The sequence below is a fragment of the Nomia melanderi genome, chromosome 13 (assembly GCF_051020985.1).
Source record: "Nomia melanderi isolate GNS246 chromosome 13, iyNomMela1, whole genome shotgun sequence".
NCBI lineage: Eukaryota > Metazoa > Arthropoda > Insecta > Hymenoptera > Halictidae > Nomia > Nomia melanderi.
In genome coordinates, this window is record NC_135011.1 from 6270166 (window position 1) to 6414344 (window position 144179).

The 144179-nt window shown below is 42.0% G+C and overlaps 6 protein-coding genes across 9 annotated transcripts; 3 read left to right on the top strand and 3 right to left on the bottom strand.

Moving 5' to 3' along the window:
• Positions 1 to 12168: 12168 nt before the first annotated feature.
• Positions 12169 to 13186, top strand: LOC116423993 (uncharacterized). The gene is made up of 3 exons (XM_031969843.2): positions 12169 to 12600; positions 12716 to 12870; positions 12937 to 13186. The coding sequence occupies exons 1-3, from the start codon at positions 12289 to 12291 to the stop codon at positions 13028 to 13030; spliced, it is 561 nt and encodes a 186-aa protein (XP_031825703.1). The 5' UTR covers positions 12169 to 12288; the 3' UTR covers positions 13031 to 13186.
• LOC116423991 (uncharacterized) lies at positions 13050 to 14467 on the bottom strand. Its single transcript, XM_031969842.2, has 3 exons — positions 14300 to 14467; positions 13812 to 14221; positions 13050 to 13742 (listed from the first exon to the last, which is right to left on the bottom strand). Exons 1-3 carry the CDS (start codon positions 14301 to 14303, stop codon positions 13179 to 13181), a joined length of 978 nt encoding a protein of 325 aa, XP_031825702.1. The 5' UTR covers positions 14304 to 14467; the 3' UTR covers positions 13050 to 13178.
• Positions 14468 to 14828: 361 nt separating this feature from the next.
• On the top strand, positions 14829 to 24055 carry LOC116423985 (coiled-coil domain-containing protein 142). 2 transcript variants are annotated; one of them, XM_076373021.1, is made up of 14 exons: positions 14829 to 15643; positions 15719 to 15963; positions 16802 to 17019; positions 17104 to 17236; positions 17614 to 17762; positions 17863 to 18050; positions 19292 to 19483; positions 19582 to 19721; positions 20022 to 20318; positions 20390 to 20506; positions 21020 to 21173; positions 21244 to 21361; positions 22509 to 22696; positions 23650 to 24055. In XM_076373021.1, the coding sequence occupies exons 2-14, from the start codon at positions 15793 to 15795 to the stop codon at positions 23784 to 23786; spliced, it is 2202 nt and encodes a 733-aa protein (XP_076229136.1). In that variant the 5' UTR covers positions 14829 to 15643; positions 15719 to 15792; the 3' UTR covers positions 23787 to 24055. The 2 variants fall into 2 exon arrangements, with proteins under 2 accessions (XP_076229136.1, XP_031825692.1); XM_031969832.2 differs by having other exon boundaries at positions 20034 to 20318.
• A 795-nt stretch (positions 24056 to 24850) lies between these two features.
• LOC116423983 (uncharacterized) lies at positions 24851 to 38564 on the top strand. Of its 3 annotated transcripts, XM_031969827.2 has the most exons (6): positions 24851 to 25245; positions 25740 to 25950; positions 28077 to 28242; positions 32017 to 33010; positions 33379 to 34471; positions 34558 to 38564. In XM_031969827.2, the coding sequence occupies exons 3-6, from the start codon at positions 28100 to 28102 to the stop codon at positions 36615 to 36617; spliced, it is 4290 nt and encodes a 1429-aa protein (XP_031825687.2). In that variant the 5' UTR covers positions 24851 to 25245; positions 25740 to 25950; positions 28077 to 28099; the 3' UTR covers positions 36618 to 38564. The 3 variants fall into 3 exon arrangements, with proteins under 3 accessions (XP_031825687.2, XP_031825691.2, XP_076229135.1); XM_031969831.2 differs by lacking the exons at positions 24851 to 25245; positions 25740 to 25950; positions 28077 to 28242 and adding an exon at positions 30090 to 30260; XM_076373020.1 differs by lacking the exons at positions 24851 to 25245; positions 25740 to 25950; positions 28077 to 28242 and adding an exon at positions 30299 to 31222.
• On the bottom strand, positions 37097 to 98879 carry kl-2 (dynein heavy chain 2, axonemal kl-2). Its single transcript, XM_076373018.1, has 63 exons — positions 98642 to 98879; positions 97613 to 98070; positions 90643 to 90779; positions 89178 to 89520; positions 88090 to 88609; positions 87259 to 87401; positions 85959 to 86104; positions 85776 to 85869; positions 84201 to 84371; positions 83951 to 84140; positions 83725 to 83821; positions 83411 to 83662; positions 81529 to 81656; positions 81272 to 81390; positions 80664 to 80778; positions 80467 to 80600; positions 80223 to 80416; positions 79614 to 79842; positions 79269 to 79420; positions 78787 to 79037; positions 77449 to 77669; positions 76822 to 76936; positions 75164 to 75335; positions 73747 to 73922; positions 71754 to 71916; positions 67259 to 67483; positions 66532 to 66820; positions 65704 to 65841; positions 64677 to 64847; positions 62792 to 63083; positions 62615 to 62706; positions 61617 to 61820; positions 61343 to 61548; positions 60581 to 60766; positions 60269 to 60488; positions 59200 to 59366; positions 58607 to 58827; positions 58409 to 58518; positions 58227 to 58342; positions 58068 to 58168; positions 57656 to 57834; positions 57220 to 57519; positions 55885 to 56169; positions 54476 to 54663; positions 52570 to 52745; positions 51558 to 51709; positions 49718 to 49882; positions 49475 to 49641; positions 47815 to 47986; positions 46483 to 46695; positions 45363 to 45578; positions 44912 to 45062; positions 44697 to 44846; positions 44362 to 44494; positions 43627 to 43971; positions 43258 to 43530; positions 42083 to 42427; positions 41474 to 41608; positions 41113 to 41389; positions 40406 to 40816; positions 39425 to 39943; positions 37803 to 37953; positions 37097 to 37251 (listed from the first exon to the last, which is right to left on the bottom strand). Exons 1-63 carry the CDS (start codon positions 98862 to 98864, stop codon positions 37097 to 37099), a joined length of 12939 nt encoding a protein of 4312 aa, XP_076229133.1. The 5' UTR covers positions 98865 to 98879.
• Positions 98880 to 124180: 25301 nt separating this feature from the next.
• LOC116424012 (peripherin-2) lies at positions 124181 to 141773 on the bottom strand. Its single transcript, XM_076373356.1, has 6 exons — positions 141502 to 141773; positions 139365 to 139501; positions 135636 to 135792; positions 129399 to 129627; positions 125969 to 126118; positions 124181 to 124249 (listed from the first exon to the last, which is right to left on the bottom strand). Exons 1-6 carry the CDS (start codon positions 141771 to 141773, stop codon positions 124181 to 124183), a joined length of 1014 nt encoding a protein of 337 aa, XP_076229471.1.
• Between the last annotated feature and the right edge of the window lie 2406 nt (positions 141774 to 144179).

A 144179-nucleotide genomic window follows, 5' to 3' on the forward strand; every position in this document is an offset into this window, starting at 1 on the left:
CTGCTGCCCGCGGGCGTCGAAATCACTCGGCGCGGCCGTAGAAAACCGTTTTCTCGGGGCCCCCTTTTCCGCGGCCGCCTGGCCCGGAGATCGTGCGGGGGTGGAAACACGCGATAAATAAACCGTGAGCCCATTCAAGTAAGTGGTTATGTTTTTAACACGTGCTCGTGCCTAACAGTTCACCCTCTCCGTCCCCGGCGCCGCTGTAGAAGCCACGGGTGAACGGGCGAAACCCGGCCTCGCCATCTCTTCGTCAGCCGCGTTTCGCAATGGCGTAGCCACTCGTCGAGTCAGATATCCGGGGAGCAGAATTTGTGGATAAAAAATTTGCATTGAAAAATGTGTTGTCGTTTTAGAAGCGTTTTTGAGACAGCTGAAGCTGAAAGTTGTGTTTTTTAGAGAGAAATGAAGGTAAGTTGAACGTAACTGTGTAATTGGGAACAGTGTTTATTTAGATTCTTTATTTCTTTGTTTTTTTTATGGAACACGTGTGTCGCAATGGCGTAGCCAATCGTCGGGATCTACAAAACTTGTAGATCATAAATTTGCATAAAAAAATATGTTGTCGTTTTGAGGATGTTTTCGGAATAGCTGAAGCTAGAAGTTGTGATTTTATTTTGGAGAGAAATGTAGGTAAGTTGAAAGTAACTGTGTAATTGGGAACAGTTTTTATTTAGATTTCTTATTTCTTTGGTTTTTTGTGGGAATATGTGTTGTTTGTTTTATATTTTGTTGTGAGGGTATTTGGATCGTTGAAGATGAAAGTTCTTGGTTTTCTCGGTGATGTAATTCGAACTATAGTCTGAACTTTATTGGCAATAATTTTCATTTAAATTGTTCCATTTCTTTGATTTTTAGTGAAATATGTATTTTACTTGAGTTCTTTTGTAGTACAATTACCCAAATACATCGATAATCTTTTAAATCAAGATGAAACTGAGAATCTTTGCTTAGAACTGTTCATGCACAATTTTCGATTTTCTAAACTATCATACTCATTCTTATCCCTTTCTATCTAATCACGAAGATTATTTATACTAGAACTATCCAAATACATCTACAGTTTTAATCCAAAAGAAAATTCAGAATTTTCACATCAAATTTTTCATCCCCTATTTTCCCATACACAATTTTCCATTTCCTATCCCTTCATACCCATTCTCAACCCTCTCTATCTAATCACGAAGATCTTTTACACTACACAATCCAAATACATCTACAATATCAATTCAAAAGAAAAATCAGAAACTTCACACAGTATTTTTCATCCCGAATTTTCCATTTTCTAAACCTTCATACTCATTCTCAACCCTCTCTATCTAATCACGAAAATCTTTTACACTACACAATCCAGATACATCTACAATATCAATTCAAAAGAAAAATCAGAAACTTCACACAGTATTTTTCATCCCGAATTTTCCATTTTCTAAACTTTCGTACCCATTCTCAACCCTCTCTATCTAATCACGAAGATCTTTTACACTACACAATCCAGATACATCTACAATATCAATTCAAAAGAAAAATCAGAAACTTCACACAGTATTTTTCATCCCGAATTTTCCATTTTCTAAACTTTCGTACCCATTCTCAACTCTTCCTATCTAATCACGGAGGTCTTTTTACGCTACTGGTGTCCGACCACGGGCACAGAAGTGCTACACGCGCGAGGAGGAAAGGACAAGGTAAAGCCGATAGCCGAGCAAGAGGGAAATGGCGGAGGTGGAAGGAAGACGCGGAGAGGTCTCTCTCGTCGAGATGGGAGATGCGCCGACATAACCGATAAATAACAACGGCAACGAGCCTGTCAGACCCTTGTTAAACCATCGTGCACACGCTCACACGGCCTAGCACGCACGCGTTCACGCATTAGAATATGTTTTAACACATCCCTCGCTCGTCTCTCTTTCTCTTGTTCAATGTCTCCGTCCATCTCCCTCGAAAACGGCTACGTCTAGATGTTTTGGCCCCCGGGGGCCGAGTGCCATTGACGAATATTACTCCGGTCCTTCGAGCAGCTAATTAATTCCGCTCCTTCGTCGCCATTAGTATCCACTCGTGTAAATACTTTTCTTCGCGGGATGAAACGTCTACTTCAGAGTTCTAACCTAGAAATTTAAACAGCAGTTTTTTGGAGTCTGGAACTCGGTAATTTGGAATTTAGAAATTGAATTTAGATTTCCTTCTTTTTTAGTTTATTTGACTTTTCTATTAGATAATCGAATTACCTGTGTAGTTTATTTAAATGTTATATTCGAAAGTATACGGAAAGACTTTTATATTTTCCAGTCGACACGGAGGTAATTATTTTCTATAGTCTAATCTTTCACGCTTGTGCGTGAATATTACTTCAACGATAAAGTAAAAGAACAATATTCGTAACAAAGCAATCAAGTAAAAGGAGAATAAAAGAAACTTCTATAGGATATATTAGCTTCTTTGTTCAGGAGAATATTCAACATGCAATTTTCAGCAACATTCCAAATACGCAATTTCATAGACAATGTAATATAATACAATCTAAACGACATGATCTCTGTCCTTTTTCTTTCCTTTCTCCGATAAAAACCACTTTATTTCCGGTACAATCTCGATAAACACTACCAATTTACTGCTAAAACCGCAAAAAGCGCAAGCAAAGCGTCTACATAATCCCCATTCCCCTAAGCCAGCTGCTCGAGCAGAATGTTCCACAGAAATATCCATGATCCAATCAGCTGCACCTCTGGGAGAAAGAAAAAAAGGGAAATTGGTTATTCAAACCGTCGTCGAGATTCCTCCCTCCGCGAAGAAAACCTTTCACCCGTCCATTTCCGAGGCCGAAAGTTCCGACCTTCCGCGGTCTAAAAAAGAAACGCGTTGCGCGCCGATACCAGCTTCTCCTACGTGGCCGATCACCGGAAGGACGTTTTTATGGTTTGCAGGCGGACCAGCATTCGGTGGTTCCCCGGAACCGTGTCCCGCCGCGGAGATCAGCTATGAAGTGGCGAGAGTTGCACTTACGCGCAGTCTCGACGCATCCGCCTCCGTTCTCGCGAGCCCATCGCCTTATGGCGCGTTTACAACAACCGAACGAACGACCGTTCGGGAAATAGGGTAACGGCACCTAATATGGAACACCTGATTTGAAAAGTTTACCAGAACGAGAGGTGTGCATATTTTTTAAAGAAACTTGCATCGAAACACGAGGAAATTGATAAGCATTCATACGCTGATCGGTAACAATGCAAAAATTTCAATGTAACATGATAAATGTGAATAAAGTGAAAATGCGATCTGAGGAAATGGCTCCTAATGTGGAACATCTAGATAATTTATAGATAAAGCTCATTTTCATAGCGAGAAATGAGTATTCATGGAATTAAGAAGAATAAACAAACGAATTGTCTACTTTTTTGAAGTTATGTTAATTTTTGAGTTATGATTGAAAATAGAAATATAATATAATAATATGTAACGTTAACGAAGAATGTGCAACTGATATGGAACATGTTATATGTTAGAAACCCACGCATTCCGATAGAGAAATGATAACTATTGTAGGAAGAAAATAAATTTGCAGCATACTGCTTTTGAGTAGTGAAAGACAAACATGTTCAATGATAAGTCATGAAAAAATAAAATTTGTTAATCCAATTAAGAAATTTACCTATTTCACTCGCCTTTCATAAAATTTGCAACCACCAAACCTAACGATACATCTCAATCAGTGACAAATTTTCAATTGACGTTCAATCATTAACCAGTTAACCGTGTTTGACGTGTATACACGTCATCGTAAAGCTTGACACGATACTAATCCTTTCAGCGATGAATTCCTTATTTTTTCACATAATTATGTAATCCTTCTTTGTTTCGCTTTGATCTTCCATTAAAATATGCTCTACACTCTAAAGTATTTCCCACGATAACTAACACACCAAGCTATCTATTTCCCGAAATATTCTAGTGCCCAATATTAGGCGCCGTTACCCTACAAAGATCTGAAACGCGTCGAACGGGTTTCCCGGAATTTTCACCACGGTTCATCCCCTTGTCTCAGCGCGAAGGGATGCGGAACACCTGCGGGAACCTGTGGGAGGGAAACCGTTATGGTCGTCGGGCGGAGATTCCGGCTAATAAAGACATAATTCTAGACCGATAGAATCTACCGGTGAAGGAGCTCGCGCGACGCGCCGCGCCGGGCATCTTTACGAGCGGACCAGTGTAGGTACCTTCGGTGACCGGCGTCTAATTCGAAAACAGATCGAATGTCGAGCGGGCACGCCGAGGACCGTTCCACGATCTCTTTCCCGGGGCACGGGGACGGCGAGGGGGAAAAAAAAGGAACGCTTTCCGGGGGATTTATTGCCTCGTTATGGTGTCCCGTAAACATGTCGCGCTGTCGCCCACCCTCTCCACCGTGCCCGCCACCTCACCCCCGTGTGTATGCACACGCGCGTACATATCTACTCCTGAGATTATAGCGGAGTTAATCGAAATTGATTATTAAACCGCGACCCCGCGCTCGTACGTTCGCGGTGTAACTTTATATCTGCGGGGATATCGCGATAAGGTTCCCTCTTACTTGGATCTCGGGCTCCGTTGCTTTCGATAATGGTGAGCACGGGATTGCGCGGAATATAATGTGCGAAATGGACGGGGCGACATGTTTTCTTTCAGTGTTTTCTGGGCGATCAGTGTATTATGTTGTAACTTATGCGAACCAGTTACATACATGCTTTTGACGAGTGTACACGTGATCTTAACCGCTTGCCCTATGATTTACTTCTCAACTATGATATTTCATACTTCACCGTTTATAATTTATTAAAAGAAACAGAAGCATTCTTGATATTCTATGTTTCCTGCGAACTATTGAGTATTTATCTTTGTTAAATTCTTCTTAAAATCACGAGCCTGGCACGTTGCCACAAGACAAGGAGTGGAGCTTGAAATGATACTAATTCTTTCAACGATAAATTTCTTATTTTTTCAGATAAACATGTGCTTCTTCGTTGCTTTACGTTGGTTTTTCATTTAAATATACCCTAGGTGCATTCGTCCCGCGCTTGACGAGTGCACGCTTCATTTTTTCGTTTAATGCGCTCAGAACGAGAGATTTCTCAAACTAAGTTCCACGGTTAACAGGTTAAGGAGGTTCAGAAGTTTCACTGCGAAAATAGAAGTTGCTGGTTGATCGTATCGAAAAATGATCTAGCAGCGAAGGGCTAGACGAAACATCGTGGCTCGGAACGCTGAGAGATCTACTGGACCGATCCTCGCTTGGATCCTTACGAGCGCGATCGGTAGCCGGCCGTAAATCCTGTGCCCGGCGATTTTTTTTCGCGAGCACCGTTAGCTTCGCGTGACCTCCCGCCGAACGGGATCCCTAACTCGGATCGGTCGGTCTCCAGGGCGAGAGACGAGGGAAAGGAGAAATGGGTGGCGCGAGGGTAGATCGTCCTAGGGATAAACCCGGTGAAATTAGGCGAGTTTCCGTCCCCGGGAGTCCTGTTATTTCCTGGGAAGAGAGCGACGATCTTATCGTGGCCAGGGAAATTTTGTTTTCCTGTCTGGTGGCAACGGGTCCTTCGTTGAGAACTTTATAGGTATATCTTGATTCAGCCAGATAGGCCCCTTGTAGCTGAATGACTTCGATATTCGCGAATTATGTGAATTCGATAAACGAAAATGGACTAATACGGGATCTGTTTTTTTTTTAGAAAAATAAGAACTATCGACTGAAGACTGTTATGTTAGAATTTAATCAACTGTTTGAATGTATACGCGAAAAGCTTCAAAGTATTATAGAAAAGTATAGTTATAATATTAATTAATCGTAATTTGTGTTACAGTGGTTTCCCTGAATTTTCGGAATGCCAAAGTGGAACATTTTGATAGACATTCGACATGTCATTGCTGGAATACTAAATATTTCCCTGTAGTTTTCTCAATTAGAGAAGTACACTAGAAAATATGAGAATTCGACAAAACAACAAATTATATAAAAATTTTCTGGCAATATATTCCAATTCCGCGTACATACATAATGCTTCAATATGACACAAAGCACTACAGGTTATTAGAAAATACATCTTGAACATGTTGGAAACACTGGACACCCTCGGGTTATCAATTACAACCTCGAAATTTGTAAATACTTTGTGCCTTATCGGTAGAGAAAGTGTCGAGCATTGTTCGTTTTGCGCCGTGCACGGTTTAACGAAGCAACGTCTAGGGAATTTTAATAGCCAGCGCCGTCAGCGTTGTTTGGGGATGTCGCTGCGTCGGTCGAACAGGTTCGAAACCGTAGGAATTTTAATGGGACACGAGAACTATTATCTAATTTCGTCATTGCTCGGCCCGGTGTTGTGCCGTTATGGGAACACCGTGGCCACCGCTCGCACTCGAAATATTATGTAATCCCGTTCGGAGCACGGTTACGAAACCGTGAGCAATAATTATCCACTTTTGCGCTCGTTTTGTTTAACGTCTATTAAATAGTTTACGGCCCGGATACTCTAACAAGCCGTTTAGTAGTACGATGTTACATACGTTTCGCTGATCGTGATATTTTCCTGTTATTAAAATATTCGAAAGGCAGGAAATTTTAATGGGCTTCTAATATCTATAATCAGCCGATTTATTATTATTATTCCACCTTGGTACTCCCCCATTAAACCGCTTTTAACGTGGATGGACCAGGCCGGATACGTAATTGACGATAATTCCGAAGCTTCTCGCCGAGACAACACCTAGGTTGTTTAGCGGAATTTTAATCGCGTGCGAACCGCGGAATGCGTATCGGGCTGCCGGCCGATCGCATGGTTTCGCGCCGCCATTACGGTTTCCCTTACCGCCCTCGACTTTTTGCGCGATATCTTCCACTTGATTAATTCCCGACATATCTGACTCCGATGATTCAGCCAGTCGTAATGCTTGCGTCCTGCTCTCTCAATTATAACTTATCGAATACGCATCAATTATCATTAACGTTTGCACGTGAGTTTATGTACAGTAACTTAAGTATAATATAATCGCTCGTATGAGAGTACTAATTCGACAAGTGTTAATTAGATTTCGCGCAGTTCATTTGTGAAAACCGGAATCCAATAGGAATCCAGGCATTCCGCTAAATTCAGTTAGATTATATCTAGCTTCGACTTTAACTTTGTGCCAGAACAAAATAGATTTTGCAAGAAATGCCTGAGCAATCATCAATACTAAGATATTTAAAATAACAAAAGGTTCTCTTAAACATCTTAAACAAATAAAACCGATTATACTGAATTTAGTGCGCAAGAAATGCACAAAATTTATTCATTGCGCAATAAATACGCGTATAAAAGTGGAGTCGAGTGTGTGGGACGCGCGAATACTTAGCGGCAGGCGTCGGCCATCTTGTCGGGGGCTGAAAAACGCGGGAACGGTCGTAAAAATATGGCGAACGAGGGTACCGGTGATAGGGGAATCGCGTAAACGAGCCAGATTTTGGGCGCACGCCCACGGAAATCAGAGTTAACATCAGCCGGACAGATTTATCAGGGGTTGATCCCGGGGGACGCGTCGCGGCGCTGGTTGACTGAGCGGTCCCGCGGGACGGCGACCGTTCATACATGCGAATCAGGAAAATTCAACCGCCGAGTCGCGTCGCGTTGTAACAACAGCCCATCAGCCGCGGAATGAAGGCGGAACGGGCGCACTCGTTACGGTTTTAATCGTTTCATCAACTTGTTGTTATCGCGGCGAATGTCCGGCCATTTTGCGGACGATTGGACCCGCGGACGGGTGGGATTGTTTTGTCCCTGGCGAGTTTTCTGCCGGCGATTTGCACGGAATAACCGCGAAACGAGCTTCCCAGCAGCGAAACTTTGAAACGCTTCGGTGTAGCACGCGGTTTTATATTTTGTTTCACGGAGGAAGGGGTTCCCGTGGAGTTTGAATATTTAAGGGAGGTTTTAATAGGATTATTAAGTTAGAAGTTGCAGATGTTCGGGCATCCCGGTGTTTTATGGAATTAATTTGTAGAACAACAATTATTGGAAAGTTGATCGTACAAGTTTAAGAACATACTTTATTAGGATTAACTGAGAATTAAACGTTAATAATATTTGTTTACTGTTTACCATTGGCCAAATGAATCATCGACAAATAAGATTTGGGATAAAGTCCATTCAATTATAATATAGACAAAATATATGAAATTGTCGAAACCGAAAATATATTTAATACTATTCTACGGCATTTCAGTTAATAACTTTCAAATAGTAACACTAGTTTAATAACAAATTCACCGCTATTTCAACTTTCAGTAATATTCGATTCGCTATTTACTCCACTTACGATTAGCAACCGCCAGTAAGGGTGGCTTTTCTCTTCTCAATATCGTCCGGATTTCACATAAAGCGGCTGTAACCAGCGGCAGTCTCAATTATTGCCACCGAACGTACCCGTCCGTTTAATGGACCAGCCCTGGCAAAGGGGATGAGGAACGTGACACGGTTTCCCGAAGCGCCATAAACCCCGCAGCAAGCGTGAAAACTGTTCGAGCGAGGGTGGGAGAGGGCGAAGCCTCGGGGTCAGAGAACAATGGGACAGAAAATAAGTAAGTGGCTAGGGCGGCGGACCTCCTGGTGGCTGGTGCTCGACGCTGTCCTCCCGTGTACACGACAATGACTCCGAGTCAATGGTGCCCTGTTATTCGGGACATTATGGGGCATCGTTTGTCAAGTATCGCCGCGGGAAACCAGGACGTCCGTATGTTCCAGATAGTTCTGTGGAAATGTCCGATCCAGCCGAGGGTTTTCCAGCCGAGCTGGTTTAAAAGAATCGGGACGAAGGAGACGGAGCCTGATCCCCAGAAGATAAAATGGAGATACGGGATCGCTGGACCATTGTTTTGCAGTTAACGGGCCGTTTTTAAGGGATCGCTGTGGACTAAACGCACGTTTAAGGATCGTTTTTCAATTAGGGAATTGTATATAAATCGTTGGTCCACTTTGGTTGCGTAGAGGAAATCATTTTGGGGTTATAACTATAGAGAAGGGATAGGCATTGGTGTTCGTTAGTTTTTTTAAGATATAAATGTTACTGCAAATTAAAAATGTCTTCCTAATCTTTGCGTTAGCAACCTAGTTACTTAGGTAACCATTTCAGAATTCCCTTCTACACGATTTGTAATGTTTTTATAAAAGTCTGGTGAATAACTTCGAATCACCATTTGTCGAACATTTTCACATCGATGTGAGTTTTGAGAATAATCTTGGAACAAACAAATTAATATCGAACCTAAAACATAGAAAGCAGAAACATGAGAACATAGTAATAAGAAGACAACAAAGAGAACAGCAATTACCAAATAATTAATACAAATCGGCTAGAATAAAACGAGTGGAACGTTCAGTGAATAACGAGGGCTGTCATTATCAAGCCTAACGAAACTCGTAATTAAACGCACATTAAATCAACAAGTGTGCAACGCCTTTCATCTTTGTTCGCAGGTACGCTTTAGGCGCTATAACTCTTCGCGAAATTGTTACATTCACGAAAGCTCGGGAACGCTGATGAAAAGCATCGCGGGTTCGAGGCAGGTGCGATCGTTTAATAAAGAGCGACGACGCGGCTCGTTGACGGAAGCTAATTCCATCGACGTGTAATTCGATTTCGAAACGAGGCGAGCCGTGCATTAATAGCGAACGTACACTGCGGGTGATCAAGGCAGAGGCAGAGGCAGAGCCACGTGTGTGCGTGTGTGCATGGCCGTCGCGCACCGCGGAAAATTAATGAATTTCGAATACGAACCGCCGCGAGTAGTTAATTTTCGTGGAAGCCGGCGTGCAAGATGGCTACCTGGTCCGCGAACAAGCTCGTTTAATGCCACCGGCTACTAATGGCGTTTCGATTGGCATTGGTGTACAGTGGCGTAACATTCGATCACTTGCCGGAACACATGGATCTTCTCTTTGCTTCGTTGCTAGCCGAACTTCGCTAGTAGACTGAGTATCTGGTATTTACTTCTGTTATTTTACATAAATTTTCTTTATTTCTGGTGACTTTATTTTCTTAGATTTAGCACTAGGTTTACGGACACTTATTGTACAGTTTATTATTGTCCCTAGAAAATTTTATGATCGTTTATTTAGATTTTGAAAATTATAGATTACACATAACCAATCGAAATCGACTGAAACATTCATCAAATAATCTTTATCAAATTCAATATACGTGCAATTGCGTTCTGTAAACCTAGTGTTAATTTAGTGTTGCCACAATGACGAAAGATAGGATTTATACAGAGAAAAGTAGCTCGCGATAGCGATTCTAATTCGATTCACTACAAAACAATCGTTATATATATACACATAAATATGCAAAACTGTAAACTCTGCAATTCCTTTTCAGATTGTATTCTATAACCTCTCTACCCTTATTGGAATCGGATATAAAAGAAAATTTATCAGAAGATATTCTATATACGTAATAAAAGGTAACTTTTCCTCTTTCCCAGAGTGTCTTCAATTACACGAAATTCCTGTCTCCGACTCGAAATTTCCATCGCCGAAAATCCCCGAAAAAGAGAAATAGAGGCACGATCGTGTGTAAGTAGGATGACAAGGGAATGGCCCCCTGGAATTCCGCCCCCGCAATAATATTATTCATAAACCGGTCTATTCCGGGGCTAATCGAAATCACGAGCGCCATTAAATCGCCGGGGGCCGCGCCCTTTAATCGTCGCCTGACAACGTTACTGGTCCGATTTGTCATCCACGAAATTGAGTCGCATCTGCACCGGTCCGTGCACGTCCGGACCGTTCTGCTTCCGAGCACAAAGCGGAATCCGTTGCGCCCGTGTGCGTGCTTGTGCACACGCACGCACGCACGCACGCACGCGTGCGCTGTTGCATCCGTACACCGAGAAGATGATCGTCCATGGGCCACACGCTCTCCGACACAATGTCTCCCGTTGTACACGGTGTCCTCGAGGATAACATAATGGCAGCCGGCGAATGTATACGGGTACGGACCATTAATATATGGCCACGGGGGCCATTGTTGCGAATTAGGTACCATTGAACGGGCCATTGTCGACGACAACAGGGGTGCCACGATCCCGGCAACTGCGTTTTGATGAACTTTACTCGATGATTCTTGGCCCCCGCGTTCCTTGTCCACCGTTCATCGCGGACCATTAATTCCCTTCGGTTTCCTAAGCAGCTACAACTCGTTCATAGAAATTCCGTTGGTTCGAGGAAATACGGCGGGGGAGAAAAGAATTGAAGTTGATTGAACTGTTCTTCGCCACGTGCGAGATTGCATTGTTCAGCGGTGCTGGGAAGCTTTTTCGTTCTTATTAGAGAACTTGGCGATAAAATAATGAAAACAGTAAGCCGGACTATCACCATGGGAATTGAAGTGTTTAAAATATGCGGGGATCTTTCGGTATCCTTAATGATTAACTTGTTGAATGGGCCGCAAGAGTGGACTTGTTAATTGCGGTGCATTTTATACTATTTCTTTGTTCGCTTGTTCTAGTGACAATTGTTGCATTCTTTTGAATTATTACCTTTGTATTAGTACAAATTGTGAGGTGTGGAATTATATAAGAAGCAGCATGTTATAAAGTACCAAATCCGAACCCTTTCAGACATCTAAAATTTAGATGAGGTATCTTTCTGTGAAAGTCAAAAAATTTAACCGGTTGACGATACTCCGAAAAGCGAATTGAATTTTAAAAACATCATCCTTAAGATGCAAATATGTCTGTAGAAAATGTTTATTATAAGTATAACTTATTCAGTTCTGTTTGTTATTGACACTTTTGCTTCAAAAGTAATCAAATACAAGCTTTTTGAGCTACCAATACAAACAAGTAATTTTTGCCGTTCTGACCGTATCATTTAGCGCATATGACGGCAAGAATAACCAGCTACCAAAAGTCTGTATTTCTTCTTAGTACCGCCATCCGTGGCAAAATGCTCAAACTGGTAGACAAAGTTTACCGTGGGGCGAGACACGTAAAGCGACTGTGGCGTCATCAACGGTGAACACACAAATTGGTGAACAGTCACAACAGATTTGCTGATAGTTTAACAGCGTTAACTTAGATGGCACTGGTATACCATTCTTTTGGTACCTGGTGTATCTTCTGTTGGTTAACGTTATCATTTCAGACTAAGACTGTTTTGTCGTGAAGGAGTTTGAATAAACGTCCGTCAGTAGTACTGTGATCGTTAATACAACAAAAATAAAGATTGCACTTATCAAATGTTGACAACAGAAAATAGTAAACAAAGGTAAAAAAAAATGAGTGGCGAGTGCAATTTTGAAGATTGGAAGATTTCTTTAGGAATGCGTAATAATTTGATGTACGCGGACATTCCTTACATTCCTATATTGGTGGAAGATATTCCTATATATGTTTCCTTCAAGGATTACCAAGAGAATGGTGTCAAAACAATACAAACTTTGGGAGAACTTGTTCCACAGAGTGAAACACGAGCCGCACTTGTGTCCTTAACACCAGGAAACAATTCAAAGATTTCTGTTTGTTTGAAGAATTTAAGTTTCACAGATATATATATTAAGGATACAAATGATGTATATTGTGCTGTATGGGTAAACATTATTGTTATAAAGTGCAAGTTTCATATTCAACTCTGTCTAGAATGTGTAGTTACAATTATGTTTTATTGAAAGTATACATAATGTAATTATACTATTTCTGTATTAGGATAAGCATATTGCCTTTAAGGTATACGGTGTATTGAATTCTGAAGAATCAACACACGTGTTAAAAGTAAAACATCTGGTACCCATACATGACGTTGTTGGTACACAGAAAATAATGACTTTTTTCATTCGAATGGCACGTTCAGAATATAGACAGTAAGTTAAAGCTAATGAAGTCTTATATATATTGGTTTGCTAAATATTTATTTTATTGTACTTTAGGTATTATCGCACGCAAGGACAAAACACTATGTTACAATTACAATGGGATAAAATGAATGAACAAAGAGAACGCATGGTAAATGAGGATGAATGAGAAAATAAACTATATAATACAAGCTGTGAAAGTATTAGTATATGTTACATTGTGTATATAATTAAAATAACAAAATCAACTTTTTCTACCTATATTTTAATATATGATGATTATTATAAAACTATTTAATATACTGATCATTATTATTTCACTGAACTCTTTTGTTGCATTTTGCAGTAAAATGTCCTAATTGTTTGCAATTGGCGCAATAAGTATTTTTAGCTGGGCAATATTGTCTGGAATATGGATGAGATAAACCACAGAAGATGCAATTTGATATTTCTCTATGCCGACACTTCCAAAAAAAATGGTTTTGTTTTTGACATTTAGTACAAGTTTCATTGAAAGCAGGACAATATTTCTTGGAGTGACAACTTCCACAATAAGGACAGTCAAAAATAAAACGTGTTGGGCACCTTCGATTGAAATGGCCCCATTCTTTGCAGTGCATACATTGTTTATTATTTGCTGGACATGAGTGTGCATTATGGTCATTACCACATTTTTTACAATTTACTATCTCATTATAGAAATACGTTTTCCAGATAAATGCAGTTTCCTTTAACGTTAATTTTTTATAATCAACTGAAAACTGAAATGCAGGTATAAAAATTCTGGCAGCCTTGGTAAATTCAGATTCATCAATTTCTGTTAATATTTTCCGTTTAATTATTTCTTTCCCATTTTCAAGGTTCTTTTGTTTTATGAGATCCTAGATAAACAAAAAATATAAAATTATCATGTACCTTAACAATAATTCTGCTCAAATTTTTTATCTTACCTGCAATTCATTAATGTAGTCATACATATCTTCACGGGGTAGCCTTTTCCTTGTTCCGAACATACAATATTCATCAAAGTTTTGAAGTAATATATCCACATTTTGATTTTCATATAGAGATTCAAATGTGTTACAAATATCTACACCGACAGGACCCATCAAGTTTATAAGCCTACCTCCCCATAATTTCTTATCATTGCTGTCAATGCACTGAGATTTGTACTTCAGAAATATTTCTTTCCATGAGAACCATGTTTCAAAAAATTCTGTCAATGTTAAAAATGGGTAAGGTTGAACGATTTTCGGAGTACTTGGTGGAACAATTGGACGACTTCTTGGCGGAACAATTGGAGGAGTTATTTTTATATTAGATTTATTATTTGTGTTTGTACTTTTACTCTCAGAAGTACCTGCATTTATGAAGAAGTATTGATAAAAACAAAGTCAACAGTAAAAAAAATGTACGATAAACCAAAAGAAATATTTACCCATATTTTCGTTTGCAACTTTATGGTCTGTCGAACACGGTTAACTACGTGCAACTGATTAACGTAACAGATACGGTATTCGTCATACTCAATTGTAAGAAATTGTAATACGGGGATTTTGCCTTGAACATATACAGCCAATCACACTGTGTACCAACAAAACTGTGTTACTAGACAGAATCTTCAAGTAACATAACCATTACATTCGCTACGGTACAGATTAAAATGAATTTTTAAATGATTAATCTTATCTTGAACAACTACTTCACTCATATCGATTAACACGGACAATACCATGTTCAAATTAACAACAATTCAGTGGCTACTGAATTAATTAATAATAACAATTAATTAACGAACAAGAAATTACTCATCAAAAGTCTACCATCACAAAAGTGAAAAATAACTATGAAAGGTAAACGACTGACATGTACAAAAATTAGTTTCAAGGGTATGCGTTGCAGCAAGGAGGGTCGTCATGCGTCAGGCGTCTCCGTGGTAACTTGCGATTAATATCCATAATTGTTGACTTGCCTACACCGTGTTCCAACGCTAATAAGGATGCATGTGCAGTCTTACTGAATTTCTGAATTATTTCACGGTTACTTTTCACGTATCAGTGCTACGCTTCCGTTGCAGCAATTAACTATGTCACTAATCATAGTGCTTGATCTCCATCGAACCGTCTAAAATACACGATCTGCGGATAATCGAATGTATTCAGTGAGAGATATTCAAGCAGTGAAGTGCTTGGACTTCGAATAAAACAGGATGAACCTCTATCGTGAACATCATTGGGTTGTAACATAAATAATCTCGAATACATTCAACAGTTCTTTGTATTATTAGCCTCAGGACGCAGTGAAACATTAGTGCTACATTCAGATCGACTTGCGTACTTCTATCCATCACAGTTACGCGCATTATTGTTATTTAAAGTTACAGTTAAATACGGTTATACATCGCAGTTCAAGGTATTATTAAAAGTTTACAATATTCCGTTTGAAGCGTAGGCAAATGTTAACATTGCAAATTCACTTCCACGTTGACCCTTTGCACTCCGAATTTCTTTTGCATTCTTTCCTCGATAACTCTGTATTATTACAATATCTTATTTGAAATGCATTTGAAGAAATAATTAGATTCTAGCGAGCAGCGTAAACGGTTCTTCTCGCTGATAATATTGAAAATAACATGGTGATATAAGTTATTTCAAAAATATCTCGACAAAGAACCACACCTGCGAAGAAAACTGATGTCGAGTCATCGAGGAGCGCAAAGGGTTGAATGTCAGCATCGAAACATTGCAATCGTATCAGTAACCGAGGCGAATGATAGACCAACGTACGTTCAACGGTTTACGTTACAACCAAATAAATTCGGGAAGGGAGTTAACTTGGACGAAAGATTTCCTTGTAGCTCGCAGGGGCTAATGGGAGAGGGATGATCCGGTGATTCCGATCGGGACCGGATGCTGGGAGCACCGCCGCCCCATGGATAATAATTACAGAGCAAACATCGGCAAGTGGCTGCCGCTTCCGGGCAGTGTCCTGGAGCAATGGTTCACAGAGTCCTCGTCTCTCGACGAGAGAATGGGCAACCTCGCGGAATGCATAGCCTTAATCATCCAGGACATTACAGACGTTCAGGCTTGTGATCTGGAGGTGCGAAACTAACTTCTGTCGCGGCAAGTTCCACGGTGCAGTTTAGTTTCTCATTATCGTCAACCGGATCTGCGAGCTCTCAATTGTTAAAATTATCCCCGAGAGCGGGCCGCGCTCTTACACGCTCCCCCGCGAACGTCATCGTGAATTATCGTCCCTTCTTGGATTATCGCGGTTCGACGGTGAATTAAACGCTTCATTTCATTATCCTTGCCACGATCGAACGATACCGGCACCGAGTACCTACGTGTTCCTGAGCATTCTGGGAACGTTCTCGCTGATTCTTTGCTGTACAATCGACGATTGATTTGTTAGTCCGTAGACTGGAATCGGGGAGGTTTACTGAAATATTAACGGAGTTTAGTGTCCAACCATTAAACTTGAACTGTAATGGAACATTTCATATAGCGGTTTATTCGAATTTATTTTAGTGTGAGTTACTTAACGTTAAAACTACCGAGCAAATTGGATTTCCTAATTTTTCGATAGAATCTCCAAGAGTGTGACTATTGGGGTTTCAATTGGTTTGTAATTCAGTTTGCGTATTTCTAAATCAATTTCGTTAGTTATTTTCCAGGGAGGCATCAGTTTCTTTTCAATAATCGCAAAAGACGAGTTTAGGAACGGATTGTATCGATCCATTTGGTAGTTCTAGTGTTAATTATGCTGCTGTAAATTGTTCGTGGGTTGTTCGTTGCTTGGAGGGATGTTTCTAAACGAATTTAAATGACTGGTTTTGCGTAGGTATTCGAAACGAGTGATATACGATAGGGTTTCTATCAAAAAGATAGAGCTTATTTTTTAAGCTACGGTTGAAGGGAGATTGATCCTTGTACAGGCTTGCAACGGCGTCGCAACCGACGTGGAAGAAGTGACGAACGGATACAAATCGATTTATTCGGTGGCTCTCAGCACGCATCCGATATACAAGTACAAGATGTGCTATTTCCTAACGTCCATGAAGCGGAAGTTAAACGTGTTGGCTAGGTTCAGCCGCAATCTGATCAACGAGATCGTGGATTGCAACAGCGAGGAACTGCTCAGAGTAATTTTCAGGTGAGATCTTAATCGTACTAAGCGATTCTATTTCGATTACAGAAACAAACTAGTCTTTCACCTGAAGAATCTTCTTAATCGTAGATTGGTGAACGTTTACAACGACATCCTAGACATGGACATCGACGTCTCGGACCCTTCGACTAACGTCTTCCACAATGATAGTCCGCAGATGCTCGAACCGTTGAAGAAGATGTCTGTCACCCGGATACTGCAGGTAGACGTCTCTTCGAAAATGGATCTTCTACTTTTAGCATCTAGTTTGAATAAATGGATAAAGAAATGTGTCGAAGACATATAAATAAAGAAATATATTGATATGTTTAAGTATAAATAAAGGAATATACTGATATATTTAAGTATAAATGAACATATATATTGATAATTTAAGTACGAATAAAGAAATATATTGAAATATAAGATAAATCGATAAGGAGAAGATAAACGAAACGATAGAGTCGTATTTGCAGTGATTGCAACAGCATGACAAATGCAGATAGCTAATAAATCTGACGAAAATTTCGAACCTTCCAATTTATCTTCAAAAGATTTACCATTGAATTCAGATAACGATTGAAAAATTCGATGTGGCAGGTATTGGCGAAGAACAGGGCGGAGGAATCGTGTCACGAGCTGATCGACTGTCTTCTGGCGAACTACGAGCCCCGCGAGGACATGGAGCCCGCGTCGAAGGAGACCGGCGACGGCGACGTCTCGGAGAACTCGAGTATCGAGATCTACCGGTCAGTTCAGCCGATCCAAAAAAAGAAAGGAAAAGAACAAATGAACGGTATTTTTTATTGTTCCTTCTGTGCAGCGATCTGACGAAGAATTGATTCGCAGGGCACTCACGAGACACTTGACGCCGCCGATCAAGAGCGCTTCGTCGAGAACCGAGGCGGAGATGTCGAACGTCGAGAGCGTTCAGACTCTGGTCAATATTCAGAACGAACAGGTCCTCAGACTATTGAATGTCGCGCAAGATGTTTCGCCGCGTTTGTTGGGCAACGACGCGCTGAAGACTGTCAAAGGTTCCTTTCATGATTTTAACAATAACGATTCTCGACGCTCGCGTCGAAACGAGAGTGTACTGAGAGTGTTTGGATGTAGAATGATTTTTGAAAGTGATAATATTGAAAGTGACAGTGTTGATTCTTCGTCGTCGTACTTTTTAAAAGGATATTTGCGATAGGGATTAATTTCATTAATAATAGATATAATAATAGATAATTATAATAGTTAATAATAGAAACAGATTCCTTTGGATATCTCTATAAAAATGTATTTTACTACAAACTTCCGCAGTGTAGTTATTAACCCCTTGACCTATAGTATCGTGTCTGGCTCGCGACGAAAATTTTCAGTTGAATTTGGGACGTCGGAGTATTATTTATTGGTTTGAAATATGAATGAAATGTTACTTTTCATTTAATAGAATAAGTATCAAAATTTGTTCCTTTCCTATTAAATTAGCAACGATGAAGGAGTTGTGTCGATCAAAGCTAAGAAATAAATCATAGGGCAAGGGGTTAGTGGGATGCTGAATACTCCAGAGCAGAGCTTCTCAAACTTCTTAAATTTTGTATCACATAAATGAGAATCAAGAAATATATGTACCACTATAAAAGCATTTCTCGATTAAAAGTCAACACATCCTAAATAGAATGTTTATACTCGAAGAATAAAACATTTCAAATTTATATTATTTAATTATATCCGTACGTAAAACCTCTACATTATCATAAAATACAGTAAATGGTGGTTAATAATGCACAAGCAAATATTAGGGGGATTTATTATTAGTGAGAGTTAACGCGAACGATGAGCCTGACTCATTATAACCAATTTCAATATGTCAACCTTTATCTTCATTAATATCAAACGTAAGTGAGGTTCAAGTTATTTTCAAATAAATCAATAATACTTTTCAACAAAAACGTTCGAAATATCTTGTGTGAAAATTATGTAACCAAAAGTAACGTATCATTAATGCTACTGTCAGAGACAGTCGCTCTGTGAACTTCAATTGCGAGTCTGGAAACGGTTTTCCCCACTTTTTATCGCGCGAACCGATTAGTGTGCGTGAGCGTCTCAGCCAATCATATACCAGAATTGAACATTTGTGTGGGGTAGGCGTGTACCTTTGGATCTGACCACTCAGACGAGAGTGCCAGGTTCGCTGCAACGGACGTTGTATTTACCACAGTTTGAAGCACGCTGCTCTGGAGACTACGAAAGTGGTAAATAATAAATTCATTAAATAAATACCCAGGCGAGACGAGGCTGAGGGGCAGCGCGATGAGGAAGGTGAAGAATTACTACCAGGAGGTCGCCTGGGGCGCTTTGTCGGGGATTCTGGACCACGTGATCCTCTGGTGGTCCCCGGAAGCGCTCGCTACTCATCACAGTCACGGGGCGCAACACCTCAAGGACTGGCTTAGCCAGTTCGTTCGGCGGAATCGCGGTAAGGGTGCGCAACAGTGTTCCGCGCATGCATATTTCACGGGGAAAGTTTTCGCGTGGAAACAACGAGAATCACGGGGACATTTGTTAAAATTTCAGTGCCGCAGACTGTGAGGCCGGCACTGCAGAATCTCTGCGACGCCCTTGGCTACCATGCTACCATCACTGCTTGGGACCAACTGTTCCGACTCGCTTACACGTCTGCGTTCCAGTGTCAGTCCAGGGCTTCGTCGACCGAGGTTGGTTGTGGAATGAAATAAAATGGATAGTTTATGTATTTATTAAAGTTGTATTTTTGGTACTTTGATAGTTTGGTAATTTGGTAACTTGGTAATTTGGTAATTTGGTAATTCGGTAATTTGGCAACTTAGCAAATTAGCAACTTGGCAACTTGGAAATTTAGCAATTTTACCCGTTCGTCATTTGTCTCCAAAAAGCAGCGTTTAAAATAAATCGTTATACCAGTAACTTAATCACCTTAGAATCATATAGCAAACTACTTACGAAAAGTATGAACTAATAATAAATTAATCCCAAAGGAATCGTTCCAGGGAAGCGACACGGGTCAGAAATTCGCGGAGTTGTTCCAGCTGCTAGTCAGGCTAAGCAACGAATGCGAGGCTGGTGGCGAATGGGTGATCGGTGCCCCGTTGATGGAGTTGCCCCTTTCTGAGCAGATTGTCGTCCTCCATCGATTGGATCACTCGGTGCACACGGCCAGACTCTGGATCCTACTGGAAGCGAAAATTATAGCCCACACGTGGGATCTGCACGTGTTCTTTCTTCTGGTTAAGGGAGACATACCGAACTGCCTCGAAGAATTATCTTATCTAAAAGTATTCTCACCTGCAGAAAACCTATTCACGAGCCTTTAATACATTCACCATGGTCAAATATTATGTTTCAGCTCGCCGATCATACAAACGAACTGTCTACAGACTCCGTCAGCGTTCAGGTGTATGTCTGTGGGAAGATGAGGGCGAAAATCGTGTCGGAAGTTAACGTCAACGTGAATTTACTACAGGTAAAACATAACAGACAGCTCTTCCACCAGCTTTTAGAGAATGGAAGAGAAGTTAAACTAAACTGGACGCTAGAATTTAGAACTACTAGTTTTAACTGAAACATTAAGCAACACGGTCTGATGCAATATGTATAATTCAATGACACCACCGATATAAAGTGGTCTCCCTATGATGACAGCTCTTAGATTTAACCCCTTGCACTCGAGCATATTTTCCTCATTAAATATTCATTATTTTCTAGTGAAGTAATTGTATATTTGATATCCTAAATACCTACATACTCAGCTAACATAAATTTCGCATAAATTAAGGAACTGAACTATTTCATCTCAATGTTTTATGTGTTGATACATTATAAAACATTTAATATTGAATTTTAAATTTTATAATTTTACTGTTTACGTCTCAGTCAGGAAATGATGACTGAAAGGTGCCTCTCGAGTGCAAAGGGTTAACAGTTCGACGATTTTAAGGAGAATATGTTTTGAAGGATGATTTGATCGTGTCTACAGAAGTGTTCCACAGAATGCATACACGTCCTCGCGAAGATCTGTCGCGTGGTGAGTCTAGCAAATCTACACATGTGCTTCCCGCGGTCGAGTTACTGGAGGCGTGGGAGTAACGTGGCGCCAGTGGCAGCGAGTCTCTACGTGGAGACGTATTTCGGTACCAGAATCCTTTACAACTATCCTGTGAATTATTCCTTTCCTCTAAAAATCACATGTGTGTTCCATAGAAAAGGTGCTGCTTCCGGTGCTAGAGGTTATCGAGGACCACGAGACGTCGAACATGATCCTCAGAATAATGTGCGAAGCGTGGCTGGATTACATATACCTGCATCGAATTAAATTCAGGTAAATCCTGGCTATTCTGCAAGGATCACAGACAAATCTAAGAGAGCACGATAAAATAATCAACACGTTAAGAGTACATACACTTAAACTTGAGAGCCTAGGTATTTGTATAAACCCTTAAACATGAAACCTTTCTATAATTCTTAAATATAAATATCAAACTTATAATGTCAAAAAATTCAAATAGAATTTAACAATTACTTTCATTCAATTTCTTTGACTTTAAATTAAATATTACGTTTACCTTATCAACTGATCTTCACAGCAGAGTTTTCGCAAAAGTATATCAAATGAAATATTATGCTTCCTTTGTCAATTGTTCTTCGTAGAAAGTCCTTAGCAAACACAGATACACAACGAGGGAGGAGATTTTTCATTTTACAATAAACTACTAATTGTAAAATAATTCTATCAACACACAATCGTGAAAAAACCACAAAACAGTGGTAATTCATAAAATTACCTACCTCTCAGAATATTTGCTACCCCACAGATCATCAAGTTCAAAGATCCCTAGCCCAAACTAAAAGAAAGAAACTTCAGTTTATGTGAATTCTCCCTTTCTGCGATAAATTACTAACTCTAAAATAATTCCAACAAACACAAACACGAAAAAACGACAAAACAATGGCAATTCATGAAATGACCTACCTCTCAGAATCTCCGGAATCTTTGCTACCCCACAGACCGTCGAGTCCAAAGATCTCTAGCCCAAACTAAAAGAAAGAAACTTCAGTTTATGTGAATTCTCCCTTTCTGCGATAAATTACTAACTCTAAAATAATTCCAACAAACACAAACACGAAAAAACCACAAAACAATGGCAATTCATGAAATGACCTACCTCTCAGAATCTCCGGAATCTTTGCTACCCCACAGACCGTCGAGTCCAAAGATCTCTAGCCCAAACTGAAAGAAAGAACCTTCGGTTTATATGTCCTCGGTCTCTATCGGCCGACAAAGCCGAGTGAATGGTTTCAAGGCGAAGACGGCGTAACGGCGCTCGTTCGATCATAACCGGCCGATTCTTAAACCGATCTAGCTCGCTCCGCCAGGCGATGGCTCACGGTATCGTCATGGCTGGAGGGTGCACGCGCGCTTTGCCGTCTGCGATTTATCGTGGCCGTAAGTCAGAAATATGTTGCAGCGAGTACGGGGCGATGCAGTTGCTCACGGACTTCGCGTACGTGTCGAAATGGGTCACGGGCTGCTCGATAATTTCGCAGGAGGTGAGAAACCATCTCCTGAAGAACGAAGTCCTGCGACGCTGCGAGGGGGTGGGCCGGTTGCTCTTGAGACAGCCCGGCGAGGCGATCTCCATGAGGAAACGATTGGGTACGGTATAACGAGTAACGACGGGATCAAGTTCAATGTGTACTTACAAATCCGAGTCGAACCCAGTGCTCAAGGTTTCTATCACTGGATTCGAATACTGTTAACCCTTTGCACTCGAGAGACTCCCAGTCGCCGGATGATTTGATACAGGGAAATTAGAAACTTTGGTGTTTACCATTGACCTTCGTATACTGCATCGATACGTGAAATATCGAAGGAAAACAGCGTTGTTCCCTAATTTATGTGTGATTTATTGATAAATTCATTTTAAAGAATCTTGTCTACATCTAATTAGAAGGTACAGAATATTTCAAGTGGAAAAGTTTCGAGTGCAAAGGGTTAACCACGTGTTCTATAAAATCGTGTCAGACTCGTGATGAAGGTTTCGAGGTGAATACGAGAAATGTTGAAATACTTTTTTCGAGTGTGAATTAAGTATTAGCTTTCTGCTATGAAGCCTTTAAGTGTTATAGTAAACTAAACGTTGGATAAGTATTAAATTTTACCTTTCTCCTAATGAATTATTGTAAGGTAGTTGTATTAAGTACTGTGAAAGAATTTATAGGATAAGGGATTAATTATTTGATATATAATGACGAGTGAGACGAGTGACGAAGGTTTCTAGATTTAATGAGAATTGTTATCTTTCGTTGAGTATGCATCAAAGTAGAAATTAGTTATTACGTTCAAAGTAAATTTGCGTTCGCAATGGGAAATTTCTTTGCGTTTAGGTTCGAATGGTCTTAGAAGTATTTCCTCCGAAGTAGTTGTAGAGAGTTTGAATCTAATCGACTAACGTTCGAACTTATCTACGATGTACTTGAGCCCATCACTATTAACGAGGCATCCACGATGGAAAGGAAGAGACGGGACGATCGTGATTTATTTATAGCCCCTTCTCTATAGCCCGCTCTTTGCCAATCTATCCTTTTTCTTTTCATCGGATGTTTCAGTTACCAGGACAAACGAGCGCGGCTCGCCGGAATCGCCCGGATTGGAACGCATGCCGGCGGAAATGTACGTGCCGAACCAGGAACAATGGCTCGAGCTACGGGCACCGAAAAGATACACGTTCTGCTGCACAGATTGAGGAAGTGTTCCGATCGACGAATAAACGTTTGTTATTGAAAGACACTTTGTAAACGTTTTTCGATCTTTGCCGAACGGAACCGCGGAGATGACGAAAGAGTCCTTTTCATCTTGTCCGAGGTTCTGATCGTGGAAGATCGTTTGAAATATTGGGGAGATTAATTGTGGGATATCCAGTTAATTTAACGATTCACCTCTTGTTGGAATTGCCTTACAAAAGTGAGCTCTTTCTGATTTTTTAAATTTTATAGTAAATGGATCATTGTAATGTGTGTTAGAGAACTGACTAACTGAGATTGACAGTTCAATGTTTGCTGAGTTCAGTACTTGAATAGTTTAATATTCACAAAGTTCAGTATTTGTACAGTTCGATATTCGAAAAGTTCAATACTTGAAAATTTCAATACCTAGAAAGTTCAATACTTGGAAAGTTCCATACTCGCAAAGTTCAATATTCGAAAGGTTCAATACTTGGAAAGTTCAGTACTCACAAAGTTCAATATTCGAAAGGTTCAATACTTGGAAAGTTCAATACTTGTGAAGTTCAATACTCGCAAGGTTCAATACTTAAGAATTCCAGTACTAGCAAAGTTCAATACTCGAAGGATTTATCCCTCTAAAAGTTCAATACTTGCAAAATTGAATATCCACGAAGTTTAATATCCGCGAAGTTCGGTACTCGAAAACTTCACTACGTGCAAAGTTCTATACTCGCAAAGTATCAACGCACTCTCGAGTTCTGATACTGACAAATATCAATATCCGCAAATTCAATCCCCGCAACCATTAACGTTTCACACGTCCCTGCGACGATAATCTTCGCCGCGATATAACTTCCCAACTTCTGATATTTCAATCGCGTTCTTTATTAAGCGTCGGCGAACCGCAATGACACAATAGTACATCCCGACGTTGCGTAATCGGCGACGCACGCCGATTCCGTACGCATGTTGCCGGGACAAATCCGTGGATCTTAGGCGGCGATTCCGCGCGATTTATGCACCCACGAAGCCCGGCAAGGGAAGGAAGCCCCTTCCCGATCTCGCGACGCGTATTACGTTACACGCCTACGTTATGAGATAAAAAAGAGTGGCAATCCGGTACCTGAACATCGACCCCTGCCACGGACAGTGAGGTTTTAGCGTCGGGATCGGTCGTGTCTCTACGAATCGCCATGGAACGATCGCGGTCGCCGTGTACACGTCTTCGGGAACAGAGAAAATTATCGATTGTTCATTAACCCTTTGAGTGCTGAATACTCTCGTACAAACCCTCCGTGTATACAGAATATTTTCTTGTCATTCGAAGATCGATGGATTATGTTAAAACATTGCGCACCGGCCAAAATGTGAGATTTTTAGTCTATCGTTTAATCGCTGACCCTACGTTAATGTAACGTTTTAGATACATATAGCACAAAATCAAAGTGAAATTACAAAACGGAATTCCTTATTCTTTTCGTAAGTTAGAAATTTCGGTTCGATTGATGTTTAAAAATGTATCAATATAATTATCGACGCTCGCGATTTTAGTAGCTGAAATTTAGCCGGCGTGCAATGTGTTAATTAATGCAATCAACTAACTGTTTGTATCTTTAATCTGAATATGAAGCTTACTTTATAAATCAGAGATGCTTGACTGAAAGTCTTTCAAGCTTTCGATTGAAATTACTCCGCTCAATCTAGCTGAGTAATGCGTGGACAACTAAAAGTAATTGTGTGCGAAATATTCTGTTTTCGGTGATAAGCAACGGTTATCGTGTGCGGATTATTCCCCTTAATGATACAAATGGGAGTTGTAATTATATCGTAATTGTAATTCCTCTGTTTCACTAAATTAAACAATGATCGTGCAAATTAGTCACGTACATTTATAATTGTCGTCACGGTGTATGTGAGATAAATAGATCGTGACTTTTTTCGATCGCATGTATATGCGTTGATAACATTCAAAGGGTTGAACGTGTGCACGTGAGACTGAATATGTGCAACGGGTGCAGTTCGCTGTTGTAATTACTGCTCTGGGATCGGTGTACCGTTCGACACGTTCGTTTTCGCGTGACGATCGCGTCGGCCACGTGACGATCGCTAAATTTCCACGGATTTCTTCGGCATCGAGTTCCGCGCCGACGGTGTATTAAATTCCCGTGGTCCGTTGATGACAACGTGAGTACGAGGAATGAACGAAGTAGATAAGAAAGGTCCTTGTGATTGAAACTTATCGGTCGGCTCGGAATTGAACAGTTTAGAGATTTTTTATAAATTCCGGTCGAAGAATAAAGAATATTTCTATTGCTGTGTAACAGGATGGAATAATATTATATATTCATACTACGGAAAAATATATTACAGCCATTAAGGGATTCGCGATCTCGACGGTATAACGGACGTTCTAGAACACTGCTGCAAATGTACTAATGACTTCATTAAACATTACTGAAACGTTCGTTGTATCGCGTTCTGTATTACTATCCAATCGATTAAGATTAAAAATTGATGACACACCGAATCCACGATCAGCTAGCAGTTATTTCAATGAATCCCTTACACGCTGTCATTGTTTATTACTTCAACCATTCGATGGACACATCGAATAACTCAATGAAAAAAATGTTTAATCTAAGCGTTCAATGACTTAATATTTTATATTTAAAATAAGCTTCCTTATTATTCGGTCTAATATCACTTTATCCAAATTTCAATTCGAAACAAACATTCCTTTAACCATGTCGATATTGCAATAATTATAAAAATTACTCAAGGAATGTACCATTTTATACATAATCGTTAAACTACACTTGTAACAATAAAGTAAAGTACACTCTACAATATTTACTTAATTTCCCAGTTAAAGGAACATTTTCAAAATTAATACACACTACCGTCACTTCTCTTTTCCGTGTATTAACAGATTCGGTCAACGAGTGGCCATTTATCGTCCGAATAACATCCCGCCAGCTGTTACCATTGCGAAGGTTTTCCGCTAGTTTTTCCAAGAGTTTTTCCCAACTGCCGTCACGAAAGTGTCGATGATCTTTTATAATGGTCCAAAGCTCCTCGGCGTCTTGCACCGCAGGATAAAAACGCGCTGCAGCGACTCGTGTTTCATTACCCGGCCGTCGATCCTCGATTCTTCTTATATAACGCGATCCAGTCGATGGCTCGAGTGTGTAGGTGCGACCGAGGCTTTGCCAGTCGCTTGTCGAGATGCTCGAAACGACTTCACGTCCCCGTGTTCCTTCGACGAACGGTAGATTTAAGCGTAATCAAGTAATCAAGTGGCTTTGCAGTGTTATCTGGTTAGACCATTCGGAACGCTTTCCCCATTCGTCCCTGTCATTCATAGCCTCCTGCGTTTACGAACCATTAAAAGGATCATTCCTCACCTTTCTTCCTCCGGATGCTCGAATTTCGATCGTCCTTCCGTTAATCCATGAAATCTTCCGGTTTAATTCCATAGATCTGATCTTTCCTTTATCTGCCCGAGGCAATGGGAAACTAAGCTCACCGCGCCATTTTGGATTTCTTAAGTCAGCTTCGAAGATTCCGGAAGTTCTAATATTGATTCCTTTAACTCTATTGCATGAAATTTATCTATCTCGCGTCGAAACGCGAAGAACATCAAGAATATTATTTAATAACATTCGTTGTACTTTGTCTATGATACATTAAAAAACGCCACACCTTAAAAGATTACAAAACTTAAATCCTACAATGAAACAAAAGAAATGGAATAAATATAAAGCATTAAAATCTACTGTAAATTACTTCCATTCGTTTCCCAAAAAGAAATACAAGTCTACACCCGGCGACGCTGAAAATAAATCGAGCGCGAAGGTTTAATGCAACACTTTATTCTACATCAAGTCAACTAGCGACCAACAGTCACCTTTCCAGTGGCGAGTAACTTCCCCAAGACTCCTCGCAAACTCGTTTCATCCCCGAAACGCGGCGATGCCCCCGGACAACAGTTTCCTTCGGCAAATCTCCGGCGACCAACTCGTTGTCGGTGTCTACCGCGATCCGCGGGAGTTAAGGGACGTTTTTGTGTAAATCCCCTGGTGGCCAGCTGCGACAAAGGGTCGCCGGAGTCGCGGCGACCGCGCGGGACCGGAAGTTTCCTGCGATTCAGCTCGGTTTCCTCCCGGCAAACCGAGCAGTCTCGCGGAACTCGGCCAGACGGGGGACCCGGGGCGGCGTCGACGTCCTCGCCGGAGACGTCGCACGCCAGTTCACGTTCGACGATCGCCGATACGGCTCGCCGATCGGCAGTCAAGCGGTTTCTTTCGCAGCCCGGCCAGCTGGTTTCGGCACGATGTATCAAGCCAGACACGCCACGGAGAGGACCGCGCTCACCAGGCCGCTCGACTCGCCCGATTACGTGGAATTCGCGAGCCTCCTGAGGACCAGGAAGACGCGGATCAGGCAGTTCCAGTGCTGCATCTGCGGCATTTTGATGTGAGTCCCGGCATTTTCGATAGAGAGACCTGGTGAATGAGTATGGGAGGGTAGGGCAGAATGGAAAGGTCAGGTAAAACAGAACTGTGCTTCGCTTGAGACAGTTCTAATAAGTCGGTGTAGTTTGAGAGCGGAGGATGTAGACGTAGAGCAGAGGACGAGCTATTTTTCGAATGAAAGTATTGGAGAGATATTTAGTAGAAGTTTTGTTGTATAGATGTTTGGAGTATTTTGTTTTGTATTTCGATTGAGAAATTGAAGATGAGTATAGTTTTGGATTTTATGCACCTTAAACTGAATTTTTAATAGTTAAACGTTGTGAAATTTGATGTTCGTTTTAACGATCGTGTATTAATGGTTTGATAATTGTAGATTCAGTGATAAAGCTTCTACTTGGGCTGCAATAGTGTCAGTAATTAATAGTGATTATTTTTAGTAATAGTTTACTCTTGTTTCTTTATGTTATTATTGTCGTTGTTCTAAGAATGTAGAATGCTTATTCTACAGACGTCTTAGGTGACGCTTTGTTTTTGTGGTGTAGATAAGTTTCTGTCTGTCAGCTTAACCGTTTGAATGCCAGCAGCGCGATCGCGCTTCTCCGTTACACTGCGTAAAAATACCGCTCTATCGGTTCGTTTATTTGTTTGTTTTCCTTTTGATTATTTACTTTTGTTCTTGTCATGAAAAACGGAACGATCGCGTTATTCACAATGTTTTAATGTAAAAATAGAAAAGCGTAATCCAGTTTCTGAAATGAAACGATAGGAGCGCGATCGCGTCGCTTGGCACTTTTCGACCGAGTTTTTGCAAAGGCCGGTTAATGATTTTGAATTTCCTGGGAATTAGAACATTCGAACGCTCTCCATTATTGGCGACTCGAAATTGGCAACGAAGAGACGTTCAATGCAAACGCTTTAACTTTCCTAATCCGATTTGCGGCGAAGCGTTGACAGATCAAGCCGTTCTTCGGCCGTATTAAGAATATGCGTCTGGGATAAAGCGTGTTTATATAAGTGCAACTGGACGGAGAGTTGCGTCGTACGCTGCGCTATGCAACAGAAACAGACCTTTAATAAATGTGGCTGCATAAAACAACGCAACCGATCGAGTCATCGTGCGCGGAACGGGTAAACAATATCCGCTTTCATCCTCTCTATTATTATAATCTCCTTTCAACGTTGCATTTTTGCGTTCTGAAATAATCACTGAAGATTTCATCATAGTTTCTAATCACAGTTTGCCAATTTCATGAAACTTAAAATTCAATATTGAGAGTAGAAATATTAGAATCTACAATCATTTAGGTTCACCGAGTAACAGCTATCTTCGACATGTTTCTAAATCTCAAAAATTTGAAAAGCAGCATAGATCAGAATTTTCCAAGTTACAAGCTGTTAGTTCTAAATGTTTATGCGAATGATTAATAACTTTAGAAATATTAGAATTTATATCCAATTGATCGTCATCAATTCACCAAGTATTAGCTACCTTCAACGCCATCCCACTCAAAATTCTCAAGATTAACAAAATTCACAATTCCTTAAATCACAATCCGATACTACAAATAGTATTAAAATCTATCGACAAAATCTATCACTGAAATAAACGCTGGTAGCGGACGTGTTAATTCAAGTATCAAAATTTCAATGTTCAAATTCTTCAACATTCGAATTTTGATAAAATCTCTTACGAAGGAACGCGATCGCCGGCTTTATAAATACGCCGGTGAAGATTTCCATCGCGTATAGCTGGAAAAAATGATCGCGTATCCATTCCCCACCGTAAGCGGATACTTACGTAAATTCATCGCTCACCTCGAGCGCCGTGCCGGCCCCGTCGATCGCGTCAGTCCAGCCGCGGCAAGACCGCGGACAGCGAAGAATGTCGTCGACGGAGTCGACCTCGTTGACCGGCGACAAGCCGGCCAGGGTGTATTACGTTCGCGACTCGTATCCGTTCTATTCCCATCGGAGGAGACAGAAATTACAGCTGCGATGCATCGCGTACACCGTCGCGACGTGAGTTTTCCTGCTCTCCGAGCCGATTTCTCCAACGTATTTTTCGCTTAAAGCGCGAAAGTCCGATCGAAAAAATGGTCGTCGAAAATTGTGTTTCGTTCCTTTGTGATCTTTCATACCTGACAAAGTGTTAAACTTTACCAAACGGATCTTGATGTTCACTTAATCTGAGTTACATAGAATATTTTAACGTTTTTTTTCCAGTGGATTTCGAACAGTTTGCAACCGTTTCATTTTATTTCCGCCTTGAAACGATATTCTAAAGGATTCGAGAATAAAGCAAATTAAATATAAACTGGAGTAATATTTGTTGATTCTGTTTTTATCGTGTTCAATATATATTTCTAGATTGTTCGAATATAATAATGAAAATTTCTGTACCGGCAGGCAAATGGATGTCTCAATTAATTATCAATTAAATGAATTAATTGAAATTTATTCAGTCCCCTGTATACACAATGGAATTATAAGCTTTATATTCAATGAAGAGCGTTTGCACCTTCGGAATATATATAAAACGATTCCCGCGCGAAATCAAAGGAAAAACAGGGTTTCCTTTGATCTCCGAAAAAATGTTCTTCTATTTTCGGGCCGCACAATGGTGGTAGAATCATCTCCGAGTTTTTCGAAGTATACTATCCTACTTTCGAGCGGTATAACGACGCTGGTCTCTTTCAAGAACCAGAAATCCTGTGTCGAATAAAGCCGCGTAGGGGGATAACGAGATCCGCTGCGGTTTCTTGGCTGCGGTTACGTTCGGGCGTTGCTCGCGATGCAATATCAAAGAATCGGAGAGGGCCGTGGATTTCTGCGATCCCGAGGATCGTCGGCGGGATCTCTGGCTCTCGGAAAGGAATCGATGGATCAATGTGAGCCGGTCGCGACGGGAGATAGTGGGGAAAGAGTGGGACAGTTTGAAACGTTTTCGTCGTTCGAGGGTTTCCTCTGACACCGGATGATAAGTATTAAGAACAACAGTTCGTCCTTATTGTATTTGCGGGGCAGAAAGGCGTCGCGTAATTCATTTACGAGGCACAAGCGTCCGCGTAGACTATGGTGTTTCGCGCGTAGGCTGATTACGTGACGCCCGGCCTTGATTACACGCGTAATTGTATAGCGACTGTATGGTTGCCTAACGTTGCCGCTATACTCGAGAAACATTGACACTTAATTGAACATAGAATCCTTCGTTAATGAACAGTGTCTTCGGAATATTTATCAAACTCAGGACGTTCGCGTATGCGGAACCCTTTTGTGTTAAACGTAGCTTCGTTGGAAGAATGGCTCGAAGACGAGTTTTGTACAAATTTAATGTAAACTTGGAAAGTTGAAAGTTTCAAGTTTAAGAATTGCGAATATTAAATTTCAAATTTTAAGTTTGAAAATTTCAACTTTCATATTTTAAAGTTAATAATTTGCAAACCTCAAATATCAAGTTTCAAGTTTAAAAATGTTAAATATCCAATTTCAAATATTAAATTTCAAATTTTAAGTCTGCGAATTTCAGATTTCAAATCTAAACATTTCGAATTCCAAGCTTTATTCGAGCATGAACATTTCAAACTTCACGTTCCAAAATTCGACCTTCAAATTTGGAATTTACAGGCTTAGAAATGTAAAAATTTATTAAAAATTATGTGCATCATATTGAAAATCTTCCTGTAATTTCTAAATGTAAATCACCGTCCAATTCTGATTAAATCAATAAAACAGAGGATCCCAAACTGAACAGATTTCTTCACCCATTTTGTTCCAGAGCGGTTTTCACGATGGGTTTGATAGCAGCAGTGAGCTACTCGGTGAACCAGGACATCATAGACAACACTCCAAACCTAACATTCTCTACCCAACCATCCGCGAACCTGACCGGATCCTTGAGGTTAGGTTTCGCTCCGGGAGGCTCATACACGCTGTACAGCAATCCGGCGTTCCTGCCAAGTTCGAATTCGATCCTCATTGGCGATAAAAACGAAAATCCACCGCCTCTGAGCGAGGAAGAGTACAAAGAAGGTTTAGAAGCTGGCAGGCAAGCGATAAACGAGCGTCTCTTCGCAGATGCCAGTGCTCTAGCGTCGCCATTGCCATCTCCTTCACCCGAGGCCAGGCATCGCTACGCAGTTAGCACGTGTAGTAGCGTTGGTGCGCTAGCTTTGGCAGCGATCGGTGAACTGGGAGCTACCAAGGCGATCGAGAACACTAGATCGATCTTGGGAGAGACGTCAGCTATTGGTAGCTTCTTCGATGGAGGATGGCTGCCTCGAAGTGTCTGCAAGCATCTGGTTCCACCAGATTGTCCTCCAAGCAAATACAGAACTCTTGATGGCAGCTGCAACCGCCAATTGCAACAGGGTGCTACTATGAAACCATTTAGAAGAGTTTTACCTGCCAACTACGCTGATGGCCTGGAGACACCTCGCAGGTCACTGTCGGGTGCTGAACTACCCTCTGCCAGAGAAGTCAGTCTAAAGGTCCACAAGCCATCCCCTAGCACTAATCCTCATTTTACGGTGATGCTGGCTGTCTACGGGCAATTTCTGGACCATGACATCACTGCCACTGCGATTAGCCAGGGTGTCAATGGCAGCTCTATTTCCTGCTGTCCACCATCCGTTGGACATCCAGAGTGTTTCCCAGTACCAGTAGCTTCCGGTGATCCAGTCTTCGATGTGACTAGTAGGACCTGCATGGAGTTCGTCAGGTCTGCACCTGCACCGCAGTGCAAGCTTGGACCTAGACAGCAGCTGAATCAGGTGGGGATGATTGGAAAATAATGGTTGACAGATTTTGTGTCTCCGTTATCGTATGCATTTTTCATTTGTCAGCTTTTGTCGGTCGATCATTCGTGTGAAACGGGATTGAAATCATTAGAGCAGTGAATCAATTAATCTCATTGATGCTGCGACAGTTCTGATAATACTGGTACGTTCGCTGCAGTGTCAATGATAACGGAGATCGAACGAATATGTAATAAATAGATCGCGGGTATTATGCATTCGTAGTATTAATTTTCTGAGGTTCTACGTAACGGAACAGTTGTAAATTCAAACGTAAGAATATTTAACAACGGAAGATAACAGTAATGAGAATAATTAATTCAAACAATTATTCACTGTCGCAGGTTACAGCGTTCATCGACGGTTCAGCGGTCTATGGATCGGATGTCAATACGGCTCACAGTTTGCGCGAGTTTTCTGGCGGTCGTCTGAAAATGCAAATCACCCCCGACAATCGAACATTGTTGCCTGCGAGCACCAACCCTACCGACGGCTGCAACAGGGAAACTGAACGCCAAAGAGGACGCTATTGTTTCGCAGCAGGCGATGCTCGTGCAAACGAGAATCTGCATCTCACGACGATGCACCTGCTCTGGGCGAGGCAGCACAACAGGATAGCTGATCAATTGGCTAAGATCAATCCTAACTGGGACGAAGATACCGTCTACGAAGAGACTCGCCGCATAATTGCTGCTCAGATGCAGCACATCACTTATCAAGAATTTCTACCAATCGTTCTAGGCGAAACGGAAACAGCCTTAAGAGGTCTCAGACCTCTTAAGACTGGCTACAGGGACTCAAGCCCGGATGATCCTAACTTCGATCCTACTATAGCCAACAGTTTCGCCTCAGCTGCCTTCCGATTCGCTCACACTTTGCTACCTGGATTGATGAAGATGACGGACGGACAAATGGGCACTTCTTCTTATGTAGAGCTTCACAGGATGCTGTTTAACCCTTACAGTCTCTATGCAGAGGGCGGTGTGAAGAGTTCTGTGACTTCTGCCACTGGGAATGTCATCCAGATGACTTCCACGCATGTCACCTCTCAGCTGACCAATCATCTGTTTGAAGATCCTCTTGGGAATGTTACTCTACCCTGCGGGCTAGATTTGGTCTCGCTGAATATTCAAAGAGGAAGGGACCATGGGCTGCCAGGGTACACTAAGTGGAGAGAAAATTGTGGACTGGGCAAGGTAGAGAGTTTCTCTGATCTGGAGGGACACCTGGACCCGCAGGCTCTGCAAGACATTTCGAGCCTTTATAAGTCAGTTCATGATGTTGATCTATACACTGGAGCTCTAGCTGAGTTCCCTAAAGCTGACGGACTCGTTGGACCCACTTTCACTTGTTTGATCGCGGATCAGTTCGTTAGGTTGCAGAGGGGCGATAGGTTCTGGTATGAGACGCCTGATGAGCCTTATTCGTTTACTCCAGGTAAGAGGATTGTGGTTAATAAATATTTTAGAATCCCAAGAGAATTATTAGAATATTATTGAATTTGATTCTATTGCTCATATCAGACCAGCTTCAGGAACTGCGCAAGACGACGCTGGCAGGGCTGATCTGCGGTTGTTCCGACGGAGTAACTCAAACTCAAGCGGAAGTGATGAGAACAGTTGGACCCGACAACCCCATGCTTTCCTGCGAGGACATCCCGAAGATAGTTCTCGATGCTTGGAAGGAAACTAAGTCGGAGACACCTCTCTTAAGAGCTTCGTTCGCGCCACTCAACTGGACAGAGTTCAAAGACAGCATAAACAGCACCATTAGGGACGTAGTATCTTACATCAACAGCACTAGAGCATCAGCTGCGTTAGACACAGACTGGGCAGCTTTTAAGAATTACGTAAACAATACGTTCTCTGATCTGAGGAATCAGATATCCGGGCTTCATCCTCCTAAGCCTGATCCTGTGCCAAAAGAGGGATCCTCAATATATCCAGACACCTTTATTCTACGCTCAGCAGGTGCAGTGGACGTGTACCAGGACTGGGTGAGTTTCAAAAGTGACTTGGTGAAGTCTTTGAACGATTCTATAGGATCCATGAGCAGTGGTCCAGCGGCAGCAGCCAACTGGGCTGCTTTTAAACAGGACATTGTTAATCAGTTAGCTGACGTAAAGGCTCAGGTAGCTTCAATGAAGGCTGATATAAAGGCCCAGGTAGCTTCGATGAAAGCTGATCTTGCTCCCAAGTTGCTGAAGATGTCCGAAGAAGATATTGAATCTTTGATGAAGAATAATAGCCTAAAGGACTCTATGATACCTGCGATCTTCGATTGGAAGAACTTCAAAGATGGCATCACGTCCTCTTTGGACGACACGATTGCGGATATTGGAAAGAACATGCCTGGCCCTGGTGATCCAGCTTGGGCGACGTACGGTGACGACATTAAAGACAAATTCTCCGCTATCCGCGATAAAATAGATAGTCAGAAACCTGCGAAACAATTGGGTGCTGGGACATCGGACTCAGGTGACGATTGGTTGAGCTACAAGGCTGACATTGTTAAGACTATCAACGATGCCGTGAAGGAAATAAAGGACAAGATGCCTCCTCCCGGCGATCCTGCTTGGGCGACTTACAGAGACGAAATTATAAAGAGTTTCTCTGTTTTCAGAACTACCCAGTCCCCACAGGAACTTGCCACGCTACCTTCCGTTGATAACTCCGTCAACGAAGCTAAACTGACAAAAATCGAGGTGTCCGATTTAACTAAAGACTGGCAAAGCTTTCACAGCCAAATCAACGACTCCTTGACAAGAATAATCCAAGATATTCAGAGTAAAAAGCCAACTACCGTTGATCCTGTCGGTTGGACTGCCTTCAGGGATTCAATTACGAACGATTTCGCCAAGCTCAAAGACGAGATCTCGAACATGAAGGCAGAATGGACCGCGGAGGTCGATAAACCGAAGCCTGACAAGGATTCGCCGAGCCTCCAAGCTGCAGCTAAGAACGGAGACAGCTCGAAGTTCGATTACACCAAGTTTACGAAGCCTGTCATCCCCGCGGATGAATGGATTAGCTTCAAGAAGCAGATAAACGACACTCTGATGAATTTATTGCGCGACGCTAATGACACCGGTCGGATAGACCTCGAAGAGGTCCGCGGAATTTTCGACGAGTCTTTCGCTGATTTGAGGAACGAGATCTCGTCGCTGAGGGATCTGATCGGGCGAAGTGGATGGAAGAAGGCGGACGATTGGATAAGTTTCCAGAAGCAATTGAATTCGACGATCGAGGTCCTGGTGGACACCGTTCAGGACGGGAGCAAAGTGTCCGCTGGGGACATGTTGAAGATTCTGATCGACACCAAGGATAAGTTCGCTGATTTGGAACCGCCAACAGGTGTACCGGCGGAAGATTGGTCCCAATATTCGTCCAGTGTTAGCAAGACTCTGTCGGACGCGCTGAAAGTGATAAACTCGAAGAGTTCCGCGTCGATGTTGAAGTCGGAGACACCGGACGCTTCGTCGTCTGACAATCCTAAGTCTCTACCAGAATGGCTGCTTGTCCCTTGCATCGCGAGCATTGCGCACTGGCTGTCTTCGTCGACGATCGGGATATTAGTCTGTTGAGGAAGATACAGTTTGTTTCCTTTATTTTTTACCATACAACTGTTGTATATATCTTCTATTTATAGACACTTTTACATGCTGACCAGCTGTTCGCGGTGTTCCTAAATCGATCGAAGAGAATTCAGTCGCGGATATAAATATGAAACTTAAAACACGAATTCTGTTGGTATCTTAATTAACTTTAACTACTGGAGAAGAATGTCACAGTAGCGTGCAAGTTTTTCGAGGTACATTTCATTTTTCAGACGTCAGATGAATGAAAGAATTGTCATTGGTTGTTGATCATTTATCGTATTGGTTTCTGTTTATTTTCGTCCGATGTTAGTTGGAACTCTTTTAGATATCGCCTCGGAAATAGCGAGGAATTTATCCGTTTCGAAAGTTTGCACGCCGCTGTGTGCATTTGTATATTTAATTAACAAGTAGAACGATAAAACACAAACGAATCTGTTCCTCTTTCAAAGATGTTACGCCTTAAACTAAGTCGCGAGGCTCAGCAGGAGAGCGGTGCCCCGTTTTACCCAGAACTCCGATCCCTCGGGACCAGCGTCCAGGTCGACAGCCACGACGAAAGATGACCGGCCCTGATCTCCGCTCCTCTGCGGGTAATAGTAGCAGGGACTGTTGTAAAGACCTGCGCGAAGAAATGAGACAGTTACCCGATCATGGGCGTCTAAGCCGGAACAATTAAATTCCAATTTCTAATTAGTAAACAATTTCCGGAAGGAAATCCCAATATAAATAAGATTCCTCAATTATTAACCCCTTGCCTTATAATAACATCTCAGACTCGCGATGAACATTTTCAACAGAGTTTAATATACATAAATATTACTCGATTCCTTTGAATTCAAATGACTATTAAAATGAAATGATTATCGTCCTTATGGTATCAATTATTATATTACGTAGCAAATATATGCATAGAATATGCCTAGAATTTTTCACCGTTTTTCACTAAATTGTTAATGACAAACTGTACCGATTACACTTAAGAAATATATCATACGGCGAGGGGTTAATTTCTCTATGTTGAAACTGAATTAATTATTTTCGAACTCCACCTCACTTCACATAACAAAGTCTCCCACAATTTTTACGTTAATACCAGTGCAATGAAATTCGTTGCAAAGTAAATAACTTTACTCCCAAAGATCGCTTAAACGTCCACGGTCCAGTTGTTACCTTTCGTCCTCTTTTTAAGCTGTTCCGTGGGCCGGAAGTAAATCACTGGCATGTTGCAAACGAGTTGCATGGGCGTCGGCTCCACGAGAACGTTGTTCTTCTTGTCCCAGCCAGCGCCTTCCAGAAAAATCGAGCGTATGTACACGCCGACCTGTAATCCAATGTACACAGTTAGGAACACGCTTGCGAGCGGAAGGTCCGAGGTCATTTTTCGCGTGGGTCACGGGAAACAGTCGACGGAAGATCAATGCGCGGCTCGATTCAGAGTGACACGTTAAATTCGCGGGAATTCTTGTCTTTGTATCGCCTAACACGTTCCAAACGAGGTACAAGCGGAGCCGACCCGGAAAATTTATTTAGGGTCTTATGCAACTCGGTACATATTGGCCGCCGTAAAGTGTAAGTCAACTGTAATCTAAGTTTAGAACTGGTGTATTCCGGGTGTAACGTAACGCGAGTTTTCGACAGGGAAAATTAGGATAGGCGTGTGTTTGCGGACTACGGCAGATAGTGTTTTGTACATTGTACCCACTTTGAATTGATAAAAACCGAGGATATTAATGGACTAAATTTGTGTTTTGAATCTGTGCCGGAAAGCAGTAAACGAAATATTTTAATAAATTGTACTAACTCAACGCTAACAAACATTTCTAAAATGTGATGTAACGAATATAGTTTGCATAAAACAGTCTATCACCAATACTCACTGGAATAACGAACTTAATATTTTCATTGTTACTATTAAAATATTTTTTCCAAGTCCTCTATTGCAGTTATTTCTACCTCTCTTCTAGCTATGGCAATCTAAACGTTTTCGGATTTAACAGAATTAACAAGTCCTTATTAACACTAAAGCTACTGGACAAATCAAAATGATCCATTCCTGATTTCTTCATTTAGCAATTATTAAAAAGACAACAGATGGTTTTCTGAGAAACTACTAAAAAAATTGATTAAGCGATACGCGAATTATAAATCAATTAGTCTCAATAGATGCATTCTTAAAGTTTCTATAGAGGAATCTTCAAAAGAAAATTTAACTCTTCGGTAGCTGTAGTATTAAAAACTATTCAATCAATTCAGTTAACTCAATTAATTCACAATTCCATAAGCCTATCTCTAAGCTACATAGTCATTAGAGTTCAACTTAACACTAACTGTACCGGCACTTCCTGTAACCACTAAAATAACTAGCTGTAAAATAGAGATAAACAAGTCAGTTGATAAATATATGTACTGAAAACAGAAACAAAAGGAAAGGCAAGAATTGAAAAACTGAGTAATCGGACAATATAGGGATTCATATTAACATATTGAATGTCACCGGTGACCCCAATCAGATCGACTTATTACAGTTCACTTAATTAAACGACGATTATTCGAAAACGTAATATTACAAATAATGATACCTAATGCGGTGACATGCAGCCAGATGAACACGCGATAATAATACAGTTCAATCAACTGATGTAATATTATGTTTTTTCCATTTTGTGTATTTTGCTCTACGAACCGTGCGGCATTCAACGTGTTAATGTTACATATACGAAAAAGAAACCTAGAATTTTAAATTCAGTCATTCGACTGGTTTCCGGTACGGTTAATGTTAAATCCCAGCTGACCTCCGGTGGTTCGATAATAGCGGACTCCTCGATGGTAAAGACGGTGAACTCCCAGGACAGTGAGTCGATGGAGACGTTCCAAAGCCTGGCCGAGGTTTGTAACACCGCGGTGAGGAAACCGGTCGGGAACGTGTACGCAGCCAGCCAGAACAGTAATGGCGGATGAGTGGTTCGAGCCCATTCGCCGAAATGTTCCACCCGGCTGACCAGGTCCCTGGTCCAGGCGCCGAGCAGCTTCAACGAGGGGTACGCGGTCAGCCAGACTGATGGGACTCTTCCTTCGTAGACGCATGTGAAGATCTCTTCCAAGTCCGGTGACATTAGTACCAGACCCTTAATGGCTTGCTGAAGAACCTTCAGACTGCTTCGAGTCTTCCGTAGTAGGGCGTTGTAGCGTTGTATCTCTTGGAGCAACACTACGTCCAACGGAGTCTTCTTCGGACCTATCAGCTTCTGCGTTGTCTCGTAATCGATATCGCTTGGAATCTTGGATAATATGTCCGCGGTTAGTTGGTTGACCTTTTAAATAAAGAAATAAATCCTTCTTGATTTAGCTGGAGACACTTTCTCAGCAGGTTGTCGATGATGTTTGGGGAAGGAAATGGTTTTATGATGTAGTGATGGCTAAAAGTGTATAAGGCAGAAGTAGACGACGTTTAGTTGTAACGATTCGTTCAGTAGTTATAGCAACGATGATGCTTCTACTGATTATTGATATTGAATTCAGTAATGAAGAATGCAAACGAGACAGAATACGACGAAGTGGAATATTATGTAATGATAGAGAATGAACGTGGGCTATGGTTGTTAAACGTTTGAGGTTTTGAAGGTTCTGGACTTATACTTGAAGTTGACGTTGATCACTTATTTATATTTCAATTGCTGCATTCTGTTTCATTTGCGTCCATCGTCATCGACCGATAACAAGATCAGAGCATCAAGAGTGAATATAACTTAGAAGTAACTATATAGAAATTATACTTTGTCTTCTTTGCTGGCTTCCTCTTTGGCAGCCACGGCTTGAACTTGCAGACTCATCAGTGTTTCGAACATGTTCCTCGTCTCCATGATCAGACAAGTGATGTCCGCGTTCGGGTGCTGACCGAACGCTTCCGGTTTGTCAACGCTGGGCAGCACTGAGATGAAATCACGGTAGGACTCCAAAGAGGCGTCCCTCGGTATGTGATAGGTTGGCAGCGATGACAAACGGTAATTGGGCACGTTCAACGCGTCTTCGTTGAAATATTGTTGGACGTAGGTCATCAGCAACCGGCGGTCCCAGTCGTCCGTCACGTGGCCACCGTAGCAAACACCTGCTATGAGATATTTCAGGGAATCCCAGGGGGTGACCGGGTATTCGTCTAAATAAACCTGTAGCAGATTCTCCGACACCTGTTGTCGGGGTTCGAACAATTCCATTATTTCGGTAGAAAATTATAGAGCATTACAGTATAAATAATTCTCAATTTAAAATTAAAACCCCTGTACCATTCACTGGATAAAATATCGAAACAACGATCAAACCCGTCTTATTAGGAGCTCTACAGAGAAAACAGCTGAAGCAATATCCGCGACTTTTTCGCAAGATCTACAGGTATAGTCGCAATTTCGGGGATCCCTATACAAACATCGCCGATACCGAAGTTTCGGGAACTATCCGGCAATCATCATGGCCACCGAGGAATTACCACAAAGTCGGAATCGTTGAAGCTGTAGCTGACGTTCCATCCCAATTGCTGGAACTTTTTGCGTTCCAGGAGAATGGAATGGAAGAATACCAGGGCGAACAGAAGCTTCTTGTACTTGTGCTTCGCTTGGCACAGCTCGAATTGGCTTTCGGTTATTAAACCGTAAAGACGCTTCATGTTTGCCCTCAGACCTTTCGGCGGTTCCGTGGTCATCTTTATTCCCGCTTGTAGGATCGATATAGGAAATTGGGGAGTCGGGCTCGAGCTCAGCCACAATCTGTAATTAGCCGGACCCTTTCATTACCGAGTCGGGACCCCTGCAGCCGTTTGCCTGCTTGGATCGCGTATACTCGCGCCCCACCTGAACTGGGGGTGTAAGGTTTTACTGTAGCCCAGGGTCTCCACGATTTTGTCCAACTTAGGCATCCAGCTGAGGGACAAATGGCAGTTCGCTAGGAACACCCACGCACCCTCCTTCGCGCCGACCTCTATCATTCTGGAACATTTATTTTCCAAATTAGTACCTCACTTATTAATTACCTTAACACTAGGCTTACGCGGCAGTTTTACGCATATTGAATTTGATGAACATTATTTGGTAAATGATCAAGTCGATCTTGATTGACGCAATTATACAAGTATACATTTTAATGGTGTAACTTCCAATGTTATTTTTGGGATTTAAGCGAGGGAATATCAATTTTTCTAGGAACAATAGAACAAGCTGTACAATAAACATTCGTAAACCTAGTGTTAAATATTTTTCTATAGGAGGTACAATTATTTTCGTGAGCCAATGAATTCTTTCAGGTAACAGAATAATTTTGTTATTGTTTGAAGAAATTGATTTAGTTCGGAATGTTGGTATTCAATGAGCGAAGCATTGTTCGAAAATTGAAGGTTAGGTTCTGATTCCTCCGTGATTAGGGTATTTGCTCACGCAATAACGTATTAGAATGTTAGAATGGACCTGGTGGCGATAGGGGATTGTCCTTGGCCCAGAGAGAGAGTCATAAAATGATTAGTCATTTCCTGGCTGTCGACTAATTGCATCAAAGTGCTCGTAGGATCCACGCCAGGCGAGAGAACAAATATGAGTGGGGTCTGGGCGACGGAATCGTCGAGGACGGTTTTCAGGTCGAGTACCGGGGGCTCTACGAATCTTTGACCGAGATTCAGCACGATGAAATGCGAGATGCAGAAGGAGATCCTGTCCGGACGACAGCTGCGTACCACCAGCATCTTCTGGAACGTGTTGCAGTTCGTCTCCCACTCGGCCACCAAGGGCATCGTTTCCGGTTCTGTACTGATGTACCTGTCCATGGAGTATACACTTTGTCTATAATGTTTTGAATATTGATATACAACAATAGTTTTGTTTTATTAAAGAAATAGTAATGGGACAAGGAACTTAGCACTGATTTCTTAGAATGCTGAAACTTGTCCAGTTACAGTCATAGTAAACATAAACATGAATTGTTAAATCTACTAGAAAAATTTATGATAATCAGCATTAACCTTTACAAAACTTTTGTATGTATTGAATAGATGTAATACGCGAATCAAGGAATAGAACTATTTCAATCGAATACTTTACAATTACCTACGTTACATCAAATTTAACATCGAACATTGAATTTTATAATATTGCCATGTCAAATGAGTCGCCTCTCGAGTGTAAGTATTGGATGTGCTAGGAGCATCTTAATTGATAATCAACATTAATATGAAACGTTGAATGTATTAGAAGTACTTCAATTGATAATGAATAGTTAATATGAAATGCAGGACGTAATATTTAGAATAATTTCAATTAATAACGGACATAAATGTGAAACGTAGAATCCAATAGAAATATTTCAGTTGGTAACGAACATTAACATGAAATTTCAAATCTAGTATTTAGTAGTATTTCAGTTATTAAGGAATATTAATATGAAATATAGAATCTACAAGAAGTATTTCAATTGATAACGAACATTAACACTACATTCACAATCTAATATTCAGAAGTATCTCAATTGACAGCGAACACAAATACGAAACGCAGAATCTACCACAAGCATCACAGCCGACAAAGGTACATTAACGCTACTAGGCGAATCGGTATCGCCCAGGTAAGCATGAAAAGTGCCCCATCCGCACCACAAATGCCAGTCCCGCGGGAACTGCTCGAAGGAGGAAATGAATCCCCGGAATCCGGGCACGTTGTCCAGCTCGGTGATATTATCCCAGGTTTCATCTGGCAGCCAGGCGACCGGTTTGTCCGGTTGGCTCTCCCGATCGAGAACGATCCCGCCGCGCAGCAGAAAACCGTATTCCACCTGGGAGATCTTGCCCTGAGCGTTTAGTATCTTGATGCACATGTTGAACGCGAACAGCAACTTGTGCGTTTCAAACAGACCGCGACACGTGTTCCTGCGGGAACAACAGTTCGCGAAGGTACAACAGACTCCTCGAGGTCCCTGAGATTTATGGATCGAAACGGGCTTGAAAAATCGTGGAAGGTTATACTTGTACACGGCGTAAGTGTGATACTCGTTCAGGCTCTCGATCCTCTCGAGGAGTTTCAAACTTTTCGGGCTCTTCTCGATCGACAGCATAAACAAGGTAATGTATGCGTCCAGGGAGAACTGGTACATCGGATCGATCAGGCTCATGTCGTTCAGAACAAAAAACAGAATGGCGGCCCGTTGGGCGCACGGCCTGTACTCTTCGCGAGCGAGATCTATATCCTTCTCGGTCTCCTCGGACACCAGCAGCGACTCCTCGATCGAGGTCGCGGTCGCCTTCGACGACTGCAACGTGCTTAATAGATCGAGGTCGTCTAGGAGGCTATCACCAGCTACGCTAAGCAAACTGGAGGAAAGTGGATTGCGTTGTTAATATTTTTTGCCGACGCTTGGAAAGATAATAAAATTGTTGTTCCTTCATCGTGTCTTGTTTTTCCCTTCTACTCTTACTTGTTGCTGTGATCTATTTTTCTTTATTATACTTTGCCACCATAGTTCTCTTTTTCCCGCTTTCTTCCTTACCTTTTCTCAATACTTTTCCTATTCCTGTTCTTTTCAGTCTATTTTCCTTTTATCTTTATTCACAGAAGCCTGCATTTCCCTTTCCCTAACACCCTACAGGTTTTCCTTCTTTGCCTCCTTAGCCTCTCTTTCCGACTCAGCTCTTCATCTCTCGCTTTCGCTATCTTTCCCCAGTACAAACTGAAAATCCTGTATTCCAAGTCGAGTATCTTACTAGAGTATTCTGTCCTCAAGCTCTTTGAGGGTTCGTTTATTGGCGGAGATCGTGAGCACCAGATTGTCCTTCTGTTCCTCGAGCTGCGGCTTCTCTTTTCTGACCACGATTCCCAAGAGCTGGCCTTCCAGTCCTGCGCACAAGATAATAAGGTTGAACTCCTCTACGTTACTCCCGCGTGACCCGTCCCCTGCTCCTCCCTCTTTCACCATTTCCCCGTATATTTCGCCTACCCCTTTCTCATCTGTTCTAGAATACGGTCCCAGCCGTATCCATTCTCCCCGTTCCTCCCCTTCCGCCGTTTTCTAGCCGAGACGATAAAACAATTCATTTACCCTGCTCCTTAATGGCGAAGTTGCATAATGTCGTTTTAGTGGATACTTCCGGCGCGTAATGGGGGTTCGCGAGCTTCGTCGTGATGAACAGCCGGAACTTGCTGTTGTAGCTGATCATCTTTTCATTGAACTTGATCATCGCTTGGTCACCTGGTACACCGGTCGCGTGGTTTCGTTATTCGTTCATCGCGTTTTGCTAGATAACCTTCGGATACCTATCGTCACGAACGCCTTCTCCAGGATTGGATTCAGAGCTGGCTCGATCGTCTCGCCGATGTTCTCCAGGAGAACTGGCGTGCCAAATTGAAGCGAGAGTTCCAGGACTTTTGTGAAATCCGGTTGCCCGAAGTCGATCACCTTTAACGACTGTGATTATGGTTTTGTTACCCTTGGCGAGATTAAATGAATGATTTCAGTAATCTAGAAATTATCTCACATACATTTATTCAAAGTATTGTATTACTGTTTTCTGGGAATCTTTGTGTACTGTTAGTGACGTGGAGTTTACAGTATGCAATATATATGTTTTGAAGATCTTATTAATATAACGATTTATTGGCTGCTTTTAATATTACCATTAGTAAAAGTAAGAAGAAAATTCTTTACATCTGGCTCTACATTACACAGGAAATTTGTCAATTATCAGTTGTTAATCTTGACACCTACGTTCTTTGCCTCCATGTTCTTGATCCACCTAACCGCCTGACACTGCGGATCGATCACTAGCGGCCATCTGGTCCCCCTGGTCACGATGATGCCGTTCTCCGTGCTAAAGTCATCTGAGGGTAAGCCTTGGATGTGCCACTCCCTGATCGTCGCCGGGTCGACCAGGAATTCCTTCAAGTCGAGGTCAGGAGACATCGAAATTTCCTTCTCCGTCACCTACAAATGTTGAACCCTCGCACAGTCGGATCTCTGATTAAGAATGTTCGAACTTGGAAAGAAGAAATCGTTATTGCTTGCAGCAGAAGGACCTAAGTAGACAGTCCATTTATTTCCAGCACTCCATTAAAAAGAGGTTCCATTTTCGATATCGTAAACGATACATGCATTTGTGCTGCTTAATCTTTCAGCTATAGATAGAGCGAAGCTGCACAGCAAGGTTTGGCACGTGTAATACATGTATCACTGGGCTTTGAGACCGATACAGTATTCCACTGAGCCATCGCGATAGAATAGACTACAATATATAGCTATCGATGACAGAGAAAGAAATGAGCCATTGTAGTAGTGTACCGTTAAAAAAGATGATATTCACGAAAACTGTAGTGGCGTATCATTGAAACAGATGTTATCAGCCAAAACCACTGTATTGTATAGCCTATAGAACAGTAGTCAGAAGTAGCTAACAGCTTAATACTATGGTTTTCACTGATGACATCTGTTTCAATGATACACCACAATAGTGAATAGCTTATAGTACAGTAGCCAAAAGTAGCTAAAAGCTTAATACTATATTGACTTTAATTGATGACATCTGTTTGAGTGATATGCCACAATAGTGAATAGTTTATAGCACAGTAGCTAAAAGCAGCTAAAAGCTTAATATTACGGTGACTTTAATTGATGACATCTGTTCGAATGATGCCACTATAGTGTATCGTCTACAGCACAGTAGCTAAAAGTAGCTAAAAAGCTGAATGCCTTCCAATAGAAAGGTCAGCGATCGCAAAATTCGCCATAACTCGACTTAAGATTAATCTTAGCAGATCGAATGGCAATAAGGTCGATGCTCGCGAATTACGATTATTCCTCGGACGTATACGTACGATAGAGATCGGCTCACCTCCTTCATCCAGATGCTTATCAGCTCCTCTCTGTAATTGGATACGAAGGGACCCAAATAGGACACAAAGGCGGTGGATATTAGGCAATCACCTGGCAGCCAGTCGAAGTACGTGGCCAGCGATCCGACAGTGTTCTCCCATCGAATCCGTTCGCCGGAAAGCCCGTCGACCAGCATTCCGGCCCGTTCCAGTTTCAGCTTCAATAGTTCCGCCTGAAAACACGCCGGGGAAAGTGTAAGGTGGAATCGAGTCAGCACCGTGGAAATTCAACCGGGGGCGCCGCGAGTGTTTTCGAAATAAGCTCCCCGGGTGTTCGAGCGCCGAGTCCTCGTTAATCGATTCCGCGCCATCAACTTCCGGCACGGATCGGGAATCCCTGCGAACAATCGTTTTTCGAATCGGATCCACTTCTACACGGTGTCTACGTGGAAAAGGATTGACCGTGGAGCGCCGCAATCTGATCCGAATCATCGTTGACCGACGATGAATCAATCTTCCCGAAGGACTCGATGCCATTCGAAATGGTCCGAATGAAGATTAGACTAGGAAGTAATAAATATCGTGGTTTCAACGTTAGACGGCGGTTTAGATTCATTTTCATTAGGTTTTAATGAATTATTGTAGCCATTATTTGACTAAAATATTATAGAATGTAAAGAAAGTATCATAATTAAGAATTTCGAAGGATCCATCGCGGTTTTAACCCTTTACGGACCAATGTCGACGTTTCAAAGTTAAATTTTCATATTTGGATAACTAAGTCGATTTAAACTAATAATGCAGTTTCATCTGCTTCGTATATCTCAAAGAATCTTCATCTACGAAGTGTTAATAGACTCACATCCATTCCCCAGCAATAGTCGTTCCCAACGCCCGAACGACTTCTAAGAAGCAACAGTGAAATTGCCAGTCGCCAAGTAGAAACGCGAGGTCCCCGCGGACAGCGAATTAAACAAAATTGGCCGTAACGTGAAAAAAGTTCGGAAACGGTAAACAGCGTAACGCAAATAAAACGCGGAACAGCACGGTCCCGCTCGGTTGTCCATCCGGACGGAAAAAAAGTCCAGAAAATTCGCGGTGAACACCGCTCGTGTAAATACACGGCCGCGCGGCCGCGATATCACTATTGCGATATTCCGCCTATAAACAGCGTGCAAACGAAACTTTCCGTGGCAGCCGAAGCGTGAGTTTATGTAAATAGAACTGTACGGCTCGCAGACAGTCTTTCCTAAAGCCTCCCTCTCGTCTTGCACGCGGCTCCTGCAGTCCGCGCTCGCGCGCGACACCTCCGCCGACCGTTTCCGGTTCGCGAGAGGAGATTGCACACTCGCCAGTTTAATTAACTCCTCCTTCTCGCGCATCTTCGCGTCGTACATCTCCTGCAGCTTCTCGAGTTTCTCTTGCAATTTTTGGAATTGGTGCATCGCCTCTGCCAGCGCGTCCTCCTTCTGCTTCAGCGACGCCAGCGCCGCGAACAGTTTCTCCCTTTTCGGCGCGACGATCCTGGCAGACACACGGAAACCCCGTGATTAAGTTGCTCCCTTAATTTTAAGTGTGATAATTAAACGCGTGAATCGGCGTGCCGTTAACGCGCCGCGCGATTTCGAGATGCGCGAAGGTGAATTGTGCTGTTCTTGTTGTATTCCTTATGTCGATGAATGTTCTATTATATGGGTATTATTTATAATATAGAAATGTTTTTGAATAATCATAACAATAGAGTGAAATATAATAATTTCATTTGGTTCATTCATGTCAATTAAGGTTTTATGTTTCATATAGAATTTATAAAATTGTATAATTTTTCAGTAGATTTTCTTATGAAGATACAATTGTTCTACGAACGCGTTGAGTTTCGAAAGTTGTTTGTAAAAAAAGCTTTGCGTAAATTTAGCGAAGTCGAATGCATTTTATCCAGTACGAGAATCCTGAAAAGCGATTTTCCAACTTTCAGATATTCCTCATCTTGCCACGAGCGGGCAGACAAAACAATCATCCGTAAAGGAAGATTCCGACAGCTCTACGAGCTTCTGATTGATAGATCTGGAGGCTATTTCAAAATTAATTATTTCAGTGGAACCGCCCTCGGAATAGTTGCGCGATTCCGCTTAATTCCCCGCAAACTATTCAACATTCTAGAGCGGAATCGTGACCCGCCCCTCGTTATACGTTCTGATATGACCTGACCGATCTCCTGGCGAAAAGAACTCCCCAGTTTTCCACTGTTCTCAGGAAAATTTCCATAGTTCCTCTTTTTTTCCTGCGGAACAAAGCCCGCCGAACAATTTGTCGGCCTATAATTCGTAAGGGTACGTTTACAGCGGCGCTGCGACAGTCGATCAGATCCAGAATGAGAGCAAAGCGTGCGAATGCAGGTTTCTGTTTTGCAATGAAAGAGTACCATCCAAACAGTACAACAGATTTTCAATTCTTCTTTAGAATAATTCGTCTTGAATTATTTAAATGATTCACGTTGCGTTCGGAATTTTGTGTAAATTAATTAATTTAGAAATAAGAATATTCGATAATTGTCGGATATTCTGGTATCATTACTCGAATATACAAGTTATTGCGCTATTTTCACGCGGAATGTGTATAGTATTAAAAGCACCTCATAAAATTGTCTCCTAGTAACAAAGAGACATCACTCTCAACCTCAATAAACTAGAAATATTATATAATTTAACAAGAAAAATCTCATAATATGAAGCTTACTAAATTTCTTTAGAAATTAAGGATTCTTCATGTATTGACAACATATAAAGAAAAAACTTGTTCAAATTCATGTCCCGAACAACATAATTGAAAATCGTCAAAATCAAAGCAGCTAAGAGCATCGACAACTTCACCAGAAACTTTCCTACAAACGCGAAACGGAAAGTTATCTCATCAACACTCAGTTCTCTGAACAGTTATCGAAGCTCTAGCGTAAACGTGTCATAACTAATTCAAAGATGACGCAGGAGCGGAAAGATATTTATCTTGTATCACCTGTAAAGCTTCCCGTACTTCTCCATGGCTATGACCCATATGCAGAGGGACTTCGCGGCGATCGATACCTGGCCGACTTTCTCGGGATCGAATTCGGGATTGGACGTGTACCTGGCGATTGCTCTCAGCGTTCGATCGGAGATGTGGTCTTTGTCGAAGTCCCGGAGCTGAAGGCGAGCGTCACCGGCTTTACAGGAGGGGAAAAGAAAAGAGGGAGAGAAAGGGGTCCGACGTATTTCGTACCGTGTTGAGAAAGTTCACGTCAGCAAGCTGACGCTTCGACTCCGCCCAAGTCGGCTCCGAGGTCTTCAGGATCATCACCGCCTCCATTACCATCTCGACTTTCGGCGGCGGACGCGTGAAAGATCTTATTTCGGAGATGTCCTTCTTGCTGAGCGCGTCCAGCGCCTGCAAGCGTCAACGTATAAGAACGGGGCAGGGTGAGAATGCTTCGATAAGGGACGGATCGGGCTATACATATGTATGAAGCGGAAGTCAGGGGCGGGACTTGGGCATTTACCCGCGAATACTATCAATCGGTGAATCGCGAGCTTCTTGTAAACCGGGGGGAAGGGTTTTAAAAGGGCTCGATAAAGTACGGGAAATCATCTTGCAAAGTGCTAGTTGCGAAACTCGTGTCTTGGAGTGTTGTGTCAGATTCGAAATGAAGGCTGCAAATTGAATTTAATGTATGCAAATGTCATTTAAGCCCTGGTGATTTTGTTTTCCAACTGTGATCGATACAAATTTATTGTTAATGGTTGATTAAAGGTAGAGAAAGATTCTGTGTATATTCTATGTCCCCTTTTGTTGTAAAATATAATAATTGATAACGGAGAAATAATATTTTGAGTTGATAAGAACTGAGTAATATTTATGTTTATTTATTTCTGATTAAAACCTTCGCCACAAGTATCGTGTTATTGAGGGACAAGGGGTTAATTCTTTCGAATCCAAATTAAATATTATTTTTATATTATCAATTTTATTATCAACAGTGTTTTAGAGTAAGTGTAGATATAGGATGAGAGTAGAATTATTTTATTTTTAAATAAACAATGAAATAGTTCTGCCACGTGCAGTTGCGAAAGAAATAGTGCAAGGGGTTAAAGTTATTATACGAATTTATGAGAAATTTATAACAGAGTAGTAGAATAGTAGAATAAATGAGGAAGCTTCGGAATAATTATATAATAATTCTATAAACATATTAATAATTACTACAATTGATTAAATATCAGTATTCCTCCGATTGAAAAATGTCTATTCCCACACTCTCCCTTTCAAGCAAAAACATTCAATACTCGTTCGCGTTTCCCCATAAGATGTTCATAAATTTCCTAACGCGACGCACCCCCGCGAACTTCTCCTTTGAATATTATGCAGCTCTCAGCATAAATACCGTGTTACACGGACGAGTAATACAAGCGAAAGCGACGGAATAAATCCATCCCCGATAAGTTCCCACCAATTTCTATTATTACTATTTTCACGGGATAAATCCCCGGAATCCTGTGTACGGTCGGCCGGTGCCGATTCACGGGGATCGTTATACTTTAAGATTTCACCGAGATCCCGGGAAGGGGGAGGAACTTGTGGAACGAGTCGCTCGCCGGAAATACACCATTCCACGGCGATAAATTCGCGATCAGGTGTACGTTTTAAATTTTCCGCCACCCTTCCCGCACCCCTTCCAACTTTTTAACAAAGTAACGAAAGGCAAATTTATACAACATTCGCGTCTTATTCACGCGGACCGAGCGCACCGTCAAAGTTCCGCGCGGCGAAGTTCCCCGGATGCATAAAATTTCGACCGAAAAAGGAGAGGGTGCAGTGGGAGGAAGCAGAGAATGGAGGGAAAAGCACGGCCGTCCGAGTTAAATAAGTTTTATACGAGTCACAATCGAATCCCGTATTTTACCTATCGATTCCGGCGGAGATATGCCGTTCGCTTCGCTCGGCCGCCACCCCTTTCCACCCCTGTCGATCGCGAATCCGGCGAAGTGGTGCTCGATCATTAAGACCAAACGAGCTGGAACAGTATTACCGGCGGAACGATAAGAATTAATGTGGAGGAAGGTACCTTCATGGCCTCGTTTAGAGCTGGTTCGACAGTTTCGAGGTCGGCGCGAGCTAGCTCTTCGAGCTTCTTGCACTCCTTTTGTTCCTCGACGATCCGGTGCGACCTGGCCGTTACCGTTTTCTGCGTCTCGTCGGCGTCGCGTCTCTGGTTCACTATCGGGAATCGTATGTTAACACGTCGTCTATGGGAAACGAGATATTTTATGCGAATCAAGCTTCCTTAATCATCACGCGTTTAGAAAGTATCATATTTTTGCTAACCCTTTGAGCGCCACGGGAAATTTTCATACGAATTTCAGAAATGACAGACAATTTTGAATAAAGACGTTTGATTCTAAATGAAAATGTGTATCTCGGTGAATTTTGATTTAAGGATTGTACAATTTTTACAAAATGAACCGTGAATATTCCAATAGAATCGTTTTCAAAGATTCATAAGAATTTATTAGGCTGAAGTAGAATCTATGTATTATATTCTGTTAAAAAATCACAGTTCGGAAACAAATATACCAAAAGAACGATTGAAAATTGATATCCACAATGCCCGCGTCATTAATTAAACTCGCGAGTTAACAAACGACCAGCAATAGCAAACAAAAGCCCGGCTACAAAAGAAAACTACCAGGAGAAAGAACTTCCCAGAAACGGATTTGCAACGCGCAAATTGCCGCCGGCCATTCGATTACGCTGTTCTTTACATCGTGTCGAGTTAAAGTAAATATTTTCTTCGTTAATGAAACTTCCGCAATCCGTAGTTCTTATTAAACTTTTCCATCGTATTAATTACTCGGGGAACCGTTCGTTCGAGCCCCTCGATGGCGTTCCGCGTGCCGTTCGTTCGCAAGTGCGATTCGCCAGCGCGGAGCGAGATTTTCGGGAAGTCAATGGTTGAAGCTGCCGCGGACGTGGAATGATTATGAAACGTGCTCTACGAGCCCCGCGGAAACTTGGCCATGGATCGATCCAATTGCAACTAATGATAATACATCAGCGTCAAGCCGAGTGACATGCACCTATCGTTACCAGGAACTCTTCGCATTCCCTGGTAGATTTATGAACCTGCTGCTGCGTGACTTCGAGCTCCGCCGCCATTTCGTTGACTTTCACCCGGGTGTCGTCGATCTTGGAGAGGCCATTGCGAAGTTTGTTCGCCTGGTCTGCTAAATCCTGCCTTTTCTCTGCCAGCATCCTGAAACGCGACGTTTCGTGACGATTCGACGTTCAACGGTGGATCGTTCCCTTCGTTCTACGGGGTGGTTCGTTAATACGACCGTTCGCGGGTCTTCTAAGACCCGGGAATGTACATTTTGTAGGTGCTTCACTTTTTTTAGGAATCTCGAATGAAGATAGAATTTTTGGAATTTTTCAAGGAATTTATAATTTCTTATGTGCCACGATTTTTCATTTATTATTCGTGATATCGTTGTATTCTGTATTGTAACAATATTACAGATTGACAGAATTTCGGTAGGTTTTAAGAAGACAGTGTAGCGTTCGCAGTTCGAGATGTGCTAGGTGTTGGTTCGAAGACGGTTCGATGAAATTTTTTGTGTGTAGGAGAATGAGTCCATTTGGCTCAAATTTGAAAATTTGGAGAACGGAAATTGTGAAGGCTGTGTCATAGATGAGTAACTGGGTTTGGAGGTTTGAGTAAATAAAGGTTGAAGGGATATCGGTAGGACTTTGGCTGTTTTCTGTAAGAATTCGCTCTATAATCAATACTTAACTTGGAATGATGCTGGATATGGTGATTATTGATAAATTTGAAAGTACACAATTGCATAAAATGCACGAGACACGAAGAAATATATAAAATATTCAAGGTGAAGTTCTTTTTGTAGTACTTATTAGGAAAAATCTTTTCCCTTAGCAATTCTGTTTTCCTGATTATGTTTTCAAACATTTGAACTTAAATAAAAATTCGCTGGTTGACGGCTATGATTTCTCCTGACAATGGAAATTAGCAACGAACCGCCAGTGGATTATGCAACCAGATAAAAGGAGAGTTTGTGGATTACTGGTGACCTACGCCGGATTAAACGTGTTAAATCTCGCTCGAAATGTCTCTTTCGCCGCGGAAGGAGGACAATTCCAGAATGTTTCAGTGGGAGACCTTTACGAGAATATTTCTGCTTTAAGAGGAAAGTCTATCTGGCTTGTTTTCGTCCTTTTAAAAGGACTGTCGCGATCTTTTCATCGGGCCAGTTCAATCGACCGCGAGTTCAAGCACCGAACTTCCTCGGGAAACGTCCTCGAACAAGTTCTCAGAGTGGAGGAAATATTTCGGGCGATAAAGTACATCGGGACACCCGGTACATTCGGCGAAAGGAAGGAGGGTAATTGGAACCGGTAAACAGTAGACTGAATTTTGATACTGCGCCGAGTTTGGACTAGAATCTGAAGGGACTTGGTGTTCAAAGATGGCTGATTTCGTGGAGAGTGCTTAATCCGCGCATGAGAGAATGTCATGACGAATGGCTAGGTCATTCGGAACTTAATCGGTTTGAACTCTTGAAGGTAACTCGTGTGATTAAATAGATCGTGAGATTTTCGCGGTGAATATCTTTAAGAAGCAACCATTGACGCTCAAAATGAAATGGAACTTGGAACTTTAGTCGTTGCTGTACACAATTTAATTTTATTTATTACTGATCTTAGAATTATTACTCAAATCAAATAGAATTGAACATATCATTTTGTGCGTTAACGGTGACTTGAATTTTCGAAATTCCTAGCACGGTTAATTTAGCGCAAAGCCAACGTGGTTTTTGGATTATCATCGAGATTCATTTCACGTTACGACATTCGCACTCTTTACGATTGAAACGATCCGACGCCGTGAAGAAGTGTCCCATTTCGTTGAAGAATTTCGAATCTTGGGAACGCAAGGAATTTCAATGGATCTAAAGACGGACTCACGTTTTATAGCCGGCAACCAGTTCGAGGAAATTCACTGGCGTCACGTAATTGTAGCGCTTCATCTCCGCGGCCATTCTGCGTGAGAACCGCGACACGGTCTCGTGGATCAAGGAGAAGGTTCCCGCGATTCCATCCCTCATTCGTTCCTGAAGGGGTGGCAGCGGGGCTGCTGTCGCGGATTGCCGCGGCTCCTGTAAATAATTTCGTCGCAAAGCACGGTATTAACGCGCTGCAAATTTGTACAGCGATTGGTGCACACTTACATTGACAAGGGAAATTATCGAACCCATAAATTCGGTAAATTATGAAACTGTGGGTGTAAGTAGAGTAAGTCGAGCCTAATGCATTGCAATTATTTTTCGCGAATTTCACGAGAAGAAATGGAGAATTTTCTTTCGCTCGGATTATCTTAAGAACAACAACAGATAGCGAGGAAACGTTTAAACAAAAAACACATTGTTCTTTCATGTCTATAAAATTTTATTTTATTCAAAAAATGTTCAAATGAACAAAATTGCAATGTATTAAGTTTGACTTACTTCACTCATTGTCAGTATAGAACCGAGTATTTACTAACAGAATCCCTAATAAAAACCAATACTTCTTTCATGCGTACGACTCAATGAACGTATACCGTCCATAATAATTTGGAGCTTCTCCAAAAAGCGATACTCCTTCAATAAAACGAAATTTAAAAAGCGGAGGGTGGGAATCGATATAAAGTATCCGGTGAAAGAATAAACGTCTAAACAGTCGCAAAAATGAAAAACAAAATATGTAACTTTCGTATCATTCCTCAGATACTAACCTAATCAACAACCTCAAACGCTCCAGCGTAAGAGGCCTACTTTATAAACAACCCCTGCTCCACGAAGTCCCAACACTCAAAAGATTATTCAAAAACTAATCCCCGCAAAACCCCCGAGAAACACGATAACCAAATTCCCGCAGCGTCCGCGGAGTGCATCAAAATCCTAGATCAATCCCCCGGAACGGCGGAAAATCCATAAAGGATCCCCCGCGATAACCGGCGGGGCCGGCGAGTCTGCGGGCCGAGACAAATTCAAAAATATTAAGCGGTCGGTCGTCGGGAGCGCAATCGTCCGAGCGTTCCGGAAGGAAACGCGCTAGACGGTCGTATGATCCTCGCGCGCGAGGACGGCGGGGGTGGAGGATCCACCCCCGGCGGAGGAGACGACGCGGTACGCCGATAGAGCCCGTGGAGAGGAAAATAATCGGATTCCACGAAATAGAGAGGACGCGCGATTCTCTCTTGCACCATCGCGGCGTCTTTCTTTCTCTTCCACGAGCCGGCGGAATCGAATCGAATGGAATCGGTCGCGCGGAACGGCGGCGAGGCGGTGGGGGACGGTAGACGAGGAATGGAAGGCGAGCCGAAGACCAACCACTTTATTTTCGCCGGTGATAGTGAGCGTCAGATTGAGATTCATGAGGAACTTGTTGCCAACTTCGAGGAGGGCTTCCCGCGGCCATTCCAGGAACCAATCGATGGTCGTGCAGTTGATCAGGGCCGGGTACTGGCGTAATCTGTTCCTGAACGCGTCCCCGATCGGGCTCATGCACACCACCAGATGCAGATTGCTGCGCGCCCTCTCGATCAGCATCCCGTAGATCGTCTCGGTGGTTGGTACGCGTCCAGACCGCGTCGCCTCCTTCATCAGCTGCTTTTTAATCTGCCGGGAAGAGGGTTGGCGCTGCGTGAAACGAAGACGTACACCGGCACCGTGTTCGCGGTCGCAAGGATTCACCCCGACCGCACGCGTATCGGAAAATACTTCCGGCCCCGGTCCAATATATGCGAGTGGATTAGATGCAGGGAAACGGGAAATGGATAAGGACACTCGGGGACGGAGGGGGTTAGAAACGGGTGGCTGCCGGTTGAATCACGAGGGAGCCGAAGTTGGAAATTTTCTTGCGGCATTCGAGCGCCCCGGTGTTTATTGGGATTGAACGCGACGCTGGGATCCTTGTTTCGAGGCGGAGTGATTTGGCGTTTTTGGACGGCAAAAGGGGATTTGGAAAACGGGGAAGTTGAAAGATTTCCTCGAGATTGTTGAATGTGGGATTAAGATACCGATAGTTCTTTTTTATTCGTGCGGTTATAAACTACTGTGATTCGTAGATTATTTGTAGAGTATTATATAGTTTTTAGTTATCATATATATAACCGTATTTTGTTGAAAAATTCGATATATTGCTTTCAATTTTGGCCAGCTGGAACGTCGAAATCGGCGATTGTGCGATGTATGGAACGGTATTTGCAGGAGAATTATGGGAACCTGACGTAGCGTTCTTCTAGGGATTACCGTTCAATTATCTGAGCGCGTCTGGCGGTACTTTTGGGGAATAATCATTATTGAGGATATTTTTGACGACTTATGGAAAGCGGTGATATAGACTTAATTTTAGATTTCGTGCATTTTATTTCCGATATTTTGATTTGATAAATTTGATGTTTGGAAGTCTCACTTTACCCGTTACCAAAACCTGAAAGTCTCCTGTTACCAATTCCATTGTTGGAGGTATCAGATTAATAACGAGAACTGTTATATGCAGTAATCTACAATTTGAACTGTAATCTAATCTGCACTATCGCCATTTCAATTCTACTCTTTCAAACAGACAAAAATTTCAAGAAAACACTTGAAACGCTTCTAAAAAAAAAAAAAAAAACAAATAATCGAAATAGAACGATCGAAGCAAGAGAAAGTCCGGAACGTTACCTCCTCCATCTCGTCGCTCTTGAACAAGTTGGCGACCTCCCCCGTGCTGAGCATACTGTTCAGAACTTCGAGGAATTGTTCGTCGACCACCTGGGTGTCGTTGAAGAGGAACGCGGTCGGTTTCTTTTCCACGCCGGTCTTCGTGTACAGGATCTTCAGGTCCTCGCGGAACTCCGGCAGCCTGTACAGCTTGGTAACCGTGATTTGAAAGGTGGTTAGCTCGCACATGTAGCCGGCGATTCGCGATAACGACTGCCTTCCGCTTCCGCCGACTCCCACCAGAAGCATGTTGCCACGGGGCTGTTGGAAATTATGTCGACCTTTAGGTAATATCTGCTCGGCGCCGAACGTTACATCGATTTATGGCGGCTGGGAGGTGGAGGTAGTTTGTTCGTTAGCGGGGAATTGATGCATAGGGAGTGCTGCGTTCACGAACTTGCGAGATCACGCGAACGATGCGGCATATGTGCTCGATTGCGTCACGGAAGAAAATCAGATCGAGACGGACCACACCCGTCGAGGCGTTGTACTCGTCCATTTGAGCCTCTATGTGAGCCCTCACTGCGCTGATGTTCGTCAAGTCTTCATATATGTCCCAGGCGTTCATGAAACTACCTGGGAGTATTTTTGAAGAACATAGGTTGTACAGACGTTTCGAGTGTGTGGAACTGAGAATATGTTAGTCCTGATTTAGGTCTATAATAAGTCGAATTTTTATTCGTTGAAGGGACTGCATGTATTTATGGGGAATTTGGAGTACTAATTGCATAGAATGCACAAGATAAAAAGTATACGAAAAATTCAGAGAGTAAGGGTGTTTATGTTCAGTAGTGAATTTTGAAGCTCACCAAATATAGGGCACGCTTTCTCGGGGCAAATGTTAGTGAAAGTCATTTCGAAGTACTTTCCTAGTTGATGATTCAGGTCCTGAAGGAACCATTCTCTATCTCTGAAAGAATATTACACACTGATTGTCTACATACATTCCGAAATTATACAGTGCTTACTTTTCGTCGATGAGTCTATCATAAAAGACTCTGTACGCCTCGTGAATCCATAGTCGAAGAAACGTGGTTCTAGAGTATTGGTAGTCTTTGTGGCTACGCAGCAGTCCTTGGAAAACCTTTTACAGTGTCGGTGTGAATTATTGATTAAAAATAATATCGGTATAAGTGGAAGATGGCCTCACCTTGGATATGTCTCTCAAATTAAACAGATAGTGTATTTTAGCTGGAGTAGGCAGCATAGTTTGGATCACGTGACCGTAGAGGTTAATGGTAGCCAACGTTACATCGTTGCCTGATTAAACAGAATAATTCTTTGTCGGAGAAACCACGAGAGAAGTTTTTTCTTAGAAGTTCAGTCTGCTGCTTCGCGTTTTACTAACTTATTCCTTTGACTTCCGCATGAAACTCGGCCAAATGTTGGTTCAACATTGTCCCGTATATTCTCACGATTTGCTTCTCAACAGGGAACGTCATGTTGATAACATTGAACTTCGTCAAAAGTCTGTTCGTGATAATGTTGCGGCCACCGCCGGGGGGACCCATGGCAGCCATTAGCTGCACACTTTGCACGTACTTCTTTGTCTGCTTCTGACGATCGTACCTTCAGAAATACACCGCGCATACACTATACATCATTTAACACAGTATTTCTACCGAAGGTGTCAAAAGACACCTTTTGAAGTTTTAACTTAAAATTATTTTCTCAGCTTAAAAATTTGTCCTCAATTGAATTTTGGGCATTTCCTGTAGTTAATTTTATAATCGTTATTGGAAAAGTCGAAAAGTCAATTCAGAATATACGACTAAACTCGGAAAATAATTTTAAGATGAAATTTCAGGAGGTGCCATTTGACACCTTCGGTAGAAATAGTGTTAATCAGTATACTGACATTCGTGCACGCATAAATTGTTATGGATTGATCAATAGGAACAGAAGTTGAGCGAATGTAAAAGTAGAATATTTTATAGGTACCAGAATCCATATCCTATCAATTGCCTAATTAATTCCAAGGGCGGTTGGGAACCATAGGTTTCTTTCATGGGCATATTGAAATCATCCATAAAAGCGATCAAAGTTTTCCCACCGACGGGAATGTAGATCCCTTTCGTGCGTTTTTCTAGTCTGCTTTCTACAGTGTCCTAAAAATGCATTGTCTATTCAATATTATTCTGCTGTCAATCATCGTACTAACAAATGAATTTTATATTAACTCTAGAAAGCTTGCAAAGGATATGTAAAATATAAACTACACAATTGTAGGATTAATTTGTTAAAAATCCCACGTGTTGCCGTGATGAGGAATAAAAAGAAAAGATACACTCACTGGGTAACAATAACAAAAATGTGAAGAATATTTTAATATAACTCGCTGACTCGCTAAGGGTTACTCGCTAACTCTCTCTCAAAATGCCTCGCTGAATGTCTCGCTGAATGTCTCGCTCGAAAAAGTCAGGCTCAACTGTTCCCGGCCACGCATCTCCACTCGCTTTTCATGCACACCCCCATTCACTCTGTCTTTCTTACCCTTGCACCCTTCTCACTCGCATCTTTCGTCCATGGTCAAAATTCACGCAGTCACGTACACGCTTCTCTCACAGTTCAGTCGCTCGGTTCCAGACACTGTACCTCGCATTCTTTCAGCCACACAAGATTTTCCAAATGCAGTCACACTATTCAAACATCGCGGCGCCGGTCCGTCGCAGTACGACCTGGTCGCCCGCACGCACACAACGAACCATTTATCCCACACTCAGTCACTCATTTGGAAAAACCCCACACAATTAACGCAATATTATTTTTATATATTTTATACGAACTCTAGAAAGTCTAGAAGAAATATCTGAAACATAAATATTATTCCCCCTTATGCCACGTTAACTCTAAAAATCCTAAAACATCTAAAACACTAAACACAATGGTCACTGTATTATTTCCCTCACTCTTTTACCAAAGAATATTCCTTTCTACCTTTTCCTCTAATAAACTTATTCCTTCCGAAACGATTAACGTTAGTCCACCTTTCCACAGGTCAAATTCACACCTGTACGTTCTTCGAGGTGGTCTGCGCCGACATGTTCAACATCAGAACGCTGTACACCTCTGTGTCCAAGGAATCCAGCACCGACTGGAACATGGAGGTTTTCCCGGTGCCCACGGGGCCGACTAGGAGCACGGGAAACTCGTTCTTTAGCAGGGAACCGATGATGAACTCGTATCGAACGGTGTCGACGGTCGGTACGACGATTTTGTAGAACGGCGTCCTGCGATTCGCCAGCCGTTCACCCGGTTAGAAAATTCGACCGGCGAAGGGAACGGAGGACGGGTATTCATGGATGCAAATTTTCGAACTCACCGCGGCTGAATCCTCCACGCCTGAGGCAGCCTCTCCTCCCACGAGACGAACGCTCGCAGACGCTGGTCCACGAAGTACTCGTACACGGTGTCGCGCAGGGGAAAAGAGCCCTCGATCTCGCGAATGTAATTGTCCACTCTAAATCGGCTCTCCTCGTTCACCGATCCGCAGATCGACCATATCAAACTGCAAGATTTTCGGTGGAGTTCGTTTGCAACCACTGTTCCAAAGTTTGCTAATTTCTTGCCTCTTTGCAAGGATTTTAGCAGTTAGACGGCAGCGAGTGTGTAATTGTTAAACGGGAATAGATAGTTTGGGAATGTACATCAGGGAAATAGGGAATTTCAATGTATAAGAATCGTTCTTTCTAGTTTTTGTTTCTTGAGATTTTAACGATTGAGTTATAAGGTTGTTCATAAATGTAAAAGTCTATTTTTCTACTTTTGCTTTCGAGACTCCAGTGATGTGCTATGGAGTGAAATTCTACTATAACTATAATATTATTATTACACTATTGTAATATCTATTATTCTAAAATATAGAGAACCTTGAATTTAACGTTGAAAAATTGAATCGTTAGTTATTTTGGTAATGGTTCTAACTAGGAAAGAATATTTTAGAAAAAGACAAGTGATGAATTGAAAGCACTATGAAGAATTATAAAGCTTAGAAATTCGATTTTACATTTCAGGGAATGTTAATTTCACAATATAAAATCCCTACCAAAACTATACTGACCAACATTGGTCAGAGAAATCGTACCAGAAGAAGAACCACATTTTCAAGATATTGGTGAACGCTTCCGCGTCTCCCGTGAATTCCACGTTGGTTTCGGGACTGGCCAACACTTGCAGAAGCTTGCACAACGACTGTACGGCGTTCAATTCCGGGACCGGGACCAATTCCTCACATTTCAGCCTCTTAAACTCGAGGGTGCTGTCGACGTGTTCCCCGAAAAGTTTCTTCATCTATCCCCGAAAGGAAATATTACCTGAGACACGAGTCGAACGACCTGGCGGCATCGAACTACCGTTACCTCGGTCGCGAACTTCGATTTTCCATGGAACTTTTGCAGCCAGGAGTTCACGTACGGTCTCCAGCCGAGATCCTTGTAATCGTTGTACACCATGCCTGCTCTAGAAACCGTTGCTGGAGACGCCACTGCCAGATCTTGGACTTCGAATAGCAGTGACACTTGTTCCGGCATCGTGATGCGATCGTTGTTGATCAATGTCAGAACCTGACGAAAGGATTAATCTAATGATATGTAACACTAGGTTTGCGGAATGCATCAATTTGACTCATATTTATTATTGTAATTTGATAAACATTATTTGGTAAATGTTTACGTCGATTTTGATTGATGTAGGTACATAAATATAACTGTTTATTTTCATATCTTTAAGTTTCAAGCATTCAATGAACAAACATCAATGTTTCTAGAAACCATGGAATAAAATGTGTAATAAATGTAAACCTTGTGTTGAAGGAAACTGAAATGAGTGTAATTATCGAATAAATAATAACCTGACCAATCTGTAGAGTTATTGATTATCATAATCTAGACCTAGTTGCAATCTTCATGAACGAAATCTCCCTAACAAACTACAAAAGATATTCCCATAATCCAACTCAGCCCTAGTTCCAACGTTCCCCATTACCAAAATATCCAATAAAATCCACAAAAGCATCTTCCCAAGACTACCCTTAAATCTAACCAGGACTCCAAAGCTCCCAGCAACGATGTCCTCAGTAAAGTCCTCAAACCTTCACTCCTACTCTTAGCTACCCAGACCCTAAACAAACTACACCAAAAGATACTCCCATAATCCAACAATCAGCCCTAGTTCCAACGTTCCCCATTACCAAAATCTCCAATAAAATCCGCGAAAGCATCTTCCCAAAACTACCCATAAATCTAACCAGAACTCTAAAGCTCCCAGCAACGAGGTCTTCAGTAAAGTCCTAGGAACTTCACTTCCAGCCGTTGCTACCCTAGAAACATAAATCTCGTCGGCGACCGTCGGAGCTCACCTTGTTATCATCCATGACGCTGTTCATGTTCTCGATCCAGTCCGCGTCCACGGGTCCGTCAAAGAGAATCCATTTCTCGTCAGGCGTATCCTCTGTCAAAAGTAACGAGGCCCCGTTCATTTCAGTTCCGCGCGGCGGACCGTGGCGGAAAACAAAATGATAAGAACGCCGCGCTACCGGAACACGTTTTCCGCATGATCGAGGATATGACGCCGTCGCGCCACTCGCCGGTCGAAAGATTGTACTCGCCGTACAGCTCGCCGAGGCTCAGCGCTTTCGGATTAATGGGATACACGTGGACCGCGTTGTGCCCGGGCCGTTTCTCGTTCCTCATGCCGGTCAGCGTGCTCTGCAGTAACCGCCAGGTGACCGTTTTCCCTGTGTTCGACTCGCCGACCAGCATCGTCGAGTGTCTCGAGCTCATCGTCTCGTACACCTCGATAACTTTCGTCAGCATCGAGGGGACAGGCTGTAAACAACATCAGCGTACCGAGCTGGCGGAAGTTCGAGGATGTTAATGGCGTCTGGTTACGGTGGAAATTAGGGTTCGAGTGTCATTCGAAATATTCGCGGCGGGCTCCCTTGCCACGGACACGTTTCGTTGGCCCTGGAATCGTTTTATCGATTGTCTTACTTGATAATGTAGTTCGGGAGTAGTTCGTCCCTTTGTACATTACGCGGCGTGTAAATTCATTCCGGCGAGGCAAACGAGATGGAAGCGATCCCTGGGAAACTGGGGGCGAAATTACTTTTCGAAACTGAATGATCTGAATATCAGGGATATTTAATGTTCGATTTTTATCTTTAATCCTGAGTAACTAGGTATCGTGCTTTGAGATTGGTTGAATAGCATAAAGGTTGATCGTGGATATTTAGAGATCTAAGTTTATAGTGTTCTGTGTTAAATAGGTATATGGTTCAATGCTGATCAAGCGAACCACAGGATAATCTTGAATACCTGAAGTTTAAGAATATTCGATTCTCGATAGAATTTTACTGAAAACATTAGTTTCAGGTATTTTCGGGAAGGGTTGAATTCGTGAATTTCTCGATCAAATATTTTCTAAAACCAAAAATGCCGAAGAACAATCGCCACGGCCGGCATATTGATACCGATAATCGTTTTAAACTGAGATTCCAGGTGCGAACTGTTCAATCGGATCCACGCCCACGCAGCCGAGCGAAATTCCACGGGATGATTATTAACAATTCTCGCTGTCGTGATAATATACTCGATTGAATTTCACAGCAGACTCGCCAGCCGGATTATCGATATTCAATATGCGCGGCCCGGAATTTACAGGCTTGTAATTTCTCGATCGATGGACCTGGTTGTTCCCACTGTCGAAGGTCGCGGATTGTAAGAATTTGGTAGCTCTGTCAGACTATGGTTACCCTGGACAAGCCCAAACGAGACTTAATCCTAATCGTACCACGTGTATTTACAACGAATCATACCACGATGCGACTCTCAGTCACTTATGAGAATAAAAGGAACGATTAAAATATTATCGTTTATAGTGCCCAAATTTTAAAAGGCCAAAGAAACTTTTAGAAATGCAATTTGAAATAATCAAAAAATTTAAGTAAAAAGTTCAAATGTGACTCGAAGTCACATTGGGTTAAATGAGCCGCCCACTGACCGAATAGATTGACTCCATTTTCTGAATTTTCCAAGGTTCCATTAAATCACTTTTAACTTCGTTGGTTCTTGTTTATATTTAATATAAAGTTCATTATGGCTGTTTTTGGTACAGCAAAACAACGAAGTTTTTTGGTCATGGAAAAATTGCAATAATAGTAAAAATTACTCCAAGGTTATCCTATTTTAAGTAATCCACATATTTGTTAAATTAAAGTTGTACCTGTATTAATCAAGTAAAATACGTTCTACTATGATGATTCGACTTAGTATTTAAAGGGAAACTTTAAAAATCAATATGTAACTGTTCCGCCACTTTACTTTTTTTGTGGAGTTAATCGATTTGTCCAACGAGTAGGTCAAATGAAGATTGAACGTCCCTGGATCATTGACAGAATGAGACCTTTTCAAATAAGTTACCTGAAGCTTCATTTTGATGGCCTCCTTGGTTATATAAGCGATAATTTCCTCGTAATCTACCGTTGGCACTTCCACGTCTGGGAACAGGTCGCCGGTGATGCCGAGGAACAGCGGCAGGTCGTCGGACGTGAGTTTTGCGATGTTCATATCCTTCATGGCTAGGATGATCACCTGCGTATCACGGAAATCTCATCGGTTTCCGGTTATACGGACCTGCCGCGATAATAACGACGCGGACAGAGGCAGTGGGGCTCGCGAGACTGTCTAGAACGCGTTGACAATGACGGAGTGGGAAATGACCGACGGGCTTGAGAAAATGGTTGCACCGGTTTAACGGGATCATTTTGCAGTAGACGATCGGGAGGTCTTATGAAATCGATTCTCGTCGGTATCTTTATATTTCTGTCATTAATAATGAAATTAATCGTTTGACTGCTCCGGCTCTGTGTAAAAATTCGTTTCTTATTTCCTAAGAATATTTCACCTTGGAAACTACATTACATTTTTGTGATTTTTCATTAAAAAATACTAAGTGCGATTGAGTTATTTTTCTATCTAATGATAAGAATGAGAATAAATGATTAAAAGGAGAGTAAGTAAAATCAATTTGATTGTATGAATCGATAGATTGGAATTTTTAGACAGTAAATTGGAAAAGAGATCAAGCCGTTTAGTAATCAAATGATTAATTACTAAATGAATATTGTGTCTGCGAAATGAATATTGTAGATTCTGGATAAATTAAACTAAACCTATGGAACAGTAAATTGGAAAAGAGATCAAGCTGTTTAGTAATCGAATGATTAATTACTAAATGAATATTATCTCTGCGAAATGAATATTGTAGATTATAAATAAATTAAACTAAACCTATGGAATAGGTCGGATTTTAGTTGAAAAGCTTTAAGAGCGGTTTATAGTGGTGTAATTTGATAGTATGATCATTTGTAGGCTTTAATAACAGCCCCAGGCTGCACTTCCTCGTTAAATAATCCTTGTTTTCTATAAACATGCACTTCTGTGTTACCTCTTCGTCGGGTAAATCCGAATACTGCCTCTTCTTCTTGCCAGCGTATCTCGTTAACGTGACGATCCCCCTCAAACCGAAGTCATAGTGATACTGTTTGCTGAGCTGTTGCTGGGCCAGCGTGTACAAAGTGAAAACCTGCACGACAAACGAATCGATTCGCTGTTTTATATCTACCTCGGTTTTTCCGAAATTGGGAAACCGAATATCTGCGGACTTTTACACATCCGTGCTGTGTTCAGCTGCCTTGTACAAAATATTAAGAAACAAAAAGATATCAACGAGTAATTGCATTTTTTCGTTTCGCGTTAGATACTTCGCATGTTTCACGTGGATATTCTTCAAATGAAAACATTATTATCACTTTTTAACAGTTTAACTGCCACGTCACTCAAATTCGGTTTTCCTTACATAAATCTGAAAATTCATTATCTCGGTCACGTATAAAACAAAACGAATTATATTGGATACAAGGGTAGCAGAACAATCGCTACGAAGAATCTTAATTTTTCAGATTGTTTTATTAACACGTTGACTGCGCATGAAAACAGCGTTTTATGTACTAATTCTTTTGTAGCAAAAATGAAAAGGACCAATTATTAATTATTCGATATCAAAATTCATGCATTGCACTGTTATCTACTTATATGCACTATTGAACGTTCTCGTTCGATACCAGTCACCTTGTAAATTGCAATTGTAAGAAAACTGTTCCGACAGTATGGAGGTTTTGGTGAGTTTTCTGTAGCAGGCAACGCGTTAAGGTTCTCAGTTGATGTTCCATGGAAAAGGGGATTTGCATGAAGATTCAAAGTGGACGAATATAACCTTCCTAGCGAGGACTCTGGTGTTCTCGAACCCCTCGCCGAACAAATTGATCTCGGCGATCATGCTGCTGTCCGGCACCATCATCGAGATTGGCCGGAACATGGATTTCAGATTATCGGGGAGCTCGGTGCGGCCCGCGTACCCGGGATTCATCGTGATGAAGATGCCGCAGGAGTGCACCAACGATATCTCCGTTCCCTCGAATACGAACCTCGCGAGCTTCTGCGAGAGGGCGGTCAGTATCGACAGTATCTGTTGCGCCACCACCGACAACACCTCAATGTTTATGCTGTCGTTAAAGAGAAAAGAGATTCGAGACTCGTAAAAGTTGACGATTCGATTCCGCGTCATTCGTCGTTCAACGAGTTATTAAGCGAATTGCCATCGACGATTTATTGGCATACAATATTAACGCGTCGACTGCGACGAGGATTTCGAGTAGTATTTCGAAGAATATGTAAAATAAATAGTTTTTACATTGCTATGTTTTTATATTAATAAGTATACTGGTGTAAAAAATGATAAGAGATTTTATTAGCTGGTAAAATGCTGAAGTTCATTTTAGAAAGAAAACGCACGTTGTAAATATTCAAATTGTACGATATTTAACGAACACTTTATAAACCAGCAAACTGTGGTCACACTTGTGGGACACTCTGTGTATGTATAAGTCGTAGATTTATTTTATATTAGAATTCTAAGGGACTTCGTCTTTTTTTACACTTACCGATTGAATTCATCGAAACAACCCCAAGCACCAGTCTGCGCCAGGCCAGAGAATAGCCTTCCCATACTTTTATAATCGAGACCCTCGGAACAGTTTACTACGATCACATTGAATCCCAAGGCTTTCCCTAGATCCTTCACGGTTTCTGTTTTTCCTGTGCCCGCTGGTCCCTTTGGGCTTCCGCCCCGAAACAAGTGCAGAGCAGTGGTTAGGGTGATGTAGCACCTGTTACCACAATCGAATTCATACTAAAAATTTGCGAGACTTGTGAAACAAAAACAGTCTAAGCATTATCAATAATACGAAAATCAATTTTCCCATACTTCCACCATTGATTTCAACATTTATCATCATCAAACGAAATTAAAATTAAAACTCTTCGAACAGAGAAACTTGAAAAATTAAATTCCTCTAAAAAAGCCATCTGTTATACCCTTATAAATATAATTATCCTAAGTTTCGCGATAAGAAAAATGTTTCTACCTTGGAATAAAATAAAAAAATTAACCCTACTCTATACGATTATCTTCTCAACTATGCCTATTAGATTAATATTAACAATTCACGAAAACGAAAGGAAACTTTCTGCTAATTCTTAGCTGTACACTTACTTTGAAGGTAAGATATTGATAACAACAAAATAATACTTGGACCTGCATGCAATGAAATAATACTGATTCTTATTGGAAATCCCTGTAACATCATTCTATCCAAGAGATTAAACCCACTGCTACCCCTATAAACACATAAAGTGTCTTAACCCTTTGCACTTCCAGTTTTGCAGTTTTTTCTCGATAAATCTGTATTATTAGAAATGTTTCATTAGAAATGCACTTTGAAAAATAATTAGTTTCCAGAAAGCATTGTAAACAATTCTTTTGATTAATAACATTGAAAGCAGCATAATAATATATTGTATTTAAAAAATGTCAACCAAAAAGCACACCTGTAAAGAAAACTGATGTCGAGTCATACACATAGGAGCGCAAAGGGTTAATGCATTTATTAACCCTTTACGGACGAATGTCGTCATTTCAGCGACACGAAATGTTCATGTTTCGAAGACTAAGTCAAACAAATGTTTTATCACCGGTGACCCCCAACCAAATCGAATTACTATAGTTCATTCAATTAAAAGTTGATTATTTGAAAAAATTTCTCTACTATAAATAATACTACCCAACACGGTAACATTCAGATAGATGAACATGTAATAATAACAATGCAATTCAATGAAATGATTTAATACCATATTCTTCTCATTTTGCGTAGTTCGCTCTATGAAATTATGCAGTGTTCAACCTGTTAAGTAATTCATGTATAATTTAACTTTTGCCTAAGCTTTTGTATATTTCAAAGAATCCTCTTCCGCAAAGGGTTAAAGAGTTACATGGCTCGGGAACATCTCAATCGAACCCATTCCAATAAAACATCCCTAAATTTCCCGCGAAACGGTCCGACGGGTTCGGACACGCCACGGTTCGCCGTTTAATCCGTTTCTCGGAGTCGGGGGTTGGGCCGTCCGCGTGCCAGAGGGTGGGACGCACTACGAAGAATTGAGGAAGGGGGCGTCGTCGCGTTCTTCTTTCCGCAAGACAAATTCTCTCGGGCCGGGAACAAATGTATCGGCATAGTTCGGCCCTGTCCATAAATTAGACGCGGCCGCTACCCTTTTATCGCGATTAAATCGATACCGCGCTAAGTATCGTGGACGCACTATACGTATCCTTTGATGTCGCGCCGCGTAAACTGCGTCGCTCTCGAAACCGACCACCGGACAGTGCCGCGTGTGTCATAGTCCGGCGTAATATTACGTGGACCATGTTACTTTGTACGCACTCGTGTCCCCTGACGAGCAAAATTTTGCTCCGCCGACGAACAACCGCGATCAATTTCAAAGATATCAATGGGGGAGACGATTCGCGACGCGCATTAATGACTGCCACGAGAATTTCGAACGTTTTGTGTAACAATATATATTCTTTTATGACAAAGGCAAATGGTATTAGAAATAATTATTATTCGCTTAGTATCACAGTACACGTGTTACACTGTCATCTAGCTGCTTGTGTTACTAAGTATTTCTATTCGACATCAGTTATCTTATTGTAATTGTATTTAAGCAATTTTGGTGCTTCGGTCACTGGTGACATTATGGCAGTCAACGTTTTAACCGATTTTTGCTATTCGAAGACAGCTATGACTGCTTTGAGATATGAAGGTTACTTTGAATTGTACGAAGTAATTTTGAATTAATTTCGAGAACTTCTGTGATACCTTTAGATTGATTTTCTTTGTATCAATTGATACGTTAACCCTTTGTACTCCAAGAGTTTTCTTACAAAGGTACTCAACACAATTTCTTAGGAAATCTAATTAATATTTCTGACTAACTTCACGAGAGATCGTACATAAATTAAAGAATGAAACTATTTTATTTGAATATTTCATATATTACTGTATCAAACGAAATTTAATATTGACTATTATACTTGATAATTTTAACAAACTGAGTGGCGACTGCGAGGCGGTTATAGAGTGCAAGGGATTAATATAGAAATTGTACTGTATTCATTAGACTACGAACCTCCTGCAAATTCAAACGTCTAAGAACATAATTAGAATAATGGAATGAAAAAATCGAGCATGGTTTTCCTAACAAAGACTATAGAAAGAGCTACACATTGAATATTTCACTCATCCTTCATTGTGTTCATTCCTTGCAATTCTTCATTTCCGAATTTCCCACTGATGCACAGTAATTAAAAAATCCGCAAACTAATTCACAATTGTTCCTCAGACCTCGCACCCCAAACAGCGAAAGTAATCATGCAAGTTATAAGATTTGTCTATCCGAAGATCGCGGGATTACTCGAACGCTAATAATATTAGCTCATAATTACGTGATTAGTCGCGAAGCTAGTCCTAGACGCGGTTCGAAATCAGCCGGCTAATTCGAGGATTCTGAGGGCCTGGGCGGCCGGGAGGGAACGAGGTCACGCGTGAAAGCGATTCCCATTACAAACGCGTACACCGGTCGAGAGCGAGTTGCACGCGCGGGTCGATAGCGCGGGTACCGGGGTTAATTAGGTCGTGGGTCGCGACGATTGCCGATGCCGCGTGAGATTACAATTACAAGCTGGCTGTCGCTCCAACTGCCGCGTTCATCCTCGAAATATGAACTTCGTTACGGATGGGTAATGGAATAAGGCTCGCGCTGAACCGGTCGCGACTCGTCGGGGAAATTGCCAGCGACTCGACCTGCGTCTCGTTTATCGGGAACGTCGTGTTCGCGTGTCCAATGTAAGAAATAACGTGATGGTAGAAGACACTGGAATTATACACGTTTGGGACGAACGTGTTTTGAAATTTTACTCATTGTTCGTTGTACCGTTTGCTTTTCTTTTATAAATCATGCGATTAGTTTTGTTTCTGGTTTGCGTTATTTCTGATTATTTTCGTTGAATTTAGGAAGCGTTATCGGGATACTTATAAGGGAATTTATTGAACCTGGGAATTGAAAAGATTATGAAACTTTTTGTTAGGTAGAGTAAGTCAAATGTGATACTGCAATTGTTTCTCATGCCGCATTTCAGTTTGAAGGAGTGAAGCCACTCTTCGAAAAAATGTAAGTTTTTTAAATAAGGTAATTCAAGAGAAAGAAAACTTTGCATTTTTTCAAGAGGTGGTATCACCCCTTCAAACTGAAATTCGACATGAAAAAGAATTACAATGTATTAGGCTTAACTTAATATATTTACACACAAAGTTTCATCATTTCTTGAATTTCCAGGTTCGGTAACTTCCCTTGTAAGCGTTTGTCTACACGAGCTGGTATAATCGCTGTCGCGCCATTTGGATCATTTCGACGTTTTTCAGAAGCTTTAAGCTTCGAATGGTTAAACCTGTACAAAGAAGGCTCACTTGCGCAGAAGTACACGGTAAGGAACGTATTAACATCAGAAATGAAGGAAGAAAGGATGAAAACTGACCAATAAGGGGTGTATTCCTAGCCATCAGATGGTACACAGACTATAATTCCGTGCGACCGTTTCGATTTCCATCGAGTTTCCCATCGTTTCCTACGCCAATGCAGCGTCATAACGTATCGATGGAGCCTAATCAACGCTCAGACCTACTAATCAACGTCAGAAGCAGGCCGGGATCTTAAAAAATCCTTGCAGCTCAAAGACGGGGCCTAAGTGATGAGTTTCGGACGCGAAGAAGCCGGGAAAGGCGCAATCAACGTTAATCAACGGTTCCTCCGGGGGTCGGTCGTAGTGACGGAAACGGGAATGAGATCCTCGAAACTTCGCGGCGCAACTTCGTCTTCATCGGTTCCGCGGCGACGGTGACGCGCGGCGACGAATTTTCGAGAAACCGGCTGCAGACTTAATTAACGTTAATCAACAGACGGGGCGCCCCGCGGGGTAGGAGTGCGTCGTTGCAGGACGATCCAAGGGTGTATTAAAAATAGGGAAACTTCCGGCATTACCGATCCGTGAGCGGTGTTATCACCAGGCGACCAGTGTTCCCGAGGTACTCGTAACCGTAGACGAAGTACGTGTTCGTTTGCCAGACGATGCAGTCGTCGACGTCTTTGTCCCAGTAGAAACGCAGCTGCGAGAGCCACTCGAACGACGACACGTCCTTGCAATCTGGAAACCGTGAGCTTCAAATATTTTCGTTCCTTGTACCTGGTTGTTAACACCTTGCCTTACAGTAACGCGCGAGACTCGCAGTGAACATTTTAAATAGAATTTAACAAACATGAATGTTACGCAATTCCTTTGAATTCAAATTGAATATTGTTCTTCCGTTATCAATTATTATATTGTAAGACAATCGTAGACAGACTATGCTTCGAACTTCTCTCTTTTTTCAATAAATTATTACTGACGAAGTTGTTGCATCGACCACAGTTGAAAAATAATAGGCCAAGGGGTTGACACGTTGACTGTCTTCTCTGTAACATGACTTCTTAGTAATCAAGAGGAATGTCATTAGAAGTAATTATTAGTGAGTTGGTATGATAGATCTATTATGTTCTAATATGTTATACGACTATTTAGTTACTTATGTTATTAAAGATTTTCATTCCTACCAGTTTTCTTATTACAATTGTTTTGGAACTTAGAAGGTTAGATCATCGATGCTCTATGGCAGTCGAAGTGTTGAACCTTTTGTCACCCAGAACGCTTGTTCAAATGTGAATATTTCAATATTTCTATTTACACGTTTCATTTCGAAAATACGGATCAAAGTGGACGTATTGAGGAAACGATGATCTAAAGCAATTTTGTCGAAACTTCATACACAGGTAACGATACGCAGAAAACTATTTTATACGTTTTCTATTTGTTATTCGATTTATTTTATGCCGAATCATAGTGTCGAATATTGCATTGAATTTACTGAGAAAATGGAGCACGGTTTGTTTTAGCGAAAAGGGACGCGTTATTTTGCTAACCCCGATTTCGAATGCTCCAAGAAGAACGCTCGACGAACACCCTCTATTCAAACACCGAGTAACGAGCTGGCCTGCATTAGTTTAATCCGCGCGATCCCATTAATCCGCGACGCGTTTTCATTCCCGATAAATCGACGGGCCGGTTGACGCAGCCGTTTGCCGAATATATTACAACTCGGGGATCGGTAAATATTGTGTCTGTTCACTTAGCAATGTTTGCCGACGTCCGCGGCAAATTGTTTCCACGGTTGCAAGGATAATACAGGTCTGGGCCCCAGCCCCTCCCCGGTCGTTTATCTATTTTCGACCCAATACCGGGAGATGAATTTACGAGGGATCGTGCAGGAGAGACCGAACACCCGTTTTGCACCCCGATAACACGCGTTGCACGTCGTCGAACCGGATTGCGAATTTTATAAATTTCCTGAACGTCTATAAGAAGAATTTAACCCGTTGTTTCTACCTTCATGGAAGATTTACATCTACCTCTGGTGTTACGTATTAATAAGAAAGAAATAGAATATCATTTTCACCGAAAGAAATAATATTGATATTCATTGAATGCAATGTAAAAGATTTAAATTCTTAACACGGTTTATTTAATTAACCTTCAAGTTCTCAATATAATTTTAACGCGAGTCTAACTGGATGTTATAAAGCGAGAGGTTTATTAAATATCGTTACGTTATTTTCAATATAATAAAGTTGTTAAGAGAAGTTTTAAATGGCTTTGATGAATTTTGATTTCCTATGAAAATTGGTAAATCTTTTAATTTGAAGCTGCCAGAAATTTTGAAGGGAGCGATATTAAAACGCAAGGGATTTATTAAATATTGTTACGTTATGTTCAACATAACAAAATTCTCAAGGGAAGTTTTAAATTGCTTTGGTAAATTCTGATTTTGCATGAAAATTATTAAATCTGTTAATACGAAGCTGCCAGAAATTTAAAGAAGTGAATGGTATAGGGGTGGAATCGGTTGAATCTATCGAAAATCGTAGACATATGATCACTTACTGGCTCTGTACATCTTCTCGATAACGTCCCTCGCGTGGATCTCGATCACTACGATGGCTTTGAACTTGAGCCGATCCAGACGAGTCAGATCGCCGCGGATCGCCTCCGAATATTTGCTCAACGCTTGGTTCTGACGTTTCCGGAGTTTCTTCAGCGGTCGTCTGGAGTCTGCCAACCTTTCAAGCGCGGGAGATTCATTGAAACCAGTGTCATTGTCACTTAAAGCATTCGCTATTCAAACATACCCCATTTCATTAAATCCAGTGTATTCCTCTATCAAATTCACCCCTTCGCTCAAACGACATCAAATTTCACAGACAACATTTACCAAAAATGCGTGTCTATTCCGATCGACATAATTATACAAACACCTATCCTAATTCGCTACCTCCCAATCTCTAATTTCCAAAATCGACATAAACGAACATCCACACCCCAGAAACATTCCGCCAAACTCAACAGTATATCTCCGTAAACCCAGTATTCAACAAAACTCGAATCCAAGCATGAGAATTCCCTACACGTCGGAAACGAACAAAGCCCTGAACGACACGGGCGCCGTTAACCCGAAATAAACATAATTCAGCCCTAGAATCGCTCCGAGAACCATCAAAATCTACCGCGTTCCTAATCTACCCCTTGAGGAAGCGGTCCGCCGCCACGCGGCCGGAGGCGCGGCCATTTAGTCAGCTCGTTCCACGTCCAAAGCGTAACAGAGAAATTTTTACCCGACAATTCTCCTTCAACGGCATAATCAGCCTTTCCGCCCGACACTTCTGTATCCTTTTATTTCTTCCGTCGTTTGCTAGACCCGCCTCAGGATCTCCCTCACCCCCACGCCCCCACACCCGCCGTCCCGGCAGTATTAAAGCGAGAGAGACGCTCGGGGTGCACCGGTTACCTTTCTATCCTCCCTTGGCCCTGCCAACCCCCACATTATGGTTACACGAACGTTAGAACAGGGTCCCGGGACGGAGGGATTTTCTCTGGCTACGTAGGGGTATATAGACGGCACTGGTGTGAGTTAAATTATTCGCAGTACGGCTAGTATATGCAAACGAGGGAGGAAGGGTGCGGCGTAGCCCGAGTCTGGATCGCAGGCACGAGAGCTAGAATATGCAAAATTCCCCTTATTAGAGTTACCGTGTCCCTCTATCCGCGATCCCAACCCCCTCGCGTCTCTCACTTTCTCCCGGTTACACATCCCAACCCCCCCTTCCGTCGCCGCGGCCCGCGTCTTCGCCCCGTTCTTCCCTTTCCGGCCGTCTCCGACAGCCTTCGGGGTGTCCCGGACTAGATTCAGTTTTCCCTAACCGTTCCCCAACCCCTAAGGCCCTCGCCGAAGCGAGCTGGCGCAACGTTCGCCGGATAACTAACGCTGCCCGCTAAATTTTCACGTACACCGTCGGCCACTCACTTGCAGTGCACCAGGGTGCGGGTACAGTCGGCCGTCCACTGGATCTGAGTGGACGTAATTCCCGGCTGGCTCGGCCACTCTTTCACCCACCTGTCGCGTTTCCCGGTCATTTTTCGCAGCGCCGCGCGGCACTGCCTCAGCGCATCGCGCAGGCTCGTCCTCATCGCGGCTTCTGCAATTCCGCGGATTCTAGGCTTCACCGTTACTCTTTTCGTTCGTTCCGTGGTTAGGTCGTTACTTTCTCCGGTGACAAGGTTTTATTTTGCTTCGGGTTGAACTGCGTTCGAATGTAGACGCACAGTGCGGCTGCCTGCGGATGAAATCTTCAGATTCGACTAATCATATAACGAACATTGAAGGTTACCGATGTGTTGCTAAGTTGTCCTTGCTATACAACATGATCTTCATTTAAAAAATAAACCACCATGTGCGACTCAGTAGCTTACAACTCTTGTCTAAAACATTTTTTGGCAGCACTCATACTTTTTAAGTTATTGAGTTTTGTCTATAAAACTTCCATTTGGCCGCACTGTGCACTTTAACCCTTTGCCCTACGATTTATTTCTTAACTATGACCGACAAAGCTACTTTAGTTAGTAATTTATTTGGAAACGGAACTTTGATGTTCATTCTAGGTTTATTCCGATGATTAATGATCGCTAATAGGAAAGTTCAATTTTATTTATATTTGGAAACAATAGAATACACCTAGAACTCTTAAATTCAGTTCCAAATATTCATCACGAGTCTGTCACAATATTGTAGGTCAAGGGGTTGACGCATTGTACGCTGGTACCGCGTAATCACTGGGTTTTTAGTGTATCGCTTAATTACTAGTACTACATTGATACATTTTAGATATGTATGATACAAATCCGAAATAAAATTAACACGTTGAATGCAATGGCGGTTACTGGTGACCAAATGGAATTACCATAGTTCATTCAATTAAACAACCATTTGAAAACATTTCTATATTATAAATAATGCTACCTGATGCGGTGACATTCAGCTGAATGAACGTGCAATAATAATTTTTTCCATTCTTGTAGTTTGCTCTATGGAATCGTGCGGCATTCAACGTGTTAAACAGTCGTATTCCTTGTTGTTCTTAATAAGTTACAAATTTCGGTTTCATAGATGTTTAAAGGTATATCGATATAATCATCCGCGCTCGGGGTTTTAGCTGAAATTTAGCCAGCGTACAATGTGTTAAAATGCCGGGTGAAAGGGTGATGGAATGAAACGCGGGTTAATCTTTTTTCTCTATGCGCCGTTCTTCTTTTCCCGTTCACTCGCGACAGTTGCTCGCGCTGGCCGCGAGCGCGACCGGTTAAATCGGATTTTCGACGGGAATGTTGCGAGCCAGTCGCGCGTTTCCGGCCTCGGAACGGCAACTGCTCTCGGTGGGTACGGGAAGTCGTTTTTTTTTCGGCGGGAAAGAGGTGAAATTTGAACGTACGCGTGTCTTTTAACTTTAACCGTTGTTGGATTCAATTTGCGCTCTACCGCTGCCTTCTATGGAGATCGCGCGCGACCTGCCTTTTAGTTTAATGATAAACGAGCACCGAATGGGTGACGACATTACGGAGAAAGTAACGAGACATTTCGGCGTGAATTTAGTTTGAGAATTGTTAAGGACGTTCGAGTGATTTTACCGATGTTGCACAGCCACATTTCGACTTGACCTTCTAGGAGAACTGGGATATCGTAATTGATGTACTCCCCTTCGCTGGAGAACATCCCGTTGGCGACGTGTTTTCCGGCTAACGTCTAGAAAGAAGCATGAGGAATTTTTAAAACGTCGAGAAAACGTCGAGTGTCCTGTAGATATTCTAATTTTCTTAACACTAGTACTACCGAATACTTGAACTGACTTTTAAAAATTCCTTTATAGAAGCTACAAGGCTGCGTTTATTAAGATTTCGATTGACTTATATTTCAGTTTAGGTATCACCGAATCAACGTCTCCAATAATTATCTCAGCAAGTATCAGTGCCTTTTCAAACATTGTAAAACAAGATGTAATTTTCATCAATCTAACAGTTCTAATGTTACATTTAAAGAGAAAGAAAAATCAATTCTACTTTCCTCGTAAATCTATATATCTCCCAAATATCAAACATTGATAACAATTAATAAAATAAATACCATTACCTTCCAAATAACCGACTTCACAAATTACCACACATACTTTCTCAAAATCCCAAAGTAATCCTCCAAAACGAATCAATACCATTAAACAATAAGACACAAAACAATTCAAACGCCAATGAATACAGTACCCTAGCCATGTTCAACGACTTGATGTTCTCGAACAGTTTCTTGATATGTGGCTGTATCATTTCCGGCTTCCTGGCGTTCGCAAGGATCTCCAACAGATCATCGTTCGAGATGAAGTAGAACCTGGGGAACACGTGTCGCTTGGTTTCCAGGTACTGTTCTAGGGCGCGTTGCATCAACTCCAGGTTGTCGTTGATTTTATTCAGAACTTCGAGCAGGCCGGCTGCGGGGTATGAAAACGGGGGAGGGCAAAGTAAAGCACGGAAAGGAGAGAGAGAGAGAGAGAGAGTGTGGGAAGAAAAAATGCAAATGCTTCTGGTAGACCGGATTTACATTATTTTATAGCGAGGGCCGTCGCGTCGGCACGCCCGGTTCCTTCTCCTTTTTCCACCCCTTTCCACCCCTTTCCACCGACGACGACGCGCTGTACATTTTCTTGCCGCTTTTTTTCCCCCGTCGCACCGCTCCCTGAATTGCACGGATATTACAGCGCGAATCCGCCCTCGAATTACAATGTATTACGCGCGCTTACGGTCCCATGATTTTCCTCGCGCCTTTGTGTTTGCAGAGACGTTACTTTCGAATTATAACGCGACGCTAAGAAAGACGAAAGAGACGGTGGGAGATAGAAACTCATATGAATATTACAAGGTTTTGAAAACTGGCAGACAATTGTGTATATTCTTCGATGTGGTTGGTGATTTATGCACTCTGTCTTCAGCTTTATGCGGAGAGAGTGATTAATGGGACGTCATTAACAATACTGAGCTGAAACTGTGCATATTCATAAGTGGCTTTCGGGCGAGAGCCGTGTCTGGTACGAATTTGTTCCCATCATTGCAATTGGCTTCATCAGGGGTTAAAGACACTGGCACTGCTGTGTGCCTAGGAAGACTGTCTTTACATAGGTACCTGGTTCATGTTCATGGAATCATCAGTAGTTTTCAATTGGTCAGCTGATCTAGGCACACACCGGTATCAGTGTGTCTTTAATCCATGATGAAGCCAGCTGCAATGATGGCGAAACGTTGGGAACAATATTCTGATTGTTTTGGATTTTGTTATATAGTTTGTGAGAACATGAATTGAGGTTTGTATTGATTGCAGTTTGGGTTTAGGTAAATTGATATATTTAATAGTTTTTCATAAAACAGTCTATGCTTTCTTGATGATTGTGAAAGAAGAGAAAAGGGCCATTTTTGTCTATCTGATGGTTCTAATCTTAATGAGTTTTAATTTCGGAATTCGGCGTTGTCTCTTTTAAATGTTAAATCTGTTTGATGAAGTTAATTAATGTCTATAATTATTTCTGTATTGGAAGAATTGTTTCGAACACTCACGTGGATCATGAGTGGCGGGAAGTGCCAAACCTGCCTTCGCCATTCGCGACGTGATTTTGCTCCATTTTCTCGTTAACTTCCCGTATGCGGCTGCCTCTTTGGGCAGCTGCTTCTTGATGTCTTCAGTGGTGAAAATGTTGTCCATGTACATGTAGCCGCGTTGAATTACCAGGGTCATTTCCAAGACCTCTCCGATGTAGGAGAGGGTGCGCTCCCACTGATCAACTTCGGCAGCGAAGGGTTCGACGAATCTAGATCGCGTCAATCTCAGAATCTTAACAAATCTCTTTAAATATTATCTTTAAACTACGGAATTTTATACGTTTATAAAAATCATATAACTATTACAAAATAACACCTTAAAATTCAATGACTATACGGAATTTTAATTAGTATCCACAATGAATGTAAAATTTACTTATGAAAATGTGAAGTTACATCAAATTCCGTAGTCTAACTATTACTATGAGAACGCAGCGAACCTAGTCGCTTTCATGGCTGACAATTGAACCTGATGTTCGTCTAGAGTCTGCGTTATGTCGTCGATGGATAGCAGTTTGTAGATTTCTCTGTCTTTGTACGGGGCCATTTGTATGGGCATCGTGTCCCAGGACAGTTTGATGTGTTGAAGACCCTAGCAATCGTAATAGAAACAGTATAAGAATGATTAGAAATGATACTTCTGAAATGAATTCCTCCTGTACTTGTTGAAACATCCTCCACCTTATTGCAATCGGTTAACAGACCAAATACATCGTCAATATCCGCTCTAACCAGCTGGATTTAACGACCAAGAGATCATTAAACGCGAGAACAAGTTTGCTCACAACTTCAATGGCCAGCTCCATGGTAGCCGCGTTCGAGATATCGGAAATCTGCTCCGCGAAATTCTGCAGCTGCATCTCAGCGATCACTTCCAGAGTGAACGCATCCGAAGTCTCATCGAAATCACGGCCGATGGCGTCTTTCACCTTCCGCCAATGCCGAGGCCTCATCGCCGGGTTCTTCAAATCTGTGATTAACGGAAGGGTCCGCCTAAACTTGTCCACCAGGATTCTGTAACAATTTTTCTCACTTATTTCATCGAACTCTACCTTTCCTCCTAAAAATAGAGCGAAAATAAATACGACTGATAGTTAATAAAATTCTGAACACCACATCATAGCCTTTTAATTGTTCTTCACTAAGCCATTAGCACAGAAATAGCCGTTGAAAACAGATAAAAGGATCTATGACCGAACCGAAGGCTATCACACTTTATAGAACGTAAAAATAACCCTGAGGTTAATTGCTGTTAAATATAGGTTTCTCCTGGTTTCGAATCACAGAAACCTTATTAGCAGAGGGAATAAAATTTGATTCGAACTGTTATTATTCTTAATTTGTTTGCAAGGATTTGAATCTGTCCGCAGGAATGTTTTCAGTCAGACGATCACCTGGTGTGCTCAATGACCTCCCAGTTCTTATCCTTAAGCTCCCTGCTGAGGCGATTCAGCTTCCTGAAGAGGACATTGGCGGTGTTGTCCATCTCCTCCATCTCGATTTGCCAGAAGTTCTCGGTCCTGTACCTCTCCCAGGCCTCTTGCCACTCGTTTGTTAGCTGCCACACCAGCTCAATGGCGGAGAGATCCTGCAATCGAACACTCGAGCGTTTGGTCGAAGGTAAGAACGTTGATTTACCTTCTCGAGCTGCGTCAGCTCTAAGTTGTCCGGCTGGCTGATGCCGAAGATAGACAGCTGCGACTTCAGTCTACCCTCTCTGCCTTTTAGGGTGTCGATCTCCATACGGACGTACTCTATCCAGGCGAAGGCGTCTGCGATGATCGATAGAAGATTAGAAAAACTTTGAATTTCATTGATCGATCATGTGTTTCTACCTGAAGTCAACCATTCGGACGTGAAGGGACCGCTCACAGCGAATTTAGCGACTAGCATGGACACCTCGTCTTTCAACATTAGAGCGTCTTGTAGTAACATCTGCTTGAACTCCTCCTATAGAAATATTGTATTACAAATGTATGTATGGAAAGTAATAGTAATTGTGTTAAAAATGTATGTATAGAAAGTAATAATAATTGTGTTAAATATATATGTATAGAAAGTAATAATAATTGTGTTAAAAATGTACGTATAGAAAGTAATAATAATTGTGTTAAAAATGTATGTATAGAAAGTAATAATAGTTCTATTAAAAATTTAAACTACGTATGCTATAGCCTTTTCGATAATAATATATTAATAATTGACGATAAGTACTTCACTTCTGGATTTGAAGTGTAAGTTAATCGCTTCTAAAAGACACAATTTTATTAGCCTTATCAAAGATAAGATTTACTACCAATCAGCAACGGTAAGCTCATTATTTTCAAAGTAACATACAAATTTCAATAAATACGTTCTAAATGCACAATCATCCACTGTTTATCATCACTCCCCTCAAATCTGCACCCTTTCAATTCGCTATCTTCGAGAAGGGATCGCTCACCTTCTTCTCCGCCAGCATATTTTCGCTCTTAGCGAGCAGCACCAGGTACGCAGCCCACGCTGGCGCGATGTGGTTCAACTTCCGCTTGAAGTCGAACGACAGCGTCACGTCGTACTTCTCTGCGACCGAAAGGACAACAATTAAAACGTCGCTACACGCGCCGCACCGCCGCGTTCCTCTTCGAAATCACGATCTCACGGGTGATCGAGCCCCTATGAGAGCTTTACGCTAGACAGTGGAAGCGTTTAAAGGTTTACCCAAAGTCTGGTATTGCTCCTGGATCTTCGGGAATTCCTTCTCCTCCCTCGGAATCTCGCCGGTGAGCCTCTCGAACAACTGCAGCGAGTATTGCATACTGATCAGATCCGTCGGTTCCTTCGTTATTCTATGAACGGATGAATTTGCGTGAAATTCTGAAAGATTCGAAGGAACAGGGGCGAAAGAGAGGGGGGCAGGAAGGAAGGGGAAGAATTTATGAAGCAGCCGGACCACCCCCGGGTCCATGGAAAATTTACGTGGAGGATATCGATGGAGTAGACAGACTTCCTTCCAAGAAAGATCCCGTGCAGTCCGATTCCCTTCGAATAATATGACTCTATCTTGCTGTGGAAATGTTGGGCAACGAAAGAAGGTCATGTACTTTCTTGGAATAAGAATTAATGCTAGGTTCGCGGACATTTGCTTTACAGTTTATTTTATTCTTCCTGGGAAAATTGATGTTCGATCGTTCGGATCTTGGAAACTCGAAGTTAGAAATTAAAGGTTTAGAAATAGAATATTAGGATGCATATTCAAGTAATTGCTTCAGTCAGAATCAATGTAATTCACTAAATAATGTTTATAAAATTTAATATATGTTAGATCAACGCGTTCAGTGAATCTACCGTTTAGCGATACGATGATTTTTATTAGAAACGTGTTATTCATTACGATAATCACTGTTATAATTCTTTATCAACAAAATACAAGTTTATTGATTGTATTTTGAAGTATCTGTCCTGTAAATCTGTTACACGAAGTTCATTAGTTATCTAACACACCAGAAGCTCGATTGTCTACTCTAATTAAACGTCCAACATTTAACGAAAAGCTCGGTAAAAACTTTCACGAAGGATCTTTGTAAAATTCGATCTCATACATAGCCAGAGTTATAATCCAAGCATCCGAACGATCTAGTTCGAGGTTTGGATTGCGAAAAACACTCGGCCGGTCGGGCCGCTGTTTGTCAGGATGCATGGAGAATAAAAAACGCGGGAATTTCGCAAGGGAGAAATGTCGAGAGCCGGATGTGATCGCGCGGGGTATCGGTAATTAATTTGTAACTTAAACACAATCCAATTTGCGCTTCGTCTCGGTTACGGGCGGAGGGTAAGTACTGTTTGGTTGAGTGGTTCTCTGATAAATGGTCGTGGAGGGACCAATTGCTCCTCGAATCGGCTTGATTGCCGCCTGAAGAGCGTTTAAAACCCCAAGGAAACCCTGATTATGTGCTCGAATACGGTTTCAAGGTTTTCGCCGGCTCGAACGGTGTTCAGGGCTCGAGCGCGACTTTTAACGATAAGCGATCGTACACGCTTTTGCACGCGGAACTCGGATATCGGATACTCGACCGGGCGCGCGGAGCTCCTCGAACCAATGATAATTGGAATATATTTATTGCGGGTAAGATTCTAGAGGTGCCACTCGTTTTAATATGTACGCTAAATTGGAGTGAACGAGAGATTAACGGGGAAACGTGGAAATTTCGGTGGGCAAAGGGAAGAGATTGGAGATCGACTGAATTGATGTCGGTGGTTAAAAGGGAATTAGATAATGGGAAAATTGCTCGACTTGAAAATATTTGGTAAATCCATTCAGATTTTATATGGATTATAATGTAGTTTCACTGCTTTGGTATCTGACAAAATGTTGAAACTGTGGAAATACACGCGCCCTTTGTGACTGTTTTTATCAGAAAGATATTATATTATCAGAATATTACATATCTTATATCTCTCGTTTCTTATTTATTGTGTATCTTATTGGTAATACTAATTATAATATACGTTTCCTTAGTTACTGTTATTGATCCATTCGATAATTCTCCAATAATTCCTTTTGGATCGACTACTGAATGGAACTTTGTAGTGTGGTACTTACTTCTTCGAATTCTCCGCGATGTAGTGGTACACATGGCTCACCATGTTCTCCGTTTGCTTCTGCAGGAGCATGGTGAACTTTTCCTGCCAGATCGAGCACTCCTCGATGATCGTGCCTTTCAATCTATCCGCGTTTACGTCGAGGAAGTGAACGGACGTCACCGTTTCCTGCATGTAAACGTTATTCGCTACCATAACGTACTTCGCGATATCCGAGTCGTAAGATTCCGCCGTGGGTTTCAATTTCTCGTACCTGCAGCGAAATAAATTTGCCCGGTTACCTCGAATCGACGAGTGAAAAGCCTCTGAAGTCACCTTTGAAGGTACAGGTGTCTGTTGACCTCCCAGACCTCCTGGAAAGGCTCCCATGTTTTCAGATAATTCTGCACCTGCGCGAAGCAGTGATTCACGTCTCGAAAGAAGAGAATATTTACGTTAGGAGAGAAAGCGAAATGGAAGGCTGGAAGTTTGATAAGAACCGAACTTCATCGGAGGTTATAGGATTATCAAGTATTCTAAGTAGACTCGGATTATTAGGCACCATCGTTAAGTTTTTGCTGGATGTCCAGCAGTTCTATGTCCTCTTGGTAGATCTTCCAAAATGGCGGCAGTTCTTGCTGGAATTGGAACCTGCTTACGAACCTATGAACACTTTTCAACGGTTCCAAGAGACTGTCGAAGATCCCTGAGACCAACGACGCGATTTCCATCAAGTCTGGCGTGAAACTGATCTAAAAGCAAGTGGATCGTTCTTTATTCCATTGAAATTTCATCCGAAAATTCACGCCTACCTTATTATCGATCAGATCGACGTGAACCAAAATAAATGGCGACGGAGGCGACGTCCCATCGCCGTGGAGAGCGATGAGCATAGCTTCCAGAGATCCTCTCAAGCATAATCTGAACGTCTCCATGATTACTACATCAATCCTGTTCAGATAGTCCTTCCATTCTTGCACACACTATCATCAGAATGAAACAAATAATTCCAAGGTGTGTATTATGGGACAAGGAAAGTATCTCCAAATATTCAGAGAATTATTTTAACTATTTTAACAAGAAAATTATACAGAGATATAATAGACTTCGCATTTCTATCGTAATGATAAAATCTATAATATGGTCACTAATAACCGAAACTTCCAAATTACTTGAAAACAATTACAAGATTGATACCGAATAAAAATATGTCGTAACATAATTAACTATATATCAATATAATTACTATTACCATATTAAACCAGTAATAATTATTTCCAGTGCCATTTGCCTTTGTCACGAAAGGAAATTCTCGTCAACGTGTCAACATTCCAAAGAATTCGAATTTCTTTCAAATTCTTGTCCCACCGATCGGCTATTAACTTCCCGGCAACTTCGAATTAAAATTTGCAAGGTAATATCTGCCGGTGGAACCTCGTTGGAAACCGGTTAGCTACGATCCCCCGATAGCTTCCGTATTAAGGGTGCGGGGACACGTGCTGCTGGCTGCAGTCACGTCACGGAGCGACATATCGTAACGCGAATCGGTCTGGACTACGTTTCCGGTGCTCAGTCGTACGAAAATTGCTCCGTGGTGCCCGCGGGGATAACGCGGCCACATTCCGCGAGAATTCTGCGTCGAGAATGCCTGCATTTTCCGCCGTTTGTTGTCGATGGGGGGGAAGGTAGCAACGAGAGACAAGGCTCGCCACCCTGAGGGATGGGGGAGAAGGGACCGAAATTGTTGCTGAATATTCCTTATGTTTGACAGAGCGTCGCGGCATTTCTGGAACTTTTCGCGACGTGACGTTTCGTTGACGGAAACTCGAAGCTTCCGCTTAGAACTATTTTTGCGGGCTTTGCGAGCTGTCTACGGAAGCAAGCAATTAACCGTTCGCACCGGCACACTGGCAAATTTTAGCTTTGACGGCGTTCAAAGTTGTAAATGAATTATTTAAATCACTGATTAGCATTGAAAGCTGTAGATGAATAATTTAACCGTGCAAATAACAAATTAGAAAATACTTTGGAAAAGAAGAAACAGTGTTTAGCTTTATTGAACCCGTTACTTTGACGGATATTAAATTTCACACGCATTTGCTAAAAGTTTCTATCGATTTCGATTGATATAAGTACACCTATCCTAATTTTCTGTATTTTAAGCTAATTTCTATGATATACAATAGTGAACACCTATGTTTCTATGAACAATAGAACAAAAGATACGTTGAACGTTCGTAAATCTCGTGTTAAGATATGAAAATTTCATTCAGTAATTTAATTAAGTTCCTAAAAATTTGAAACCTCTGCACGAAATCTGTTCAACTCATTACAAAGCACGCAGTAAATCGCGGTCTCGAGGATACTAGTAAATGTTAAGCACTCACGTCTTCTATGACATCCTTGATGCCGTCGTAAATGACCAGCACGTGCTGCATCACCGTTTTGTGTTTGTCCAGCGTAAACTCGAAAGCCTGGTCCCTGGAACACGGCGAGAGGAGGCGACGGCTAGGTTTCGTTCGTTTCACCGATTACCTTACGGAATTATTCAAATCCCGGAGCGCGCGTACCTGGTCCTCAGTAACTCCTCCCCCAGCTCCTGGAGCTTGTACGTGTAGTTCGGTCTGATCTTGATCATCGGCGTGTCGCAGATGTTCTCGCAGATTTTCATGATCTCGAAGTTCGACTCTTTATAGATGTCGATGAACTCTTGCAGCTGCGGCGAGCGAATCGAAAGTTCAATTCCGGGGTCGCGGCGGATTATTCATGGACGAGGGTGGGGAATAGTTGCGGGTCAACCGCCGCGTTGCGCCGGGTCGGACAATTTAATCTTACAGTTCTCGCGTTACAGACGCGCGCGTACGTCGTGTCGGTTTTTCTAGTTTCACGAGCGATTAATGGACTGCGGATATTTGGGCATGGAAATCACGGGGGAAACAGATCAACAATGCAAGTTCGTTCTCCCTCGTATACACCACTGAAACTATTTAAAAAGCTTCGTTTTCAGTTTCTACTTCACAATTTCGAATGAAATTCTATCAAATTTCTCTAACCCTTACACCTCTCTTCCTAACCGTTCTCGTTAGAATATTCATCCTAATAATTGAATAAAATAATCATTCCTCAAAATTTAAACATCTCCATGTAACTCCAGCCTTTCCACCCGAGTTTTAGAAATAATCAACACTTTCCAACAAGAAAAATATAAATTAAGATAAAACTATTTTACTACGATATCTTACATACCGATCCGGTGTACGATAAATATAGTGTCAAGTCGTGTCTAAGAATCACCAAGAGGATTCAATTTCAACTGAACGATCAACAAGCACTCAATATCGTAAAACAAACAACGAAATAAACTCGCGTAAAAGTCGACAGTTCCAAAGTCTCTATCTCGAAAGTTAGCCGTGGACCCGGCACGGAAACACGGGCTAAATGGAATCATTCGAAAGTCGGAGGATGCGCGAAGGATCTTATCGCCGGGGCGGCTGCAACGGGCAGCCCCTTAACCGTGGAACGGTGTTCCGGTTGCAGCGGCGGCCGAATACCGTCGATTTGAACAGGGTAACGAATGGCCGCAAACGCCGGCCCCGGATATCCGCTATTGCTATTCCGTTTCGGGGCGGCACGCGCAGTTCTTGCTTAATTAAACAAACAAAGGCTGCGGACGGATCCCACTTGGCTGGGTCAAAATTTAATTTCGCCGGGACAGAACCGGACTCCGCTGCATAAATTTCTGGTACGCGCGCACATGCACACGTACAGGCACGTGTAGGCGTGCGCCGTGGACTCGGTAATACGCGCAAAGTCAACGTGAGAAACGAAACAGAGACACGGAGGGGCGGGAGGGGCGAAGGGAGGGCGTACATTTGCCATTTCGTTAAAGCAATCCTCGATGTATGCCTCCACGTATTCCGAGTTCCATGTCAGTCTGCCTAAGCCCGGATTGATCTTCCCGTCTAGCCGGCGAATCAGCTCGCGGAACAGATCGCGCTCCGACGACGACAACGCTGGAAAATAAAATCGAACGTCGTTGCTTTCGCTGTGTTAATTGATGCGCGCCGGGGCCGTTCGCGAAAGCTTCATCGAAGGCGCCGCGTAAATTCGCGGATCTTTTATTCGACAGATTGCACGATTCGCTGGTGATAAACATGGACCTTCCGGGGGATCGACGGGAGCGAGATTCGTGATACGTGATATATTTGTGGATTGTTTTGTTAGGGTGTAGTCTGAAGTATGGGCCGATTAATTTTGTTAATTATCGAAATGAGGGTTTGATGGGTTTGTAGTGGTTGAGTTTTGAAAGTGTTGCTGGGGTTTCTTGGGGAGTTTTTGGAGTATTGTAAGGCTTTCTGTGAGGAACTATATAGGATGGTGAACTATATACTTTGTAATACTTTTACTTTGTAATTAGTTAACTAGGTGGAACTACTTTTACTTTGTAACCAGTTAGTTGACCAGATAGAACTACTATCGCTTTGTAACCAACCACTTGACTAGGTGAAACTACTTTAACTTTGTAACCGGTCACTTGACTTTAGTATGAACAAGTACCTACACAAAACTCCAGTACATAGAACGTTTAACTTTCCTCCTCTGAGAAACCTTAACTTCCCACCCAACGAACCTCGAAGGATCCCAAAAAAAATCCACGTTTCCCTATACAGATGAATGCACCAATATCCCCATCAAACGTACCGTCCACGACTTTGTTGTAGCTGATGACGACAGCCAGCACGCTCTCGTAGACGAACTGCAGGGTGTCCCATTTGTCATAGACGATCCTGATGTGCACGGGCACGGGGAACCTGAGCTCGACCCAATACTCGGACTCGCGGCACAGGTTCAAGATGTCCGGGTCGATGGTGCACTCGAGGTGCCCTGCCCCGTCGTCGCGTCGACGCATCAGGAAACGATCGAGCTTCGCGCGCGGATTGTCGCCGACCGCCATCACCCAGCTCTGGTGTAGCTGGTGCACGAGATCCTCGATCGATTTCATCAGTACGTCGTGCTGGTGGTAGATCTCGAGGCTCATGCCGCAGTACGGCATCCAAGCGGCCTCATCCAGCATCTCGCGCGTCGACTGCAGCCGGGCACTTTTCAGCCGCAGGTTCAACGCCCTGCCGGCGAAATACGGAGTCATCGAAGGATACTCCTCCCTTTCATCCAGGACCTCCTGCTTCGTCTGCTGGATCTCGTCGCTGAACAGCTTCCATATCTACGCCGACCGGAAACGTTCTTTTCTCGGCGATCATTGGGAAGAATGGAACCGGGGGAACGGAACTCCGCTGTTTTCTGGGGAATCCAGCAATATCGCGGGATCTATTCTACGGTTGTTAACGGCCGAGAAATAATAATCGGGGAAGAACGTCTGCTCTGGGGAAATAAAGAAACTTTTGTTGCCCATAGGGTTTTCTGTTCCCCTTTTGTTCCTCTGTTTCCCTTCGGCCCTCGCGAACCGAGTTTCCCTCGAAAAGGCGATTTAAAAGATATTTTAATGTCGGCGTTCGCTCTGTTAAGAACTGGCGGAAAGAATCACGCTGGAAAAATCTGTTTCCGCGTTGGATATTACTTGCTCTGTTACGTTTGTTTGCAAGTTTCGAATGTTTCAGATTCCAGGGGAGAGAGGAACGTTTAAACCCGTCGGGTTTCTCGCTTCCTCTAATTCAGATAATTGCAAATGAGTCTCGGGTGTTCGGTTTCCCCCGTTCGTCGCCGTGGTGTACATATAGAAATCCGGAGAATTGTTAATTAGAGGATACACAAAGGGGGTGAAGCTCCCTTACGTCGTTCGTCGTCGCGTCGAACAACGGCTTCAGCTTCTCGCGGTTCATATAATTGTAGAATCCTTGGAGATCCTCGATTCCCTCCTGCACGTTGTTCATCCCCACAAAAGCTGACGTGACCAGGTTCTCGATGATGACTTCTAGATCCTTTAGCTCCGAGCGAAACGCGAACATGTCTTCGTGCCACGTTCCCTGGAGAACGTCGAAGATCTTGTGAGAGTTCTGCTTGATTTTCTGCAACGCCTCGTGGAACAGCCTCTCGATCTTCTGGCAGCCTCTCTCGTGCTCCTCTCCCTTGGTACCACTGAACATTGGCCTCGTGTTCTCCACCGTTTCGTCCATTCTGCTTACACCAACCGAAATTATTTCTGTCAATAATCCAGAAAGATATAATTCCTACGCCTTTAACTAAAGTCTCCAATACGAAAATCGTTTCTAATGAAAATCGTCTTTTAAGGAGAAATAGAAGAATCTATAAATAAATTAGACTTGTTAATAATCCCGAAAATTATAATCTCTCCATCGTTAACTAAAGTTTTCAATGAAAATCGCCCTTCAAAGAGGAATGGAAAGATCTATAAGTAAATTAGTTTTGTTAATAATCTCAAAAATTATAACTCCTACACTTGCAACTAAAGTTTCCAATACGAAAATCATTTTCAATGAAAATCGACCTTCGATGAGAAAAGTAACTCCATAAAACGAGTTAAGAAAAAAAACTCCATAAGTAACTTTCTTCGGAACTCTCGGAAACGGGAAACAATTTCGTTTCAAGTGTTTCCCCTTTTACGAGCAATTTAAAAGCAACAAAAGTTTCCTCCGATTGACACGCTCGCTATCACTGTTCGCAATATTCTATTAAATCCAACAAATCTTTCAAATAGAACATTCAAGAAATTAATAGAAAACCAGTTATTGTCATCCCAAGTATAATAACTTTAAAGAACAATACCTACAGCAGTAATTTCATTTTATTCGTATAAAGTACAGAATTCCGTCCCAAATATGTGATAAGGAACGTGTTAACCCTCGCAATAATCCTCGCATAATCTAATCTGACTGTCGCAAATATTTTAAATATACATTTCAATATTTGCATTCTCGCTTTGTGTCGTTAAGCAATATTACATCAGCTAAAGAATTCAACAATTCAACAATATACATTTTATTATTTGAATCCTCCCTTTGTATCGTTAAGCAACATTACATCAGCTAAAGAATTCAACAATTCAACAATGCCAAGATTATGAAAAAAGATAACCGTCATCTCAGGATCCGAAAAGGCTCGGAAGTGTTGCGACAGGGGTTAAGGGGTTAATTTTGAGAACAAAATACACCTGGTTCGAGAGATAATTCGAGGGGCGATTTTCATCAATTCCCGGGCTCTCGACGCCGACGTCTTCGATCCCAGGGGCGAAACAGAACGCGGTTTTGACGAGATGCATGTGGATAGGTGGATGATTACCTTGCGAAATCGATCATCCCCTGACAGATCTCAATCATGTTCTGGCACCTGCCGATGAAAATATCAATATGACGGAATATATTGTCCATGTTTAAATCCCACGGTACATGCGTCAGGACGGTGTGCGCGTGCGCTATCTGAAAACGAAAACCCGCCGGTTGACGCGAAGGGGGATGAAAGAGTCGTCGGTGAAATTTATATTACGCGGGGACGAGCCGGCGCGGCGGTTTAATATCCGGCATCGCGTGACGGGATCGATCGCGTAGAACACGCGTGGACTTAAAGTGGATAAATAAGGCCGATTACAACCCTGCACCCCTTTCCTATACATACGATTCTGTATTATCGGCCGACCGATGGGATGAGGCGGTTCGTTCCCACCCCCACGCGATGGAGTGCACGGTCAGCCTATAGATCACGTATCCAATCTAGATCTGGATTTAGCCATTTAAATATACAGTGGCTCGAAAAAGTATTTCTACATTTCGAAAGTTGACAGTACTTTAAACTATAATTTTGTAATGAAATTGTGGGGTAGGTTCGAGAGAGATGGTATACGATTCTTGTAAGAATTATTGTATTATAAATATGATTGATAATTAATATTAGAACAACTGAGTGTTTAATACTATTATTATGTAATTCTTATAAAAATTATGATGTTAGATTTTTTAGATTTCTACATTTCGAAAGTTGACAGTATTTTAAACTGTAATTTTGTAATGAAATTGTGGGGTTGGTTCGAGAGAGATGGTATACGATTTTTGTAAGAATTATTGTATTATAAATATGATTGATAGTTAATATTAGAACAACTGAGTGTTCAATACTATTATTATGTAATTCTTATAAAAATTATGATGTTAGATTTTTTAGATTTCTACATTTCGAAAGTTGACAGTATTTTAAACTGTAATTTTGTAATGAAATTGTGGAGTAGGTTTGCGAGAGATGAGACTTTTGTTAAAGGAACTATTGTATTATAAATATGATTGATAGTTAACACTAGAACAACTGTGTGTTTAATACTGTTATTATGTAATCCTTATAAAAATTGTGACATTAGATTTTTAGACTTCTTCGTGTATTCATTATGTAATAGTATCCAAGTGGAACTATTTATTTTTAAAGTCACTTTGGATTTTTAACGCTTTCGAGGCATTGATAATCGTGAAATCTAGTCCTTTTAAAAATTGTGACACTAGATTTTTATAAACATCTTCGTATATTCATTATATAATAGTATTTAATTGCAACTGTCCATTTTTCAAAATATTTCAGGTTTCCAACGTTTTCAAGATATCGATAATCGCGAAATAAGAACACGGAAACACTTTGACGGGCGGGGTAGTTCTATTGTTAATCGCTCGATCGACGCAATCCTCGGGTCCTCGAAATTTAATCACAACAATCCACCTCCCTTCATTCTTTTTCAATCCCTTTCCCCCCTCCCCGGAAGTTGAGTGAACATTATTTCATTCGGACCGCTTTTCCCGCTTTTCCCTCGGTGTTTTTTCATCGCAGTACCGTCCTCCACAGAAGTTAACGAATTTTATTCCGTCCCGAGTTGAAGAACCATCCCCGGGTCCGGCCGGCTCGGCAGCAGATTTTTCGAGAGTCAATCTGCCAATCAATTTTCGGGCGGCGGCGCAATTTCATTCGGTCGGAAAACAGTGAAGCGTTCTACAGAAAATTGAAGCTTTGAAAAATGTCATTGGATATCTTGACAAGAATCAGAACCGTTTTTGTGTTTCCTTCCGCGCGCCCGCCCCCGTCGCCACTACCACCGGCATCCTCTCGCTGTTTTCTCGTTGATGGTCGATCACGCGAATATGTGTAACAGAAGGGCCAGGATTCATTTTCGAAAGGGGAACGACGGGTTCGTTTTGTAAAGCGTTTCGTCGATAATTGAAATACTCCGAATTCGATTTTATTGTTCAACGACAAGCATCCTGCGTATAAAATATATACGGGGTGAGTCGTTTAATAGGACCAACTAATTGTAACTTACCAGGGAATCTTTTGAACCAGCATACGCCTATTTTGGTGGAACTTGTGTGAAACGATTCTCAAGAAAATATTTGACACGTATTTCCTTTTATCGGCCAGTATTCGCGTTGAACGGGTGAAAACATCAGTCGAAGATGAGGGTCGAAAGTATACTTTTTATCATATCTGTTAAACTAGGAGCGTAGAAAAGAAATCTAAACGGTTCATTTCGAAGAGAACAATTTTGAAAATTTTTATTCTACACCCCTTAGTTTCAGAGATATTGTAAAATTATACGTTCAACCCCATTTGTCAAATTCAGTATAGAACTTTCACTAAGCTGTGTGCAAAATGTGTTAGTTTATTACAATTATTATTATTAACTGTCGAGACATTTTTTAATTGTATTATATTGTTCTACTATTTTCAATAATACTGGCAACAAGAATTGTTCACGTGCTTTGCTATTAACTGTCTTTCGAAATATATTTCAAGTGAAGCAGTTAAAATAATACAGAATTATAGAAAAAAATGTGAAAGGAACTCGGTGTGCAAAGCGTTAATATCGAATAATTTCGAAAAAGATTTTATTGAAATGAATACGTTAGAAACGACCCACCCCGTACATATACACGTATATTTCATCGATGATTCTTCCTCCTGGTTTTACATGGAAGAAACGAAAATCCGCTGCGCGGAAAGGCTCGAGTTATTAACTTCCTAACTGCTACGAGCGATTTTCGGCGGAAATTTTCGTTCCGTCAGCGATCGTCCGGTTTCATTTTTTTAACAGTCAATCGAGCCGGTATTTAGAGCGCGGTGCCCGTCGCGTTTCATTTTTCGCGGCGCGCGGCGCGACTCCAATCTCTTTGAAAGCGATCAAACGCTGTAAACTACGGAACTTAAAAATTCATGCCGAGCCCCCGCAGTCGTGTCGTAATTTTTCAGCGCGGCGACGTTCAAGGTCGCGTCGGGTTCGCCGGTGGAAAATTGTTTTCGACCTCATTCCCGGTTTTTAATTCTGCAAATGGAAGAGAACAGCCTCCGCCGACGGAAACGAAAAACCGTCTGCTTTTGTTCAAGAAAAATTAAATGAAAAATTTAATAACCCCCCCCCTCCCCCATGGTTCTGCTTTCAATCGGATAACACGACTCCAAAGGAATACGCAATTTCTTTTCTAATCCGATGCTTCTGTCCTGCGAGAATCGAACCTCCCCAGAATATATCTGCACTTTGTCAATTATTATATTAACCCTTTGCACTGCTGACGCTTCCAGACGCTGTAGAATTTGACGCAGCAGAGTTATGAAGTTTGAAATCCAATATTAAGCTTTGTATAATGCATCAATGTAGTATTGAATTAAGATAGCCTTGTTCCTTAACTTATGTCAGATTTCTCATTAAGTTGTTTCTAAGGTATTATATATTTCATTAGGAAATGTTGATTATTTCCAGCGAAAAACTTTGGGAATATAGGGTTAATATATAACACTATTCCTACCACGACCAGTCAAATGACTGTTTTTAAAATTTCGATTAGAATTTCCTATAGACAACGTAATCGAATCGCCTTTATACTTCACGACTTTTCCGAAAATGTATGTGTAAAACATTTTTCAATATTCACACCTTTTTTTATTGTTTATGTTCTGAGAAAAATTTGTAGCCTGTATTACATGTATTTTTCAATATCCTAGATTTAGCCGGGATAAATGCATGGATTTTATATAAAGAATCCACGGGAGAAGAAATATCGAGGCAGGAATTTTTATTTCAATTGACAGAAGAACTTGCCATTGAATATCAATAAGAACTACAGTTAGGCAAAGAAAATCAAGCAATACCAGTCACAGATACAAGTACAAGTTCACCCGAACGGAAACCATGCCAAATAAGATATTGCACAAACAGTAAGACTAACAAAATCTGTCTAAAATGTAAGAAGTACGTGAGTGGGAAACGTACAATCGACAAACCTATTTGTAATAATTGCGGTCGAAACGAATAAAATGTAGATTATATACTCCTAAATAAAAGGAACTATATTTGTATACTGTCAAATTGGCTATTATCTTCATTCTATATTAAAAAATATTAATATTAAGATTTTGAATTATGCTAGTCACCAGTGCTCTCCAATTAAACCAATAAATACTCGAAAACATTTTGTGTCATAAATAATGTATATACTCAGCAAGATAAACATGCAAAAAACGGCATCGCAGCTTAACTGAATAAATTTATACATGTTCTGTGTCTCAGTCAATTATTAGGGGTGTAAACATATATAATTCCCAATGATTCGCTGAAATTGGTATCGCCAATTGTTTAAACTCTAAATAAATCGACTACAAGACGCCAGTTCCTTCACTGCGCTCAGAGGATCCCCGAATTTTCCTTCTGCCGTCGCCGTAACGGTGCCCGAAGAATTAATTAATCTCCTCGACGAGCTACGGAAAGGTCCCAGCAATTAATTACCGCGGCTCGCCGGGCTGGCAGGGGGCAAGGGTAAATGGACGCCATTCAGAGCGGCCAATTCGCCGGACACAGGGTTAATAAATACTCGTTACAGCGAAACAAGCGAACCCTCGACGCACGATCCCCCGTGGGACTTCGTTTGACCCTCGATCACTGGACCGGTAATGCGATTGTCGTGATTTCCCCCGCAGAAAAATCGTAAGAGGCCCGGTAATTCCCAGCGTCGAATCACCCGCCGACGATTCTCACCCCCCCGGAACCGGCGGGGCTTATCTGCCCTCGCATGAAACGCCAAACTCCACGGTCGTACTTGTGACTTCCGTTTAACGCGAAAACTTGACCTCGTTCAACGACCGCGGAACAACGCACCCTCCCTGTCACGGATAACACGCTAATCCCGTGGTTGACAAATTATTTTTGAAACCATTAGCCGTTGCTTCCTCGCTGGAGAGGGTGGGTGTGACGATTTTTAATCCGGCGACAGGCGATTTATTATAATCAACTGAATAGTTGAGGGATATTTTTGGCGGCGTTGATGGGAAACTGAGGGGGTTGGTTTGTCAATTGTTAGATTTCATTGCGATGGTAATCTGCTTTGATGAATGGATCGGACAGAGAGAAATTTTGAGGCTGTTAAAAGGAAATCGGAAGGGTTGGTTTCTCGATTATTAGACTTAATTGTGATATCAGTGTTCTTTTGCGAATGGAGTGAATCGTTTAGTGTAATGAAGTTTTGAGATCGTTAAAGGAGAATTGGAAGGGTTGCTTTTCAATTATTAGATTCAACTGCGATATTAGTCTTCTTTTACAGATAAAGTGAACCGTTCGGAGAAATGAAATTTTCAGATTGTCGAAGGAAAATTGGAAGAGTTAGTTTTTCAATTATTAGATTCAACCGTGATATTCGTTGCCTTTGTACCTATTTTCCCTCTCCGTATAAAACACACCGAAGATTTGAAACTACGATTCAGTTTCCACTTTTTTCGAAGTAGTGAAATATTATCCGCGGTTTCTGTGGTAACTATATTCGCAAAAACCTGCCAATAGATTTGATTCATTCTAATCTTCGAAAGCTTCCACGAGATCTTTCTTCCCCCTTTTTTACTGGGATAAAATTTGAAAGTAAATCATCGGCGAGGAGCGAATGAACATCCCCTGGCGTGTATAATATGCTATTCATTCGAGGCGGAACTCCTTCTGACGCACTCTTACAGGGGTGGGAAAGTGGTGTAGCGCCAGGAGGGGGGTGGCAGCAGCAACCAATCTCCGGAATTGTTTTGCAACAATACGCGATTACGGGGAGATAAGATTAATTGCTGTTCGCGCTAAGCGGCCACCCGGCGGGGGTGGTTTCTGGGGGCGAATATTATTTTAACAGCGCCAGCGACGTGTTTCCGCGCGGCACGGGGATCATTGTGAGCCGGCCAAAGAGAGGGTACAATTACCGTGACTTCCGCTTAACGCGGGAACTCCTCACTTTGCCTAACGGCTCTTTCCCAAGTATCTAAAGTAACTCCGCTCACGTCGTTTAATAGTCCTTTAATGCACCGGCCCGCGCCGGAGTGAATTTGTACGTAATATCGACGAGAAACACTGTTTAAATTGCAGTTCGAACGAAAACTGCGTCTATTCACCGGTCTTTCATCTTTTAGGTTCGAAATGAAATCTTTTAGCGAAATCTTTTAGCGAAACCGTTTGAGTGCTGAACAAAGTTTTTGGATATATATAAAAGATGCTGAAGTGATTGGGTGTGTATGAACAAGGATTAATGAGAGTAGTTATCTAATTATATTGCAAATATTGTGTTATTACAAAAAACTATCAAAAAATAAGATTTATTTCTTCAAAACATAGTAAGAAAATGATAGTTGATAGTGACAAAGAGAAGCACTGTCGCGCTCCCTGCAGTTTTGGTACAACTATGTAACTTTTTGAGAAGTATTTTTGTTAGAAATGTTATTTCTAACTGCCAAGGGAATAGATGGGTATTATTATATCGATTGTTATACCTGTGGCTTCGTGATATCTGATTCGTACTTTATTGATATTGAAGTATATGTTTTCAAGGGGATGTCACTGGGAACTAAAGGGTTAAGCGAATTGCGGCAAATAAAAATGGATAAACTATCAATTATGAGCTACATTATTCCCCATAATAATTTAGGAAAATGGTTATCAACAAAACACGTTTAATACTAAAACTATCGAATTAGTCAAAATGACCTATTCCTGATTCCTTCATTTTGCAACTATGAAACAGACAACAGATTCTCTGTTAAATTATTAAAGAAATTGATTCAACAATGAATCATACATCAAACTCTCGATAGATGTACTCTTGAAGTTACTACAGAGGAATTTCGAAAAGTATTTAACTGTTCGATAGGTTTAATGTTAAGGAACTAAATTCTGGACAATATATACAGAAAATTGTTCGTTAAAGTGTCCTATTATTAGTTAACGAATGAAGATGAAGTAAGCATAAAGAAACATGAACATCACCTTTGCATAGAGAGATTTATAATTCTCACAAGCATCCACGCATTCCTCGAACTTTTTTATGGATTTCCTAGTTTTTCCCTCGAAAACCTCGTCCAGGTCGATGTAATCACGGCAAAGTATGGTAATCTGGTTGCTGAGGGCTTTAAACAGGTTTTCTATTCTCTCCTGGGTGTTGTAGTAAGGGGAATTCAGCCAGATCGTCCTAAACAGGTGAATAAGCTTCATCAGGTGCTGCCCGATCTCCGAGGGCTTCGTGCATTTGTTCAACTCAGTCGAATGGTGCACTAGAACCCTCAGATACTCAATGTTCGATTTCGCTTCCTTGACGCTATCTTCGATCTCGTCCTTTAACGTGAGAAACTGTCGAACGTAGGTCGAGAGACTGACCGAGAGGTACTCCGTTATTTTCATGACTACGGGGCTTTGTAGCTGATAGTCTAGACCACAGAGATTGTCGACTGTAACAGAGATATTCGGTTTCGACATCAGGTTGTCGTGAGAAACACTAAAAATCGCAATGTTTCAATCCGTCGACTTGTAACATTGATAAAAAGTCAAATGAATCTTCACAATCTTCTCTATTATTATTTATAAAAATAGTCACGTAATATTAATAAGAAAATTGATAGAATTAGTATTAATTGACTCTAATCATGTAACGTTTAAAGTTGATATTTTATTATTAACGTTGACATTTTATAATTCAACCCTTTGCGAAGATTCTCTAAAGTATGCAGAACCTTCTGTAGATTCTGCCAAATCGCACATCGAATGCTTAAATAATATAGAATAAGGACATTATGTTCTGGTTTCTTGAGTAATTGAATCATTTGTTTGCAACTTAGTATTACAAATAAGAAAGTTTGATCTCGGCGAAGTGTCGATATTCGTCCGCAAAGGGTTAATAAAATTAGTTCTATGTAAAAGTGAACTGATCGCGAGAGGATTCATCAATGTCCATTGAATCTGAATGAAGTGTTCATTAGGATTGTAGACGATTCCTTTAATTTTCGACTTTCGGATACCAACAACGATAAGTCCAGAAGTCGTACTCGTCCTGGAGGCACAGTAACTCGGTGGGTGTAGCCTGCTCCTGGTCCAAGAGGGCAATTCTGATCTGGGTGGTCCAGTGGACCACCACGCCCTCCAGCCTCTTCGCCAGCTCTTTATCGACAGTGGTCTCCTTCGTGGACTCGTCACTTATGAGGCTGCTGCCCTCACGGGGCACGTATATCACGGTTAATCCGAGCATTTTGTACGTGATATCCGTTAATTTGCAGAGGAAGGTATCCAGGCTCGTGTAGAACTCAGCCTTCACGCATGTGGGTGGAAGAGGTTAAGGAACAGCGTAGAAAAATCCTTGGGAATCCTCTTACATCCCAGGAAAAGTGAAAGAATCGAGCAACAATCGGACTAAAAAGGAAGTCCCACTAAAGACCAACAAATTCCAAACATCACACAAAGCAAAATTAAAACAGATAATCCCATCGATCTTCATAAGATCACCTTTCCACGAAAATACCGATTCATAATTCCCATTCCCCGAGAATTGCCTACTTTCGTCTAACGATTAGATTCGGTCTACCAACGGAGAATTTACACATTGTCACCTGACAGAGTCGCCGACCGCAGAACTTCAGCATTAGAAATTGGGCACAGGAGCGAAACAAAAGGAGATCAAGCGACATTCCGCAACGAAACTCCGTCAACCCGTAAGCTCGCATTAGCATCCGCAAATTCAGCGGCCGTCGCTCAGAACCAGAAGAAACCATCGCGCCGCAATTAGAGGCGCATCCGAACGCGATCCGCTCGGAATGCCGTGGATCCATTAGAAATAATGAAGCGACTTCCGTCCGAACGTAACCGAACGGAACTGTTTCTGTCTCGGCTGGCCGAGTAATCCCGTTGCTCGCGCACGAGCAAACATCGACGTCGAATTCACTGGCGGGACCGGGCGCGCGGCGCATTTAGTCGAAAATTATGGTAATAATAACTTCGTCCAGCCCTTCCTGTTTCGCCCCTTCCCCCTCGCCGCGCGGCCCCGGGTCCCGGGGGCGGAACGGGGGAACCGGAAGTTCGCGCGGAGCGTTGCCGTAACGGGATTGCGCGTCGGCGAAGTTACAAATTCACTTGGCGAAGTCATCACTTCAGACCGTTGTAACCTTAAGCTGAAGAGACTGCAACGCCTGATCGTTCTTGACGTTAATCGAGCGCCCGCCGAGGATTTCGACGGTTGTTCCGTCGATCCCCGATACAAGCGAACGCGCGCAACCCGTTCCCCGTTCACGCGGCCCCGCCGTTTACGGCTACGGTTTTGATCAAGGATTCTCTTGAGTCCTTTGGATTCTTCTTCGCCCGTTTCGCGCGGAACCATCTATCTCCTCGTTGTTTCAAGTTTAATGCGCGAGGCGAACGCGGCCCTTCTAAACGCAGCCTGGCACCCTTTAATTATTCGCGCGCCGTAAATTTTCCATTGGACCCGCTTTGACCGCTCCCGGGATTTCGCGATCTCGCTTTCTGGACGGTATCGTTGAGGATCGGGTGGAGGGGGTTTAGAGCTGGTAGCTTGAAGAGTTGGGGCTATTAGTCTTTGTCTCTTGGGGAATTGATGATTTTTTAGTGAAGCGGGAATGTCGAGGATGATCTTCGGAGAGGGTTGATTTGATTATCGGTTCGTATTACTTTCGGGGATGTTTCTAGGAGAGACTCGGAGTTGGATCGTGAATTTTTATGAATTATGGAGAATTTGATAGTGTGAAATCATTGTAACTCGACTTAGGATGCAACGCGGTGGATTAATAAACCAGATTCAATCAAATTCACTTGGAGTGCTTGAAAATTCTCCGGACGTCGACTTATCTTTACCCTTACTTCTTACGAATCTAATAAAAACGACAGAACTCATCAAGAAAACAAAATACGCGGCTAAAATATAAAAAGACACTTCAATCAAAGTCCTCCAAGGGAAAGTCAATCTACCACAAGATCAATCGAGATAATCAACCCTTGTGAACCTTTTCATCGACGTGAATCACCGGGCACCGCCTTAAATTCTCTCTGAAAAATTAGCCGCGGATTCCAGCGGGGACGCGCTAATTAAAGTTACCCGGGCACATTGTTTAACCTAGGGGCTAGGGCGGGGATAAAAAAAGAAAGTTAAGAAACGGGGCCGGCAAAGTTTTGAAGCTCGTTGAAGTATCGTTACCCGGGGACGGTTTCGGCGATAAACTTTCCCCTCCGCCGAGTTCGGCTAATTAAACGCGAGTTAAGAGGAGGATACTGTCGGGCCAGGTTTCGATGGGCAGGAAGATCGGCGCCAGAACGTTCTGCACCAGGGAAAGAACGTGGCTCTCGACTTTGCTGTTCACCGAGCCGAACAGTATGCGCTCGCGGAAGGTGTCCGGCGTCAGTATCTCTTGCGGCTCCCTGATGAAGTAGTTCAGCTCCCGCACGGGGAACACGGGGAAGCCGAGAGACACTTTTAGCTTCTTGTGGGCGAGATACACCGTGAGCACGTCGATATTAGGGTTCAGAATGAAATCCCGGATCGTCGACACGTGGTAAAAGAAGAAGTCCATTTCGGTGACGTTGCTGAGAGTCGTCATCTCCTTCACGCAGTTTACCTGAGCGGAAATTGTTTCTCCGAGATCGGGTGAATAATTCGAGCAGTTGGGTGTAATTGGGAGTAATGGAAAGTGATGGGAAGTAATGGAAAGTAATGGAAAGTAATTGAAAATAAGGAAAAATAATTAAAAATAATGGAAAGTAATTAAATGCAAGCGCAGACCCGCGCCAAGTGCGTTAAGAAGCGACAGAGAACCATCCTTCATCGGCATAAACAACTTGGAAAGAAACAGCCGTGCACCTTCGGAGGGTTGAACCGGTGGGAGTCCTCCCCGCGTCTACTCACCAATTCCTCCAGCTCCTCGCCATGGTAAACCGGCCGCAGTTCCTCTTGCTTCAGCGTGGTCTCCCGCACTGCGAACACGATCGCGTTCGTGGCAAATTAATAAAAATCGTTGGACAGGGAGTCGGTAACGTAAGAGGATCTCGGGTTCGATCACGCCCGGTGAAACGGAAACAAGTTTAGGGTATCGCGGGGTTGGATCGTTCGTTAGTCGTCAATGGGAAATGGCGGCGGCCGCGATGGGTCCTCTTAAATCCGGCGGGAGAGTTAAATCGAAGACATTCGTTCTAAGAAACCCTTCTTCCTCCCACTTTCTCTTTCTCTTTATATCTATTTCCTTTCTCTATTCTTCTTTGCTTCCCTTTTCCACTTTCTTTCTCTGTTACACGTCCTCTTTATCCCTTCCTTTCCCTGTCTCTGTTTCTTTCTATCGATTTCTTTCTCTTTCTCGCTTCATCCCTATCAACTTCCATCCCTGCCTCTCTTTCCTTCTATCACTTTCATTCTTTATCCCACTTTCTCTCCATCACTTGCTTCTTCTCTCTCCCTTCCCATCATCTCATTTCTCTTTCTCACTTTCTCTCCACTACTTCCCTTCTCTGTCTCTTTTCCTCCTATCATCCGCTTTCTCTTTCTCACTTTCCCTCTATCACTTCCTCTCTCTGTCTCTCTTGTTCCCTATTATTTTCCCTCTCTTTCCACCTCTCTTTTTCTTTCTCCTCGCTACATCTCGACGCCGTTTTTCCTCGGTTCTCCTTGTTCCTCGTTCCTACAACCGCTCCCTCCTCCCACCCCGCCCTCCTGGATACGCCTTTGCTCCTGGCAATCTAATAGGAACGATAAATCGCGGCCAGCTACTGAATCGGCGGAAGAGGAAACACGTCGGGTGATCGAGGCGCCGCGGGAGGACACGTTGCCGTAATTTATTGGCCTATGATAGCGGGCATTATGTAGATAGCAACGACGTAGCCTTCCCTTCGCCCCGGGCCCCACCCGCGGGGACTTATTACCGTCACGTACCTTTCCGCGCCGATGGTTTTTCATAGTTTACGTACCCGTCTAGTGTCACGTTCACCGAATCGTGTGTTTCACGCGTAGCGTCGCCTTGATTTTGTCGCGAAATAATAGAGACTCGTGGAATTTTATCTTCGTCGATAGAATCAATTAACTCCGAAACATGAAGTTAAGGAAACAAGGGGTTCATTTTGATTGAAACGTTTCGAGTTATTTGAGTCACCTCAGTTGCTCCAAGCTTTCATTAACGAAATCATTCTTAAATACCTCGTTGCAATTCAGTTACCTCAATTATCTAAATATTTTAACTACTTCGATCAGCTAAATACTTTGATCACCTCAATTATCTAAATATTCCAATGATGCAATTATTCGAGTTAAATCCAACCGATTCAGAGAAATCGAATCTATAACCTCCCAACTCACAAATCAATCTCCTCTCGAACATCCAAACAGCCGAATCAAAAAGTTATTCATTCCACGAGTGAATATTGAAAGCACCAAACAATCGATGGAACGAGCAAAAACAAGCAAGCACGTTTTAAATTACTCATTCGACGCTGCAAGGAACACTTCGTCAAGAAAAACGAGAATCACTCGATTAGCCGCAGGACTATATTATTCCGCTCAACATTGAAATAACACCACGCGGATGGTCGGCGAGCACACAAAGAACTCGGCCGTTACCTTGCCGCAATTAAATATTACAATGGAGTACCTGCATGAATACATTCGCCGGTCATTGTCCGCGGCAGCGTAAATACGCGCTCCCAGGACCCAATTCCGTGGCTCTCCGGCGCGCCTCTCGCGACGCCATTGTCTAGCCCCAGTCATATTCGATTAAAACCCGTTTCCCGAAGATTCCGGCATTTTTCCCCTTTAATCGGGCCGTCGACGGATCCGTGGCTTCGAATCAAAGCGGCTGTAACCGCGCGCGGTCGTAATCGCGCGGCGACAATGGCGGCGCTCCCGTTAATACAGCGATATCGCCGGCGGAAAGGTTCGCCGATTCTCGTTTTCCGAACGGGAACGACGGGAATAAAACACGAACGGAAAAGAGAAAGCGAAGAAATCAACGGCGGAACGTACACGGAAGGGAAAAAGGCATAAACAGCGGGAATTACTTTGGCGTTTGCGCGTGTAACGGAACCGTAACGGTTAATCCGGAGGATTTTATTGGGAACCGTTATCGCTGCGTCCGCCGGCCGACCCCTCCGCCGATCGATCGACCGGTTAATGAATTTTAATAAACAGGGAATTCTCATTTGAAAAAAACAGAGAGGAAAATAGAGAGAGAGAGAGAGAGAACCGTGGCGTGCACGCGGCTGTAATCGAAAACTGCGGATAATCAACTTTTACGGTAGCCCATTCCCCGTTCGAGCGAACAACAAACCGTGTTCTGAAAGATTAGCCGATTTCACCGTGATTTTTAATTTCCAAGCCCTCGCTCCGATACCAGGCCAGTCGGGCGCGGATCATGACGAACGATGTTCGAGGAATGCGCGACGGGTGTTCGCGAGAATGTCACGGGGCGCGGGAAAATGTCGCTATTAGCCGTCGCGCCGATGTCCCGGCGATACACCCCCCTCCGGGAAATACACGGGCGGGGTTGAAAAAATCTTCTGGAAATCGGATGGCCGGGTTTTTGATAAAAGCGCGGACATATAAATCGCTCTCGGAACTTTGCGGACGATAGATTGATCGCGTTACGGGGAGAGCTGGAACAGGGGGGTGGAGGTTTCGGTGTTCAATAGAACGATTGGTAATGCGAATCGACCCTCTCCCCCTTCCGGGAAACGGAAGCGTCGCGATCTGTAATCTAGCTAATCGTTTTTCATTACTGCGATCCTCCCCTGTGCGCGCGGATTTTTCGACACCTTTTTTCGCAGCGGGGATTACCTAAATATTCAATTCTTCCGTTCACGTTTTACTCGAGTACCCATTAAAATAAAAATCTTGTTACATTTGTAACCTCGTTACGCGTTTATGACCGACGCGGGGAGAAATTGGGCAGATTCTCTGATAAAGGGATCAACCTTTTTGAAGTACAATCTCTCGAAATTCGAGGGTAATGACATTCTCTTTTGATTCATTATTCTATTCTAATTATCTCTATATTAATCGTACATTCCATGCCTTACGAAATTCAGATCAATGAAAATAGATATTTCTCCAAAATTTTACTCTTCTAATTTCCATTCTTCCTTTATCATACTCTTTCATATTTCCTTTCCTCTTTTCCTCCCTCATCAGTTATCTTCGCGAAGCAAAGTCAATCGGCTCTCCGGGGTCAAACAAAACTCCACTTTCACCGTAAAAATGCGCCTGATCGATAGCTTCGTTGCTGCAGATCCTCCCACGCTATTGCCATCCTCGATCATTCGCAGTTCACCGGGCGACACTAATTGTTCGAGGATAGTTTCGCAGCGTTCGCCCGTTTATCTTCGGTCCTTGAAACGGCCGAATATATTCCGGGCAATGTTGTGCACGTGCGTTGCGAGGCAGGAACCGTGGTAGTACGCGCGTAACCACATAGAACCGTCCGGGTATGGAGGGGGTTATTGGTTTATCTAGTTTGCCTACTTTCTCGGACGAGGGGCGAGCCTCGACGAATTAGCCGCGTTCCCCAGAAATCGGCTCCAGACGGGGGAGGGATGCGAACGGAGGAGGGGAAGCTTAAATTACCATAATCCGGGAGACAAATTAGGAACTCGGCAACACCGTGAACGGCCGATTAATCGTCGACCAGTGGCCACCTTAAGCGTCATAATTCAACCCCGCTGCCTATTCGTATCGATATCCTTCCTATCGTTCTCGGTCAATTGGCTGGCATTGTTGGCGACCGGAAATCGAGCTTCCCGTTCTCGGTGGATATAGAAAACTGTTCCGGTTACTTTTGGAACGGACTGTTAGTAATATTGCTAGACAATCGGAAAATGGTATTGCTTCTATGCAAGTTCGAGGAAGAGAAAAGTAGATTGATACTTTAGTTTCTTCCAGGATAGGTCTAATTAATAAAAAATGAAGTATGAAATTTTGATGAACCTTTAAAGATTGTAGTTGGGATTATAGATCGCAGTAAGTCGCTCGGAAGCGAGGACAGTAAATTATTTGAGAGATTATACGTAAAACAGAGAATTTTATAGGATAGAATGTAATAAACTTCCAATAAAACGAAATCTACATCAACATCATCAGTAATTATTAGTATTAACTCAGTGACAATGAATTCTGTTAACAGAACAGTTTCCTTAAGTTAAAAGTTAAAGGTCACCCGCGCAGAATCACCGATATTCGAGCTATCCTCTTAAATGGAACCCATCAACCACCAAGCTTCTCGAATTACAACTCGACAGAGGTTAGGTCGTTAACGGAATCGGAACCAGCGGAAAATGGAAGACTCGATAGGCTTGGTGGGGAGCCTAAGGGTTGCGGATATTTAATATTTTTCTCGTAAATCTCACCGCCCTGCTCTTCCTCGTCGGTGGACGGGGCGTCCAAGTACTCTCTGTGCGGGTCCGGGGGCGGCGGATCTTTAGCTGTAACTTTCCCCGTTTGCATTTTATTGACGGGTCGGCCTGCCGGCCTCGACGCCTCCTCTCACTCGAGACTCTCTCGTGCAGCTGATTTATGCGGCCCGTCCGACTGTTACCGTCGCTCCGGAACCCTTTTCCGGTTTCCGTCTTCGCCCGTAGATATTGTCGAGTGCCGCGAAGTTGCTCGATCCTCGAGGAAAGACCGTGACGGACGGGGATCTCGAGTGATCGCCGCTTGTCTACCGCATTGAAGATCGACCCCAGCGACGCCGAGGCGGCGGCGACGCCTCGTGAATCGATTCCCGCGGAACGCGATTTCCATCGGGGAACGCGCGAACTACGCGAACAGACAGGGAGTTTCGGGATCGAGCCCCTCGGAACCAGGCGCTTTCCCAGCTACTGAATCTTTCAGCATGATTATCATACGAATCTCGGTGTGTTATTAACCAGTTAACTGTGGAACTTAGTTGGAAAAACCTCTGGTTTTGCGAGCGATGAAATTGAAAAATGGAGCGTGTACTCGTCGAACGCAGGACGAATGTTGAGTATATTTTAATGAAAGATCGAAGCGAAACAAAGAAGAGTTATATGTTTATGTGAAAAAATAAAGAATTCATGGCTGAAAGAATTAGCATCGTGTCAAGCTTTACGATAACGTGTATACTCGTCAAATACAGTTAATTGGTTAAACGAACTAACAAGTAACCCAGCGAATTTTGCTGAATACAGTATCCTTGTTTATAGAAACTTGTCATTTCACGGAGATTAACCCTTGCACTCGAGGGGTGAGTGTTAGTCACCGGTAGATTTGATATAGTAAAATTATAAGGTTATATATAATATTAAGCTTCATATAATGCATCGAAATGTGAAATATTTTTTAATATATAGCTTTGTTTCTTCAATCCTCATTGGTTGGTTTCAAAGAACGTTGTCTATGATTTGTCGGAAAACGTTGAATACTTCGTTATTCTTCACGTTGAATAGAGTTATTCTTCCTGCATTGGATTCTCTTTCAAGCTGATATTCTTAAGTTTAAAGAGTTTCTATATATGTATAGTATCAGATCATTTCTAAAGTAACAGGTACTGACAAATCTGGATCTACAGAGTCTACGATTACTTTCGATGTATGTAATTATCGAATTCTTACAAAGGACTAATGAGCAACGCGAAGTCTTCATACCCAATAGAGCAGAAGTTAACACCATGGTAAATGCAATATCCGCTCCGTAATATTTTTAACGAGGCCACGCCATTGCCCGATAACCCGTGGAAGGTTCAGGTGTAGGGTGGTCATTTAAGTTTATCATTGCCGCAGAATTCCCCGGGATCACCGTGGACGGATCCCGATATTTACAGCGCGCGGTAGTGGCGCATCAATCTCGCATCGGGCTCCAATGGCCGTTCTGGTTGCTCGCAAATCCACGTCGTTTAGGTGGCCGGTGCATTAAACGGGATTTATATTTCCTCGAATAGGAGCAGATAGGATCGATCGGTATTGTCGGGTAGTGAGCGCCGGTTTGCATCTTATTCCGAACGGTAGGCCGCCGTTCCCTTCGGCCAATAAAATCATGGGAGGAAGTTTACGGTGTCGCCACTTTTGTCATCTATATCGTGGCTTCGTTGTTCGTTGCCTCGGCCGATCCTTTAGCGTACCTTCAGATTTATGGATGCCCCGGTTCGAGACCAGTTCCCGCGTATCAGGAAATGACAATGCCCCGGCGACGATCGTTCCGCGGGTTGTCTTTCGAATCCGGAATAGACGGGACGCTGTAACGTCGAGCACGTGTTCGCGATAACTGACTCCGTTCGAGACCACAGGTTAAGAGCCGTGGTTATTTCCTGCGCAGCCAAGACGCAGGAAGTTGTCTTGGATTCTTAGAGACGGTCTTGTTTGAATAAGATTGGAAAGTTGGAGGTCTTCAATGGGTCATTTTGGATGAGGTAGATGAGTGTTGAGATAGTTCTAACATGCGGTTATTTCGAATTGAAGCTTCCGTAAGATGTACAAGAAGTTTGAACCGTGATTAGAAAAATCGGTAGTTAGATCTTCGATTATCAATCGAAGGTTTGCTTTGGAATGAACTAGATAATGTCCGGGAGCTAGAGAAGTAGGCTAAAAATCCAATAGGTGAAAGTCTCGAAGAACTTCCCGAGGGATCCATGTGGATTACTATTCTCATAGTTCCCATTATCCCGGCCGTCCGACTGATCTTCTTAGCCGGAAGTCCGAGAGATCCTTCGAGCATAAATCTCGTCTGCGCAGTAGTTCGGACGTCCGTGTTTTTGCTAGGCTGCCGGATGAGCGACGTTTCCAACCTGGTCCGGGCGACCGAAAGGAGAAATTGCATCGAGCGTAACCTGGAGAGGGGGCAGAGAGTGAAAGAGCGGCGGGGAGGGCAGAGGGCCGGTGGAACAAGATTAAAAGAGGCAAAGCTACAAGATTAAAAGGCAATGCCGGACACGAGCCGAATCGAACGACGCGGACGAATGCTCGCGGAGACATATTCCCTGGAAATCGTTATTGACCGATCAGAGGACTCGAACGATCCCCTCTCGCCGTTTCAACCCCTTCCTCGGGTTTCCTTTACTTTCCTTCTTTCCCTTTCCACGTCGTTCCGAGTCCGTTACATAGCCGTCGACGTTCTGTCGCGCTCCTTTCAGTGATACAAACTCGCGCACACGCTTCCACGAGACTGTGCGCGTCGAGACACTTTGTTCCAGAGGCTTCTCCTTCGGCGTCTCATTGTCGTTCATGATATCCAAGGCCTTTTGTGAAAGCCCGGCGCGCGACGTGCACCGTTGATCTCGTTCCTCCCTCTTTTACTGTCCGCGGCCGCGCGGCCGTTACGGCGTCGACGTGAGGACTCGCGAGCTTTACTGGTCGCCCGAGGGGTAGTTTTATGCCGGGTTTAATTGACGTAATTCGGGTACTTCCACTTCGGTGTGATGCGCGGAAGAGCGTGGAAGATTTTCCCCATAGTTTCGTGAAGTAGTCTGCCTCCGCGCACTTATAGGGGCGTCTCCCACTCTCTCCTCTCTTACTACTTGGAACTATGTTGGCCGACTTTACTTTGGATTTTGGTTGGACCACTTGAGTTCCGCTACGGTGTAGAGAACTCGTACAGAAGACCCTGCAGATATTGCGCGCACGGTCACGTGCAGAAGCCAGATTACTGCGGCGAGGGAGTGCTGTGAGGAGAGATACTGCGACATCCTTGGGTCCTTTGCATCGTAACCTGATACAGTTGACTTTACGCGCGGCGGTTTGGTGGGAATCATGCTACCCCCTGCGATTGCTGGAGCTTGTTTTTGGATGATCCCAATATATGCAATGCTATTCTTGAATTGACAAACTTTGTGCTTTTGGAATATCCAAAGAATTCGTAGTCTTCGTTTTTGCTTTAGAATCTATATTTCTGGTTTATTCTTGGATTCTTCGTGAAGTAATTTACGGAAGTAGCTTTTTTTGATTCAAAGTTTTGATCCAAAGAATTATTAACCGAAGATACACAAATTTGATCTTTAGATTGAAAGCTTTTGGTATCCAAAGAATATCAACAAATAACCAAAGAATTTTAAATCCAAAGAAAAACTCGAATAAATATATCTCATCCAAAGTTCTCAAAAAACCGCTCTTTTGGGTCACCCATCTTAAATCAAACCGTCCGCTCTGTTTGCTTAACTTCAATAAATCCATCATTCTCGACACCGTCTACACGACCGAAACATATTTCACGTTTATTACGTTACACAAGTGACCTATACGTTTCTGGTTTGACACTGATTAAAAGATGGACATGGCACCACCGTTCAGAATTTTACAATATTTAATCTACCAGTACAAGCCCAACTTTTTTTTCTTGTTCATTCTCATTCACTCAACGTAGCGTCTGATAACGCGGCATCAGTATATCCCGGCGCACTTTTATTGCTTCGTTATTAATCACCGCGACGAAATACCGTTAGCGCAACGTACCCGCGCGCGATCTATCATCCTCCATCTTCCTCCGTCGGCCATTTTACTTGCAACAGAGTCCTTTTACACGTGACCGCCTTTAAAGGATCAAATGCGCCACCCAAGGCGATCCATTGAATTTTCCAGTGGAGAATTCAAGGGTCATGGATCAACGAGACTTCATTAATCCTTGTAACTCTCGCGAGCTGATTTCCCCGCCGGCCAGCCCCTCTCGATCATCCTCACCCCGTGTCCAACACGTTTCGCGACGATCACACGTCCCGCGAATTAAATACGCGTTTAACAGCGCTTCCTTTTTTTCCGCCCGAGCTCAATGAGTACCTGTTGCTGCCAGCCGCAATTATGCATCAGCCTTTCAGCCGACGGCTCTATGCTCGTGGGACTTATCGCGGAAACTCACCCCGTTGCCCCGCGTTTCCGTGCTGCCGGCCAAGAACCGGCGAAAGCGAGAAAAAAGATCGCCAGCCACATCGAGATACATTGCGGCGCTGCGCGGCTTGGTCAATTCGACGTCGAACGTTCTCACATTTTTCCCTTTTTCTCCCCCTTGCGTGCGAAGTTCCGGGGGTGTTTTTTTTTCTACCGGGCAACAGGCACTTCGGGATTGCTTCCTCTGCCGATCAGATAACAAGGGGGACCAGCGGAGGCTCGAAGAGGAAGGATTCAGGAAAAAAATTTGGGAAGATTCCGGTTTGCACGCTGCATCCGATAAGGGGGATGAAATATTCAAAGGGGTTGTTTTTGTAAGTTCTTATTTGCTTCGGCGGAAGAGGGGCAAATGAGTTTTGAGGTGAAATTGTTAAGCATTGAAACGAATGTATCTCGTTGTTTGTGTTCATCTGGTTATCAGTGAGCTTTAGAGGCACAAAATACGTATTTTAAAGTGTCTGACTATTGAAAGTTCTATTTTACTTAGATCCAACATTTATTGAGCTTTGTTGAATTTTATTCGTTACGAGGAATAATTGTAGATTGAGTTTATTCGGAATTATTAAGGTGCATAATGTGCCTGACACTGGATGTCTAACACCACTCACCGATTTTAAGAAAGTCACGGTTCACAGGAATTTGACGTACGATGGGTAGATATATTCTCGGCAGCCGATCTAGCCCATCAGGAACCACTCAAAGACATTTTTCTTTTGCGTTTCGCCTGATCTCCCTGTTATTCGTACGTCGGATAAAAAGCTTCCTTCCGTGGAAACTTTTCGGCGTTTCAAAGGATCGGGCCAGACGCCGGCGGATCCGAGCATGAAAATCCCTCGGACCCGGCGCGGCGCAACGGAACAACTTTGTATTTCCCTGATAAAAGCGAGGTAAGTTCGGGAGAAGAAACTCCGCCGATATGGGCGGACACTTTGAAAATTGCGGTGTCTGGTTTAACGCGACGCTCTTCCGTGTATTAAAGAGTATCTTTTGTGAATTAACACTCTGCGAAGTAATTAGGAAGGCTCATTGGACGCGGAGAACTTCTTGATAGCGGATCCCGTGGTCTGGTCGAAAGTTTTTCAGACGGTATATTATCTCTGGGAACCATTACTGTCATTGAAACAGCTTGGAGATAGATTATATCTAAAATAATGGAGACGGCCGCGTAATCGTAGAGATTTCTACTCGCCAAGACATTCGCTCGCCGTAGAACCGACGCAGAATTGAAAATTTCGAGGCTTCGCCGTGTAAGAGATAAAAGCAAGAACTAATTAGTCCTCGTTCGGTGTTAAAAAGTTCCAACATTTTCGGGGAAGATTAAAGATAACAAATACTTGACGAGTCCGCGTAATCGTTGAACTTTCTACTTTCAAAGGCCTCTGCTTGCTCTTTGCAAACCTGAAGTTGCAATGCAAGGAAAAGGTAAAACACTGAACTAATTATCACTTCGCCTTCCAAAGGTTCCTTTGACTTTCGAGTGTTCAACAAATCCGTGGAATCATTGATATTTCTACTGATTACAAACGAAATGCGCCTCATAAAGAAACTCTCTTATAACAATCTACATCTATACACTTCCAAAAGAAATTTTCATCATAAAAGAAAGTATTCCAGACAGAAATTAAATCCTAGAAAATAAAGACGTCAGCGTAATAACCGAGTACTCTACTTGACGAGAGAAAAACTCGTTTCCTAAGTCCTCTGCTAAGATCGCACGAAGATTTTAGACTCCTCCAGCACTGATTCTCGCAGATGAGGCTCATTGAAGCGTAAGTAACAGTGCCTCGGCTGCTTTCAACGGAGTTCCAAAAATCAAATTTAACCCATTCGGGAGAACCTACACTCCAGATACGATAAAAAACATCTATCATCGGTTAATAACGAGAAACCGGTTTATTTCACTAGTTAACACGTTCACGACCAACATTTTTCAACAACGAACTCCATAGTTGAAATATTTCATTGAATGCATGGAAGTCCAAAGAAAGAACTTTTATTTCCTGTACTTTACACCGTTCGTTACAGTTTTAGATACAAATACACCGTTTTTAAACAAAACCCTGCTCTCAAACGGCCGAGGAAAATCTTTATTAACGAACCGGGCGACGCTGCCGCTTAACGAAGCTCAATTTGAAAGGATTATGCGCACGGTATCGGGACAAGGTATTCCAATCGGGCGGCGTTTAATAGAGATCCGCGGATCGATACCGCCTCGTTGTTGTTCCCAGGGAAAAGGGATTCCCAATTAGAAACGCATCCTGCGAGGTAGTCACCGGAGCCGCGCGCGTATCCGTTCGAACCGATTAAGTCTCATGTAAATTTCAGCCCGCCGACGTCGTATTTCATAACTCGTTCCCGTCCGCGGTCGCTCGTTCCTTCAATTTCCGTGCGCGCGCCTGCGTGCCGCGGAATATTCGGCGGTTAATTCGTCGGCCAGCAATTACCAAACGGTTTCGGACAGGCTGCCGCAATCGTCGGTGATCTTCGTTCATTATCCAGCAGCGAGGAGCAACGATCAAAGTGGACGGACGAGAACTCGGAAAGATTGAAATAAATTGTTGTGACATAAATATCAGTCGGCACTTTTATGAATCATTGTATTCATTAAATCGATTCCCCGTTTTATTTACTGGATAATAGGAATATGACACTTCTCTGAAGTAATTTTAGTAGATAATTTCGATCATGTTGATTTGTTGATTAACGATGGTCACTGTTGATTGGAGTTTCTAAGTTGCATGAAAATAGCGAGAAGAATGTCGACGCTTTGTCGACATGAAAATATCATGTTTGTAATACTAAGTTGCAAACAAATGGTTTAATGACTCGAATGGTAGATCAGTACATAGTATCCTTACTCTATATTATTTAGGCATTCGATGTGTAGTTTCGCAGAATCTGTAGCAGCTTTTATATGCCTTCAATAGTGTTGTTTACTCTATTTCTAAGGGTTAATAATTGTTAATTACGTATTCCTTAGTAAGAAAGAGAATTGGTACTAGAATTAATTATCAATCATTTGGTACCATAGTTCTTAATATTATTTACTTATGTAACCTTCGAACTATATCAAACCTTCGATAATTAATGCTTACACCATTTACCTGTCTCAAAGGAACAGCTATCATCACCCAAGAAGCTAAAAATTCCCGTATCAGCCAATGCGTTAATTACTTTCCGAAGAACCATTTCCTTACCAAATATTTCCATAGCTTCATTTCCCCGATCGCAGAACGACCTGCCAAGATCCATTCGCTTAATAGCCTTTTTCCAAAAGATTCCGACGAGAACACTTCCATCACGATTGAAACTATAAAAATTCATGAATTTTATGACGGGCAGAAGTTCCCGGCGGATCGAGGGATTCATAGATCTGCGGGAATAATAAATCGCTGCGGCGCGGCGCGCGGGAGTTCGTCGAATTAATTAACGCGCCCAAGATACTTCTCTATTTTGGAAGAAACTGGGTCGAAGTCGGTCCGGGGGACAAAAGCAACGATAGCCATCGTATGTATGCTAATTGAACGAGGGGCAATCTGGAATGGACTCTGGCAGTGGCTTCCAGTTGATTACCATGGCAAGTGCTCGGCCACGGCACGGAGGGGGGAGGAGTCGCTCTACGAACGACAATGTGAAAACAGCTTTAATGCCCCCGTCCCGGCTCGCCGAGAGGGAGAGCACTGCAAAATCCTGTTCCGGGATTACAGTGTCATAGGAAATATCAACCCTTTCGTCTAAATTGAAGTCGCTGCGAAGTTATCCGGGACTGTAAACGGTCGCGTCCACCGATTCACTCTCTTTCTTTCTCTCTCTCTCTCTCTCTTCACCGTGTCGATCAATTCCACCGGAAACCGGAGTCGTGCTTCCGGAATGTCAAAAGCAAACGCACGTTGAGGGATTTTAATTGTTAATACATTGAGTGTCGGTTAATTCTTAGAAACTTGGCCAATTTTTCAGTGAGATCAACTTATAAGTTCGTAATATGTCACTGTATGCGAAATGTTCGAGTATCTTATTATTATTTCATAAGTATTAACAAGTAATCAGTTTCAATGTCATTTGATATTTTTTAAATAGTGTGGTAGTTAGCAAACGAGATTTCCTCATACGCAATGCGTTAATATGTTGATTGCTACGACGGTGATTAATGATCGGAGCTTCCAAATTGTTTGAGAACGAGTGTAATAAGGAAATTGATGTGGTATAAAAATATTCGGTAATATAAATATAAAAATATTCGGTAGCTGCATAGTAGTATAATAACAATATTGCAATACCGATTTGTTAACCCTTTGCACTGAAGAGGCGTCTTTCAGTCGTCAATTATTTGACGTAGGGAAATTATAAAATTTTAAACTTTGTATTAAATTTTGTATAATGTATTAACACATGAAATATTGAAATAAAATAGTTTTGCACCTCACTTCATGTCTGTTAATATCTTAAGATATGTTCCTGTTATTTGCAAAAAGAATTGTTGATATTTCATTAGGAATTAATGAACATTTGCCGAAAAAAATACGCTAGAGTGCAAAGGGTTAATAATGATTTGTAATATCATTTGTCTTTATTATGAAACAAGAAGTATTATTATATAAAACGCTCAAAATTCTTGACAGTCAATGAGTCAAGCAAATTCGCCGGACCATTGCCGAACGAAGGAGCAAATTTATCCATCGCGTTGAATTTATTTTTGCCCGTAGGGCAGATCGAAGATGCAATCTGCGAGATTGGAATCGATACGTGTCTTTTTGATTGAAATGATTGGAGTGTAATCGAATCGCGCGACAATTGAGTGTATACGGTCATTGCATAAATTGTGGTTTAATGTGTTCCTATTAAAACTGGTCATTTTGATTGCTTCGGTGAGAAACTGGGGCGGTTCCTCTAGTGAACTGTGGCGTGTTGTTTTTGTTAATTAAATGAAAGACGTGTCGCGTGTTCCGGGGGAATAGTCGTATACTTTTACGATCAGGCCGCGGACGGATGGAACCATATCGAATTAAACCGTTTGCCAAAACGCAATATTCGAAGTGGAGCACGCTCGCGTCGTCGAATATTTAAAAACCAAATATTGTGCGGGGCAATATTAAATAAACTAAACGGTGTAACGTTCAATATACGCTCGACAGTGCCGGCATCGACGCTTCCGGTTAAAGGCATTTTAAGTCAGCGCCGGAATCAATTGCTTCCAGGTATTTGCACTGGAAGAAAGGGCAAACGGAATCTGTAATTCTCATCGTTTCCAATTGAATGCAATTTCCAACGGGTGTTCTTTTATTCCGTCTTATATTAATATCTAATATCTCCTTTTCGTATAAATACAACTACCCATGTAATTTCGATAATTACGATGACACTGAGAAAATATCAAATTTATTATTTTATATGTAATAATAAATTGACGATCTGTTTAAAATATATTACGTAAAAAGATATCTAAACAGTTGCACGTACAGCGATACGCAATAATGATTTCGTGGAAAATCATTGATCACACAGTACAATATTCAGAAAACTATTCGAAGCTCACAAATACGAAATTTAGTATTAAAGCTTCAATGACTATGGTGATTTTAAACAAATTACACATGTATCGAATCCGGGTTCGACGAAACGCAGCCCGTATCCGGTGATTACGCAATCGGGACACCTTCGAGGCCGTAATCGTGACGGTTCGATCGCGCTGTTTACCCTGCGATTTCCCAGAGATACTCGGCCGTTCGGTGAACGGTGCTCGACAGCCAGTTTCCGGTCTCGCTGTTGCACGGGGGGCGGCAACCGCCGAGAACGCACTTCGTAGGAACGCGGAGAGAGAGATGGAAGCAGCGGGCGAAGCGGAGAGGAACGAAGAGAGAAAACATGGGAGGAAAGCCAAGTAAGAGCTACAGAAAGAAAAGGAAAGAGTAAGAGAGGAGGGAAGCAAGAGGGAAAAAGGAAGGAAGAGCTACAGTGAGAAAAGGAGCGAGTAAGGAAACGATAAAAGGCGAATAGCAATTGAAAGGATAAGAGTGAGGAAGCAAGAAGTAGAGAAAGAAAGAGCAAGGAAGAGCAATTGAACAAATTAGAGAGAGAGAAAGAAGCAAAGATAGCGACGAAGAAAAAACAAGAAGGGAGAGTGGGAGAAGAAGCAATTGAAAAAATTAGAGAGAGAACGAAAAAAGCAAAGATAGCGATGAAGGAGCAAGAAGAGAGGAAGAGTAAGAGCAACAGAAAGAAAGCGATAGAGTAAGAGTAGAATAGAAGAACAGAGAGAGAACGAAAGAAGCAAAGATAGCGATGAAGGAGCAAGAAGAGAGGAAGAGTAAGAGCAACAGAAAGAAAGCGATAGAGTAAGAGTAGAATAGAAGAACAGAGAGAGAACGAAGCAGTGATGAAGAGAGCTACAGAGAACAAGACAGGAAACAAGAGAGAGAACAAGATAGATAAGGAGGGAGAGAAAGAGAGAGAGCAAGGTAGAGAAGAAGAGAGAGAGAGAGAGGGAGAGACAGAAAGAGAGAGAACACTAGGACTGAGTTAAACGGGCCTAGATGACGAGACGTGCACGTGTAACGCTGGTTATTCCGTCGGCCATTGTTTCCGTTCGATTCGATCAGCGGCGGCCGGCCGCGCGTACGATCGAGAAAGCAGTTAGTCCCATTCCGGTGGAAGCGGACCGGTTCGAGGGTAGGAACTGGACGCTGCACGAGACAGCGGAAGCACTCGAGGAAATCCCCCGGTCCGTTCCGGCAATCGATTGCCGAAGAAAAGCGGTTCCCGGCAACGGTTACCCGTCGACAAACAACCGCGGCGGACGGACCTCGACGAGAGGCACCCTCCCTTCACCCTGCCGCCCGCAGGGTGCCCCTTTCTGTCCCGTGGTACATGGTAAATTGAAACTCGGCATCGCGGCGGAAGGGCTGGCCGAGACAAAATGTCACCTTTCGGATCGGCTCCCGGGAGAAAGAGTCCACTCCGGCGCACAATGGACATTCGGGATTAGGAAGCTTCGAGGAGAAGCTTTGTTTCATTGAATTATGTTTAATTTGATTTTGATTCGAAGGGGTGGGAAGTTTTGGGGGTTCTTCGGGAAACGGGAACTTGACGGTGTGAAGAAAGGAAGGATTGTGACGTAGGTGTATCTGTGAAGATAGGTATCGTTAGAGGACGAGCCTAGGAACATTCTGTGATAGAAATATTTTATTATAGGCATGTTCTATGATAGATTCGAGAATATTATACAATAGAAAGGTTGTATTATAGGAACACTGTAGAATAGAACTACTCGAAAATAGAGATATCCTTTAGAATACAAAGATTCAATTGAGTTTTCTGATAATTATAACGTCTAGACCCTCCGTTCCCTATATAATTTTGCATTTCCGGAAGCTGAAAATTCCCCAATTGTTTCGAATCATTTTATACTCAAAGCAGGGAACTGTAGTCTTAACGAACTCGAACGTCTTTGTCTTCGATGCCTGGAAATCCGTAAAACTATCGAATCACTGAAGGAAACGGTTAGACCGAGTCAGAAAGGGACGAGGGACTGATTTTCAAGTCTAAAGACGCCGAAAGGAAAAGGAGTAAACTCTCTGTCGTCGGATCGTACGTGGGAAAACACTCTGATTACCGAGTCTGAGGAACGAACGGGTCTCGTGTCTCGGGGAATTCGGGGTTGGAGGGAGGAGAAGAAAGCTGGCCCGGTTATTGAATCCGAAGAAAAAGGAAGCAAATTCACGTATTTACCAGGTATAAGGTCGACGGAGGGACGAGGTTGAATTCCGTTGTGTACGAGGCCAGTTTTCGTTTCGACGCTACACGTCGCACCGAATCGCTCCTGGTACACACGCCCGTTGGCTGCCAATATGGCGGGCGCCGCATAAAACCGGTCGGTTTACGGTGAATAGGAAAAACCTGGTGTCCAGGGCTTGCGAGGACTTCGGGGGGCTGCACGCGCGCCCGGAAATTGCGGGGCCGGTCGAAAAGTCGCCGGCCGGCCACGTAAATTCGCCATTATTAAATTCGACAAGGATGAACGAGGACGGGGAGCCTGGCCGAACCGTTCCACGGTGCCTGGGATCGGGAAACTAACGGCCAATCGATCAATCAAACGGGCTGGATTTCTTGTTGGCGACCTTAATTCGTATCCTTCTGCCGTGATAGTAACAGATCCCGGTGATTACTTTTTTACTGCGGACCAACGTCGAAGTAAATTGTGATATTTTTGCTGAATTTTGATTATGTGAAATGGCTGGCGGTGAGGAATGAGGGAGGGTTCAGCTTAAGTTTCGTGTAGTTCTTTCATGTGTTTTTAGTTTGCTATTTCAATGTTGGAATGGCTGAAGTTCGGGTTATTCGGGTTTTAGAGTGATTTAACTTCGAATGATTCACATATTGAAATGACTGAAGTTTGGATTATTCAGATTCCAGAGTGATTGAATTTCGAATGATTCAAATTTTAGAATGTCTGAATTTTTAATGATTCAGATTCTAGAGTGATTGAACTTCGAATGATTCAAATTTTACAATGACTGTATTTCAGATTATTAAGGTTTTAGAGTGATTGGATTACGAATGATTCAAATTTTAGAATATCTGAATTTTTAATGATTCAGATTTTAGAGTGATTGAATTTCGAATGATTCACATACTGAAATGACTGAAGTTTGGATTATTCAGATTCCAGAGTGATTGAATTTCGAATGATTCAAATTTTAGAATGTCTGAATTTTTAATGATTCAGATTCTAGAGTGATTGAACTTTGAATGATTCAAATTTTACAATGACTGTATTTCAGATTATTAAGGTTTTAGAGTGATTGAACTTCAAATGATTCACATACTGAAATGACTGAAGTTTGAATTATTCAGATTCCAGAGTGATTGAATTTAGGATGATTCAAATTTTAGAATGTCTGAATTTTTAATGATTCAGATTCTAGAGTGATTGAACTTCGAGTGATTTAAATTTTAGAATAACTGAATTATTAACGATTCAGATTCTAGAGTGATTGAGCTTCGAATGATTCAAATTTTACAATAACTGAATTTCGAATGACCTAAATTTTTCGTAAGTAAAATTCAACTATTTTACTTCTTCACTGCCTGCTTCACTCCCTTTCACATATGAATATTATTAACGATTCTCTTGGACATTTATTAACTCTAGTAATTGAAAGATTCAGAGGATGAAGGATTCATGCTACTAACACGAACTCTTCATCCCCAGAAATCTTCAATTATTAAAGACACGAATACATCTTTCGGAAACTTTCCAGAGGCGTGAAACTATATCCATTTTTTAATCGGGAGAATCGAAGCTACTTTACATTCCAAAGATTCGAGGGCTGTTTGAAGTATGCGAGACCGGGCAGGATAAACAAAGTTTGAATATCTCATTAGGGGGCTTCCAGCGGCACAATTTTCGTTCGCGACGTCCCTTCGGCGTGTTACAGTATTCATGAACCCGTTACTCGTAGCCCCGATAATACCAGGGATTCGTTACAAACGAAGATTGCGAAAGCAGCGGAATTAAAAAATTACCTGCACCACCCACGGACGGCCCCATTCGTTACTGTTCCGCTCTTGTCGAATGGCTAATTGAGTTATCCACCCTGTGAAATTGATCTTTTTTAACGGGAAAATATGTTTGCTCTTTCCCTTTGTTCATTTCATCGTACACCGGGACGAATCCAATTCCAAGGTATCGTTCGATTGTTGATTAAAATAAGCTTCTCTTCTTCTTCATTAAAATTACCTGTGTTTTTAACTCGTGCACGAATTACAGTCTACGTAGAACTATTATGACTCGTTGACATGGATTATTTAGTATCCTTTATTGTACTGTTTTCATTGCAAGTTCATATTTTTGGTAGATTAAAGGAAATTGTGTATGTACAAGGGTATTTAGTAACACATTTATTAAGTTAAAGTTTCCTTCAAGGGTGCTAGAGCGCGGGTCAAAGGCGGCGATGTAATTAAGCAAGCGTCAGAGTAAAAACTAAAGGGTGTACTTCTATACACTTTGCTTTATTTCTGAATGCATTTCAGAATGCATAAAAACTCCGTTCAGTGATAAAAATTAGCGTTGCACTTCGCTATAGTCTGAGTGAACTCCCAAGAACGCTTGAGGGAACAAATGCCCGCCATAATGGCGGTATTATGACTAAAAATGTAAAAACATCGTTCAACTTCTTCCTGTTCTTTCATTAGTCCTTTAGCGAACGGTATAAATAAATAAATAAAAGATCACAGGGAAACACCATTCTCCGTCGAAATGTGCTTCAAAGGAGACCGCGGTGAAAGGCAGGTTACGTTTGAAAAATTCAATCTTAACTTCTATCTTCAATTCAATTTAAACGTACTTCGCGGCGCGTAATGGCAAGTGTTCTGTTAAACGAAGAAATCCGAGGAACGTAATTTAACGCAAGATTAATTTTAAATGTGCATTATAACCGGCTACAATAAAAGGTCCGTTCAGCCATTTCGCGAGCCTCAAATTCATTTTCATACGTACCACTCGAGATGTAACAATAAAAATTTCATTGAATTAGACAATTCGCTTCCCGAGCAGTTCTAATAAAACCACATTAAAGTAATAGAGTCAAGAGCGCACTCGTTTTCAACGTTCATTCCAAAGCTATTCCTATAAACCCACAAAAATGTAATAAATCAGGAGTGTATTTCACCCTATATAAACTTCAATCTCGAAAGACTTCTCTCAGAAGGAGGAAATGAAATCAAAACTAAATGGAACGATTTGAAAATGACATTTCAAACAAATTCCTCTACGATTTCAGTACAAATTAGTATTATTATTGATTAGAGTATAATTATAACTAGCTTTACGGAGCACGACGATTTAACGCATATTGAATTTTGCATACATCATTTATAAAATGCTTATATCTATTTTAATTCATGAAGTTACTAGAACATGTATCTTAATTATTTATTCAAATTTCAAATTTCCAAGATCCAAATCAACGAATATCAACAATGTATTAACCTGTACAATAAATATCCGTAAACTTTGCGCCAAATTAGTGTTATAGTAGTAGAAATCATGATCAATTGTTTTCTGTGAAGTAAAAGTTTCCGTAAAAAGGATTTCTGACAGTGTGACACACCGAACCGGCTACTGGATGTAAAAGAACAGCTGAAAATTACACCCTCATCAGACGGAACGCGTGAAACCGCCGCTCGGAACGAACCGTGGATCCTCAACAGGATCTACGCCGGATTCCCGTGTTTTCCTGTCTCTCCGCCACGATTTCGGACGGCCAGCCGGAACGAAGAAGACCGAAATCGTTGCCTGACCCGAGCCATAGGGTTGACGAGGGTGAAGCGATTTCTTCTTGAACGTCCAGGTCGTTCTTCACTCGCAAGAAAACTCTGGATTAAATTTGTTACCGCGGGCATTCGCGATAGAGATCTTGCTAAGAACACCGAAAGCGTTTCAGCCGCAAGAAGTTCGGGATTAAACAATTTGCCACTGCGGAAATTTTCGTGAAGCTTTGGTTTTTGAGATGGCCACTGGAAAGAGGATCTCCGTGTGATGTTTTGTTTCAATAAGTTTAATCGAAAGAAATCCAGCTGATGCTACATTTGCTGGACCTTTGAGTAAGAAAACAATCAAATCTTCTAAGTAGAAACTTTCTAGAGTGCATTGGGAATTGATAAAAATCCTTAACGCGTTGACTACCGTTTACATTCTGAGCCTTTAGTACCACTTATTTCGTAGACAAGAATGATGTAAATATCAATAATTTACGATCAAAAAATTATGTTGCATCACACAATTATCTAGTTATTATCACTATCTACCTTTCGCACTCGGAAGCTTTTCAATAGAAACATTCGACACTTTCCGATGAGACATAGACGACACCGTTTGAAACGAGCTAATACGAAAACATTCATATGTTAAGAGACAAAGCTATTTTATATAAATATTTCACATATTGATGCTTTATACAGAACTCAATATTACATACACCGCTTTGTAATTTGTCATATCACATCAAATGGTGACCGAGAGTCACCTTTCGAGTAAAGGGTTAAATATTTTCATTCAACGACAATCATCTTTCTAATCTAACAAATTCAACCACCACAGCAGTGAACGTGTTAATCAGATTGACAATTTTCCCCAGTTCCAAAATCCCCAGAAATCCGCTACAATCCCCCATTAAACATTCCATTACCGTTTCCCCTTTTCGTCGAACATCAAACACCATTTCGCTTTTTCCCCGGGGAAAAAGGCAGAACAGGAAAAGAAAACAGGAGAGAAAGAGTCGGGGGTGAAATAAAAGAAACTTACCGAATACCGTTAACGTGGCTTTTTATCATTGTCCGAGTCCTCGCTGGGGATTCTTCCGCCCCCGCCACCCTGGCCGCCGTTCTGTCCGTTCCTCGGTACCGTTGCCAATCGATCGGACGATTCGATACCGGGGTAAAACGAGCGATTTAGTGGCGCGACTCGATTAACCGGTCCCAGTAATCATAGTGAAAGCTATCGTCGGATCTCGGCGACGGACTACCGAGGGAAAAGAAATTCGACCGAGCCTTATCTTATCGTTCCCCCTCCCCTCCCCGCTCCCCGCTCTTTTCCGGCCCCTCGGTGGATCTCCTCGAGGATTGTTTGTTCCAACGGAGGCCGTTTCGAGTGTATCGCGGCCGATGATCGATTAATCCCCGCGGAACTCGGCCGAGGGTTACCTCGTTAAACGCTCACCCCCACCCCCCGGCCGGTCGTCCCTCGATGGCTTTTCATTTCGGTAAAAGCCCCCGAAAACGGCCGGCCCCGCGGACGTGCCGCGATTTTTGCGATCGATCCCGTCCCGGGATCGATATCGGAGGTCCACCGGGTCGATCCGGCGGCGGCAGTCATTAGTTAGAGGTCGTTCTAATGGTTTTTATTGGATTTTCGGGCTGCGAGCAGAGGGAATGCATGATTTTTTCGGTTCGAGAGGATTACTTGGTTTGGCAGGAAGTCGGAGGGCTGAAAGTGTATTGAACAAATTTGCGGTGCGCGGCGGTGTTAGGTGTGTCGCGGTGGAAAGGGACGAAGCAATTGTTAACCCTTTGCGTTAGGAAGTTTTCTGTTTGAAGCGTTCCACATTTTTTGAAAGTTATTTTACTTGACTGTTTCAGGTATTGAAGTATTGTAAGAAGTTTAATATAGTATGTTGGAATTTATAATTTTGTTATATGAAATTGAGACGCCTCGCCTAAAGGACTGACTTTTTCCGTGGTTTTTGTTAAGTTCTTTAACAGCAAATTATTGTATGTAACAGAAAGTAACGTTTAATACGATTTTGTGACTACTGAGATGAATGTAATTTGTACTTCTAATTGTTCGAATGGAAATGAAACAGTTGAACTGTGGTTACAGCAAGTGTTTGATACAAATATTGACCGATTTCATGATTTTCGATGGAGAAAGCTTTTAAGGGAGCTTTTTATAATATTCCCGCGACTTTACTATTCCTCTTGCCGGTTAAAATTGAATTCTTACCGTATTAACCTTCCAATGAATCCTTCTTCGTTGAATTAATCTAGCGTAAAACGCTAGCGCAGGCCGTCTTCACGTTCTGAATTGGTTCATATATATTATTAAGCGGGCAGAAATTCCGCGCCAACGAACATACATGAAAGTATGATTGCTCTGAGTTATGTCCAGGCTCTTCGCTATCTGACAAACGATCGTTCCCCGCGGTTTTATTCCGTGTCACTGGAATAAACAAGCGGCCTCAGGTCGATCATCGAGTCGCCGCGTCCGCTGTTCTTCTGTGAAATTCGTTTAAAAAGGTAGCAATGTCGAAATGAAGTGTCTCTTGGTTAGAAAAAGGATTGTTAGCTTATAGATACAACTATAATTAACTGGAGAAGATCATTCTTTATCAAACACACTTAATACATTTCTGAAAATTATGATAAATGATATCAGTCAACACTTCACCTGTAAGAAAAAAATCGATCAACAAGCTTCTTTGTTATTATACTAATAAAAAAAAATGAATACGACTCTGAAAGAAGTTACCATATCACTCGAGACAAACTCTTCACACGTGATTGATATTTTTTATTGATCTTCAATGATTAGTTAACACGGTCACTACCAATGACGCCTTTTCACGTCACATTTTACCTACAGCTTTAATAATGTTTCCATATATCTTACATTCAATATTGCGTGGCGAAGCAATAGCGTCGCCAAACCCTTGAAAAACCCCCGACGATCGATCGTCGATGTATAAAAAGCAATTAAAGAAATACTGAGGTATGAAAAGTGTAAACAGTTGACGTTAGAATATAAGAGTAAATTCAGTAAACATCGCACAGCTCGTCCCAGCGAAGTTTATAAACTTTTCTTCATTGCGTCCCTTAATACAAACCCTGCCCACCTCCCTCCCTCTTTCTCCTTTCCTCCTCGTTCCACCCCCTTGTCCTACCCCTCTTCTTTTATTCTAACTGGAAGAAATTAGAGCGTTCAACAAATAAACCCACCGCTCGGTGCTCGAGCGAAGTGTTATTCTGCGAGCAGCGCGGAACTTCATTCTGCAAATATTTCTCGCGAAGTTAGAAACTCGCTGGCAGCTACCCTTGCTACTCTTTTTCGCCCGGTAGTAAGAGTTCCCAGCTACACATGTACAGTTTGAAAATTAGCGAGTCCACGCTCGGAACGCTGCGCGGGAATATAGATCCGTCTGGCCCGCGCGAACAATTCCCAGCGGAATATTTACGTCTATCTCGTAATTAGTACGTTTTTCGAGTCAACGAACGTCTGCCAGGACAATTGTTGTCCCCCGTCTAAATTCCCAAGATCGCGAGCTTCCGAATGATCGCGCGCGAAATGAAATGAACTTCGTTGCAATTAGACGAAGCAGTTTCAGCGGTGTCTTCAAACATCGAATGCCACTTTTCGTTAAGAACATTAAGAGCTTTTCATTAAAATATTCTTTGTCATGATTACCGGTGACACCCAACCGAATCAAATTATTATAATCCACTCGATCAATAATGCAATTGAAGCTGCCACATTTAACGAGATAATCGTGCAAGAATAATGACGGAATCCAATTAAATAATTCGATACTATATTATTTTCACTCTGTGTATTAAAACTCATGAGATCATTCAGTATTCAACGTGTCAATGATTAAAGACTTCAATCATTGAATAGATAATGACAATATCCGTGTAAATAAATAATAATCAAAGAACTAGTACCCATCAATCTCTATCAAATAAATAAATATAAAATTACAATCTTCCATGGAATAACAGTAAATCTACAGTCATCAAAAACGACTCTTCCCAAAATTTCAATAAAACTCCTCAAAAAACTACTCTCCACTTTCAACAAGAGGGAGCACGTGTGCAAGTACCGAGGTCCCCCAGTAATAGTTCTCGTCACTTTTCTCAAGCTATCAAACTGTAAGTCGTAGCCAGAAAACGCAAAGCCTCTCCCGGCCATTAACGATTGATTTTATTCGGTCCACTAACCCGATCGATCTGGCAGAGATTAGGTCCAGCGGCGTTCCCAAAATCGAGTCGGCCGTAGAGCCAGCCAGGAGAGTCCCGCCACCGGTTCCCCAGCGCGACTGCATTTCTCGCGGCGGTGAAGTCGAGCCTCGACAACACGGCCACGCCGACCTGGAAAACGTCCCGCCGTTATCTCATACGTGACGCCACGTACGCGCGATCGCGTGAACAACGAACGGTCGAGCGCCGCTGTGAAACCAGCCTTTTCTTCCTTCCATTTCCCTTTCCCGATTCCCTACGCTGCAATTTTTTCTTCTAGCCACTCGTAAAACACTGTTTTTCGTTTTTACGACACGCCCCCGCCTCACCCCACGACGGACCGGAGTCCTCCAGTTCTCGAGAGCCGTTCTCCCTCCGAGTTCGACACTCGTTTTCCCTCCATATTTCACGTTCTACGCCGAATATTTTAAATATATGCCGTCGGTTCCGGCTCTACCGGCATCTAGAGGAATTCCGGTTGTCGTTCTACGCGGCTCGAGGTTTGTTTTAGCGGTGATTATTGTTTAGTCACCGGAAATTCGGATCGATCCGACGCGGCGCGCGGTCATTATTCGAAGCGGCCGGGCTTCAAACCGGATTCGACGCGGCGGAATACGCGCCGCGTGAATCTGAGGGATGTTGTTGTTATTCTACGTTTGCCGAACGTGCTTTACAGGGGTTTGTTGATCGTTAACGAGTCTGCCAATTATTCGACGGCCGCGATGTTCTGTTGCCTTGATCGGATTTCGGGCGCCGGCCGGTTTGCCGGTGGGGACCTTGGGGGGCTTGGCGTATCTTTATTTAGGGATTTGAAGGATTCCGGGTGTATGCTTTCGACTTGGTGTAATCTTTCGTGAGCTGAAGTTTGTCGCATTTCCTGTTTGCGGAGGGTGATAATTTTGTGCACGTTTCAAGACTTCGAAGGTTGGAAGTTTGGAAGTTTCGGAGTTTGAAAATTTCAATGTTCTAGAATTTTCAAGCTTCAGAAGTTTCGAAGCTTCAATGTTCCGGTGTTTTCGAATTTTCCAAATTTCCACGCTTCAGAATGTCCAAATTTCCACAATTTTCTAGTTATGAAATGTCTGAATGTCGAAATGTCTAAAATTCCAGAATTTCACAACGTCAAAGCGACCATTTCACTTTATATCAATGTGCAGGACAAACATAGAATCCGAATAAATGTTCATTATGGTGTTCATGTTTCCATATCGAGCGCATTTGCATGCCCCATAAATCCAGAAAATCCACAGACCCGCGAATAATCCCCGAGGTTCGGGGGGTTTCATCTGAATTCAGATCTGATTGAGTTGAATCTGCATGAGGGCCAAGTTATATCTGAGGTCTACGTGAATGCCATCGCGAATTAAATTCGAATCAAACCTGAATCCATCGATCCCGTCGCACCGTGCGTTCGACGATAAAAATCTGATACAATTTCGTTCGTGTATTTCAAAGAATAAAAACTGTTTGCCTTGAACACCGGGAACACCGTCGAAGATAAAAAATCTGATTCAGCTCGCAGCCAGTTACCGTTGCTTATTCTAGCGCGCACTGACACAGTCTCGCAAAATAACATTGTACATATTTATTATTTATAAAATACATATTTATATGTATACATGTTTTATAAATAATAAAATATAATAATGTTATTTTGAGAGCTTCAGCCGGTATACACTAGAATGAATAATGCTAACTGGCCGAGAGCTGGATCGAGCCGGGCACGGATAGGCAGGGATTATCAGATTCATTCGGCATTATTGATTGCGCCGGCACGATGATATCGTGCGTCATCGGAACTGCGAAACGCGTAATATTTTAAGGCGGACCGGCTCGCTTTTCGCGCCGAATTCCCGCCGAGCTCGATTCAATAATTCATATTTAACTTCCCTGAACGGGGGTCGATTTGTAAATTATACGGCACCGAATAAACCATTTCACGAGTAAATCAGAGCTATCCTTCGGCATTTTGTGACACTTGTCCAATAAGGAACGAACTTACATGTAGTATTTTATTCACCTCGTGTCGACGCGAAAGGAATTTTATAAATGGTTCATCGAAGAGGGAAGAGTATTTGATGAAAATATGGTTTTTCATAGATTATCAAATGAAACAGAGATTGGATTTCGATGGAAGTGAAAAGATTTAATATTCGAGTTAAGACGAAGGTATGTTCGTACGATCGGGAGTCGACTCCGATGGATTATTATCGAATTAACAACTAATGGAATCGTGTGCGGCTGTCGAAGAAATCCGAAGATATCTCCCAGCTTTTAATGAAGCCAGACGTAACCCTGTAACCAAGATGGATTCAAAAATGGGTTGGACAAGAAAGTAACGTTTCGAGCGCAGGGAAGCTCGCGTGCCAGAGGCTCGTTTCTTCTCTCCAATTTAATTCCGTTTCCACTATTCTTCGGTCGAGCCACTCGGGCCTTGATATCATTAAGCTGGCAAATAGTCGCGGTTAATTAGGTCTATCGAGCGGTGAGTTTTTCTTTATCAAATGATTAATTAATACGTTTAATTCGAACCTCGGCGGTCAACGTTCATCGACGACGAATCAGAACGTCAATGATCGTTCTGTGATTGCTGTTCTATAGACCACAATGTCCACGCGAATTTTATAATTATATAGAATGCTATTAACAATGACATCGGTAATTATAATTTCTTCAGTTCCTCTATACATTTATTATCTTCTAAATTATAAGAACTTAAGAAATCTCATCTGAGAAATTCTCAAAGGAATTCAAAATATTACTTCTAGATGTTAATAACGTGTTGTCTAATTTACTTTGCGAATTGTAGTAATGTAAAAAACCTCATCTCAGGAACGAGTAAAAATGTATAGAATCAGTAGGAATTAGAAAACTAAAAACTAGTAGAAAACCTAAAATCAGTAACAATCAATGAAACCCCAAATTTAGTGAAAATGAGTACAAACCTAAAATGAGTAAAAATCAATAAAACCCCAAAATTAATGGAAATCAGTAAAACCTAAAATCAGTAACAATACATAAAATCCCAAATTTAGGTAAAATGCGTAAAAAACTAAAATGATTAGAAATCAATAAAACCCCGAAGCTATAATACTATGAACCAATGGAATCCCCAATAAATCACCAAATGATCCCAATAATCAATCCGATTCCCTAGTCATCGCTCCCAAAGACAGTCCTCAGATCCGCGTACAATAGAATAGCCAAACTGGCCTCCGGCGCAAGTGGCAGGCTCGAATCCCGCAATGACAATGGGATTCAATCCTTTCCCGGTTGCACGGAGTCGTCCCATCGATCGCGTGTTTCTTGCCGCCGAATCAATTCCCCCCGTCACCCCGGGCACCGGAATCCGAGTCGAATGATTGATTCGGCGATTGTTTGCCTGGCGAGCGTTGCGTTATTATTGATTTACCTGCAACACAAACAGAAACACGATCAGCGGCACGGTGGAATAGAGGGTCCCGTTTAGCACGGTCTTCATGGCGATCAGACAGCCCCGGGCGTTCAGGCTCTCGTAAGTGGAATTCTGTTCAGGATTTGGCAGCTGAAGGGGATCGTGATAGCAGGGACCCTTTACGTCCGGCCGACAGCAACTCCACGGCACCACCGGCGGCGTCACGCGACCGTCCAACTCCGCGTACCTGGAACAGGGATTCCTACGTGTCAGATCCTGTGATCACGTCCACGACACCGCGAACTTCAAGATGTCACCGAACAATCACAGCTACCAGAACACTCCGCGAGTTGTCGAATCGTAGCTGCAGGATTATCGAACTGTTTCGTTGAAGACTCTATGGATATGGTCTTGCTTTACATCCAGATCTAACGCAGACGATAGAAGTGGATACTTCACTGTTAACTGGATTACTTGATTTTTGACTAAGTTTCGCTTTGGAAAGATAAAAGATGTATTTCTCACTTATATATGATTGAACTTCTGATTGATTTGTTATTTATTGATTTGGTAATTTTAGCTTATCGTTAATATATTTTGTAAATTGGTCAAAACAGAGGTAGAGGGTAATACTAAAGTACCTAGAAATGTTATACAGAATAGGATCGAGTCTAACAGCTGGTCTACATGTAGCTTGCTAAGATATTTATAATTAGTTCTAGGGGTTGAAGGTAATCTTGATCAAAGGTTTTGGACAAGGATTCAATATTTGGGCTCTTACAGTTCTACGTGAAATTTCTATTTAACATTCGACAGGCTACATTTCAAGTTATAATCCCGTTCGACTAACATTCTTAAAGCACAGAGTTCATCTCGAAGATTGAACTCGAAATTCCGAAAATCCGACCGCCCCGGGTTTAACCCGAAAACTTGTGAGACGCGGAGCTCTTAAACCCCAGCTTAACCGAGGATTAATCCCCCGCGCTTTTTCACTAAACCTTATACCGCCGACACCCCATAAACTTCAAACCCCGAATGACGAAAATTGAAAAACCCGTTGAGAATTCAGGTTCCTCAACGTTCGAACCCAACAAATCTGCCATGTTCGTTCGCAAGCAACAATCTCAACTGTCAAACCGCCCGAATGGACTCCGCCAATAATCTAGTAAGAAAAAGTTTCCCGGTAAAAGCACCGAAGCGTTCTTCCCACCCTGAATAAAACAGGGAAATCGAACTAAAACGATTCTCTTCGTCCCCCACCCCGTCGAAAATACTTTCCACCCCTCGTTCCCGAAATTCGAGTTTTAATCTTTCTCTTTTCCACCGCGTTGCGACCAAAAATCCAAGATTAGTTCGGGAAACTCGAAGTTCCGGGCAACGCAAGGGGGGGGGGGGGCGAGCTGAAAGTGCGGCCGGGTCGGGGGCCGCTTCGGTAGGGGCGAGGCCACCAATCGGCATTCCGCAAGTTGTTGAACTTGCTAATTCGAACTTGTCCGCGGACATGTCCGCGAAGTCTGGAATGAGCTGCGAGCCGTGTCGCGTGTCGCAACGGCTGCTCGGACGCTTTCTCAACCGGTGGCTTTTCGACGAACTTCCAGCGGGCGAGTGAAAAGCGACGCGTCCCGGCCGCAGCGACCCTTCACCCCGCCGATACGGTGGCCTGCTCTCCGGTGATTACACGACCGGCCATCGATCTGCCTGCCCCTTCATTCATAAAGCTGTGCCCGTGACATTTCATTCGTACCAATTCGGACATTTGGTTTATTTGGAATTTTCAAGTGGATGAACTTTGTACGCGTGTATAAATAAAAATCTGATTCATTATCGATATGAATTTCCTTTCATTTTCAATTTCCTTGTCCGTGAAATTTTATTGGAAATTCGGACGTTCGCTTTATTTGGAATTTCGTAGGGGATGATTTTTGCATGTTCGAAAAATCTGTTTCATTATCGATACGTGTTTCTTTTCATTCGTATAACCTTGTTCGTGAAATTTCATTGGAAATTTGAACATTGGCTTTATTCGGAATTTGAGAGCGGATGATGTTTGTGCGGTTGAATATATTTTTCGTTGTTAATCTGTTTTCCCCTTCATTCGTAAAAGCGTGTTCGTGAAATTTTGGTCGAATGGCTTTGAGCATTTGTTTCCTAATTTAGATTTAGAAAGGAGTGATCTTGACTTTTAATTATGTTTTGTACAGTTAAAAACCTTGTTTATTATACTACAATTAGCTCGAGTTTCCTATATATTTGCAATATATAGAATTCGTCATGTTACAATATTGGATACAGTGAAACTTTTATGAACGTCGAATGCGACTGTCGCGACAAAGTTTGCAATAGAGAAAGGGTAATTACATTTTAATGTCAATTCTTGTAAATTAGTCCACATAAATCTACCCGTAAATATTTCAAACGTACACAGTTCGGTAACAATCATAATCGAGTATAACGAAAACAATAATACCAGAAGTAATTGAATAATAATTATTTCCTCGTCCGACAGGAGCAAAAAAAAGGGGGGACAAATTAATCGCGAGTCGCTAATAAACAGGAAACTGGTAACACCGTTAGCAACGTTGAAGCAGAACGGAAACCGCGAGTAACGGCCAGACGCGAATATGTAAATTCCGATTGTCCCATAAATAATCGTAACGCGATGAATATTTAAATCCTATTTTCCCGTTGAACGAAAATTATGCGCGGTATAGCTGCGGTTTACATTTTCCCGCGGAGATTTTTGCGCGCGGATCGAGTCGGTTCCTCGGTTGGGTAACAACGTTCGATGCTCACCCGATATAAGGGTAATATCTGTTGATTTTACGGGCTCGATAGCGGGGCGGTTGACACTTCGGGAATTGCTGCGGTGTCGAGGAGGCGGCGGCGGCGGCGGCGGCGGTGGCCGGGGATCGATCTACGCCGAGGTATAATTCTCCAATTAACATAACGAGAAATCGATAACCCACTGCTCTACCTGCGATTACCAGCCGCGACACAAAGGCTTCTGTTCAGAACGCGCTATTAACCCTTTATTATTGAACGTATTACCGCGGGGAGCATAATGCGCGCGTACATCAGCATCTAGAAACCTAACTATCAGGCAATTACTGGGTAGAGACCGACTGCAACGAGCAACACGATATTATTCCGTCGTAAACTAAACACGTTATCTTAATCGACGTCTCGCGGGGAAATGTTTCCCGATAAAACCGAGGTAGTTTCACTTTGTTTCGGTGTTACGTATTTGATGTCAACTGGAATGCTCTCTCTGATTACCGGTGGACGGTGTTATGACGCGTCGGAGAATATCGGGACGGTGGAAAATAAAGGATTGGTGTATATATTCTGAAAAGTGACATTTCTGGAAAGCGTATTTGTTTAACCCTAATCGGATCACGATGTGACTTTGAGTCACTTTTGAACCTTTTACTGAAATTTTTTGATTATTTCATTTTGCATTTCCAAAAGTTTTTTTTTGGACTTTTAAAATTTAGGCTCTATGAACAAAAACAATGACGTTTTAATCGTTCCTTTTATTCTCGTTAGTGACTGAGAGTCACATCGTGGTATGATTCGTTGTAAAATCACGTGGTACGATTAGGGTTGAAAATGTTTAGGGATGTATTATTGAGAAGTATTTAGGAAATAGATTGGTTATGATAAATTGGTTTGTACTGGTTTTGTTTTCGTTTGAAGATTTTTCTATTTGGATTATACACTTCGGATTTGATGTGCGGAGATTTATTGAACGCGTTGGGATTTTAGTGATTCTCTGGGAGTAGCGGGAGATTAATGAACGTTTAATGAGTGTTCTGTGGTTATGGTGAATGGTGCAGAATGTTTGTTTTCTAATGGTTATAACAGGGTGTGTACGAATAAAAATAATATTTGAGGAGAGGATACATTTTTCGAAGTGAAATTCTGTGGTCGGTATGTTGGTCGTCCATTAGCGCGCTGATCGCTGCCGGGATATCCATAAAAATTGCCAATAAACCGCGCCCAGTCTGCTAATATGCGGAAAGTTGTAAATTAACGTTTCCAACGGTGTTCACTTGCCAACGTTCTATCGAACTTTCGGAAGTTTAATCGAATTTCTGTTGTTCGACGGGGTGTACAAAGAAGGGAGCCAATATTTTCTGTGCTGTTCATTACTTGTTCCCGAGGTAATTAGAGTTCTACACTTCTCCGAATATATTCGCTATCGTTCTCAAACTTCCCGTTTTCCTTTGACTGACCGATTTAAGTAGATTATTCTCTGATTTACAAAGAGACTACAAAAGTTCACAAAACTAAAAACAAAGCGAGGTACAATTTAAAACCCACAAAAAACATCAAAAAATCTCCCAGCCCCGTCAAAGACATATTTGAAAACATAACTCAATTACCAAAAATTAAACACTCTAAAATCATTGCAAAAATATTTTAATCTCTCCTCTAAAAACCACAACGAAAATCCCCCAAAACCACTCAAAATCTCTAATCTCAGCTACAAACTTACCACCCCAAAATATTCACTTCCAAAAATACCATTCTCACCTCCAAAACCAACTCTAAAATTCATCCACTCACTCCCGCGAGCATTCCCCCAAAAAGAACTGGAAAGAATCCACTCTCGTTCTGATGAAAGTTTATTAACCCCATGCAGGTTGCTGGCTGAATAAAGCGGGGTGAAAAAACACGGAAAAAAGAGACCGAGAAATACAATCTGTAACATATCATTGTCCGCGGAATGGTTTTCAAGTTACAAGGCAAATGGAGAACACTTCCAGGTGGGCGTATCTTAAGGGTGGTTCGCGTAAAAGCACGTGCAGCACCCCCAGCCTCTAAGACAGAGGGTCCAAACCCGAGGCGGAGGGCCTAAACTCGACCATGTGGAAATAATCCGGCGAGCACTCTGCCTGCAGCGTTTTAAATCCTTCCCGGCAGCATCGCGGGAAGGCGTGGAATGTCGACAGAGGGAATTCGGGGGGGAAGAGAAACGGGGACGTTCCTGCCTCGTTCCCACCCCTCGCGAAGGGGTCGAATTTCCTTTCGGGAATTCCCGTTTCCCATTGGAATTTTAAAGGACCGGCGATTCACAGCGCGCGTTAACACTTTCGAAAAATCATTCCCCGTTCGGAAACGCCGCGGACCGTCATCCCCTACGGCGCGGCCGGCTGCTCGGCCGTTTTGCACGTTAAAATTTCGTTTCCGTTAGCGCTGGGCGTGTAGTTGTAATTAAAATCCTGGCATACTTTCCGCGCTCCCATTAAAGTTCCGCGAAAATTCGTTTCTCGGTGGACAGGGTCGCGAGATATTGTAATTATTATCGTACGCTGCGCGGAAAGACGGGGGACACCGGCGCGGCGCGCGGGAGGGGATGGTAATTTTCGTTTAATAATTTCGCGGACGGATTAGAAAACGCGCCGCCTTTGGAATTTCGACTTGAAGGCGCGGGAACAGTAATTTCAGACATTCTCGCGGAATGAATGCGGTTATATGAATTGTTTCTCGTTGAAAAATGCGGAATGGTTTGACGAATATAGAGGGAAGAGGTTTTTTAGGTGATTGGGAGAAAATTCTGAGTGATGGAGTCTTCTAACTTGTATACGTAGCGATTGATCCTTAACACGTTAAGCGTCACGAGAATCTTGAATATTTTATACACGATTTATTCCTTCGTGGCAAAGGTAAATAGGAACAATTATTAATTATTTAGCATCAGAATTCTTACATTGACTTTTGTTAACTTATTTATGTTATTAAATATCTTTAGTCGACAGCAGTCATCTTGCAGATTGTAATTTTTCTCAAGCAATTCAGAAGCGTCATCGGCTAGAAATTATTAAATTAAAATTATATAATATTGAACCTTGAAACAGAAAATTCTATAACATAAAAATAAAAGTAAAATCGTTAAATTAAACTAAAAATGTCAACTAGACATCATTTCGAAACGAAAGATTCAGCGTTAATTTATCATAGCTATGCATCGATTTTTTCTATTACATTACTTTAATAACTATTGTACGATGAGATAATATCACATACTAATTTCTCACCGACAAATCAGAGACTTCCTCGCGTAATCAACCGAGATATCGGGAATCATTCGACGATAAGGTGCTCGCCCGCTGCGTATAGATATGGAAATCAAGCGGCACGATAATGGTCGATAAGGGCTCCGTGGAGGATATATAGATTTTATGATGCCAATGTCGATGCCGGCGCCGATACCAAGCCCCGATTGTTCCCGAATAATTAACTGATAATTACTTCAAGATATCCGGGGAATCCAGCACAAGAAGCTCCCTCCGCAGCCAGTACGTCTTGTGCCAATCGTCGGACGAATCTATTCCGCAACACCGCATCTGCACTTGCAGACTGTCTATTCTGCGTTTCCACGTCACGTCCGTGAAGTACCTCTTCATGCCTGTTGACAGAATGACGGGGATTACTTTTGCCGGATAATTATTTCGCGATCGAATGCCCGCGGAAATTTAATCACGCCAACTAAACCGAGAGGATTTATTAACTGTCTCAGTGACTGGCGAAACTCGATGAGCTCTAATCAAACTTCCTCGAATCCGAAGAAAGTGAAACAGTCCCTGGTAATCTCATCCTTTAAAATGACAACTGAAACGGGTCAGAGATTTGTCAGTTTCTTTTCATATTTGTTTTGGAATTCAGGAAATTGTTGAATCGATAGAAATCTAATTACCTGCGTCTGTATATTTTCGTAGTGTACGAATAAAGATGTATTTGATTCAATTTGGGGTGGAATAATTTATAGCGTTTAATTAATTTGTTCTTGAAACTGGAGTACGGATGGCTGACAGATAAATTTACGTGCGAATGAATTCTCGTTTAAGTAACGATGTCACCCGTCACCGGAAGTCTGTCCAAAATTCAAATTATATTTCCTTTTGAAATGCTATTTGTACGCAGTGAAGTTTGACAGGCAAAGGAGTTTCAGTTTCCGATGTGACCTGCGACTAATTACGAGCAGAAGGAACCTGCGGGACGTCGCAGGACGTCGAAGGGAGTTTTAGCGTCGAAGTTCTTCGGAACGGAGCAGCAGCGAGCGCCGACGAACGTCGCAGGTAGAATAGAGAGTGCCGATTACAGAGTGCCGAGTCTCTTCGAGATTTACGCGTGGAGAGACTGCATCGGAAAGCACTTGGCGAGCTGCAATTTCACGGTGTTTCGGAACGCATTTAACAACACTCGCACGCTATTAAATATTATTATCCGAACCATTCACTTGCCGAAGTGATTAACTGAACAGAAGAAAATATAGAAAAATCGTATGAACTTGTACATGGGAAAAAGTAATCAAGTGTTTCAATGATGATGGTAAAAACTGTTCGAGAAGTGGAATGAAATAGTTGGACTTCTTTTTTCCTCCCTTTTGTCGCAACAATAAATAAAGGTAAGAAACATTGTACAAGTTATAAATATGTCTAAAACAATTTCCAAAGAACAAATGACACGCTAGAATTTTTTGTTTAGAAAATATTTACTTGTTGCAAATTTCATATAACTCATATTCGAATATAAAATAATTAATCTCTGAAACTTTGAAGCTACGAAAGGCTATTTCAATCAGTGCAAACTGTTTTATTCCACATGCCTGACTTGTAACGTGCTCATACTACTTACTAGATTCCACGCAACGTTCTGCACCACTTTACTAGTCCCCAGTGACGTATTCATAAAGAAACACTCTCCTGAACGTGCTCATTAATTACCGAAGCACTTAACGGACGCTTTGGTGGTACACAAAGTACATAAACAAACTTTCTGAAGCATCTTGGGAACACGTGATCGGGGAAAAATCAATTTGTTTACAAGATGTCACGCGAAGCGTGTCCGCTTTGTCGATTATCGATAACGGGAACGCGGAAAAGTGGCGTACCGACAATCGACGCGGTCGATATTTAATTATTTCGACGCGGGCTTTTTAATTAATTCGATGGGTGCGCGACTTGGACCGCGAATACGGAAATTTCAATCCGCATCCCCTTCCTGGCCGGCGTAGCCCGCAACCTCGATCTGGAATTTCGGTTTCGTATGCGCTGATGAATTTCTGATGGGATATAAAATATCGGAAAGTCATACGTTAATGTGAAATATTCCGTGTGTATTACCGCGAGCCAGACCGCGGGTCCCGTCGGAAATTTGATAGCGTTTCGACGGTGAATACCGCACCACCACTGGCTGGAAGATAAAGTGGCACCGGCGAACAATTGAGATTCATGCGATACCGAGCGGTGCGCCATTCTTCCATTTTTCTTCGCGCCCTTATCCGCATTCTTCATTAAATAATAGAAAGAAATTGAATTTTATCGTGTACAACGGTTACTCTTTAATTCATCGCGAATATTTCACCTGGATTCTCCGGTGGAAGCGGGATATTATTTTGCAAAGTGTCCCCCATTCGGCAATGATATAGCGTCGCTCGAAATATCACGTATTGTTCGGTTATTTAAATCAGTGGATAAAATGTGAATTTGTTATGAGGCTTTATTTTATTGTAATTGGATTTGTCTGTTGTCTCTGGTGTTTGTACGATTTATGGCTTACATAATGCTTGTCGGATAAAGGGTTGAAATCTCATCTTTATGAAATCGTGTTGCGCAGTTACAATATTTATTAGGATAATTGACTACTGCTTAAGAAAATCGTAACGTACAGTATCTCTTAATGTAATGAGAATCTTTATACATTAAATTTCATATTCAATATTTGCTGTTAAAGAATAATTAGAATTTAACAAGATTTCATTCGAATAAAATAAATCTTTCAGATTTATTAGGATCCTTAATTGACACGACTATTGGCAGTTACTTTACAGCTTATCGAAGAATCACAATGCACAAGAATTTCTTAATAAATATTTGAATATCAATGTCAATATCAATATCAATTCTGACTCAACAAATCATTCTAAATATCACGATCTAATCACTCTAATCTGCAGCAGAATTATGAAACGAAAAATTCAATATAAAACATTGAACATTCAATGTAAAACAATTCTGTCATAATTTATGCACGATGTTTCTGTATGTAACTTGCAAATAATATAGTTAATATTGAAAAATATTATCAAGTGCAAAGAGTTGAAAAGCCTATTAACAGTCGTTGATTAAATAAAGCGTTAAAATTACTGTGTCCTATTCGATATATCCGCAGCAATTTCTTGATATTGTTTTCCACGGCGAATTGTGGCAAATCATAAATTTGAATATTTAATATAGAGATGCTACGGGGTTGGGGATTCATTGGTAATAACCGTGACGGGGCACAGTCTTGCCGATACAAGGGGACTTGTTCGTGCGGCGTTAACGTGATGCACCGAAATACAGGGATCGTCTGTACGGCAGACAGATGGTGAAAACGGCATGCCGCGAAGTAGTGTCCCGGCGCATAATATGCAAATCGGCGGTCGAAGCCGACACCCGGTACGTCCCGTCGAAATTACTGATGGAAATCTCGTTTAGTGTCTACCTACTTAATGAATAGATACGGCACGACTGGATTCTCTTCGAAATTCGAAACGTTTGCTCGCGATAAACTCGCTCCCGCGGCTCGCATCGCCGATACGTAAATGGAGTCCGATGATCTCTCGATAATTATGTCAGCGTTAACTGGATTATCGTCCGCTGTCCTTTGAGCAAGATTTTATGAAATGATTATGGAAATTTGTAGCTTTCGTTGATTACGCGGTACAAACTGGGAATGGGATTTCTTAATTATTCCTAAGATTCGAATTCTTATCATTAGACGTTTGAATATACGTTAATAAGAAGATTATACTATTATTCGAATTTATACAGTGGACAATTTCACGAAGCAATCTTTTCGTTCTAATTTTCATAATTGAACATAAGCATCAATAATCCTTCATTTCGATGATTCTCAATCATATTCGATGGGAGTAAGTTAGGAGAAGAATGCTATTGTTTACCGTTGGATTGGATAAATGAAAATTCCTGTTACCTTCTAAAAGAGTCTCTCTAAGTTGAAGTATCAATTCGTCCGCGGTCGAAGAGCAAATGCTAGCCATGAAGCAGCCCACCAGTGCCACCAGCAGCCCTACCATCGTCCAAACAAACAATCTCAAGTTCATCCATGGTCTGAAACAAACGAATTCCCGATTCGATCAGTATGAACATCTCTATTAAACATTTCAACCCTTCGACATACAATTTAATCTACTAAAAATCAATTTTATTTCGTTGTATATAGATCCAACTTAAAAATTATCTTGCTGTTACCAATGTTTTGAAAGTGAATGTACACTTAAGAGCGAAGAAGAAAATTTCTTAATAGTAATTAAATCTAACGGTTACATTCGTGAAGGAAATCAGATGGCAAGGGGTTAATCTTCATTCCCAATGACGCGACCATCGATCTCACTGCATTTCATTGTTTAAAACGGTTCAGAAGGGAAAAGGGCGCCGGCGTCGTTTATACCAATCGATTTTTTACTCTCGCGGAGCTAATTTAAAACCTACCGAGACTAATTTCGCCGCCCTTCCAATCTCCCGAAGGCCGTACATCGCGCAGCGGCGGCCGAGTGGGCGCGAAAATCACCGGGCCGCGAACGATACCGCAAAGATACGTTAACGAGGGTGGGTAATTAAAACAAATGAACCACCGACGCGGCGGAATTACTTGGAAATTCTGACAAATCGATCGGCGTTCGGCGACCGGCCGGTTTCCAATCCGCGGACGTCGTTTCCACTCTTCGGAATTAAGAAAAACACCGGGCACATCGGGTCCACCCCCACTTTCACCCCTTTCCACATCGCTGTACCTTCCATTCGACGTTCCTCGTTCGATTTATATCCATTCTCTTCGCTTCTCGAGTGTTTATTTTATATACTACTAAGGAATTAGTAATAATAAATTCATTATCCTGAATCCTATCGAATGGAAATTATAAGTAATTAAAAATATATGTTACAAATCATAGGTAAATTTTAATTTTGGAGGAAACTAATAATTATAGTTATAGAATTGTAAGCATGATCGGTTAATACCATCTTGAAAATATATATATATATATATGTGCGTGATTTAATTTATCATTGTTTTATTGTAAGTTGTGAAGAAAACATACTATTTAAATAATATTCTCTTACAATACTATAATCAATTTCTATACAAATATTATATAAGTTTATTTATATTATATTATACTAAGTTTATTTATATTATACTAACCCTTAATCATAAGGGTTCCTTTAGAATCTAGGAGCAATGTTTGATTGACAACGGAAATTACAGTCACGCGTCAATTTGTCTATTATTAGAATCCAGTGATTGGTGTTATTAAAAGATATTGAAAGAGGAAGAGAATTATTCAGCCATTTTTCGATACCCGCATCCCAGACGTAGATAAGGCTATTAATAGGCGGGTAAAGTGTTAATTGCATTCACGCGTGCACGGGTTCCCCTAATGAATGCTTCAGAGGCCGGTGAATTTCACTTTGGCCGGCGCGGTTTCCCGGTCGGGAAATATCGCGCCCCGAAAAATCCGCCGAGCCGGCCGCTCCGCTCGCATTAACTGATTTACACAGGGAATCACAGGCCCGATCCGGCTGATTCGCAATTTGCCGGGTATTCTGCGACGAATATTTTACGTAACGCGTGCCTGACGGCTTTGTTCGCAGCTGGCCGTCATTCACGCGCTTTAATTGCGCCCATTCGCGAATAACTCGGGTATGGAAGCGAACATTCTTGCGTGCAGACGCGTATCATAATCGGAACATGATAATTCATGTTTCAATGTTATAATGGACGCCCGGTTCCATGGGGTTTTATCCTGGGGGTGAGTTTTTCCAATTAGCTCGGCATAGATTTCAATTTTTCGTAGATATCTAATTTCCTATTGGAAATATTTACTAAGAATGATAAGCATTTGCTCATTGTATATTTTTTATAGAAATTTATGTTCAACGAATACATAAAGAAACATCTTGTTATAAAAATTATAGAATAATTGAAAATTATATTAAATATTTGTGTATATCTTTGCAAATAATATTTCGAATGAATTTCTCGAAGTACTTTCGTCAACCAATCGATTCAAGATCAATAAAAGAGAGGTTTCGATGTTCAAGATCCTTACCCTTCAGCATAACGAAAGTAATTGTAACAAAGCTTCACGCCCGTTAGATTATGAACGAACACGTACAGCCCGTACAACGTCAACGTCTTCAACACCAGATCGAATAAATTCCTCCCCTCGAATCCCAATTGTCCGGCGATCGTGTACATAGTGAACACGCCCATGGTAAATAGAATAAGACCGATCAGGCCGTTCGCCAAGATGGCGAGGATCACGAGACGGTGGAGACGTTTCCTCTCTTGCCACGTAAACCTGACATCTCCGATCGCCATCTTCGATCTTCCGTATTCTTTTGTTCCCGGGAAATCCTGTCTTCCGATCATCGCGCCAATGGACGAAATTTCAACAAATAATTCTTTTGTATCATATGAAATAATTCTATGGACAGTTTGAAAATAAATAACGTAGGAAATAGTAGCAAAAAAGGAAAAATACAGAATTACGTCGATTGTACAACAATAAATATAGCAATATATACATTTATTAGCAATATTCTTCGGTTGTTTTCAATGAAAAATACTGTTATAGCTGTGTATTCATTTTCTTTAAAATACTCCTCAAAGCACTTTCGTGATTTCTGGTGAAATTATTCCTTAATATACTGTGAAATAGATCATACAAATGTTAAAGTTGTTCAAGGTTGCCAACTTCTGCTAGATACACGGATTTTCTCTGTATCACTTATACATTTCAAGTTGTACAGATTCGTTCGAAGAAAAGGTTTTCTAATTTACCCTGGCGCCATCCTTGATCAGTCATTTTCATGATCAATTAGTTCGTTCGGCGACGCCTGATTCGTTTAGAATTCTGCCGCGCGTCAGGGGCGGTTTGTTCCCGGCTAAGGATCCGGAATTTCCCCATTCCCGCGGCGGAAACTGTCCCCGCCGAGGTATTTCTACGGCATCCAGGCAGCCTTGAGTATAGTGCGCCTCAGTAACTATATAGGGTGAGAAACTTAATTATTCTCGCTGTTTCGAGATATGATATTCTTCGGAATGCGGATCGTTTTTGGTTCCATATCGTTCTCATTCCTTTGCCTTTGATGCATTTGACGAAAAGTGTTGATACTTTCAGTGTGACGTCAACATAAACTGTTGAACATTGATTTTCTTATTTAGATTTATTTTTTATCTTTCAACAGTTGTCAAATAAATCGTTCAAACGAATAGTTCAATCAAAAATTCAATGACTAATTCAAATGAAACTATTTAAAGTACCCTCGCCTTCTGAATTCGATACAATTCTTAATTTAACAATCTAACATCTGAAATAGATTAAAGAACTGAAACATATTTCCTAGTGCCAATCCATTATCGACACCTATCCATTCTAATGAAATAATCGCAACAAAAAAGAAATATCTCGCCAAATACCAATACTAACAACAACAAAAATGAATCTAAAATAGGAACAACACTGTTGAATTCGTTGAAAATGAAACTGGAAATGAAGCCGTTAGATCTCGAAGGATCGAAAAAACGTACGAAGAACCGAGAGGAAACGTTCGTTACCTTATGAGACGAGGAGTCGTGCGAAGTTTAATCGCGCGCGACTTTTTCGTTAATAGAAATAATAATGGCGGCGGGAGGGAAGTTTCTCGTCGCGTTCGTCGATGGACCATTCATGGGGATTACGCGAGCGTCACCCGGTACGTGGGTGCGCGTTACTGGTAGTCGCGGCCACGCATACAGATACTGGGTACACAAGACAGAAACTACAAGTAAACGAGTGAGTATGGAGGCATTCGGTGTGCTCAAGGCTGGAAGTTGCAAAACGTGTATGGCCTCCCGCCTTCTCTTCCCTATCAAAACAGTCGTTTCGTACGGGAATTCCCGTATACGCGAATGCAAATTAGTTCCCGGCGTCCAATAAAAACGCGTCCCTCGTTCCTCACTGTACAAATTCGATCGTAAAATTTTTAATCATCGTCTCGCCTCTGCGACGAGAACGAACGTTAAGCTGCTAGTCATTGTATACTGAGTTACCGTATACTAAGACACTCCGTGTGTTTAGAATAAAATGATATTAGAATATGAAAGTTTTCTTATGTTATTAGAGAAATAACAAGAAAAAGGTTATGAACGTTATGCTGCTAGTCGTTGTAAACTGAGTTACTGTATACTAAGACACTCCGTGTGTTTAGAATAAAATGATATTAGAATATGAAAGTTTTCTTATGTTATTAGAGAAATAACAAGAAAAAGGTTATGAACGTTATGCTGCTAGTCGTTGTATACTGAGTTACTGTATACTAAGACACTGTGTATTTAGAATAAAATGATATCAGAATATCTCAACATTCTATGAAAGTTTTCTTATATTATTTCTTTAATACATTGACTACTTTGCTTCTGAATGATTTTAATATAAGTATAATAAGAAGGTTGATGTCGAATAGAAATATTTATAAATAACTAGATAATAGTGTAAAGAGAGAACTGCGACGATATTGTTAATTGTTATTTCTAATTTCATTTACTATTTTTATGAAGGAATGAGTGAATTTATATAAAACGATTAAAATTATAATGGCAGTCAACGCGTTAAATATGAAACTATAAAAGATATTTTATCTTGACACGTTGCTAGTGAAGACGGGTCACGTTCTTCGGGTTGCAAGGGTTAATCAGTCTGCATCGCTTTATAACTTCGATTAAAGTTTCCGTCTGATTGTGTTT

Coding starts and splice junctions, on each gene's coding strand:
- LOC116423993 (XM_031969843.2), top strand. CDS start 12,289: ATGAGTGGCGAGTGCAATTTTGAAGATTGGAAGATTTCTTTAGGAATG. Junction 12,601..12,715: donor ATGTATATTGTGCTGTATGG/GTAAACATTATT, acceptor TTTCTGTATTAG/GATAAGCATATTGCCTTTAA. Junction 12,871..12,936: donor GCACGTTCAGAATATAGACA/GTAAGTTAAAGC, acceptor ATTGTACTTTAG/GTATTATCGCACGCAAGGAC.
- LOC116424012 (XM_076373356.1), bottom strand. CDS start 141,773: ATGGCGATCGGAGATGTCAGGTTTACGTGGCAAGAGAGGAAACGTCTC. Junction 135,793..139,364: donor TAGAGAGACTCTTTTAGAAG/GTAACAGGAATT, acceptor TTCTGTCAACAG/GCATGAAGAGGTACTTCACG. Junction 124,250..125,968: donor ATCTCTGCCAGATCGATCGG/GTTAGTGGACCG, acceptor CGAATTTCACAG/AAGAACAGCGGACGCGGCGA.
- LOC116423985 (XM_076373021.1), top strand. CDS start 15,793: ATGGATAATAATTACAGAGCAAACATCGGCAAGTGGCTGCCGCTTCCG. Junction 21,174..21,243: donor CTACGTGGAGACGTATTTCG/GTACCAGAATCC, acceptor TGTGTTCCATAG/AAAAGGTGCTGCTTCCGGTG. Junction 21,362..22,508: donor CTGCATCGAATTAAATTCAG/GTAAATCCTGGC, acceptor AATATGTTGCAG/CGAGTACGGGGCGATGCAGT.
- LOC116423983 (XM_031969827.2), top strand. CDS start 28,100: ATGTATCAAGCCAGACACGCCACGGAGAGGACCGCGCTCACCAGGCCG. Junction 28,243..32,016: donor TGCATCTGCGGCATTTTGAT/GTGAGTCCCGGC, acceptor ATTTTGTTCCAG/AGCGGTTTTCACGATGGGTT. Junction 33,011..33,378: donor CTAGACAGCAGCTGAATCAG/GTGGGGATGATT, acceptor TCACTGTCGCAG/GTTACAGCGTTCATCGACGG.
- LOC116423991 (XM_031969842.2), bottom strand. Junction 13,743..13,811: donor ACTACATTAATGAATTGCAG/GTAAGATAAAAA, acceptor TTGTTTATCTAG/GATCTCATAAAACAAAAGAA.
- kl-2 (XM_076373018.1), bottom strand. CDS start 98,864: ATGCTCGGATTAACCGTGATATACGTGCCCCGTGAGGGCAGCAGCCTC. Junction 83,822..83,950: donor CCAGCAAAAACTTAACGATG/GTGCCTAATAAT, acceptor TCTTCTTTCGAG/ACGTGAATCACTGCTTCGCG. Junction 44,847..44,911: donor GAAGGCGTTCGTGACGATAG/GTATCCGAAGGT, acceptor CCGGTGTACCAG/GTGACCAAGCGATGATCAAG.